Raw genomic sequence first — 112,908 nt, forward strand, 5'->3', positions numbered from 1 at the left:
TCTGTTGTTTTTTTTCCCTGCCGTTTGGAAAAAAGTGTTAGAGCTTGTGTTGAAAATTCAAATCCAAATTGAATGACAGAAAAGCAGTTAAAAAGCCATAGGGGTGCATAGTTATATAGTTAATCCTCCAAAAATTATGTGTCAGCAAGCACTGGCACTGTTTTCTTCCATTACCTGTAATTTAGTAGATTAAGTAGATAAAGATTATTTGTTCTTTGGAAATGCCTTTTACAATATAAATAATTTATTTTAGTTGTACCAAAGCAGGATGCTTTCTTGATTCAGAAAAAAAAAAAAACCATTAAAATGAATATTTCTTTATCTTAGCAAAAGAGACGACAAGAAATTGAACAAAAACTTGAAGTACAAGCAGAGGAAGAAAGAAAACAAGTTGAAAATGAAAGACGAGAGCTGTTTGAAGAAAGGCGTGCTAAACAAACGGAGCTGCGGTTACTGGAGCAAAAAGTAGAGCTTGCTCAGTTGGTAAGCTTTAGTTTTGCTCTCAAATCTTTCTGTTGCAAAACATACACTCTTCTGTATCTTAGGGGATATTTTTGTTTTCAATTCTCAGCAAGAAGAATGGAATGAACATAATGCAAAAATAATTAAATATATAAGAACAAAGACAAAACCTCACTTATTCTACATACCTGGCAGAATGTGTCCTGCTACACAAAAGTTGATGGAAGAATCACAGAAAAAGATGAATGGTAAGTGTTGTTTGTGATACATGACTGCTTTTGTTCTTGCCTCCTGTTGGTGTCTTTTCTACAAATTTAAGTCTTTCTGCTTAGATACAGTAATTTCATGGTTAGAGCAAACTGCTCTTGCATGGGTGTTCATCAAAAGTAAAAACGTTAGTCCTTCAGTGATTTTAGTTTTGTGCTTTAATTCTCTTACAAGAGGTGTATATGTGAGCTTGGAAGAACCTTTTTAAAATGTTCTTTAAATTTAGTACCCAGATGTACGCTGAGGCAGCTTCATTTTCAGAAAGGCCCATTCTGCAGTTTGGGAACAGAAGAAAATGCAGGGTTTTCTTGTCCGTTTCACTTTAGGAGTTGTGAAACTCTTCCTTAAAGCATAGCACTAGAACTTTGACTTTTTATTTCCTTGTGTGTTCCTGTATCTGTTTCACAGGATGATTACGTTTTCCTTTTGGAAAACAATTCAGAATACTGCAGGTAATGGTAGTCCTGCTGTTCATTTGATTAAATTGAATTTATCCTTTCCTTAAGGAAGTTTTCTTCATTGCCTGGGGTGGGGAATAATGGAAGCTGAATTAACTGTCTGAATAGCTTATATTATTAAAACTTTTTTTTTTAATATCTGATCTGCTTTCCACTGATTTTTAGTGTCCTTTGTTTGCCTGTATAAATACAGCTATTATTCCTAAATACCAAGGAATTTAGGTACAGTTTTGATATATTCATTTTAGCGAAGTCAAAAGTACTCCTAGTTTAGATCTAGGATTTTGTTGTTCCTACACTCAGCAGAGCTGTTTATCCTACTTATTTTAAATTAACCTGCAATCCATTTCATTATGCATGAATGGCTCACTACTTCAGAATGAATAAGGATGAAGTTCTTAAACATTTTGATCACTTACTAGCTTATAATTAAGGAGAAAATAATCTTCAGTTTCTGTAGCTACCTGTCTGAAACTGTTGTTGGTGCATTTTATTCCCTAGCAATCTTTGAAAGCAGGCGCAATGAATTTGCAGAGCAGATTAACAAAATGGAGGCCAGGCCCAGAAGACAATCTATGAAGGAAAGAGAGCAGCAGGAGGTGCAGAATGAAGAAAAGAAGGAAGAACAGAACAAGGAGCAGGAAGAGGGTAAGGTGGTTCAGCAGGTGGAAGAGTTGGAGACAGGTAATCAGCACAATGATGTAGAAATGGAGGAGGTAGGGGAGGAAAAGGGAAAAATAGGTTCAGGGCATAGTGATGCAGAGAAAGAACAGGAAGAGGAAGAACAGAAACATGAAATAGAGATTAAAATAGAAGAGGCTGCTGAGGTGAGGGACAATGACAAGCAACAGGATGGTCAGCATGAAGAGGTCACAGTTGTAAAAGAGGAAAATGAAAATGTTCAGCCAGTGGATAATGAGCAGGATATGGCTGAAATGAATGAGGCAGATAGTGTAGAACCTGTAGACAATGACAATGGCAAAGAAGTAGAACCAGAAATGGAATGCGAAGCTCAGCCAGAAAAAGTGTGTGATATTCCCTCTCCTGAAAAGGAGAAAATTATCAAAACAGAAACTGAAGCCGAAGCTGAAGAAAAACAGGAGCAGGCATCTGAAGCTCAGCCAGAACCCATGGCTGAGGCCTTATCTCAGCCGCAGTCTGTGCCACCACCACAGTCACCTCAGTTATCTCAGTCTGTTCAGGATACAGAGCCCCAGACAGACAAAGATGAAAATGCTGTGGTGTCTGTAAAGGTCGAGGCACAGGCAGAGCAGAATCAGACACTGAGTGCAGAAATAAAAAATAAGACTAGAAGTAGAAGCAGGGGTAGGGCAGGGAACAAAGCTGCTAAGAGCCATAGTCGCAGCAGCAGCAGCAGTAGTAGCAGTAGTACTTCAAGCAGCACTAGTAGTGGAAGTAGTTCCAGCACTGGCAGCACTAGCAGTCGGAGTAGTTCCAGCAGCAGCAGCACGAGTGGAAGTACTAGCAGGGACAGTAGCAGCAGTAGCTCTACCAGTAGTGAAAGTAGAAGTCGAAGCAGAGGAAGAGGTCATAACAGAAACAGAAAGCGCAGGAGGAGTGCAGAAAGGAAGCGAAGGGATGCTTCAGGAGTAGATAGAAGTCACAAGTCCTCGAAAGGTGGGAGTAGAGATGCGAAAAGTTCAAAGGATAAAAGTTCAAGATCTGACCGAAAGAGATCTATATCAGAGAGTAGTCGGTCAGGCAGGAGAACTTCACGGAGTGAAAGAGACCGTAAATCAGACAGGAAAGACAAAAGGCGTTAACAGAAGAGACCAAGCTTCCTTAGTCTAATCTTTGCAGCAGAAGATTATTTGAGTGAAAGGATTCCGTGTAAGGAGGAGGAGAAGGCTGCCTTAAGAATTGCATGCTGTAAAAAATCTTTTGGAAAAATGCAGACTGTTTACCAGGCATTCTTGTACTTTTTACATAATTTTGTAAAAGGTTACCTACCAAAATTATGTGAAGTTCCTGAAAATGTAAAAATAAAAGATTAACACTCCTTTGCATCTCTTTTTTTTTTTTTAATATTCTGTATTCATTGAGATCCTCTGTATATTTTAATAGGCAAATCTATAAGTTGGTGTGATCACATTTTCTGTATCATAAACTTTTTTTGTAGAAATAAATGTGCGTTTTAAATAAATTGAAATGTCTTGTTGACACTTAAATTCCCCTTTTAGATCAGATGTAAGGAGGCAATATTGCAGGAAACGCGAAATTTTGCTTTTCCCCTCTATTCCTTGCAATAATGGGGAACTTAAGGCTCTCCAATCCCTCCAGTGCTAGATGGGAAGGGAAAGTAATTGCTTTGAATCTATGTTTTTTTGTTTTCTTCTGTAATCACAAATTCTTAGTCAATTCTATATTCCAGTTCTATGAAACTTTTTCCTACCTGTAGGCAAGCAGTGATTAAATGTGAACACTTAAAGCTGACCAAGATAGCTCAAGTCAGTCTGGAATACTGCTCTCACCTGCTTTCTGCAGGTACTTTGGTAGTGTACATTTTATGTTTTGAGGTAGTTGATATGTTTAGTAATGCTCCTTGCTTTGATGGACAGTGGCAGAAAGACTTCAGCTCGCTTCTCAACCAAGAGTATGTTTTAGTTGCAGTCCTATCTTTGATCCCTTCATACCACTAGGAATAATTACATTGCAGTGTTGGAGTTACTCGGGACTACCTAATACTGACGTTGTGTGCGTGCAAGACTGTTTCCTGAATGTATTTAATACAACACAAAGTGGTATGTTATTATGGAGAGGAATTCTGTTTTATATAATTTTGTATGAAGAACAATAACATCTGTTGCTGTGTTCTGTACATGTGCAAATAAATGTTGCTTTGTAGACTACTCTCAATGCCTATGTCTATTTCTGTAAGACAAGTGTACTGCCTTTGTGTGCTGTATGGGAACTGTTGGGTCACGGCCTGAACCTCTGATTGATCACCTGAGGTGAGCCATGAGTCAGGCACAGGAGCACAGGTGAAGGCAATTCACCTGTGTTGCTGGAAGGGGTGGGGCCTGGCTGCACCCCTCTTAGACCTATTTAAGAGCTGACTGCCAGTGGGGAAGGATCTCTTCTGGAGATCTGCTCTGCTGGAGTTTGAGTGAGCCCAGGATAGGGGTAAGCTTTCTATCCATTCTCTTTTGTTATCATTATCTGCTTTGCCTAACTCTCTTGGTTATTTTGTGATTATAACATCCTAATATTCATTGATTCTACATATGCATAAAACATGTATCGTAACTGCAGGTGACTGTACCTTAGTTTTGTATGTGAAATAATTCTTGCAGGTTTTAATTCATGCCTGATAACTGAAGCACTGCTATAGTTTGGACTGTTTGGGTGGGAAGAGAATTCATCTTGTGCAGAACCACAGCTTGGGGAGACCTGGAGAGATTTCTAAATGGAGATGAGCAATAAGTTAATTTTAATTCATCAAGTACTACACATACGCTTTCCTGGAACATGATGTGCATAGTGGTAGTTGGGAGGGTGTTACTTTTTAAGCACTTCTGTACTCAAAGTAGAGAGAGAGTTCTGAACCGCTGATCCTTATTGCTTACAGAAACTTGCCTAGCAAGGGATGAAGTTGGGATTTCTTCCAGTATGGATTTAAATGCTGGGAAAGCTCCTCAGGTTTCTTCTCTCAATGAGTTCTGCATGTTATTCGGATTCTTCATCCATTCATTACCTCAGTATCCCATCTTCTCAGCTGCTCTACAAACAAGGTTCCTTTTTGCCTCGCAGAAGTCTTCTGCCATACCTTGAGGAATGTGATCTGTGTGGTCTTTCGGGTGTGGGTTTGGATTGGTTTTTTTTGTTTGTTTTTGAGCCAAAATGTTCAAACATCTTAAGGCGTTAAACAATATTTTACCACGAGGAACGCATTTTTATAATGAGCAGCTGAATGCGTGTTATTGCCTTGCACGTTTTCTAAAGACAATTTGAAATGAGGAGTTAGCAGAAGCCATTTTAATTTTCTTGGTTTTCTTGTTGAGGTGTATAACATGAAGTATTTTGAAGGTTTGTCTTTTTAAGCTGGAGAGATCCAGTGTTGAGTAATACATTTTGTAGGTTTATTGAGAGGGTTTTAATAGCTAATGCTGTAGTTACACAAAGCTGCAGAAGAAGGCTACTTCTCAAAAGCTATATTAACAGCATGTATAGTAAGCAGGGAGTCCTGGTACGTAAAGTAGGGAACGGGTTGAGTACATTATGATTTTGTGTTTCAGGTTACTATTTAAGCAATATATTCTTGAGAAGGTGAGAATACAGGTATTTTGTTGTTCTTATGAAGCAGGAGATGTGCTTGATAGTTCAATGCTCCTTTCAAGAAACAACTGCCACTACTCAACGGTGCTGGAATAGATTTTGCTAAGCCTAAGCAGCTCAGTGAGACGTATGTATCAAAATGTTGGTATCTGATACATTTCTGAGAATGAAGTTTTCTAAGAGCTAGATATTCCAACCAATATTCTACTAGTGTAGTAGTATAATATAACAGTATGCTATTAGCACAGTGTTGCAGGCTCTTGGTTTTGTTTTTTTTTTAAGTTTTATTTTCAGTAATTTAGTTACATTTCAAAGTTCTACCCTCTCACACAGGAATGTTCTTACAATAGTAGATAAAACTGTGTATTCTCTTAGCGTGAGATGATTTCAGAGTTATGGATAAGACTGAGATCATGAGTGAAATTTCCTTCTCCTCTTCCAAGACTACTATTTCAAATAGTGGAAACTGAATATATATTTCAGTATGCCATAAATATTTAAAGACTGAATTTGGTGAAACAGTTTTGGGGTTCTGGGAATTAAGTGCAGATAATATGTGACTAGAATGTCATTAAAATGTTTTGTTTCCTTTCCCCATAGTGATGAGTAGAGATGAAAAAATACTGATCTCACTTCACTCAAGTAATGTAGGAAAATGAGTGATCAAGAAGAGCAAAAACTAATAAAGTTGAGATACTTTAGATGAGTTGTCAATAAACCACATGTAGTGCTTGCATGAAGTGGCACACCCTGCATTTAAATAGGAATTTAGAATATATATACAGAGGTGTTTTTTTACAGTGCTTTTATACTATGTGCACTGTCTCTATACCATTTATGTGCCTCCATTTTCTTCAGTCTTGACGGAGAGAGAAGCTGGAAGTCTCCAGGAATGTGTTGTTTTCCACGATGTTCTACTCCAAGTCATTGTCAGAGCAGGTGGATTGTTTGTGAACACTAAGCTGAAATGTGACCTTGCATAGAATGTAAGCTTCTTCAAATCTGTGTTTCTTTACTTGACTGGATTTCTTTGTTCTTGGAACAATTTCATTTTAAGTATTCAAAAGAAACTTGAAAGTATTCTTTTTCTGGAGAGGTATTAGCTTAAAAAAAAAAAAAAAAAGCTCTACTCAAATTAATTTCCAAGGCCAGTAAATATGCAAACTGATTTTTCCATCACCATTTGTTCATAAGGAAAGTAAAATTCTTGAGGTTAAACCCCGAGTATGATTCTAAGATCCAGATTTAGCTGCTGATTTTGTAACAATTACTGTGGTACAACAAGACAAACTTGTTCATTTCATGTGTGTCTCAGATCTTTGAAACGGGCTTCCCTGCTCAAAAAAGTGTTTCTGGGACCACAGGCATTTATGATGCCATCAAGTGCTGTGGCAATGGTATACATATTTCACATCCAGATATCTGTGTTTTAGAAGATATAACATTGCTCATTTTACTTTTTTTCCCCCAATCTGTTACACAGAAAACCTGCGCTTTACACAAACCTTGTCAGGGCTGTTTTTATTGTGGAGACAATATTTTAATATGTTGCAAAATGTGAGACATTGAAACCAAAAGATTATATCTCCAGGATTCAAAGTATTAGGTTACAAGTTCCAGGATTTTCTAGAAATACACCGTTGTCGTGTTTCTAAACCTTTTTGTAGTAGGAAGGCAGTAATTCCCTTTCCTTGCAACTGAACACCATATCCAAAGAATTTTGCTTAGTTCTGGTTAGAGAACAAATGATGCATATTCTGATTTATTTAACTGGAAGAAGTGAGAGTGAATTAGTGTTGTTTCTCTTTATTTATTAGATTTTTAAAAATACTTGTTTGAAACAAAGGTATATATTTTTTGCATGAAACATAATTCAGTATAAAACTTGATCTGCACTTTTATACTAACATCCTAAATCAAAAGAACTATGTTTTAATATTCTTCCACTTATTTGTGCAATCTTCTACCCAGTGAAACCTTACATTCTGTACAGAACCTTTCGATGCTATCATAAAAATATAATCAAAACTGTACAGTGTTATCATCAAGTTTTTTATGTACTTATATATGTTATGTATTTGTAGTTCAGTAGTTAGTTACTAAAATATAATTCCCAGAGATTTAATAATATTTTTAACAATAGCTTCATCCTTACAAAAGCTGTTGGAAATGGAATTTAATTTTAATTTTTTGTTAGCGTTGTTTGTCTTTGCATGAATGATAGTACTTACGTTTGTTGCTTCAGTTCTGCAGAAGGGTGCCTAGCTTTTACTTGCCAAACAAACACAGTGAAGTGTCGCTCAATCTGATGTGAAGTTTTCAACTTTGTCCTTTGGAAGCCAGCTATAATAAACTCCATGAACATTTATCTTTGAATTAAGTTCAAAGGTGATTAGAAGCCATGTTCATAAATCCCACACCTGCAAGTGTGGGATTTACATCCTGAAGAAAATAGTATCTGATACATATTTTGTTATTGAAGTTACGTTAAATGTGTAACACACAACAAAGATCAGAGCACTGCTGAACAGCCTTTTAACAGCTTAAAACCTAGAAGAGTGATTGTTGAGACTAAGCTACACAATAAGCATTGCCCACAGTAACTCGAAAACTGTAGCTGTAGATTAAATGGAACAGCTACATTGGGCTGCAACAATTTTAGTATCTCCATATAAAGACCTGAGAATCCACATGAAAAGTCAGAGCTGTTTTGATATCTTTTAACAAATACAGTTATAATGTGTAGATTTCAAGGTGTGGATGACTTAGTTTCCTCTCCAGTGCAAACTTGCTGACTTACGTAATTTTGAGTGCCAGAGTATTTGGCTTTTCCATTTTTAGGTGAACCACTTACATCTTTTCAGGGTCAAAAAGAGACTGCTAGTCTTTCTAAACCCATAGTTTGTGTTCGTCTTATGTTCCATGGCTGGTAAGCAACATTCTGACTCTTCTGATCAGCTTTTAATCTTGCCAGTATAAAAATTCTGCCCTTCTGATTTTGTACAGTGCTTTATATTGGGGTTCTACCTAATATCAATGTCTTCTGTAGTCCTTCCCTCTCACCAATACACATTTCTTTGTCTACTCTTTCTCATCAGTCTATCCTAATCTGTAGTAATTTGGGAATGAAAAGCTCATCCCCTTTTTTCCTCTCCAGGCTTCTATGAACTTGTGATGTTTCAGTTGCCTGGTATTCTATTTTCTCCACCTTTTCCACCTATGGTTAAACCCACAAGGGCCCCAGGAAAGGTCCCCAGTCATGGGCTCTAAGCATTGTAAGATCCAGGGGAATGGATGAGAGAGAACGTTGGTGCTGGGGATGGGGCACTATCAATTGGTGCTACTGAGAGGAGAGCACTGGGGACAAATCATGTGTGATTTCATCCCAGTGGGTACACGGGGCAGGTAATCTGCCAGAGAACTCATAGCAGAGGCTGTCTGACTATCAGGTCATATAGCAAGAGTGGGGGGCAAAGTGTTGGATTGCAACTGGAGGACGTCAGCTACCATGACTTCTTTCTTTGTGGGACATTGCTGGTTAACGCGGCCCCGGTTGCAGTGCACTTTGTGCTCTACTTCCCAGCCTCCTGTAGATATGTGCTGCCTCGTCGGTCAGGCTAGGCACAGGTATCTGGCAGATCTGCATTGGGGAGCAGGAGAGAGGGGAACTACGCTGCAAGTAAGATACGACTCAGGCTCCCAGAAAGAAAAAGCAAAACAAGTTATGTGCAACTCATGCTCACGACTGAAAGAAGGGCAGGCCTATTCAGAAGTTCAGGGTAATGCTCTGAAGCATTTGAAGTAAAATCTACTTCTAAAGCAAACCACTCTGTAGGATCATATTTACAGCCTGACCTTATACCTATATAACCTGTGTACCATTTCCTGCATAACTACTTTAAAGTATAATATGTATTTGAGAAATCATTTGTAACTCCACTGGGGGGTAAGTTGCTAAGAAACAGAAGGTATTTCTTAAAAAGCAAAACACACCATCCGCTTAGATTTGAAGCATTTCTCTCTGACAAATGGTGTGGTAATGATACATGTAATTTATAATCCAGCTTAAAATCTTATGGTTGTGATAACTTACAAATTCATCCATAATCCAGAAAACAAAGAAATACCTATGTGATACGTAGATAGATAAATTGTGATGTGAGCAGAACCACAGTTTCTTTGTATTCAAAACATCAGTCTAGCTATGAGGATTTGGTTAATTATTAAACGTATGCATGTAATCAGGACACCTGACTTTGCAGTTTGTTAGCAGACTGAGTATAGTGTACTTCTGCTTAAGCAGGTGAGAGAAGGGAAATGGGATTTATTTACAACTTTCCATTTGGAGAAGAAAAATAATGTAGAATATTCTTGTGCTCTGCACATTAGTGCATCCACAGTTTCTAGACTTACTCAAAAATGTCAAGGATAGTGGATCCCAGAATTTTCCTGCTAGTACTTTCATTTTTAACAAGCCTACGGAGTACAAAGGTACTTTCAGAATGGAAGAAATGTGGTGATTGGGAATGTGAGAGTAAGTAACTCCTTTTTTTTTTTCCTAAAGCTGCCAGTGTATATTTAGTTATTGCAAACCATTATGTTGAAATTAAATGAAGCACCAAATGAAAATGAGTAGCCATAGAAAATCTCTGTTGTCAATATGCTAAGTTTATGAATAATTGGCTTAAAATTTTCAAACAAAAAAAAACCAGGAATATTCCTGAAAAACTTACTGGACTGTGTTGTGTAAGAACAGAAAGATCGAAGTTCAGTCAAAACAAAGTTCCTGAATAGTTCATTTTTCTCAGGTTTCCACAAGGCAGTCAATATAAAGCAACTTTAAAATATTTTTCACTGTTTCCTGGCATATATACATATACACATACAGGCAATATATACTTAAAAAAGAAAAAGGTAGACTATATAGCAAGAAAGAACGTGTATCTTTGTTTCATTGCCTGTTCTGCAAAACTGTATTTTTCTATTCTAAGCAAACTGTTTGGAGTTTCTTATTTGTTTGCTTGTTTTATAATCCTTTCTATGTGGCACACAGATCCTTTATCCTTATGTCTTTAAGATGAAGTAAGAGCAGTAACTGGTAATGGAGATCCTGAGGATTAAATAGCTTTGCAGGAGGCAGTCAGCAAGCCACTGAATCACCAGTGGACAGCAATAGGTAATGTGCAGGCATTTTCATACTAAATGCTTAGACCTCCTCTGCTGACAGCCTGATTTTCCTGGGGAGCCATTCTGACTTCCCCAGCTTCTGGGTGCTCAGAGATATCAGTCTGTGTAGGGAATGGGCTCCAAACTGACTAGAGCACACAATAGTTGAATTTGCTAATTCTCGACTTGCATTTCAGCCTTGAAAGCTTGGATGATAAGTGCTAAAAACAATGCTGATATTGGACAGGAGCTTTTCACCTTTGTGTCTGCACGAAGTAGCAGAAAAAAAACAGGAAAGGGTTCTTTTTTCCATTCTGTATTTTCAGTAACTTACCACTTGGTGATGGAGTGGTATCATCGTATCATAACATTTTAATATATTATTACACGTCAGGGTTTTTCGATAACCTGTCTGACTTCAGATGAAGTGGTTACCATACTTACGTGCTCCTTTCTTCCCACACATCATTCCAGCGGCAATGAGCAGAGTTCAAGCCACCGCAGATTATTTGGGACCTGACTGCCGGTATCTGAGCTTCAAAGCAGGGGAGGAGATAATTGTGTATTCCAAACTTTCCAGGAAAAATGAAAATTTGTGGATAGGAAGTGTAAGTATTTAAATTTGATAGACTTCCCACATAAATAATTTAGATACTATAATAATAACAACAGCAGCCTGCTTCCTTCTAGGGATTTTCCATCTCGTTTGTAATGTTAACTAGCCATGGGTGAACATCGTATTTGTGAGATGGTTCATTGTTTTTATCTTTCTGTAAGAGGAAAAATCAAATCTATCAATTCCTTATTGAGAATGAAAGCCCAGATCAGAATCCAACTCTTCTGACTTCTCCTCTAACCATTTGGTTGCAATGATTGCATCCAGTTCCCTTAAGAACATTCTGGTCTGTCGGGTCAGGTCTGCTGGTAATGAGTTTTTATGGTTACTTAGTGGACAATCCAGTGTTGGGACCTGACGTTACAGCTCAGTGCTCAGAGAAAGTTCCCAGAGAAGTTATCACATATATTTAATGGTTTGGAACGACTGACAGTGTAGTTAGAGCAACCATTATTTATGCTGCAGCTAAAAGCAGTGGATGGGCAGATCCAATTCCAAATGCTAGTAAAACTGAGCTGGAAGGGAGCTTAAAGCCCACCCAGTCCCAGCCCCTGCCATGTGCAGAGCTGCCCAGGGCCCCATTCAACTTGGCTTTCAGTGCCTCCAGGGATGGGGCACCCACAGCTTCTCTGGGCAGCTGTGCCAGTGCCTCACCACCATCTGAGTAAAGAATTTCCCCCTAACATCTAATCTAAATTTCCCTTCATTTCACTTAAAACTGTTCCCATTGTCCTATGGCTATCATGCCGTGAAATATACTTCTTGCTTCCTGAATTGGCAAATGGAACAATTTTGTGAAGGAGAAACAAAAAATAAAGCTTTCTTTTTCTTTTCTTTTCTAGCACATATGCAGGCACCCAATATAATCATCGCTGAAGTTTAAATGCTTAAATGTGTTAAATGCTTAATATGTCTTACAGAAAGGAAAAGATTTCGGATATTTCCCAAAAGATGCTGTGAAGGTTGAGGAAGTTTTAATTGCAGAAGAAATTGAAGTGCTCACTAAGGTAAACCAAAATCCCCAGATTGTCCAGTTTACACCACATGAAAAATCTAAAAACAAGTTAGAAATTCACGTTTCAATGCAGATTTTATTTCAGATAATTCAAGACAAAGTTCTTTTGTTATTGCTCCATTTGTGTATTTATTGTATTTTAAGATAATTTTTTATCTGGTAAGTAATATAGAACCGCTAGGAAAAATTCAGTTACTTACAGTCCTTTGTATAAAGTTACAGACACACAGAGGAAGAGAATAAAGGTACACTGCTGTGTTACACAATGCTGTAGAAAATTATATATGAAAATATTTTAGAAGTTTATATTTTTCTTTTAGGAAACTGATTTCCTTTGTCTTGATGGAGACGAGTATGTTTTTGAAAGCGAAGACAGTGCATTACATCATCAGAACAAAGAAAGTGAATATTCATCACCTGATGCAGAATCAGAGCTGCAAGAAAATGAACTCTTAAATGAGACAGAAGACTCTTTCCAAAATGAAGAAACAATTGAATCAGTTTTTGAAAATGGTTCCAAAGAATCTCAGAGTCAGGAGTCTGCAAGCAAAAAATTGGTTAGTGAAAATAAAAACAGAAATGAAGATGCTGAACAGTCAGAACTCCCAAACAGTCTCCCATTGGAACCCATTCCAACTCAGTCTAGTTGGGTGGTTTCCGATATTGCAGGGTGGTTCACCACGAGAAGTGAAAATGATGAAGAGACCGTAAAAGCCATTACTGAACCGTCAGAAGAAAATAGTTACCAAGGCAGAAAAATAGCAGTAACTACTGACAATGACTTAGAGGAGCCACATGACAAGGAGGAACAAGAGCCCGCTGCATCTGGTTGGCTTCAGGGTGGACTGAAGGATTTTCTGTATTTTGGTAAAGAGAACGTGAATGTTGGTTTGGTACCAGAAAATGATGTACAAGTCCATGATGTTTCTAGGGTGGATACTCACTCCTACAATGAACATGACACAGCAGTCGCAGAGTTATCAACAGAAAAAGAACAAAATAGTGAGAGCCAGGAATCCACATCAAATTGGTTTAGTTTGGGTTTAAGCAACGTTCTAAATTTTGGGCAGGCTGAGAAAAATACAGATGCTATGGAAGACCATGAAAGCAAAGAAGGAGAAGATGAAGCAAGTAAGAATGAAGAAATACAGACTTTAAACCAGCAAGAATCACACACAGACAAAGAATCAAATGAGACAGTCAAAGGAGTGTTAGATGAAGCAGATGAGAGTTATGCACCAGAAGTAACAGATTCAAACAGCAACATGCCAAATGCCGGGGAGATAACAGCAAATCCTAATTATACCAAAAATACCTCAAGCAGCACAGGATTATCTCTTGATAAACTCATATGTGACGGAGAAGATCCAGTTGATCCCTGTAGTTCAGAACAAGATGTGGTATCAGTAAGTCAACTGCTAAAAAACACTGAAAACAGAGATCCAGAGTCGGAAAGGAACTATGGCCAGCCAGGTTGGTATGAAAACATCTGAAAGAGTTTTATTAATTATGTAGACAGATATGATAAACCAATGGAATCAGGTCAAATTTCTTCTCCCATCTCAGTACTGTGAGAGACTCTCAGACACAAAAAATATAGAAGAAATGCCTGACATATCAGAAGAACAGAACAAGTTCTTCCCTTTAGGATTTCTACAGATCTAACAATGTTTCAGTTTCCAGTAGCTAAGGGAGAGAAAGTGTGGAGTTTACAGGAGGATGTGTTTAGTTGTTCCAGTGTTGAAGAATGTGTTTCTAAAAGTAGTGAAATTTAGGAAAGCACCAACATAAGAGGTTATTATGATGACCTTATCTCCAAAGATTCTCTATATTTACCTTCAAGATTAAGTTTTGAAAATACAGAGTGTTTACAGGCATGAGATTTTCCTCAAGTGAAACACCACTCGCTTTCAAAAGAGGAACGAAGTGAAGGAGAACAGTATATGTCAATGAAGAAATGTGCACTTTAAATCAACTGGAAACTGGAAACTACTGCAGGGAAAATAAAAAACAGAAGCAGTTGAAACAGTGCAAAATGAACAAAATAACCTCAATGCTTATATTCACAAACCTGTAAATTCAGAAAATAAATTACACACTTGTGGGGACCACCTAGGTGTCAAGATTATCCCATGTGAGAGTGACACCAGTCTCACTCTGGAAATGCTGTGTGATAAATGCAGATTCACCGAACCCATTTCATTATGTAGCAACAATTTTATTTATAAATGTTAAGCTGAGAGCAGCTCTGTGAGGGAAACAAACTTGTACAGCTGCACCGATGTGAAAGGCTTCACTGTGAAATCACAGTCTACTTGTGGAAGCTGTTGGGTTATTTGTGATGGAGATCTTTGGCCACTCGTGTCCCTGGAGCTTAGAATTAAAACATAATTTTGTTGTGGATTCTATGTTTTTTTACATGGTTAGGCAAAGTGTGGAATTTTTTTTTGTTTTGGTTTGTTTTTTTTTTTTAAAGTGTATTTTGAAATGCTTTTTATTCACTCCAGAAAATTTACCTCAAGTCAGAGGAAATAAGGCAGCTGATTCCTTCCAATATCCTTCTGCATGAACATGTCTGTGTTTTTTGTATTTTGCTGTGATGTTTGTTATTTTGTAGTTTCCTAAAAGATCTGCTGATCTTTAATCTTACATGGCATCTTTAATTGTTGAGGAGAAGAAAGAAAATAAAATCAAAACCTCAGTTAGATATTCATATCTTGTAATAAAATAAAAATTGTGTGAGAACAGTTGTTCAATCCTTTGATAATAAACACCATTTCCTTTCACAATTATCTGCAGGAGTAGGTAGTAAAAGAAGGCTGCTGGAAAAAAAGCCGGAGGATAGATATGAAATGGATGCACCTATTGACAGGGAGCAACGTTCAGAAGAAACAGTGATCCCTTCAGTAAATTCTGAAGAAAAAACGCCAAGCTTAGCAGCTGATTTTCAACATGATGGTGAAAAGCCTTTCTCAGATAACATTTTCCAAATTCAGAACTACATTCCAGATAATGGTACGTGCAAAACTTCCTAATTTGAAATGGCCAAAAAAAAAAAAAAAAAAGTTGGAATTATATTAAATATACCATAGTAACATAATTTTTCTTTTTTTTTTTTTTTTTTTTTTTTTCTTCCTTACAAACAAACCAGATGTAGGCTGGATAAATCAGATACTTCTGTGCCTGAGTGCTTTTGAGACGGGGGAACTGGTAAAGTCTGTTTTTTCAGCAATTACAAGTCCTGTCAAAGAGGTAAGAGTTGTTCCTCGCTTCCATGAGTATCTGTTGCTAAGATGCAAGCGATTGGTCATCAGTGGTGTTCATCAGGGATCAGTACTGGAGCAGACCCTGTTTGATATCTTTATTGATGGTTTGGATGAGGGGATTGAGTGCAGCTTTAGTAAATTTGCAGATTACACCAAGCTGGGAGGAAGTGTCGATCTGACTGAGAGTAGGAAGGAAGTCCAGTTACCTATAGCAGGAACTGGACAGACTGAATCAATGTGCTGAGGCCAACTATTGCAAGCTTTGACAGGACCAAGTGTCAGGTCCTGCACTTTGGTCAGAACAACTCCAGGCTTGGGGCAGAGTGGCTGGAAAGCTGTGCTGAGGAAAAGGATCTGGGGGTGTTAGTTGACTGCCACGAACATGAGCCAGCAGTGTGCCCAGGTAGCCAAGGTGGCCAATGGCATCCTGGCTTGTATCAGAAATAGTGTGGTCAGCAGGACCAGGGAGGTGATCATCTTCCTGTACTCTGTTCTGAGTTGTGCACTTTGAGCACTGTGTTCAGTTTTGGGCCTCTTGCTACAAGAAAGTCACTGAGATTTTGAAGTGTGCCTAGAGAAGGCCAATGAGGCTGGTGAGGGGTCTGGAGCACAAGCCTTATAAGGAGCACTTGAGGGAACTAGGCCTGTTTGGTCTGGAGGAGGCTCTGGAAGCCTTATAGCTCTGTACAACTCCCTGAAAGGAAGCTGTGAAGAGGCGGGGGTCGGCCTCTTCTATCGAGGAACAGTGACAGGACGAGAGCGAATGGCCTCAAGCTGTGCTAAGGAAGGCTGAGGTTGGGTGTTAGGAAAAACTTACCTGAAAGAATGTTTAGGCACGCACTGGAACGGGCTGCCCAGGGAGGTGGTGGAATCACCATCCCAGGGGGTGTTCAAGTGTAGATGCAGCACCGAGGGACGTGGTTAGTAGTGGCGATGGAGGGTGGCTGGTCTAGTTGATCGTAAAGGTCTTTTCTCCAGAATCGTTCGCAGCGACAGCAGCTTCTGCCCAAAGATTCACGGCAGCCCCAGTGCGGGCGGCTTTTACGAGACAGGCAGGTGCTCCCGAGGCCCAGCCCCCCGCGGCGCCGCACGCCTCCCTCTGGCCGGGCCGCGCCTCACGGCGGGGAGAGCCGCCACCTGTCGTCCCTGGGCACGAGTCACAAGTGTGACGGCAGGCCCGCCTCTTCGCGGGGCAAGGTCTGTCTCAGGAGCCAGCCCGGCCGCCGGCGCTTCTGTTCGCGTACGGCTCCGCCGTGACGCGGGGGCGAATGGAAACCGCGGAGGTAAGTGTCCGCGAAGTAGTTTTGTAGCCGACGAGCGCACGTCGGTATCGGAAGAGCCGCTCCTCCGGGCGCCGGCTGTTCACGAGGGCGGCCTGCCGGGCTCGCCCAGCCGTCGTGCCCCGCTGCCAGCTGGGCGGCGCGCCGAGGCCCGGAGCCCGCTGCCGCCGTCCCGCTCTCTCCCCTCCGCCGCAGCGGGATCTCCCTCTTCCCGGCGGCGGCGTCCCCCTTCGCGTCTTAGTGGTTCGGCCCGCCGCGCTCCCCCTTACTGCCGGCGGCAGTGGTACGGCCGGTTGCCCGGCGAGGGGCCGGAAGGGGGCCGCGCGTGGCCGTGCCGGCGCCGCGGCAAGATGGCTGCCGGCGGCCGAGAGGATGCGACGGGCGCCGCCGACGCCGGCCTCTGGCTGGGGCTGCGGGACACGGCGCAGCGCTGCCGCCGGTGGGCCGCCGAGGCGACCCGCAGGGTGAGTGCGGAGCCCCTCCGAACCCCTTTGGGGTTTGTGGTGAGAACCGGGCTCTGGGGAAAGCCGGCCCGCGCCGTAGCGGCGGCTCGAGGCTCCGCAGGGGAGCCCGCGGCGTAGGGCCAAGCTGTGTTTCCGAGGAGCGGCGAGGCCCGGCCGCTCGCTGTGCCGCCCGGAGGGATCGGTACACGCTGCCCGCCCCTTCAGGGTGGGGAGAGGTGCTGAAAAGCCGGAACGGGGCAGAGAGCCCGCCTCAGCTTGTGCCCTGCTGAGGTAGTGGTGGTTTTAAAGCTTTATTAAAGAATTAGAGATTGAGGTTTGCTGTATGGCAACAGGTTATTCAAGACACGTTGCGGTTACTGCACGCATTGAGTTGTGACTGTCACACACAGCAGGAGCAGTTCTCAGAGCTTTGTCTGGTCTTTATCAGATCTTGCTGGATCCTTTTTTTTTTTTTTTTTTTTTTTTTTTTTCCATTTCGTAAACGTGTAATGCAAAACAGGCTCCTGTTAACCACCATCTTGGAGTCTCAGAAAAGCTAGATGTACAGCCCTGTGCCCCCTGCCTTACACATTGACTTAGATTACTTCTTGTGTCTGTTTCTGTTGAAAATATTTACCTCCTCAGTTCAGTCTTTCAATTTTATTTTTCAGGCTGTGGCATCGCTGCCTGAAGACATGAGACCGGGACCTGATCTCTATGGTTTCCCTTGGGAACTAGTGATCGCTGTCAGCATCGCTGGAGCCTTTACAATTCTCCTGTTCCTATATAGAAGTTATCAGTCAGTAAGTGCTCAACTGGCATGCAGATATACAGACTACATTGACAGTTTCTAACAATTCAAATTGTTACTCTGCAAAGTACATAATACTTCAATCACAGTTGTTTAAAACTCTGTATTTGGACTCTCTTTTAAAAAAAAGGAGAATAGCTGGGAAGTAGCCCACTTTGTCAAGACAGGAGGTTTTTTCTAAAGCAACTAAGTAAAAACAATCTGGATGAATGCCCATCAAGGGACGCATTTTAAAAAAAAACTTTGACCATTGACCTTGATGCTACGTGTCAGAGTACTGAACTGATTTTATCTTGAGCTGTTTGTGAGTGGTGAGCTGAGGAAATGTAGTACTGAAACCTCTTAACACAAACATCAGATGATATTTTTGAGGTTTGGGTTGCCTTCCGTTGTTACTACTCAGATCCTCTCCCATGCAAATCTTCCTACCAACCTCTCCCTACTAAAGAAATGAATTTGTTATCTGTAATCCAGTATTCTTCAAGTTTTGTTTGTGCTTAGGTAATCAGAGTGTGATTTTTGGTGCTAGGTGTGATGACACTTGTCTTTGAAGATAGGCTGTGTGGCATCTTTATTTTTCAAATAAGAGCACTTGCGTTTGTATTAAAGGTTCTGTTATCTTATTACACCTGGAAAAATACCACCTATTCTGCAGCAGCAATTGAGGTTGTCTGGAAGAGGAATCCTTATTTGTATAAGCTAATGTATCTCTAATTTTTTATCATTCCTTTAGTGGTTTTTTGCTTTGTTTCTATTTGCAATTTTTTTTACTGTATTCCATTCCCATCAATGGATATAAAATGTAAATTTCAACTTAAACTTGAGTCAAATAACAATTCTAGTATTGTTTTCTCCTTACATGCCATCCAGTATCAACCCTTTTAGGGATTGAGAGGACAGATGTGCTTATGAGTTTGTTCCATTTTTCTTGCTTAGACTCCTTGACTTGGAATGAGAAGGTTACAGGGCAATTCAAAGAGAAATTCATTCTCCTTAGATGTCAGAGACATGTTCCAGGCACATCTGTGAGAGAAATGTCATGTTGCAACATTTTGGTGGGCTCATCTTCATCTCTTGTCCTCTTCAGCACCTCTTCATCTCTTGTCCAGGCTGTTAGTAGCATTTTATCCTGCTGTTTGTTCGATTTTGGTTCTATGGCATTAGTCCTCACGTGGCAGCCTCTGATTTGGTCCTTCCCACAGGGGGAAGTGGGCAGGATGCCCGTCAAGCAGTGCCCTTACTGCAGCTCTGACTGTTATGTATTACAGCATGCGGTTTCTTGCTCTTTCGCAGGAAGTCTGAGCTGGCATGTAGAGTAACTATCCTTTGTCCTTCCTCTCTTCTTCTGGCCGTTACCACTTTGCATTGGCAGTGTGTGTTACTGGGCTGCAGCCTTTATTTGTGTTCCTTTCTTCAGTTCAGTGGGTGACCTGATTGTTACCACAGACAGTAGTTTTCAGATACTATGTAAGAGTAATTAATCAGACGTTTTCAAGGTTGTTCTTTTTTCTTTTTCTTTCAGGTTAGAAGTCGACTTTATGTAGGTAAGCTTATTTTTCGTAGTTTGATACATAACTTTCATAAACCTTCTTTTTGCTACTTTTTATTGCGTGAATGTTGCAACATCTAGCTGTCTGTTTATTTTAGGAAGGGAAAAACAGCTTGCCGATAAAATTGCTGAACTAGTTGAAGAGAAATGCAAAATTCTTGAGAAACTCAGCCTTAGCAAAAAAGAGGTAACCTAACAACCTTCCAATTCAGTGCCTTATCGGTATCTCACACTGCAATCAAAATCTGTGTTTGACTAGAATTTTACTTATTCTATATATAATTATATATATATATATATATAATATTATATATAATATATGTTATATAATATATATATATAAATAGATATATAAATATATCTATTTATTTGTTCTATAGGCAATTTTTTATACAAGTTCTGAATTTTTTTTTTTCAGTTGGAAGATTTAGAATTGTCTCTAAAGGATGACAACATTATGAAAGATTCAGATGCATCTCTTTTTGAGGTAAAAAAAAAAAAAAAAAGGAAAAAAGATGAAATTATCATTTGATACTAGAGCCACTGGCATGTTAGACAATAATTAATTGGTTAAACAGGAGAGATAGGGCACTGCAGGAAGTATGTTCTCATGTTCTATTTACTTCAGATGCGTTTTATAGCCTATTGGAACGTTATAAAATTACCAGGACTTTTAAAGAAAAGGCATGCATAAGTTCAGAATAGCCTCGCATTGACACAGTAACAAAATCAGATGCAATTGCTGCATTTATATCCCTTGTACTTAGTATATATTTGTAAAAGATTTCAAAAGAGATTGAATGAAATAACGGAATATTTATAAAACTCAAGTAACAAAAAAGCAAACAGATTTATTTTGTTCTGTACTTGAGACCCAATAGAGCTAGTTAAAAGTTTTGTTAGCATGCATGAGTCTAGAGTTCATTGAGATTTATACTTGATTTGGTGATGTTAAGTGTACTTTGTCATTTTTGCATTAAAATGAAATTTAAAACGTATTCTTTTTATGTAGCTAATATCAAGTGTGTTAACTGTCAAAACAACTTGATTTAGGAAACACATGAAAAACTGAACAAATCGAACTTGGAACTCAACGAAGAAATAGAGAATCTGGAAAAGGAACTGGAAGAAGAAAAATCCAAGCAATCAGAAAATGATAAATTGGTAAGGATAGAAATGATCTTTTCTGTGTTGCTACTCATTTTAATGTTCTCAGAAAAACAGCTTTCTCTGGTTTGGTGTTAGCAACCTTCACAGTTTGAAAATTAAAATAACTTCAGCAATTGCTTAGACTTTTCCAGTTGAATCTATTGAAGAAGCTGTATAAAAAAATAATTATTTTCAGGTGGCTGAAATTCAGGAAAGACTGGAATCTTTGGAGAAAGAAGCAAAATCTGTCCAATCACAAGTTGCTGAGGTATGTCTTATCTTATAATTTCTGTTTTCAAAGCTTCATCATTCCTTCATTCTCAATGTAGTTATTTCTTTAAAATTTTGACTAGTAGGAGGCAGAAATAATATGGTATGTCAATGAGAAGAATTGCAAAGGCTCTAATATTTCTATGTGCCGTGATTTACTAAATGTTGATTTCTTATAGTGATGGTCACTTACTGGGAAATGCAATTCCATTGTCTTTTCTCTGCTTTCTTACTCTACAATGGTACACATTGTTGCAAGACTTCAGTCTGCAAAAGCTGTTGAAATTGTGATAAAAGGATGAGAATACAAATATAATGTACTTAGATGAATTAAGAACCAGTCCGTGCTGACTCTACTTGTTATGTCTTCACATACACTTGAAACAGCACACTTTTTTTTTTTTAAATGTAGGCCAAGTCCACCCTAAAAGTATATCAGATTAATACAGAGAGACTCAAGACATCTCTTCAAGATGCCATAGATGAAAACCACCAGCTTCAGGAGAGTGAGAAGCAGGTAAGTTCTTCCTAGTTAAATTCCTTAGAAATGTTATCTTTGTACAGTGCTATGTAATGACTTCTCCAAGGAGCTCCTCGTGCACGGGTCTGTGAGTAGCCCATGAATGTTTTTGTAAATGGAATTAAGAAGAGCAGGCATACCTTTAAAATGATGATGGAAAAATTTTGTCCGAAGTAGTTCCGTGTTGATTAAAAAACAATCAAAAAATAGAAGAAACACATGTACAGATTATTGAGGAAAATGGCATGTGGTAATGTGACACTAATAGGGTTTTTGCTGAGGAAAGATGTCAGGAAGCCTGCAGCTTGGATTCTTTTTAGCAGCAAAGAGCAAATGCTTTTATTTGATAAAGCCAAACGAAGAAATGTCAGACTGTGCAAAAGGCAGGAAAGGAACTTAATGCAGTGTTGCTGTGAAGTCAGATGGGTAATGTGGTGATACAGAAAGGACTGTTACTTCTCAAGTTTTAGCTGTTTATTTTCTTCCTTATTACAGCCAGATCTCATTAGCATATGCAGTAGACATTCAGTGTAATGCCAAGTTTTATAATGAACTTACGGTTTCTAACAAAAAAGATAATATTTGTGAACATTAAATGCTACATAAACTATTTCATTTTTGTATGGATATGTACTTGTTTTCCTGTCTGACTCATCTCCTTGTTGTGTGAAATGTGTCCTGGCAGGTATCTTGAAGAGCTAGATGTACAGGCCTGTTGATTTTATTAAAGCACCTTTGATATCAAACTTGCTGGTTTTTAGGGAAGTTATTGGAAATGGTAAATTTTCTGGTAGAGAAACGTTCCAGATATGCACAGCTCTGTTGTCAGTAGAACTTAATGTTGTTCTTACTCTCAGCAAGGTTAGATGTTTGACTACACCAATAAAAGATAAAACGGGGAGAAGGGGTGAGGAGAGTTGTGTTAGATGCTGTGAGTGGACAAGTAGCAGATGTTGATTTGATCAACAGCAGATGTTGGTTTGATCACTGCAAGGCGAAGTTGTGTGAGAATTATCTTCTTTCAGGACTTCTTTTTCATCAAATCTGTATGTAACTTTCTGTAGGAAGGAAGTGTCTGAACTGAGTGTTTTATTTCCAGTGTGACAACATATCTCTATGAAATTTTGTGAACCTGTATGCAATTAAAAGTTTTAATAGAGGGTGTTTTTTTTTTTTTTTTTTTCCTATTAGTAGCTTCTTGGTTTCAAATTTTCTATTTATTTCTTCTTGAGGAAAAGATTGTTCTTGTTCCTTTTCTTTCTTCCACTTAAAAATAGGACTTAGCACTCAGTATTACTGTGCTTTGAAATTTACTGTTTTATAGACAATAGTTTTATGTCAGGCAGACCTAAGAGAAATTGAGAAAAACAGTCATTGGGGTGTAATCGATTTGTCAGGTTCCTAACTAAATATATATTTTTAATTCCTTCCAGATAAAATAACCTGGGTATGGTCATTTGTTAACCACCTTATTTAGGATAAGTAACTGAAGTTTGGCATATCATAGCTGTGTTGCCATTTTTAGTAATTTCAGAAGGTCTATGTTGCATTTTGCTGTGCTTTTTAGTGAATGAAGAACCTGGAAAGTAGTTTATAGAGCCCATTAAGAAAAGAAGAGAAAGTATCTGCTTTGTTTATTTGTGTTTTCTTTTCTAAGGTTGTTTAAGTGTGTGAACTGGTTCACTGTACTGGAAGATCTCTATCCCTTTCTTTTTCTTTTTTTTTTTTTTAAAAGATGGAATTTCACTTATGCTTAAAAGGTAACAAAAATGTTATTTGTTCACAGAAATTAGAGTACTTTTTTCCTCTGTTTGCACTGATGGGTCATCATCTGGCGCATCACAGTTTAAACACTGTAACAGATGTGCTCTCAGATTTATGACGCGTCAGGGAGAGGACTGGGCCTTTTAGTTTGAACAAGGGAACTGCTAACAAACTCCACATTCCCATTTTTTGTTTGTATGTTTATCTGTGGGTTGGGTGGTTTTTATGTTTTTCTCTAGGAACATTAGAAATATTTGCTGCACATTGCACTGTTTCACTGCACATTGTTGCTTTTTTTCCTTCGCTGTTATTCTTACAAGGATTTAAGTAAGGTCGATTTATTTTCTGTTCGGCTCTATGCAGAAGCTACTCAAAGTTTAGTTTCCCTTTTAGGAGCGATGTTTAATGATGTTTAATGCACAGTTGCCTGTGCATGTCTTCTGTACTGACAAAACAGTATTTTCTTTTGTTGGTAATACCCAGTTTGCACTATGCTATGAATTCACATGTGACTTTCACTGATTGAAAGATGCAGTTGTGTGCCAGTAGCCAAACTTCTGTAGTAAAAGCAATGGAGCAGTAACATAGAATTTATTTTCAAATCTTGAGAATTTAACTGTCTTGTAGTTCTGCTTGTTTAATTCATATTGGTGGATGAGAGGTTAAAATTCTGCTTTTGAAAAGACAGTACACGTAACGTGCTCAACTGATATTCATCCGTGATTTTTGGTTCTAAGAAACAATCACCCTAACCTAGTATTTCCCTTTTCAGCTTTTACAAGAAGCCGAAGGATGGGGTGAACGATTTAGTGAACTAAATGAACAAACTAAGATGTTTGAATCTTCTAAAGCAGATATAGAAGAAGTATTGAAAGATAAAGAGAGTCAAGTCAAGGTAAATTATGAAAGTCAGCTTTGAATTGGATTACTCAAACTGATGCTAACCATGAAGTTTCAAGAGAATTGAACAAATGATCCCTGTCTTAATACTCATTAAGTTGTTTTGAGTTTTTTGTTTGCTGTCCTGTAATGTCTCCTTTTTCGCTAAGCAAATAAAGTTGCTTAGCAGCACAGGTGGAGCATTATGACAGTCTTGGAAGCCAGCAGATCTTAAAAAGGAGAAACACTTTTGATTCCTATAAATAGGCATATTTTTTCTGAGATTTGGATTATGGGGGTTGGGGCCTTATTTGTATTCAGAAGCCTTGTGAAAAGCCTATTTATATGGGTACTTGAACAGTCTTCCTAGAGCATACCATGACATGCCATATATTCTTTAATGGAAGGAGTATAATGTTGGACTTGGAGAGTCCTACACATAAAGCTCACTTGATCTACTAAGGGAACTAAACAAAAGTTAGAAAACCTGGAAACGTTTTTATTATTTGTACTTATTTTACTGTTCTTGTTTTGTGTGGGGTTTTTTCTTAGTCACTGACACAGTACTTGTTAAAGATGAAAGACTGGAGTTCAGCAGTCAGAGATGACGATGATGCTGAAGATAGCCACTGGGACACTGATTTAAAGGGTGAAACAGAAAATGGAGAGCATTTAGGTATGACATTAAAAATATTTCAATGGATATCAAACCAACAAACTGGATAACACCCAATGTTATCCATGTCAGACAAGTTATTTGATGCTTAGAAACTTCTGGAGTAATGGTAGCCTGTGCTACCATAGAGTAATGGGTGGCTAAAGATACAATGTATTAATTGTTACAGAGAAATGAAAAGACTCGATGCCCGGTCTCTTGCAGAGTGGCTTAGCTTATGTTAGTATTAGGCAGTGATTATCATACGTATATAGGTGAGAGCCTTACTTTAATTTCTTCCTAAAGTTCCTCCAAGCAGTATTACTGTGGGTCCCTAGAGCTTACTTTCTACTTTCTTGTCATTCCACGGCTGTTAGTTGTTGCAGGCAGTGTACAGCACTGGGGATAAAGATGTGGATCCCCTGAAAAAGCAGCACAGAAGGGCCTTTTCTCCTTCTGATTCACGCATGGCTTCTCTTTCTCTAGTCCTAAGATAGCACAGAGTGCAACCCAGTAAATCTTAGAGTGCATTCACTCTTAGTCTGAGTCTGTCAGGGAGGGAAGAACACCTATTTTCTGTTTTAAAATATGCTTTGCCTATTGTGGCATTTTTTTAATAAAAATAAACTGATGCCAGTAGCAGAGTAGTAAGCTCTGTCACAAATCTTTCTGTGCTTTATATGTGATACATTCTATTCTGTCAATCAGATGATCAGCAAAAACGAACCATAAAGAAATTGATCTATGCTGCAAAGGTATGTGATTTTAAGAAATCAGTAGATGGAATGGGGGGGGGGGGGGAATCTAAATACAATATATGTTGGTTTTTTTTAATGCTAAGGTTAATTGTAAATAGCTATCGAGTGGTATCACAAGGTTGTGCAATTTTGTCGTTTAAATATTTTTGCGTACAAACAGTTTCTAGCAGATTTAAGCTGTTTTTTTCATTTTGATTGTAGTTAAATGCTTGTTTAAAGACCATGGAAACAGAAAGAGATCAAATGTATTCAAAATTGTCTGATGAAAGTAAAGCTAAGGGAGAACTAACAGGTAATTAAATGACGTATTATTTCCACTAAAAACTGGATTAAGTTTAAGTTAATAGATCTACTTGACGTTTAAAATGCCTGTTTGAATTGCTTAGCTATTTTAAATATTTGATTTTGGTGGTGAAGCAATCCAAGTTGAGTAATTTATAATTGACTGGTAAAGCACCATTTCTAAATTTTATTGTACTCTTTTGCAGTATGGAAGTTACAAAATCTTAAAATAAGGGCTAAGTGATGTTAGTAAATATAAAATCTCTTTACAAAAATATTGGACGTGAAACAATGGACTTCTAGTGTAACATTTTAAAACTACCTACTAAAATTGATAGTTTAGTTGTAGTGTAAGCTGAATACTTATTAAAATCTCAAGTACTGCATTTTAGAGCATTGAAGCTAGATTTTTATGTTTTCCTTTGTTGTATAGGTCATACTGAATTAAACTTTATTAAATGAAAATACTGCTGCTACAATTTGAAAATTCTGTAACTAATTGTTGCTTTTGTTGATGAAAGCAAGCAGAATAGCCATTACACTTTGACATTTGAATGATGGCATGCTCTGTAAAACTGTATTTTTTCAGTACTTAATGGTCATTTACACTGACTTATGCTGATGCATTTTTCAAATGGATATTTACTCTGTCCCACAAAAGTACTTAAACTTACTTGAGGCTCTTAGGAATAGTAAGGCTTTTTAGGCTTAGGAATAGTAAATAAACAGCATGACTGATTGTAATCTGGATCATAAAGTAGTTAGACAAATAATTGAGATTCAAGTTGGAATTATCCCTTCAGGTTTCTTAGCAAGACTTTGTATGGGTGATCTACAAGAATATATGATGATAAAGATTTTACTCTTTTAGTGGAGTAATGGCAATAATAAAAGCTGTAAATGAAGATTTACATTGTGAGTTACAAAACAGCACTGTCTAGAGAAGCTCAACCATTGGGAGGTGTTGCAAAGGTTAGTTTGTTCAGAGCTGTGCTTTGTGTCAGGTAGAGAATATAATTGCTGGCTTCCCATCAAAAGGCCAATACTGTTTCTCAATTTGTATAATTACTGAACTGTATTAATACACATTATTGCATACTTTATTAAGTTAATGTGGTATCAAAAGTTTTTACAGGCTTTTTACAGTCTAGACATGTTACAAATACTTTAATTTTGTGACCTGTATCTAATTGCTAATATAATTATCTCTGTATTTGACAGAGCGTATAGAAAGCCTCCAAAGTGAACAGGTTTCCTTACAATCTGAAAATGAACGATTGGAAAGTGAAGTTCAAAAGCTTCAGCAGAAACTTAAAGTTATGACTGAGCTTTATCAAGAAAATGAAATGAAACTACACAGGTGATGGTTCCTCCTGACTTTTATATTAAATGCTTATTGCTTGACATTCACGTGTTTTTGTTTAGGTTGAAAATGATTTACAGTTCTACTAGCCAAAAATTACTTCTTCAAGGAGAAAACATAATTCTGACGGTAGCAAGAGAAGCAGTGCAAGTCTTGATTCTGTACTAGGTGGTATGCAGGGCCCATTTTAAGTGTTACTTTCAACAATAAATTGCTCTCTAGTTCATATATAGTACCTGTGTAATTGGCATCCTTGCTAGTGTAGCAAAACCCAAAAATCCACCACATTAACATTTGATTTTAAAAGAGATGAGGGAATAGAAAGGAACCAGTTAAAAATTAGCCATTTAGACATACCATGCCAAAGCTCAATAAACATATGCTGCTTGTCAAAGACAAGAATGGCCAATATGGATTGAAGTCAGTTTAATAGCTGAGTAAAAGAGGCTATTAACGGAACGTCTGCTAAATAGCTGCTGAAATAGCATTGAAAGATAATGTAGGTCTGTGTACTTGGGTTTTTTTTTTTGGTTGTGGTTGGTTTGTTTTTCTGGGGGGGGGGGAGGCTGGGGGTTATGCGCTTTTTGTTTGTTTTAAATAGAAATACTTCCTAGAGAGTAAATATTTTGCAAAAGGAGAGCTTTAGTATTTGGGAGTTAAATAATCTTCCAGAATACTTTCAGGAATAGTGATAATGCTTCATAAAACAAAACTAATGAACTGAATAAATTAATATGAATAAAATCTAGTCCTGTTTCTGCACTTTGTTTGTTGTCAGTAAAATCCTTTACTTAGATAAACATTTTCTATACATTCTAGCCAAGTAACTTGAGATTTTTTTTCTTGATATTCTGACTACAGAATTGTTGACTTAAAAACAGAATTAACCTTAGTTTGTGAATTTTCTTAAAGAAAACTGACAGTAGAAGAGAGAGAACGCCTACAAAAAGAAGAAAAGCTTTCCAAAGTAGATGAAAAAATTACTCATGCTGCTGAAGAACTAAACAGCTACAGGTAATTACAAATTTTACTCACTTGTTTGAAAGTAAACAAAAGGCAATAGAGAATACCAGAAGAAGTGAATGCATTTTCTTCCAGATAGTTTCGTCTTTGTGTATGTGCTTGCTTGTGTGTAGTAATACATACATAATTGAGAACAGAAGACCACTGAGAGCTTTTTGATTGGAATGTTAGTCATAATTAAATGTCAGCTGAACAGGCATCAAAATAAGAAGTTAAAATGAATGCAATATTTGGTTCTCCCATTGTTCTGAACATATTCATTGTGAAGTTTAGTATTCTATTTCTGTATGTGTAAGCTGTAAAATAATATTACTGTTTAGAAATTCTTTCCTAAAATACTCAGGAATATTTTCTATATTTTTTTAACTGTTTTTCTCTGTTTCGTGTTACGACTGCTGTCTGTAGTTTCTCTAACTGTAGCATAATTCTTTGATCTATAATGTACATTTCCTGTCTTCCTGTAGTGCTTCTGAGAGTGTTGATTCAGAGTGAACAGTACTGATCAGCTATGCTTTCTGAACAGTTAATTACAGTAATTCTTCTTTGGAATATGAAGTTACTGTAGGCATTCTTAAGTATTCTTACAGGAATACACAATTCACTTTTTAGCATCCTCACCATTTATCTGTGGCCCATCTGCAGAGGCTGTGCACAGGAGGCTGACAACAAGGTGGCTTCATGCTTTTTGTGGTCTGGAAATAACCTTAGTGCAAGTAACTGTCCCTCAGAACTGACTGGTAGCCTGAAATGGCATAAGGTTCCAGCCAGTTAACAGCTGCTGCGCTGGTAAGGCTGGCTGTTAGGGCATTATGTAGAGGGATATCCTTTAAATTGGAAATATATCACAGACCACTGAAGAGTTGGGAGGAATGTGTTTTTAGCATCCTGCATGTACTACTTTAAGGACCGCAGGATACACAAAAATGACATCAGTGCTGTTAAATCTAGGCCTAAATAACAATACTTCCTTCTAGATATGAAATCTTAAGTACCACAGTTGTGCTTTTTATATTTAAAATTATTTTTTCTCAGCAGTTTATTACAGCATCATAAATGCTGTTTTTGTTACAGACAGAGAGCAAAAGATCTGGAAGAAGAGCTAGAACGAACCATTCGCTCTTATCAGAATCAGGTATGTGCTTTGTGTTACCTGGCAGCTGTGGATGTAGGATGGATGCTACTGCAGTGAAATACCACTTCCAGTTAGGTGTTGATACTTTGGCTTTTGTTTTGTTCTCTTTTAACCTCTCTTACACCATCTGTTTTGGTAGACTCAGTTTCTTAGCAGAGATCACTGTAACTTAATGAAAAAGGAGCTTTGGTTTAAGTTTGTCTCATAATTATACACGTTAAATTTATGAATGAGGGCATTTACTCAGTCTTAACTTTTCTTCTTTAGATGAATAATGCTCTTCAGTAATGATGTAATAATGGTTTTTTTCCACAGATTACCTCACATGAGAAGAAAGCTCATGATAATTGGGTAAGCTTAAAACGCCAAATGTTCTTAATTTTGTATCAGCTACTGTCTCTCTTTTCAGTGATTTGAATAACTTGCTTTATGAGCTCAGTAGAATTTAAGTACTGCAGTGTTATTTGCTATTGCACTAACTCTGCTTGAATAACATGCTATCGTTTAATAAGTGTGTGACATTTTGCTAATAACACAAGCATTTGGCCTTGCTTCAGTGCCATTTTAATATTTTTCCTGGATGCACTCCACTCCTTTTATCTACAAATAGAAGACATTATGTCCTGTGAGAACAGTGTGTTCCATTGACAGCTTCCTAAGAATGGTGCTATAAATTCTGTTTTTATTTTTTTCCGAACAGAAATTGTTACAATATCCCCTGACTAATAAAATGTTCAGTTTTGCAGAATGGTCTGTATGAGATCGTCCTGTTAAAATAGCACTTCATGATTGTAATATAGATTTGAATTGTATTAATTTAATATAAATTTTTCTTACGTAACATTGGAGATTTTAAATCTTGTATGCATTCTGTAGATGTTTCAAAGCAGCTATAGCTTGAGAATTCCATTCCTGCAGTTCTAAGAATCTGCTGGAAAGCCTTCTTGTTTCCAAAAAGTTAGCTAGCAGAACTGCTAGTGTCATTTAGTGATGTCTCTGAGGCTCTGTTTCATGTGCTTTATGCATCCCTAGTATGCAGTGAAAATACAATCTACACACCTCAGATAGAAAAATGTCTTAGATCTAAGAGCTTTAACATTTATGAAGGATTTAACTAATAAAATATCTAAGCATCTGATTTTTGTCCCTCTTGGAAGCTGACAGCTCGTGCAGCTGAAAGACAACTCAATGATATAAGAAAAGAAAACGCTCATAACAGACAAAAGTAAGTGCAGTCCTGATCTGATTCTAAACAAATGTAATGTGACACTGGAGGACATTTTGGATCTGTGCAATTCAGTGTTTTCTAGACCTGTGTTAACCAGTGGTAATTGTGATAAGGTAGAGAGTGCACAGTATTCCATCGTAGCTCTGAAAGACAGACAGTTGAGGATTCCTGTAATAATGCCATGCAAGAAAATATGAACTGTGTGAGGTATTGAATTAGTTCATGAAAGAAGCAGAATGTAGTACTAGGACTCTGAGGTTTTGGTGACACTGTTTTTCTAATATGTATGAATTAACCAGAAGTCATGATTACCAAATGATCTTGCAACTTGCAGTTCAGAAGTTAGTACTGACCTAAAGGCTTAGGTGGTGGAAGGGAACTTTTGGAAGTACAATTAAAGTAACACCTGAAGCATAGAGTGCTCATGAGAGCATTGCTGTGCTAGCACTTGTGATATCTAACATGCTATTGAACTTCTGAATATCAGTTTAAATACAGTAGCATAAAGAAATTTGAGGAATTACTAAATTCAGAGTTCTGTGACATCCCTTGTTTATTTAGAGAATGTGTCTGTCTGTTTAGCACTTACAGTAGGAAAGTTGAAGTAAGCAGTGCAGGCTGCTAACATTCTTGCACTTTCTTTGTTTATTTACAGATTAACTGAAGCAGAATTTAAACTTGACCTTTTAGAAAAAGATCCTTATGCTCTTGATGTTCCAGTTAGACCATTCAGAGGTACAGTATTGAATTGTAAAATAGACCCTCATAGTTCTGAATTCTGGTTCTGTGTCCTGCGCTGACACACATCTAATTGTTTCAAACCTATCTTGGCCACATGTGTGTACAAATAAGTCATGTCAAAAAAAAAAAAAAAAAGTCATAAGTTGCTGTAGGTAATACTGAAACTAAGAGTGTTGGCAGCGTTGATGAGAGTAGATGGAAATGTGACACATACAGTAACTGGAACGCAGTTCTCGTTTCACTTATTGAATTTAGTTTTAAAGTTCACTTGAGAAGTTAAGTAATTAATACAACTTGCTAAACTGAGTATTGTGAACTTGAGTATTTTGTTTTAACTGTTCCAGAGCATTCCCCATATGGACCCTCACCAATGGGCCGGCCTTCATCCGAAACAAGAGCTTTTCTTTCCCCTCCAACTTTATTGGAGGGTCCTTTAAGGCTTTCACCTATGCTTCCAGGTGCAGGAGGAGGAAGAGGTACAATTCTTAAACTTGAAAACCTGTCTGTTCTGGATTTCTCTCTCCTCTGCTATAAATCTGTCACACCTTTTCCTCTTACTGGTGACAAAAGCATTAAAACAACCAATTCAGTATAAACAGACAAACTCTTCCTGTTTTTCATCTTGCTTCTAAATCTGTATAACGTACACCAGTACAATGGAAAATTTTGTTGGTTTGAGTTAGTCAGTGGATTCACTTCACAAACACAAATTGAGAAGAGAGGCAACCCTGGTCTTATTTCTTGGACAAATGCAGTTCTGCTGAAATAACTTCTGATGTTAAATTAAATGAGTCAGTTAGATTTCTGCATTAAAAATACAGACGCTTTCATCTCATTCGTACATTTGTTTAAAGAGAGAGAAGGAAAGTGGAGGTACCTACATCCTCAACATTTTATTGAGAGTCATGAAAAATGATTCTGTAGGAAGTTAGTGATTCTTCTCTCCCTTTAGTTTTGAAGTTTGAGTCTTATCCCTAGTGCTGAAAGAGAACAGGAAGGCTGTGTACAGGGAGTAGAATGTATCAGTTGAGAAGTAGGTGAAGGAAACGCACGGTGTCTTGGGTCATAATGGAAGGAAACATGACTCCTTCATGTTTATTTTTTTTAATGGAAACAGTGTAGGTGAATTCTAGTATGGAATTCAGCATCTGTTGCAGGTCATGAAGAAGCTACTATATAACTTAGTACTGCTATGAGATCTTTTGGCAACTTACTTAATGGGAAATATGTCAAAATATTTATAGGGATTTCAATAATCAACATTGATTTTTAAAAACTAGCATTGTCTATTTATGTACTTTCATTCTCCATAAATAATAGATGGTTCCATCTGAAAGTTGATTCATGTTCTAAGAGGAAAAAAAGCTGAGGTTGAATGTTCAACCATAGCTATACTACAAACAACAAAAATTACAGGTTTGACAACTTCTACTTGAATAGAAGCAGTAAGTAATGCAATTTAGATGTCATGCAAATCTTCAAATTCTAGCTCAGATTTTACTGGTGAGTAAGGTGAAAACCGGATTTCAAAGTGGAGTCTTAGCAAAGAAGGTAACTATGCAAAAGAATAACTGTGGTTCATTTTGCAATAGAGCACTAATATAACTTGGATAGATAAAACAAACGATGTGTGTAGTTGATGTAACTGCAGTAATTATAGTGTAATTATAGTGCTCATCTCACTGTGCAGGGTAGAAAATGGCTTTGAATTCTAGGTTGAATTTCGGAGTAGAGGAGGATACCAGAATTGTGTATTTTGTTAATCTTCAGAACAAGTCTTACCTGAAAGAAAACTACAAACCTGAAGTCACTCATTGTCACAATTTCTCTTCCAACTTATATGTTGACCTGGTCTTTTCTGTTGTTTTTTTTTTCTTTCTTATAATAGAGACAATGAGAATTGTGTTGAATATAATATGAATGGATATTTTTAATGAGGATATTAACTTTGAGTGATAATTTTTAAATTGATGAGCTGTTGTTAGTGACAGTTATTTTAGTGCTGAAAATAACACCATGAAGGCAGCAGTTTCTTTGAATTAACAAGTACTCTTAGAAATTATTTTTAAAAAAATCAGGTAGTGTAGATTACACTTCTCTTGAACTAAGATATTTTCCTTCCAAACAAACCTTTAAAGGCTCCTTGTAAATCATCATCAGTGAACAGCTGGAGTTTCCTGTGGACCCTTGTTCCTCTTGTATCTTGAAAGTGCTGACATTTCGTGATACGTTCCATTGTTTTCAGACTTAATGAAGAAAGACATAATGGAAGGTTTAAAAACATGAGTTTTAGCTATCTGATTTGTTCAATTAGGATCTAGAGGACCAGGATCGACTGTCATGTATGAAGGCAGCAATGAACGAGGAGACATGAGTTCTGATAGATTAACTGATCCCCACAGACCACCATCAGATACTGGATCCCTGTCTCCTCCCTGGGACAGAGAACGCAGAATAATTCTGCCTCCATCAGGTACAGAAATCTGCTTAGCTACTGAAAGAATAGAATTACTGACTTGTGGTGTATATATTGAAGTATTTTTTGCTTGTATTAAAGAAACAAAGATACTACAATTTTAAAAATGAACATTAAAAAAAAAAAAAAAGAGGGTATAGAACAATTGTCAGTTGCAGCAAGATATTATAGTTGTATATAAGCCTCATCAACTGCATATGAGCTTGATCATGAAACTCAAAGTTTGTTCTGGATGAACAAACTGTATCTGGCAAATTTCCTATTTGCTAGATCTCAGCTACTTATAGGATAATGCAGAGGTACTCCTGTTTTCCTGTCCAGAACTGTGTTCTTACCCAGCCTTGCTCTGAATCTTGCTGCTGCAGCTTGCCTTGTAGCTGCATAATAACTAAATTCAGTGCAAGTACGTTGGAAACATGTTAAGGCACTATGAAATGTAATGGGAAACGTCACTCTTAGATTAGTGTGATTTAAAATAAACAATAGATTATTTGTATATTGGCCTTCATTGATACTGAATCTAAGATTGCTTTCCCACCCTGTTTAATAGTCACTTTGACTATGTACAAGAGCATAAGATAGCCAGAGAGTTTTGCTGGTGTAAAATTGTATGAAACACTGACCTGTTTGGTGATATTTTATTTTTTTTTTTCCACCGATAGGTGAGCCTTATACTGATTCAGTTCTTCCTCCTCGAAGACAAGAAAGATTTTTCCCTAATCCTCCAAATACTGGAAGACTTTCTGGACCAGCAGAGCTGCGGACTTATAGTATGCAGTCTTTTGAGAAGACAGGTGGGAATTACTTTACCTGGCTTCTATGGTACAATCAACTGGAGAATCTCAGTATAGGATGACTGTACTGAGCCATAGGAGGGATTAGCAATAACAGTCTCTCCTGAGTGCATGGTTCTTTGGCAGTTTGTAGTCTACTTAATGGAAACAGTGGATAACATTTGGGTAACGTTGCTGCCAACATCTAGCAGCTCATTAAGCTTGTGAATGTTGCTCTTTAGAGACATATAATTTCATCAGACTTAAGCATTTGTAAAAATACACCCATCATCTGATCTCAGAAGAGCAACATCTCACAGTAGTGGAATCCAGGCTCCAACTCTAAAGTGAACTGACTACAAATTCTTAGCAAGCTAACATGCCTTTTCTTAAGATGAGATGTCTAACTACAAAAGCTTAACTTAAGGCAGATATCTGGAGAGCAAGACACTTGTCAGAAGGGTTGGAGTTTTGACAGAGTTTGAGAGCAACTTAACAGGGATTTAAAACACAAAGTGTTATGCAGCTTGAGTGTCAAGGAATGAATATGCTCTGCATGGCTTAAAAAAATGTTTCAGGTTGTTAAGTAACAGCTTCTCTAACACAGGCAAAGCCTGCTTGAAATGATGTGATGCTGTTGCTCTTTATGTTTTAGTGCAGTAATTCCCAGCCTGGGGAAACAGGGGTTATAGAGTAGGACTTTCAGCTGAAGTGGGAGTTGCCAAAGGAATAAGGTATGAGAAGGGAGAAATGCAGCTGCTGTGGTAACCTCTAGGAAAATGCATGTGTAACTTCTGAGGAAAAAAAAACAAAAACTTTATCTGTATACAAAAACCTTTGGTAAAAGCTGCAGCCTGGAAATATTCATGTGCGAACTGTGCGCAGGTTGGTGAAAATACTGAAGCGCAGATTTTGTGTTCCTTGCTTGTCTTTCAGTCTGCTTGCAGAGTAGGTGCTTGGTACAGCCCTATGTTTAATTGTCTTGCTTGTATCTTCTGAGTTAAGAAAAAAACTGGGGGGGGGGGGTCAGCACTGAGTAATTTGTTTAACTTCTGCATACAGATGGGCAAACATCTTCAGAAAATAGCCCGCTAACAGAACCAACTGGAAATGAGATGAAAGATCATTCTAATCTTAGCGTAAGTAGCTAAACAGAAACTTGATTTAAAATATAACAAAAAATATATAGAAAAAAATAGCCTGTAATACTCAGTAGCATATTGCACTGTGCAGCCCAAGTTATAAAAATTGTATGTGGACTTTTATCACAGTATTCACTGTCATGTGAGTTAGTTTGGAGATGTTACTAGCATAATCAGTGCTGAAAATTAATTAAAACCTGAAAAGTGAGACTATAATCAAGGTGATGGTCAGTGCACCAAAGTAGCCTTGCTCAGGATTATGCTGCTTAGAACTGGTTTATGGCTTGTGTGACAGTCCACGTCAAAGTGGACCTGATGAGATTTAAGATGTTCTCTGACCTTTTCCCTAAGCTATCTTCCCTGTTTTAATGTGTTACAGAACTCTCTCCCTGATCAGCTGCTGGCATCTGAAAGTGAAGCAGTCAGCTCAGGGTTTGCTCCTCCACCTTTCCCTCCAGTCAGACCTCCAATGATGCCTATGGATCCCCGAGGACCCTTCATGAGACGACCCCCTTTTCCTCCCCCTCCCCCTGCTGGCATCTACGGACCACGTGAATGTTTTCCAGTACGAGACATGGGGCTTCCACGCCCTCCACTGCCAAGTATGTAACTCCTGTTAGCATTTACTTCAGGCTAATGAACGTGAGTGGTTTATTGCCTGTTCATTCCGTTTTAATATGCACAAACCACTTGTCAGTTTGTCTAACTTTCTGGTTACGGGGGTAGTGTATATTTACTTCTTCAGAGCTGCTCACTGTGGTAGTGTTTTTTCAGTAATATTACCTTTGGAAAAGAGCATACAATGTTCAGCAGCTGAAAGGTTCCTTTTCTCAGGTAGAAAAGCAAGTAGTTGTGAAGCTGCACCAGACATAAATCATAGAGCTTCATCATTCTTTAGTTGTAAGGTATGCTAATGTCCATACAAAGGCATGCATTTGTGACATACCTGTTAATTGTTTCACTTCCATAGTTTCCATCTTTGGAACAAGATGCAGGTATCAGATTGAAGGGCTTCTTTCTGCCTCTTGCTGTTCACAGATTAAGCTGTAAGGAAGTAATCTCTATCTTCCACAGCACCTTTACAGCATGACAGCCAGGGGCTACCAGATCAAATTTCACATCAAACTGAAGGTAGTGGTGGCAGCAGCAGCAGCCCATTAGCAGATACTAACTGCTGTTGCCACAAGCCTGGCACCAGATCCCAGTTGAGGAAAGTGGGTATTTTGTCCTTTCCTTTTCTAGAGTATTTGTCTCAGTGGAGCACATCATAGATCTAAGAACATCATCTTAGATGGTTCCACCTTGTGACTTCTAATTGGATAGGCCATTGTGAACAGAAAGGTGCATGGGGTAGAAGGAGCAGGTGAGGATTTGCTGGTGTGGTTGGTATTAACTGGACTGCTTTCATTGTCTCACAGTGAGAAATCCATTTCCCATGAGATCCTTTCCTCACTATCCACCTCAGCGACCTGAATTCTTGCGCCCACCCCCACCTCCTGAAAACAGAATTGAGTCACCTCAGTCAAATACATCGGCCCCAGAACAACCAGAACCACAACAAGAGACTTGACAGGTGTTTGAGCACCGTGCCAAACCATTTCTCTACTCTTCTAATGGCATTTCTCTTACGTTAAGTAACTGCTGTTACTTAAGTATAAATAAACTACTTTGCTCAAATTGAAGCTTAATAGAAAATTTTCAGGATAGTATTTTGTAAATAGAGAACAAAATATAACTACAAATATTGTGAATAAGTGATTTCCATTGTACAGTAGTCACTTTAAATTAAATATTTCTTATTTGGGTGATCTCTTCAGAGGTATATAAAATTAAATAATGTGAATTATTTTAAAAGTGCAGCTGCTTTGTCCTTGTTTAGCTGTACAGGGAAGCTTTGCATGCTAAAACTGATGCTTGCTCGATGAATAGAATGTGAAAAAAACTTAATAAATAAAATGTAAAGATGATGAAATGAAATAAATACTTGTGTAGTACCACGTTAACAGGAAAGTTTTAGGGAAGGGAAGAGGAACCCAACTACGTACATACTCTGTTAATGACTTGTAGGTGATCTTTCAGTTGAGAAAGCTTCACAGAATGGCAGATGCCAGCGACTTACCACTGTGGCACAAAGGAAAGGAAATGTGAAGCAACTCTTATCACCATTGAAAACTGCTAGCCTAAGGTATGTTTCATTGCAGGTGTTCTGTTTTTGTAAGGCAAGATGCTGTGAAAGCAAGGAGTTACCATCTTACAACTGTATGTGATACTTCAGCATCACCAGACAATTGTTGTTAGATGCGTGGCCACGGTAAACAGCAGCTGAAGTCCTAGTTAGTATTTTTTGTTTGCTTTTTTACTGTCCCAGCATGAATTCAGTTTAACAGTGTTCTAACACTAACAAGGGACAAAAAAACAAAAGCACTCCCCCCAGTCTTCATTCTTTCAACTCTGCACGGCTGGAGAGCCATCAGCATTTATCAACCAAGTAGCCATACAGCATGGTAGGAGACTTCTGTAACCATGTAATATTACAGATAATTGAAAGAGCAAAGAAAGATAAAATTCCTTTCTTGCCTGGAAAGAGCACAGAAGCAAGTATAACCAACATACTTTGCAAAAGGGAAGCAACAGAAGTTGTCAAGAACATGCTGCTAAGACAAACGTGCATTTAAAAGAAACCCAAACATAATTGTTTTAGGGGCTAGAAAAAGGTTTTAGAATTGTGTCCATACACACTTTGTAGTGAGTGTTAAGTTTCACCAAAAAAAAAAAAAAAAAAAAGCAGAACTGAAGAACACAAAAAAAGTGTCATCTCTTTGTTTCTTGCCCCATGGTAGTGATTGTTAGAGCAGCCAAAGCAGCCTTCCTGCAACCAGGGCACAGATTCTCATTAAGGTGACAGGCTGTATCAGAACAGAGCCTTGCTCCATATTTACCTGCTGTCATACAGTCTAAAGGCCCCTGCTAGAAGCTGCTGGCTCTTGTCAGTTGGTGTTGTTAAGGCTCTAACACACTTCAACTTGAAAACCATGTAATTACAGTGCAGTCATCTGGTAAGGAACCCTTTAAAAAACAGAAAAACTGTTTTTAGCTAAGGCTCCACTTAGAGTAGCAGCAGTGGGCAGCAAGCTGCCATTCCCCCATTCTCCATACATGCACACACACAGAAAAGAGTTTTTAATGTTAACCAACTCTGTACACTTGCTCTACTCTCACAAACTACCACACCCCATAATTAGAAGTTTCCAGAAAGCTCCAGCACACTTTTTTTTGTAACTGCTTGCTTAGATCAAGTCTGCAAAGTGAGCTTTTCTTTCTGCAACACTCCTGCTCTTAACCTTATTTCCCCATAGGCTTATTTTGGCTGCAGAACTGCCCCATGGCTCCTCCTTGCTATTTCTTTATTCTTTCTAATTTAGTCAAAGGCATTTAGATAAGCCCTTTATTTAAGCTACTGGCCAATGAAAACTGGCAGCAGGCACTTGAAAGGTTCGTGTATTGAAATCTTTAACTGCTGTTTAGCTTAGTTCAGCTGTTGCATCACTTTTAGCCATGATTTGCTTTCCAGAGGCTCTAAGTTGGCCTGTGGGACTTAACCAGGCCCCTAAAAGCAGCTGTCCAGCTTATACATCCACCTTTGCATCAGCCCTAAGAACAGCCAGAAGCACCAACTGTCAGCCAATAACCCCATGTGTAGAAAACAGCCGAAGTCACCGAGGCCCTTAATGTTGGTAATACTGCCAAGAGAACAAACTCTTTTTTTTTAATCCCAAAAGTACTTGTAAGTGTAGCTCCATTATCTGAACAGATGCAGAGCTAAATATTTGTTTTAGCTTATAATTAACTGTCTTCAAAATACAATTGTTCCTCCACCAAAACAGTGGACTCCATGCCCACAATGGCAGGGAGCCGCAGGCAAAATGAAAGCTAACTGGACTAAAGATAATACAGAACAGGCATGGATTGGAGCATCCTGCAAACAGAATGGCACTTTTTCTTTTTTTCCAGCAGTATCCCAAAGTTGCATTTGCAGGCAAGCAACGAAAATAAGCTCATATTTATGCACCAGGAAGTAGGACAGAGTAGTTCACGAAATGGGTTACATAAGCTTGCCTGAGCAGGATCACATGAGCGCGTGTGCAGGGAAATCCCTGCTCCCCCCACTGGGAAGGAGCAATGGGCTGTAACAATGAAGGGCTTGTGTTCCAACTTCCTGCTGCTAAATCCAAAATGCAACAAGACTAACTTAACACCCCCGTCTTTTTAGGAAAAACAAAAAGAAAAAAAAATTCTTGTTGGGATTATGCAAACTCGAAGCAATTTCACATAGCTCCTCTGGCCCCTCTCAAAGTAGAGTGGTATTTTCTACATTAGGACCAACTTGCCCGCCATTTGATTTACAGCTGCTTTAATTTGAATCCCTTCATCCTGGTACCACTAATTCAAACTAGTGTTAAATGCACAACCACCCAGAAAGGGCCAACTGTTACTTGTTTCTAAGGAAACAGAACCAGAGGTGTACCTTTCCAGCTCTGCTGAAGGTCTCTGTTTCTCCAGCCACTCGCCTTGCAGATCCCTATACTTGAAGAGCAAAGGTTCACTGCAGTATACAGACTAAGTACAATGAATTCAACCTGGAACACAAACCATATTCAGACATTAGGCTTCAAGCTGAAGGAGGAATCACATCTGAAGTACTAGCAGCATAGTACTTCCTAGTATTTCACCACAGTACTAACCCCCATAGAGACAGCCCATTTTCAGCATAGTGAAAGGACTGCACGCTTCTCTACCACTGACAAGTGGTAGAGAACTCTCCTGCCCCTTACCTCACCTTTTAACATTACACTAATTTAAATCAGAAAACAGACTACAAACATCGAAGTAATGAAGCTAAACAAGTCCCAGCTACAGTAAATAATGCAGCTATGCACAGAAACACTGTAGTCTGCAGAGAAAAAAAATTAACATTCCGCAACTCTGAGGACACGACATCTTCAGCAATTTGCATGGGAGCTGCCAGAAATCCTTCTATCACTTTGTAGCCACATTTAAGACCCAGATGATGCTGAACATCCCTGTCAGATTTAACTGCTACAGAAACCTCCCCTGTGAAGCTGAGCCCCAAAAGGCACCACGACTGTGTCCTGATATTTCACTTTACTGGAAAATTAAAAGCTGTAGTCATATTTATCTACTTATTACCCACAGCAAAATCTACTTCTCTCTCCAGCAAATTGTTAAATGCTCTTGCTTGCCAGAGCTACAAGATCTAGGACAGTGCTCAACCGAGAAGCAGTGCAGCCTGGTAGTGGTTTGGGCTGTCACAAAATGAAATTCAGAAGCTCAAACCAAGCCTGTGCTTGGCACGCACACACTGAACAGCCACTCCAACAATTCTCACAGCACAGTCAGCCGCTGCAGGGCACGGCAGCTCCACCAGCTTATCAGACATCTGCAATTTTCATTCAGAATACACAGCTACGTACTCTGAGTGCGGATAAAATGTCAACTGAAGCATTGTGGGTATTCATAATCTATTTAATAGTGGGACACCAAAAAGAGTACTACACATTTTTCTAGATCACATTAGATTTTGATTTAAGCAATTGCAACGGATGCAGGAATTTCTCAAAATAGTCTTCTATATTCTACAATCCACAGTTTACTGTATCAGTCTAGTAAGTCATATTGTGATATATCGTTTGTGCTAACTGGTCTGGTAGTCTGAGCTTCAGCAAAGCACCCTTCCCCTCCCCTCCAAAAACATTGACAAAATTCAGCCAAGTAAAAGAAACTGCTGTATGACATTTTAGACTCTTTCTTTGACCTAAACACAATGGGAGCTACCAGTTATACACAGCTTATGAATGATCATTGCAATTTAAGTCTAGAAATTCTCATGCTGATACAACAAAATATTTTATACAGTGATCAATTTTTAATGCTTTATTTATTGATTAAAAGAATATACATTTAACATAAACCATACAACATCAGTCATCAATTCAAACATTCAGCTGGTTTCCTTACATTTTCTGTCAGGAGTTTATTTTTTAATCTGATCACATTTATAAGATAAAATCTCACCACATCTGGCATATACACACACTGTGCCAGTGGATTCACTCTACTGATGTACATATAAAATCCGCATGGTATGTGCTCACTGGAGACAAAACAGCGCACACCTGTCAAAAGGTCATTTTAATATAAGATGGTAAAACCATTTGTAAAACACATATAAACTTTTTCCATAAATAGAATCATATCTGGACATCTGTTGCATAAATTGTGTTTTCCAAAGCTTACAATATAGCAGCCAGGTCTCAGCACTGCTGGGCACCCACGTTGGCCACTTACTTTATTATTGCAGACTGTCCTTTAAACATTAAATGCACAACATTCGTACCACTTAAAACTGGGGTCAGGTGGAAGTCTCACAGAGACCACGTCTGTACCGCGGTTGCCCTGAAACAGTTAAATCGGCTTTTAAAGCCTCTCAGATATAACAAGATTTTAAAACATACTTCATGGAATGTTCTTCATGCATCGTAGCAGCTCATACCTGTGATAGAACAAGCTTTGTATTTGTTTCCTTTCCTTCCTTTACATTCACTATTCACAGTGAAACAGGTGCATGTTTGTTAAAGAGTTCTGAGGTTGCTGACTGAGCCACAGCACAGCTGTGTACCACAGGTCGAAATTCGACCTTATATATTACAATCTAGCAGTATCTGGCTGGCCAGAAGCTGGCCTGCCCCTGCCAGCATGTGGGCACTTCTTCGTTTTTAATCTATTCTTTGGCAGCTGACACAGGCGCTGACAGAGAAAATCCAGTGACTTAGTTGCTAGGGATTTCACGACTAATGTTTGTTTGCAGGTGTATACCTTTATACTGAAGCCTTTACTGTTATGCTTCTACCTCATCGGAGTGCACTTCCTAGTTTTTCTCTCTTAAACTTTGGCCCAAAGCTAACTTCTGAGGAACACGACAGAAGATGAGAATAAACTAGGAGGAGTTTACACAAAGAACTCGAAACACCATGGAGCATGGAGTGAATCTGCAAGTACGGCTATCTGAAAAGCGAGTGTTTCGCAGCACTGCTTGACAGCCAAGGAGAACTGGGAGCGGTAGCAGGGCATGCTTCAGAACCAGTATGTGAAATGAAGCAAGGCGAGAGTCTAACAACGAACAGCCCTGGATAGACCTCTCTTCCTTTTAAGCCTATTAAGTAGCATGCTACCAGATTAAGCAAACAATGACAGCATAGAAATCCACTGGGCTATGGATATGGATATCAAAAGCAGCTGGCTCCTGAGCACAGAACTCCGATATAATAGCAAAAATAATTCAAAATGCAGTTACTCAATAAAAATAAAGTTAGCCGGCAACCTCAGACAGCCTTTGGCTGCTTCTCTGTAAGGTTTGGTAGACAAGTCCATTAACCGTGAAAACCCTAAACACTGCCACTTTCAGCTTCTAAACCAATACCCGACTACGTTCTTTGATCAAGAAGTAGAATACACATATGTAATTCTATATAGCTAATACTGATTAAACACAGCACAAAAGGGGTTAATTCACGCTACTGAAAAAAAAAAAAACAAAACATAATAGGACCCTACTTGCATATGTAACCACAGGAACTGTAAATAAGGAGCTAAATGCCTTCACTGAAGCTTTGCATCTCTCTGTAAAAATGACGAGTTGGCTCAGTGAAGACACTGAGCAGCTCTATGTCCATGACTGCATGCCAAGGTCGACCCAACCCGAGAGATACTTGCTCAATGAGATTATGTACTGGATCCACATCCTGGTCGGCCAGCTCTCCTTGGTCAAAATCAATGCTTTCCTCTGTGACTTCCAGCACTTTCAGATCAGAGCCACGAAGACGAGCAATTGCAATGAGATTGTGAGCCCAAACTGTGTAACCTGTAGGGGGAAAAAAAGTGCTGTGTAATTTTGCAGTACGGCATTTCTTATGGAAGTATTTAATGTCAGATCATCTTAAAATCCTTCCCAACTTACTTTGTCATCTTGTGTCTGGCAGAATTCCCCTCCCAATTTCAGCTTTGGTTGCAAGTAGGAAAGTTCAATTTTACATTTATAATAAGGAAATATCAGAATAATTTCAGTTAGTTCAAAGTTTTTCTGTATTGAATTGTTTCACTGTTTGTATCAACTTCTTTGGTACAAGTTAAGTTGTAACTACAATATCAAACCTTCTGTCACCTACTTATAAATAAATCACAAAGAAGCAACTAATCAACTATTTAAAGTGGATATATAAAAGGACTATTTTAAATCTGTATTTTTGCTAGGAGAGAAAACCAGAGTTAGCTTTTATTGCCTTAGAGGTAGACTTGATGGAAAATAAACAGAACAGAAGCCTCTCCAGGAAGCAGGTCCCACCACTGTAAAAAAAAAAAATTAAAAAAAAAAAAAATCTACATATATCTTTTTATTCTACCTGAGATTAAACATAATTATAAACCTTCCCTCTCTTCCAATTACTGTGTATTAGCATCCCTCTTCCAAAACACTTACTCTGCAGTTACCTGCTAGTTTTCTGTATCTTGGCTAAGCTCTTCCTTGTCCAGGTGCAAAACACAGAGTATTTGGGAACTTCCCTTTTTTGAAAGCTCTGCAAGTCAGCCCTTCCATTGCAAAACAAAAAGGCTCATTTCTGCCTTCATCATCATCATTCTCCCAGGTGCCTCCTGGGCAAATGCACACTTAAGAGTCTAAGTAAAGCTGCCGTCTGTGCAGTATCAGAACTGGGAAAGCATGCTGCTGGAGGAATAACAACCAGCCATGGTTTGGTCTTCAGGAAGGCAATAAGCATGTTCTACATCATGAACTATCATGACACCTGATTAAAGAATGAGGAAAACTGTAGAGAGATTAAAGAAAGGAGAAATTTTCATGTATATTTTTTCCCCAACTTTTTGTCTGTAAAAACTCCTACAGATATTTTGCTCAAAGTAGTTTTTGAACAAGGAACCCCACAAATGTGTCTCTGGCTCATTTCTAAGACATCAACCATTTAGAATGTATGAACTCCTGCAATTCTCATCTGCTGAGGCTTTACCTGCAGGCACAAGAGAATCAAAAGATAACGCTGTCAGTGAGGCTGTAGGACATAAAACCCAATGGAAAATTGCACTTCTGTGACCTACACTCCTCTCAGGCCTTGAAGGAGCTCACAATACCTTCAGTCATTTTGACAGTAAAGAAAGGTAATGGAAAAAAAAAAAGCCATGAAGAATAAAAGGGGCAACAACTGTGGTTGAATCCCCTGTGCCACCTGGGGCTCAGGTACACGGCTTTTGCTGTAACTTTTCACTGCCAGATTTTTTTTTTTCCAGTTAATCTTATCTTAAATCTTCTTTTCAAAAGTTTTGCCTCAAGTTTCTCAGGAACTTTCCAGCAGCAAAGAAGCCTCTGCTCAGCTGAAGTATTCCAGAGGTAACAAGGAATAATCGCTTCCTTACAAGTATCAAACACACCATGAACAGCGGTTTTCCCTTGCTGGTGCAAATGTCAGCTTTAGCTTTGCTATGACATAGAATAACACTGAGGATTACACAGGTAATACAACACATTTACAGCACAAAATATCTCGGAACTCCACATGAAATGTCTTTCTTTTAAATTAAGGATTTCAGGCCCTGCGGATGGCCAGATCATACCACTGCCTATTCTACCATCCCCATCTCCAAAGACAACACACTCACACCATTCCTACATGCTGCCAGCAGCAGTTAATATCCTTGGCTCGGCTCTCCTGTGCTCCTAATGATGCCACCTTGGTGGGACGATGATACGACTTCGCACAGATGTCAGAAAATGCTCCTGAGGTATCCAAGAAAGAGAGACCTTCAGACACGTTCTCTCTCCCTCCTTTTGTCAGTGCCAAGTGGCAGCCAAAGCTAAGCACGGATCAAAGACTTTTCCAGAGTAAACTAAAAGCAGAAGAGGGAAAATCTCTGAAAAATATTAGAAACTGAAGAATAACTGCTTCTCATCTAACGAAAAGAAACCCATGCACTTAAAAATTGAGCCAATCATGGCTCCTCAAACAAATATAGCTTTTTTTTTTTTTTTTAAAGTTTTCTTTCTTAAAGGAAGCTTGGTAGCATCACAAGAAATGTAACAAGAGCACAAGAAGCCATTATTAGATAAATCTCAAAAAAAAAAAAAAAAAAAGCAAGCGTGAGAATAAGATGCTATATTTAACCACCACAGCATTCTAGATCTTTCTTCCTAGCCATATTCTTCTCAGTGTTAGCACTCAAGAAGAAAGATGCATATACTACAGTAACAGAGAAGTCCTACTCACAACTTAAAAAAGTAAAAATAAGAATTAAGAAAATTAGTAGTAACTTACAAGCAGCTTAGCAAACTTGATCTACAAAGAGGAGAGAAAAGAAGGGGAAAAGAATCTGAATTCTGAATTTCAACATCAGTGTGTGGTTGATGTCTGGCCATTCTCTCTCCCAGGTATACAAAAATCTCCACAGAAGATGCAGTAACAATCCTTTGATACAAAAACTGTAAAAAGTGTTTGCCTTCCCAACACTCTGCACAGAGTAATATATTGTGCACTGATAACAGGTGACACACTAGCTTATAGACAGGTATTTTACCATCTTTTTGAATTCAAATAATGTATTAGGAGATTCTCCTGTTGTAGGAAGAAGGTAAATGGATTTTATTTATTTATTCTAAAAGGCCCTGAAACTTCAATTTAGTGTTAGAGAAACTGCTAAAATCCACCTTTACTGAGTGGTATGGTCATTTGCCAATCTGTGAAACTGTAAGGGGAGGATACAGCAGGACTTTTTGACTTCAGCTGAGATCTGAATGTACCACTTTTGCTGCTGAAGATGTCTCCTGTTTGTGCTGAGTAACTGGAGATTTATTCCTGCAAGCTGCCTGAGGAAATGGCCATTCATTCTTACGTAACAGAACAGAGTCATCCCTTAACTCCTTCATGCATCAGCAAGCTCGCTCTTTGTAAGCCACTTCCAGCACAAACCAAAACAACCACTCTGCACCGTTTCAGTTTCAGGTGCCTTAAAAATGCGCCAAATGATTCTAACTTCTAATAAAGCTGAATGTAAGCGTGCACTTCTTTTTGATTTACAATTACACAGCAAAAAGGTGAGATAAATCTAGTTATAGTATTACCAGTGAAATCAATGCACTCAGCACGGTAACCTCTTCCACATTATATTTTTCTCCCCCACACTTCAAGTAGGGAGGTCTCAAATTTTGCACACCACCTTCATCTGCTGCCAGTGTTACCAAGCTGGTAACAGACTTCCTTCCCCTCAGTCACAAGGCACTTAACCTGTGTTAGTTACACAAACAGGAAGTACAATCATCTAATCTTAACAGCCTGTGACCTCATGGCACACACAGCAAGCTTCTGCAGCATTCACATCCATATACCTAGCCACATGGAGGAAACCTGCACTGTGCCTCCTGGAACACTCAGCTCTTAGTGCTCGATTCTGTGACCAGTCGCAAAATCCTACATGATCTCTCATCCAAATTTCATAAGCTACAAGTATATTTAAGATAAGTAAACACACAAATTTCCTATTTTCAAACGTGAAAATACCAGTATGAACTACAACAGCTTGTATAGTGACCACACAGCAGACTCTTGAACATGACTCTTACAGAAGCTCATTACAGTTAGAAAAGCTGGAACATTCTAAGTGTTTCAGTCACGTACCGTGCTCACACAACATATTACCTACCATGAACAGCTAGGAGAGAGAGCCTCGTGCACCTCCAGGCTAATAAGACAAGTGGATCTTCGTTCCGGTTGTCACTAAGATCTGGGAAGCCAGACATATCTATCACATCATTCATTAGTATAAAATGAGTGAGGAACTTATCATACTGCCTGGATATGAGGTCAACAACAGCTCCAGAAACACAAGTGATGTAGCTGTCAAAGTGAATCCTCTCTAGGGGAATACTGGGCTTAAGAATCCTTAACATATCATCGCTCTTTACATCAAAAGCCATGATATAGACCCGAAGATTGGTGCTGTTGCGCGTCAGCGCCTTCCAGTTCTCATCTTCTGGCATACTGTCCAATGACTTGTGCATAATGGAAACGCTATGGACCAGGAGAGACAGTCGATGCAAAGGCACATGGTTGCTGTCAGCCAGGACTCTTGCCATTTCAGCTGTAAAATCACAGAAATCCAAAGCGAGCGAACGCAGATTGACAAAGCGCTCCAATTCAACTGCAGTGATGAGAGTGGTGTTACCAGGGATGTGGTTGTCCAATAAGCTCAGATGTTCCATGGTGTTGGCTATGGGGTTTGATAAGGACGACAATGATGTGGGAGTTACTATTTGCAGCATAAACCCACAGGACAGCCATTTCAATTGCCTGCTGTTGCCCAGTATCTCTTCAAACAGCTGCTGAATTCTGTAAGTAAACAAAACAGATAACAATGCTGTTAAACATGGTTTAGTGTTACCAATTGCATATCAGTCTATTTTTTTTCCCCATTGAAGAATTGTTCCTTCCCCTTTTTATTTATGGCTTTATCCTAAAGGTACTACCATCAGTTTATTGGCAATTACAAAGGTTAGAACACAACGTGCTGCTGACTTCAGCCTTCACTGCACTTCAAATGTTTGAACTGTAAACTATCCTGACCAAAAAAAAACAACGCACTTCATTGTTCAGTTGCAGTGCTGCACTATGAATCTTCCTTTCGTACTTCTCAGCACGTATCCTAGCACCTTCCCACAACTGCATTAAGGTTATGCAAATAAGAAAACCTATAATGTTTTTAAAAGCAATAACCATGTTTTTAAAAACAGCTTCTCGTATTTGTTAGCCAGCCTCTCTAGAACTGCAAATTAAAATGGACAAAAAGTCATTTTCATTGAAAAGTTGAATAAAAATTAAGTTTCTCCATGTTAGAATAATCCAAAATCTATTGCTTGATTTTCCCCATTGAAGGGTAAAGAACAAACACATGATATTCTTGAAACAATTCTGAACATACAGCTGACTGGATTTTTCAGTGTCAAGAGCTTGACACATTACAGGAGTAGCTTGGATCTGGTGACATTTTGATCCCAGATCACCAGTGGGAGGCAGTTCTAACACCATCAGAGTCCTCATGTGATATATAGCACTGTATGATTATTACACACTTCCTCTTATGCATCCCACCTCTCCTATCTCCTACAGCTCCTATTAGGTTGTTCTAAATGCAAAAATGTTCTTTAAGTTAGATATGTAATCCAAAAAGGTATTTTAAGGTAAGATTTGAATACCAAATACCAATACTACAGTCCTACTTTACCAACCTCCTCAAAAGAAACAGTTTTCCAGTCCTCATCCCACAGCTGTTAGGGATCCAAATGATCTCTCTCTGCCCAAACATGTTCAGTGAGCATATACACACTAGGCTGCAAATATAGATGAGTCTAATCTCAAATTTCAGTCAGCTCTAAGGCAAAATCAGCATTTAAGGGAAGCAACTGAGCTAGGCTATGACAGGTCTGAGACTTGAAGAAATAAGGCAAATCCATCCAGTAGGAACCTAGCAGGAATTTATGTGCCTCAAATCAAGCAATGTTTTCCATAGACCTCTTTCTCCTTTATTGTTGAATAACACACACAAACATTCACATCTATGCTCAAAACAATGCTACAAAGTTATTATTCTTATCCCCATATCTATATTCAAGATAATGTCCAGGCAAATCTAAAGGCTCCATATCGTGACTGACAGCAGAAAAGCACAAACACCATAAAAAGAGGAAAGAGAACAAGGGAAACACGGAGTCATGCTTCTCAGAGATTTTCCCCTCTCTAAAAGCTTTCAGCTCTCACCTCCTGAGCCAGAGGTGGCTTCCGGTCTGCAGTAACCCTCAGGGGCCTCACTTCCAGCAATGTGCCTAGATTCCTCTTTGAGCCAACCCTTCGCAACTGTAACATCCAACTACAAAGAACTCTGCAGTACTATCCCCCTTTTTTCTTGCTTTCACTTGACCTGCCACCTTTGATGTCACATAGTCCTGGTGTTTAAGAAAATTAACAGACCAATCCTCATTTATCCTCCTCCCTGTTTGTACGTGCTTTCCTCCCCACTGCCATCACAGTACCTAGGAAAGACACAACATTTACAGCAATGGTAGTCTTTGCTCTGCAACAGTCCAAGCAACACTAGTGCTTGTAACAGCTTATAGAACAATTCACAAGATGACAAATCAATTTTGACACGCTCTGTCAAATACTACTATCTACCTCACTGCACTGAAGTCTTGTTTAAGTTGTGCTTCTGATAAGATTTAAGCATCTAGGCTTACAAGAGCACTGTTCTAATACTCGCAGAACTGGAAACTGATACTGATTTAATGCTATGTAACTTTCTATTTAAGTATTTATACACGTATTTAGATTCATGCTGATAGGTTACCCATCTGTATGTCCTAAGAAAACTTTCCAGACCCTCTCCTCTAATTCTTTGCCAATTTAATAATAAAAAAAGAGATCCAGCACTGCAGTATATATTTAGCAATGACCGCTTTCAGCTTGCTTTAAATGTCTGCTTTATATGAGGATAGACAGAAGGAACAATAAAAACTGCAGGCTCTTAGTTTAACAGATTTCAAATACATCTTTCCATCACCCTAATAAGGGTTTATTCCTTCCCTGTAAATTCTTACACACATCCTATTTTTCATTTTAGACTGCATCTAATTGGAGTTTGCAAAAACAGTTTGAATTGTGTCTAAATTCTAGAACACACTAAGTGAATTCTTGGAAATTAACACCTATTTTACAACCACACTTCAACTGCATACTATGTTGTATGAAATTCATCCTAGCATGTATGTGACTATCTTAAGGCTCATTTAGAAAATGTAAGTGTAAGCATGGTTTCAAACACAAACATAAAATATAATCAAAGCCCAGCATATGCAAGAAAGCAATTTAGAACAGTCTCAATGTCTCAACAAGCATACTTAGTTTTGCTCCCAGTGAAGAGCAGTGAAGGGGATGTTCCCCATCAGCCTACAACTGCTGGTACAGAAAAGCACTGGTGGCCCTGGATAGGAAGTAAACCTAATAACAAAACCTATATGGAGCTCATTTGCTTAAAAACTGTATCAGTCAACACGTTCTGTTTAATGCAAGAGGCTAAAACTGGTTCTTTTGGAAACAAAACTATCTGAAACACATGGAACAAACACAGAAAGCAGATTTCAGAAAGCAGATACTTTAAACTGCCTTTGCTTTGCTCTGCTCAAGACAAATGAAAACAACACATTTCTTGTATGTGCTGACCACTGCAAGAGAATGATTTTGGAAACGTAACCCAAGGCCTCCTCTTCCCCCAGAGCAACAGCTAGTCTTTACTGGGGAACGGCCTAATGGCTCTGTGCCAGCTGAGATTCCACCCAAGGTCCGTTACATTCAGTTCCATGCTATGGACTTGAGGAAGTGTCATGTTTTCTTCTCTAACTGTTTGAATTGTAGGAAGCTTCCAAAAGAGACAGCAACATTTACCACCACACAGGTTCCAAAATCCTCAGCCACTATTAACACTGTCTCCACAGGTTGCTCAATATCCTTCAGTGTTAGCTATTTGCACCCATGTTTTGTAACTTAACTGATGCAAACATCCAAACATGCAAAAGGCAAGACTACAAAGACAAAGATTTACTTCCTGAAGTAAAGTAATGTTGTTAGTGCTGATGATCCACTGCCAACTTTCATCTAATTTAGAAAAGAACTAGCAGGTTCCAAACACGCTGCTTTAGTTCATAAAACAAAGAAGAGGTAGCATTTGTTTCCTCATTCCAAAACATGCAAAGGTCAGTAACTATGTGAAAGACTAATTTCAGTTCAGATAATAAATTAATTTTGAATTGTTTATGCTATGAAGTATGCATAGCAATTTTTGTTATTAGTTCAAAGAAATATTGAACCGTATGCTCAGCTGAGTAAACACTTGCTTCGATGGCTCTCTCTAAGCCTCAGGACAATGATTTCATTACATATTTGTTTTCACAAAAGATAAGAAAAGGGCTTTTTACCTGCAGACAGTACATATGCTGAACAGGAGCTTAAACTACGCTGAATTCTGCATTCTAAGCATAACAGGGTAAGAAAAATGCACATCTCTATGTACTCTGATGTGCAAGGACCGAGCATTTAGTTTGATAGTTGCACTCTCATACATACATTGATCTGACAATATATTCATACTAGTTCTAAAACCATTTAAAATAAACAGGAAAGATCTTGAATAGCTGTACTTATTCTCAAGCCACCCAGACGATGTTTACACTGACACAAATTAAAATGAAGGTATCCAAGATTTATCTATATGGAAAGTTTTAGCAGAACTAATAAACTATTTAACTTAGCATAACTCTTCTGGGATAATTGATTCCAGATGTCAGTAGCTTTTAAATTTGTCTTGCACCATTTCCAAAGAGCACAGACCAGGTATTCTGATTATATGCATTCAAAGACTGTACAGCAGTGTAATTATGGCAAGCTAAAATACACCTCTGAGACTAAACAAGCACACTGTGAGCTAAGATCTTACAGGAATCCTACAAATACCTAACCTAGTTTTGAGATACAACTTAAAATAAGTTCTTGGTGCTTATGTCCTCTTTTAAGTTCAACAAGAATTGAGGACATGCAGTAGTAAATACATCAGATGAGCTCCTTGTATATTTTTTTCCATGTATAGCAATAGTAAATGTACTGTTAAGATTCCTGTCCCTCCTCTTGTTTTAACAGAAGTTGTTTCTAGAGCACAATATAAAAATGAAAGAAAGGATTCCCACCTAAAAGAAGACCACAAAACCAGAGTATTTCATGCAAATACTAGAAATAAAACAAATTCAACTTAAGAATTTTGATTCTCACCCAATAAAAAAATGTGAAGCTTTCTCAGTCCCTGTTTCAGACATGAAAAACTCATACGTATTGTTTTAACATATTTGACAGTTTACAAAATATAACTTACTGCTTAATCTTTTTGCCATCGGGGTCAACCTTGCCGAGGTATGTGTTTGATATACTTCCATGTTGCTGCAGAATGCTTATATCCCCAAAGAGACTTAACTTCTGGAGGTTCCTGCAATGACAAAACAAAAAGGGATCTGTATACAAAACAAAAACACTGTAAGGAAACACTCTGGATAAGACAAAAACAGTAGTAAGAACACATTATTATACAGAACACGTAAACTCTTCTGGGAAGCATCCTACTGTCCTGCAGTACAGGCACGTTTGGAGCTAAACAGAGACCAAAGCATAGAGGGGAGGAGGGATGTACAAACTGGTGATTCTAGCTGTAAAGCAAACGTCAGCTTACAGTGACCACAGAGGCCACCACCATAAAGCCGACTTCCTGCAGTACTTTCTCGTTCCCTTTAATTCTTGGAATGTGGGCACATAACGTCACAGGTAGAAACATCAGCTATCTATTCCTTTTCAAATGTAATGCTGTGTTCAAAGCACTAACAGAATACAACTGTGAGAAGCCTTTCCTGAACACTCCTGTATCGTAGCCAGGTTATGAACGGGGGGCCCAAACATGCAGCAGCTGAGGCAGCACAAGCTTCTGATGGAAGCTGAGCAAAAGATCCCAGCAATCCCAGTCAGTGTTTGATTTCCGTTACATCAAAGTAGTGGAAGCTGTTCTGACATTGGTCAACAGAAGAGGATTATTTGTCCATTGTGATACAATTTTCAGAAGTAATACCTAAGAAGTGAAAGACTACCTCTAGTTTTATGCTGGACTTGTCTTAGTGTGTTAGACAGACAGACAGGCAGATTCTCATTCCCCACTACAGTTCACTCCTGTGACTTGCATCTTTCCTATGCCTTGAAGAAGATCAAGCAGAAGTTATGAAAATGACAGCAGTTTCAGAGCAGCTTTCTTTTGCAGTATTTCTTTTCAGGGTGTTGTTGCTGCATTTTTCTAACTGACGAAAGATCTTTCTGGATGTTTTTAAATTTATTTATACACACAGTAAGTTAGATTTACTTCCAAACATTCAAGGAAAACTTTGCCCTTGGAAATGAACACAGCAAAATCGCAAATGGCTGTGAGAGTAAAATTCATCTTTAATTAGCAGATGCCAATTAACTGGCAGCTGACAATTCAGAAAGTCATAGAAATCCTTACTTCTGCTGACTTACTAGTCATACACTAATAGTGCAGATCAGCTTTTAGGAAAACACAATACAGTCACGAAGCTCAAAGCCTAGGGAAGCTCTGGTGCCAGTTATCTACCTCCACAGGATGAGCAGAAGGTGACAAGGAGTCAAGGTTTTACCTTTTTAAGTCTGAACCTAATAGGTATCCACTGCAAATAATTATGGACCTGTTTGAAGTTCCTGCATTAAATAACCACAGAGCTGCTTGCTCAAATCTAGCCACTGTCACATCTCCTACTTTTCTTCTATGGCTGACTGAATGACTTTAAAAGCTCCACAAGCTCCTATCAAGTCAAATATCAAAGCAAAGCACCTAGATTTTACAGCCATTTCAGAAATCAAAACACATTAAATTATTCGAAATACAGGACTGCTGTAATGATGGTATTTAAACATAACTGAGCCCTGTCCACATGCATAATATTCTCCACATCTAAGTCAATGCCTGATCACATTGAAGAGTAAGTATGGCAGGGCAATCTCAAGACTGTGGCAACACCACTGAGAGTATTCTGTGCTCTTCTGTCTCCCACAGATTTTGAGGAAAGCCTGGTACACAGGAAAGTCAGCAGAAACATCTATCAGGTGTGAGAGGCAGTCTTCACAGCCAATATTCTAATTATACAATCATAACCTTCTGATCTCAGTGACTTAATTCTGAGAGTTAAGACAAAATGCAATCTTTCGAACAATTCTGATTCACCTGCATATTCACATCACACACAGGTCTTGTTCAGTGCTACTCAGATCCCAGTGAATGCTGCTGCAGTGTTACTTTCAGAGCCTATAAGCAATAAGGCTTACAAAACACCATTTACAAGTACCTCACACAGTTTGCTTGCATTTGTCTCACTGCCATTCTACACACTATAGAGACACAGTAAAAGCTTTCCACCTTACTATTTAAGCAGCAAAAACATCTGATTACTCTTCCACTCACAGCATAGTTACAACCATCAAAAAATGTGATCAGAGTTCCATTCAGTATTAGATCTGTCACTACTGTAGACAATATAATCTCCGTGGCATCTGGCTCACCTCTCACCCTTACTCCATTGGATTAGTAAAGCCACTGCTATTTAAATAAAATAATTTAGGAGTTAACTGTCCTCTTTTGATGAAAGTCACAACAGCATCTTAATACTATATATACTACAAATGCACATAGCTTGGAAAGAACATTCTCTTTCGGATTTAGTATTTGTTTGTCATATAATAACTATTTGTATTCCACTAGCTCAGCAAGTATACTAAAAGTAATACGCTTCTTGCTATGCTCTATCTTCAGTTTTGGTGTGCCTTCTTGAACATCCATCCTCCATTCTGCAATGCAAAAAAAAAATCCCAACAGACTTGCTTACATTCAGCAGGAACAAAGCGATAAGGCACACACTGTCCTACTAGATTCCTGGGTTTTTTTGGTTGGTTGGGGTTCGTTTTGTCGTTGCCAGCTGCTCGCTACAGTTAATAGAAGAGAGTTCTTAAAAAGCCTCAAATACAGACACAGTCTACTCCTTTGAATGATTCACAAATGTTTGGCAACTCCAAAGCAGATACCTTCACTAAGACACCTTAGCTTACTATAATCTGCATTTTTGTTTCACAGCAAAGATCAAACAAAGACTGCTTAACTAGCTCCAGTCCATACCAAAAAGACTCGCACAGAGCATCACCCTCCTTCCTGCCTCCCAGAACTTATGTTTTCAAAGAGCAGCATGTGATGGTGCAGATGGTGAAGATCCCTGAAGGACCCCTAGGAAACAACTTGCCCCTCTTGATATTGTTGCATGATGCCACCCCCTACATTTTATTTTTAATTACAAAGTAGAATATCATCAGTTTCAATACTGCACTTCCAGTTCGCTTCATTTGTTGTCCAACAACTGGAAAAGTTACAAACCACTACAGACTACAGACATCACTTCGGTACTTTCTTTTTTTAAGAAATTACAGAATTTCAGAGCTCCTCCTCTTGGTTTCAGTGCCAAGAGAGTGGTATTTTGGAATAATGTGCTCTCACTCACAGAATGAGAGCTGTGTTGACCTGAGCTCTGCCTCAAACACCAGACAGACCTTCAACATACCCGTGGATGCCGACTACCAGCAACAATACCGATCAGAATGCTATCAGGGGTTTCTAATTGTGCATCTGCAACCTCTTTAATTCTATCAGAATTACCAAAGATTGTTCCAAAATACTTTTCCAGAGACTTAACAGAAAATACTGTATTTGCATGAAAGCACACCATCATTCTCCTGTACCCAAGAGGACATCCAGAAGTTGCACTACCTTTAGTCCTTCTGTTAGTCTTTTCTTAAGTCCTGCAGTATTATAAATCCTCAAGGAATTTCATTTAAAGAACTTTTTTTTTTTTTTCCTGAAAGGAGGAAGTTGTTGCTGTATTGTTTAACAACAGATTTAAATCATACAACAAGATTACATGGTTAAGAAACAGCACACCATTTTACTAAAGTGGATTTCTCCCCCTCTAGCTCTTAAGTGTAAGATGGAAGTCCTTTGGATTTCTCTGCCAAAAAGCTATCAGGAGGGCTGACAGGAGCTATGAAAGAATCATCCTGTTTCAAACCCTGTTCCAAAAGGAATGCATCTGCTGCAATTTAGTTGCTGGAGAAGTTAAAAACATTGCTTTTTCCTTTATTTTGGAAATCGGAATAGCTATCACGTGTACAAGAACATTCTGCAAGCACAAAAAGAAATCATTAATCACCCTGGTGCTACAGATGAGCAAACAGAAGCAGAGAAACAAAGCGACTGACTGCAGTCCTCCGACCAATAAAATGAAGCACTGAGCAGGTGACAATGGTTCCACTTTAGAGGTAAACTAAGAAGCAGAACCAAGCAGCAACTTAACTCACATTAACGTTTCTTTCCATCTCATTTCTGTCTAAAAGCTTCACTTAAAAAAATCTAAAAGACAACAACATTCTACATGTCAACGAACTGGTTGTGGATAGTTACTTTTCAAGAACCAAAAAAAAGTATCAAAATAAAACCCAAACCTTGCTTATGAGGGAAAAAAAGCTCATTCTAGAAGTAATTCTGAATGTACATCTGTTTCACGTAAATCCCCCTCGCATGTTTCCGTTGCTCACTGAAAAAAGTCTGCTGTGATAACCAGGTACTATGCATTTCCAGGTGGTACATTTTTCATTCCAAAGTCAAACAGCAGCAGACAAGTGATCTGCTGTTTCAGATCACATCAAGAATATACAGGGACACTAAATGTTATCAAAGATGGTAACTTTTCATCCGTACCTACCACAGAACTACACTTATCTACCAGAGAACAGCCACTGAAGAAACAACTGCTACTACCAAGTGTTTTGATGCAGTCTTCAGCCACATTGTACACACAAAAAAGTGTAAAAAGGACTTCAGAAGGCGGTGTTAACGCACTAGCTGGAGATAACGCCATGAAATCTCTCTCTTCCAAAAGCGAAGCACACCGAAACCATTCTCATAATGCATTTCACTTTTTTTCCCCAAGGAATCTCTCACACAATATCTCCTGCAGCTTCTAACTGTCCACTTAAAATGCTGAAATCCACCTAGCGGTATTTATAACAGATTTGATAACCATCAACTGACGTCATGTATGACATCAGCTGAATTTCCCCAAGATTCAACAGCAAAGTGAAAGCTTCTTCTGAAAGGCAAGAGGAGACTGATTAGGGCAGCTAAACCTGCAGGCTGAGGATTCGCAAGGCAAGAAACAAATCAAGATGAAGGTGAGCTGTGACCCACAGGCAGTGTCCAAAAGCACACTTGCGCCTCCAACCGCTGCAGTTCCCCCAGGAAGTACCTGCGGGCATCGCAGGGCCTAGGAACCGAAAGTGAGACCTCGCATGCTGCACTTGTGTTCCCTTAACGCCAACCAGGAGCTGAAGCTCAGCTTTCCCCACACAAACCAGAGGAGAAGTGAAGGCCTCACGCTGCTTCTTAACTGTTTCAGGGTCAGGGTCGGTGGCTGTACCACAATGCAGCTACCAATAGTTTTCCAACAACTATCTACAGAAATGCCCTAAAATATTTAGCGGTGGTCGCTTTGCCCCCAGCAGGTGATGTACACTGCCAGGTAGGAAAGCACATAGCCACTTACTATCCTGCAGCCTGCTCGGCTTCCCAACACACTGTGACTTCACTGCACAGTCTGGTTTTCTGACTGGAGGCCGTGCATTATGACCTCTGAGTTTTTAAAAGATACTGTGTGGGAGTGTTAGCAAGATAAGCAAAGAGAAAGCAAGCGTTTTCATTTTAGAAGTCCAACCTGAGCAAATTAAGACTCAGAGTACCAAAGAATAAGTGCGATCTGAGCGCATTTTAAGCTCAGAGCACGGGAAAAGGGATCCACTGCTCAAGCGGATCGAGGAATCGCCACACGCCTGAAGCACGTTCACAGTAAGCAACCAGAAAAACCTCCTCCTGCTGAGGCCAGGCCTCATTCCCGGCTCACAGGGGAGCTCCTTGCCGGGGCCGGCGGCCTTCTTGGCGGCTTTTGTGAGGGAGAAACGAAGTCTCGCTCCAGCGCTCCGACGCTAACTCCCCTATTAGCTCCCCGCACGCACGCAGCCCGAGGAGCCCCGCTGCCCGCCCATTCCGCGCCCCGGGGAGGCCGAGGCACCCCTGCGGCCTTTGTGTTCCCCGTCGCCGCCTTCCCTGCCCTCCCCTGCCGGCGGCACGCTCCGTACCTGTTGTTGCGAACGCTGCTGAGCACGCACAGCACCAGCTCCAGGTAGGTCCTCAGCAGCTCGAGCCACCGCGGGCACAGCGGCGCCGCCTCCCCGTCGCCCGCCGCCACCGCCGCGCCCTCGCCCGCCGCCGCCCCGCCGCTCGGGTAGTTGTCGGCGGCGAACTGGACGCGCAGCTCTCGCACGAACCAGCCGCACTTGCGCATGAGGAACTCGAGGCGCGGGCGCTCGGCCGGCGAGACGCGAAGGCTGAGGCGGAGGCGCGGCCAGAGGGCCGGGTAGAAGAGGCACTCCCGCCAGTGCGAGCAGGCGGCCGAGGCCCGCAGCCGGTCGGGGCCCGCCAGGAAGGAGAAGATGTGCACCACCAGCTCGCTGGGCAGGGAGCCGGCGCCCACCGCCTCCCCGCACACCGACATTCCTGGCGCCGGCCCGAGCCCCGCTGCTGCTGCGGAGGCCACAGGCGGCGGCGGCCCCGGCCTCGCCTGCGGCTCCTGCGACAAAAACAACAACATCAATGACAAGGCGAGGGGGCGGGCGCCGGCCGGGACGCGGCCGCCGCCGGGACGCACCACCCGCGCCGCCGCCGGGGGAGGAGCGGGCTCTACCACCGCCCTGAGCCGCGCGGGTGTGCGGATGGAGGTGGGCCGTGTCCCCGCCCGCGCGGCGCCGCCTGAGCCGTACCGCGTTGGTCGCGAGGGTGGAGTGTGCAGGCGCCGCGCCGCGGGCGGGCGGGGAGAGCGGGGGAGGCGCGGCGGAGGGGGCGGCAGGCGCCCCGCGGCGGGAATGGAACGTGCCGCCGTTCGAATGGCGGGCGGGCCCGGCCCTACGGCTTCCGCGGGTGGGGTGGGGTGGGGGTGGGGGTTAACCCTTCCGCGCCCGGCGGCCTCAGCCTGAGGCGGTGCGTGGCTCGGGAGCCGCGAAACCTCCTGATACTCCCCGGTGCGTGTAGAGAAACGCGCGGCGTTTCCTCGAACCCGTCCGAGCGGCCCCGTCGGACTTCCTAGGGCAAGCGAGGCCAGGAGCAGGCGAAGCCCCCAGCCCGGAAGGCTGCCGCGGGGGGCAGTCCCGCTCCTACGCGTCTATCTCCTCATTTTAATGCCTGCTCAACCGGTCCACCTCGCTGAGTCAAAGGGCTCCTGAGGTCACCGAGTGTCTCAATGTAACCGCGCCCGCAGCTCAGTGCTCTGCGGAAATGACATGGGGAGAAAGTGCCGCGTGGGGCCGCTGGGCCGCCGCCGTGCCGGGACGGAGCCCGGCGGAATGCGATAGCTCAGCCCGAGCCGGCGGTACCGCCGGGAGGCCCTGGAGAAGGCGGCGCTGCGGTTCGGATGCGGCGCTCCTCCCGGCGCTCACCATAGAGCTGCGGGTGGCGCCCTCCTCAGCGTCGGCATTTCCGGGCGGCACCGCGTCACGTCCGGGCGGCGGAGATGCCGGTAAGGCTGCCGGGCGCTCCGCCGGGACTCGCTTTCTGCCGCGGGGCTGGGGCTGCCCCCGCGCTGGCGGGAGGGAGGGTTAGGGCACGCGGCCCGCTGGTGTGCGGCCGCAAGGAGACGGCGCCGCGCTGGCCCCGGGCCGCGCCTGCCGCTCTCCCGGGCCCGTTATCCCGGGGCGGGCTGAGAGGTGAAGGAACGCAGCGGTAGGGCTGCGGGGTGGGGCGCTCCGCTTTGCTCTCGCCGCCATCGCTGCTGTCCCGACCCTGTGCGGCAGGTACACCGAGCACCGTGGGAACGCTTTTGATTCTCTGTTAGGGGGTTTTGTAATTGTGATAAATGGGAGGTGTGGCAGGAACTTCGGTTTGTTCACCTCTCATTAGTATCAAAGCCCTTTTTTGGTAGTTAGGAATTATACATTCGTGCTTTACCTCGTAATCCAAAGAAGAATCGTACAAACATTGTACGATTGTCTGTGAAATAGCATTTGAAGAGAACTTACCTCACAAATCCGTATACCTATCTGTGTCCATTAGAAATTTGTCACCACCACCAGTTTGACGTGTTAGAGAACAAGCAGAGGTTTCATAGTGATGAGGTGCACATATTGCCTGTCAGACATTTAGATAATCCCCATATGGGGTTCAGTTCCTATCCCTTGCATGCTGATGTATGTGGTTTTCAATCAGTTCCACACACTTCCAGGTAAACAGGATTCTCAATGAAAATTATACATTACAAGGAAAGCTCTTACAGTGGGTCCACAGGGCCACTAAGATGATCAGAGGGCTGCAGCCCTCCTCTCCTATGAGGAAAGTTTGAGGGAACTGGGCTTGTTTAGCTTGGAGAAGAGAAGGCTCTGGGGAGACCTCATTGTGGCCTTCCAATACTTGAAGGGAGCGTATAAATAGGAGGGGGAGTGGCTGTTTACAAGGGTGGATGGTGATAGGACAAGGGGGAATGGTTTTAAACTGAGACAGATGAGGCTTAGGTTAGATATTAGGAGCAAGTTTTTTACATAGAGGCTGGAGACACTGGAGCAGGTTGCCCAAGGAGGTTTTGGATGCCCCATCCCTAGAGACATTCATGGCCAGGCTGGATGTGGCTCTGGGCAGCCTGGTCTGGTGGTTGGCAACCCTGCACACAGCAGGGGGATGAAACTAGATGATCATTGTGGTCTTTTTCCCAGGCCATTCTATGAAAGGATGGAAAATAGCCACTGAAAATCAGTTTCAGATGTTAAGATGTTATTTTGGTGGTTCAAGAACATTTGAAATGCAGAAACCTCTATGAGCTTTCTCATATACTTCAAAGTACATTCTGCAGTTACATGCAATATCTGCTGACCTCTTCTTGCTCATGCTTTTTGTTTGTTCATTTCCATCTCTTTATGTTCCCCTTTTTTTATTGTTTTAGGTTAAACCAAGTATTTGGTCAACGCAATTTTGTGCAGGAGGACCATCGCTTTGTTTTATACTTCAGAAAATATGAGAATAAGCAGAGTGTTGTTCTCTCCGAATTAAAAGTATATATCTGTGCGTTGTTGAGGACAGCTGCAGGAATCAAACACTTGAATCAATGTTATCGGATGAGTTAGAATCCAAACCAGAGGTGAGTTTGGTTCCCAGAGAAGTTCACAGACAACACTTAGGAAAAGTTCAGAGATTACTGAGTTTGCTGCTTAGATTTTTTTTTTTCCTTTAGTGATACTTTCATTTTTTTGTGTATGATAAAAGATTGAAGAATGCTTCAGGCTTTTTCCCTTCCTCTCAGGTTTAAGCCAATACTCTTGCCTGTTCTCAGGTTACGTTTTTTCTTTCAGTATTATAATGTTCTGTCTGTTAAAAGAATAAAATAAATTGCTGTACTGACTACTTCCTCAAAAGAAACTGACTTTACTTGGCTTTAAGGAATGTGAATTATTATTATTTTTTTTATTTTTACATGAGCCAGTTCTGTTTTAAAAGTGCTCGTATTTCCAATAAGGAGTTGGCAGGAGCAGTAGATGATTGTACCCAAGGGTTCCCAGTTGCTCAGCAGGTTGAGGCTGCTTGCCTGTCCCCAGGCAATAACATGTGTATGTGCTGCGCATGTGCAGCTGACTGTAGATATATGCACATCTAAAGTGTCTTTAAGAGATAAGCAGAAACAGTGTGAATGATGCAAAAAGCCATGTTATTTCTTGCAGGGTAACAAGGCTTAAAGTTTGTAAGCAGAACATGGCTATACCCAAAGTCATTTTGCACACATACTCACATTCACAGATGTCTTTTGCCTCTAGCATAGTTAAAAGTCTTTCTTGTACCTGTACCAGAACCACAGCTTTTTAGCCAATTTCCACTAGGAGCTTGGGTCTTTCCAGACTCTGGTTTCTTCCCATTCACATGTCTGCTGACAAGCAGAACACCTACTTGCAGGAGAAGTATTCAAGAATAGAGTTTATTTGGTAGAGAGAAGGGAATTTGAGGGGTTAACCTGTGACTAGGAACTCTAATCTCTCTCTCTCTTTTCTCCATGGTTCTTCCTCCATTCACTTGGCTTCATTCTGCCATTGATCTTCCCCCAAGATGTTGCATTATAAATTTTACGCATCTCCCCGTCCCTGTTGTGTCCTTTGCTTTTGATCTTTCCCATGATGCCTGTATGATCAATGAATATAAAGATGTTATAATTATGAAAAAAAAAAAACAAGAGAGTTTGACTAAGCAGGTTATAATAACAAAAAGAATAGATAGAAAGCTTTCCCACATCCTGGTCTTGCTGTAAAACTCCAGAGGAGGGATCTCCAGAAGAGATCCTTCCCCTCTCGTAGTCAGCTCTTGAATGGGTCTAGGAGAGGTGAATTGCCTTCACCTGTGCTCCTCTGGCTGACTCATTGCTCGCCTCAGGTGATCAATCAGAGGTTCAGGCCCTGATTCAGCAGTTCCCATTCACTGCCCATTCAGGTAAGAGTAACAAAGACACTGTATCAGGTTCTGTAGTTTGCTTGATACAAGTCTGCAGTTGTTACCTTCAGCACAGTACTATCAATGCATTGTTTACTCTCTCCTGTTCTTTCCCTTGTCTTGCTAGCTGATCTTTAAGGCTGAAAGCTGTCTTTGCATTCCCTCACTTAAAAGAACAGAGGACTATACCACTTTCTCTCTTTCTTTTCATCATTCTTAGCCTTATCTATGGTCATGGAACAGGCAACTTAGAACTGTTAATGAAGTATACTTTAGGAGAGTTCACAGGTGTAAGCAGACTTGTTTTTGCTGAGCCTTCTCTCATTTTTTTTACAGTTCACTTGTGCTGTAGCAGATATCTTAAACCAGTGTCTTAAAGGAAATTATGATTATATGCTGGTAGCTTAGCACAGCCCTGATAATGTGGTAAGGTATTTATAGTTTAACAAAGCCCTTCCAATCACACAATTCAGGAAGAGTAGCTGCAAATTCACAAGAACTGTAAGTAGTCTCAGCTTGGGCTGCAAGGAGGTCTTTTCCTTTTTCTTTTGATTTTGCATAAGCTGCTTATGAATTTTCTCTAGGTTCTGGAATGGTAAGGTAGAGGAGATTTTGTGACCTCAGTCCTTTGAGGGAGAGGATTCCCATAGATTATTTCTGACAAAGAAGGGCCAGGATACTTGCAATGCTTGTTCCCTTACTATTCAAATGAACTGCGAGTGGGCCTCATTTTCCTTACCTAAAGTATTTGTTAATTAGGCATGTTTGCATAATAGTCCTGTTTTCCCATAGAGGGGTTGTACTCTCTTCCCAGCAAAAGCAGAACATAGTAAGCCATTCTCCAGTAAGAACTGACCACTAGATGAATGCTACAGTGGTTGTAGAGCACATTTTTTCATAGATACTGTCTTTTAAACCGTGTTCTTCAATCTTAAGGCTGTTTTATTTTACAAATTGGAATTTGTTTGTACTTGGGTATTACCCTCCTATACACACCTTTTTCTGATTGTGAAAGCTGAGTGTTAAGTTAGTGAGTGTCCTTTAGAGAGAAGCAGGTAGATAATCTTTTGCAAACATTAGTTCCAGTACTTCTAAAAGTCCATCGTGATTTTGTATTTGTTGATGAGCTGTGGCACCCTAATTCTCATAGCCACAGATATTTTTTCATATACTTTTACCACGTGAGAAAGGTATTCATTAAAAATTGACTATTTAAGCACAAATAACATGTATATTAATATTCATCAAGACACTACAGGTGGATTGCATAAGCATCATTTGTTCCGTTTTCTATCTCTCTAAAAAAGCAAACATTTAATACTTGAACAGGGACAGGTCCTCCCATGATAAGATATCACAGAGCTGCTTGGAGAGTTTATAAAGGCTGTAAGGCATCTACCTTTTCATCTGCATTCCCTGCTCCCAAAGCTGTATTACTTGCATTCCTCAGGGAACTGATAAGATCTGCAATTTCCACATTCTAAGCCTTCAGAGTGAATCATTAAAATTGCAAGTATTTCCAGCCACCTCTACCACACTGGCCCATTGCAGAATGTTTTCTGCTGTCTGGGGAGCTTTACCGCAGTTAACCAAGCAAACTACAGATCTGGTCTGTAAGTTGACATGGCTGTTGAATCTTTCCTCCTCGGCACCTCACAAGGAGGGATTCTTGTGAATTAATTCCCTGGACATTGTATGGTAGGAAAGTATCTTAGTTCCTAGCTGATTAGCCTCCTACTGTATACCCCCCTTTCAGTGGAGGGGAAAAGATGGCAAGGAAATGTTATTTTGAGAGTTTGATTTTGTAGCAGTTCACTGGTTAAATTTAGAACAGAAACAGTATTGATTAAAACATAGTCCATGCTGCTCTGGGAGTTAGTCTAGCCCTGCAGTGGAAGGACAGATTGGAACATTTGCACTAGAGCAACCTTCTTCTCTTTTCCTCCCCCCGCTCCACCACTCACTGCCCCCAACAAAGCAGCTGTGTCTGCCATTTCTTGGCATTTGAATCATCTTATAAAAGGGGTCTGTTTATGGGACAATCTTCAAGCTGATTCATGCCAGATAGCCATTTGTTTCTTTAATGCATATGCTTTTTTCAGCAATGTCTAGGAGAGGTTCCCAATTCCTTAAATATTTTTTTCTTCTCTTGGGTCAAGGACATTACCCAAGTCTTCTTGGTGACACAAGCATTGTGTAGTGCTTGGGATGATGTGGTACTGGGATCATCTTCTCCTGCTATTTCTCACTGAATAGCAGGGATGAAGATTATTTGAAGAGCCAGTAAATATTTTACGTTTTTTGTACCTGCACTGTCTACATTACTTAAAGGGTTTTCAGAGTTCAGTATTTCAGCCAAGGGAAAGGAGAGTATATTTGAGAGAATAGTAAAGCAGAGCCAAAAGAAGTTGTCCATAGGAAGCTGTAGTTGGACTTTGCTCATCCTATCCCCCCTTCTAGTGCTAATAGATTCTCTCCATAAATTTTGTATGTGGCCTTGAATCTCTAAGTTTAGAATGTCTTTTTGCAGTAAATATAAAGTTTTATATTAATACGTTCCAAGTGACATTTTCTTGCGCTTTTATTTTCTTAGCTATGGAGCAAAGCCATTTTACATCTCTTTTCTTTTTCCTTTTATGACTTGGCAATATTCTGTGCACTCATGTCATAAAAAGCCCTGTGGCTTTGCTTGCAAACCAGCTCTTTGGACATACTTACAGAGTGATCAGTCTCCTTTTCATCAACATTTTATATCCACCACTTCAGGAGTACTCAGAACCCATCTGTATCCAGTTTGTGATGTCAGGTATTACAGAGTTACAAGATCTGATGAACTCCAGCACCCAGGAGATTCCTCCCCTCCTGGACCTTCACATAAGAGACCAGTGGATGATTTCTGGGTCCAGCCAGAAGTGAGGCTAAACTTGAATTGCAAATGAATGCAAACCCCATGAATGCATGTGCAGTACCAACATGTACGATATAAACACTAACATGAGTAGAAGGACTGTACCTTTACAGGCACCCACAAACAGCATTCCCACGGAACAGGAAAACCACTGATCTGCTATTCACCAGGAAATTAGGCTTGAAATTTGCTGACATCTCATACACATCCTAACATGTGTGATGGGCACACATACTCACACAGTCATGGATCTGTCCAGTCTCTATCAGACCTTGAGTCCCTCCAGCATCTCTATCCAACCTTTGGTAGGTTTTTTTTTCCCAATCTGTCCTCTGGGCAGAATTTTCAGCTTCTAAATCATGATTTTCTCCAATTCACAGGCTAGTTTGACTTGAATTTTACTTGATGAGCACATTTGACAACTGTTTAGGAGCATTTGAGAAGACAGGATGGGCACAGACCTGACCTACAGCCTGCTAATTGGTCAGCTCCTTTTATCCTCATCCATTCCTGTTCCCAGGGTTATTCCTCCCCTATCTACTTTGATCTTCATCCCCCCCACCGTGATCTTTCCCTATTCCCAAGGGGCTGCTTAGGACATTGTAATAATAAATTTTACTCAGTATTACAATCCTGACGTGTCCTATGAGAAGCTTATTCTTTTCTGTAAGGCCTGTTCTGGAAATCCTTGATGATATTTTCCTTCTCTTACAAAGTTTCTGGTTGAATTTCTCCAAGGTCAGACCCAAATTGTTCACATCCACCCCATCCATCATTGTCCCAGGAGTTCTAATCTTTGCAGTTTCTTATTCTATGTATTTGTGTATGTTATTTATTACCACTTCTGTTCCTTTTTTTTTTTTTAAATGTTGGATAGCCCATTACCAAATATTCTTAGTGTTCCCTGTTTGCTTTCAGCTGTAAAACCAAAATGTGTTTGTAGTGATTTTTTCCCCCCGACATTCCAAGTTGCTGTAGTCACAACACTATTTAATGATTTTTAACAGAATAAAGATTTCTGAAAGTAGCTAGCTGTTAAGAGCTAACTTACACATTAAAATTTGTATTTCCCCTTAACTGTTCACAGGGTTGGGAAAGGTATGTTTGATATATTCTAAGTTTTTGTGATTTTTTTTAAATTGTACATTTTAATAATGAGAGTGATTCATATTCTTATATTTTCTTCTGTTTCTTTTGGCCCATAATTGTCCTTACTAGTTTGTTATTACTTCACAAGGAAAATTAAAATGATATTTTCTGGGTATCTATTTTGTGGCTGCTGCATTCTGCTTTTCCCTAATGGCTCAGTGTTGCAGTAGATTGGAGGCTTTGGAGCAATGCTTGTCTATTGTAGGAGGAAAAGTTTTATTTAAGGCCATCTGTACAGAAACAGAAGAGTTCATAAAAATACACACTTCATAATGGAGTGGGCTGCAGTAGAGATCAAGGCTAACTTTGAACTGAATGATAATCCCATAAATTAGAACTATTTTGTTGCTCAGATTTCAGTCCAGTTTCTTGTTGCTTTGTCACCCGTCTTCTATCTCTTACTTTTTCCTTCCACTGTGTATTTCTTGGTCTTAAACTAGAATGCAAATCCTTCGGGGTGGCAACCTCTTATTGCCCATATCATTTTTGAAAGTATAGACATCATTCTTCTGGCTAAGGAGTGCATTGTTCTGTAATATAGCCAACAGGAGAAAAAGAAAACCACTAAGCTTTTGAACTGCAGTTTGGCTCTTGACCTAGTTCAAGTGGCATACTGGTATTAAAGTGGGTTTAAGATAGTGCTTACCTTTGCATTTGTCAATGAGAGTTGGCTGCTGCTCAGGTAGGCATGCTGGGGAACACCCAGCCCAGGCAGGGCAAGACCAGCATTCTGTGCTGTAGCACCTGAATGCAGCAGGCAGAGGGAGATGCTGGTAACAGGATCCATCAATAATTTTAATTAAGGCAGTGTGAACCATGTCTGGTGCCATCCAGGTAGTCTGGTTAGGAACAGCAGCAGATGGAGCTGAAGTCAGTGCTGTAGCAGAGGTTCAACATCCATCCAAGAGATGAGACCAGAAATAGAACTGAAGATAGCTAGAACTACAGCTTGGGAAGAGAAAAAGGTCCTAGGCTGAGCTTAAATTAAATAGGTCTCTGGTCAGTGGGTGTGAGTGGGCCTCCGGGTGAGACTACTCGGGGCAATTAATGCCTCACAGCTCTCTCTCTCTCTTAGAGGTAAAACTGAGGAAGCATCAGCATTGCCAGCATTTTCATGAGAGGATATATGCATAAAGGGATCAAAGCCTAAATGATTAGGTACTCTCTTGTGTTCTTTGTAGCTTCTTTGGTTTAAGGTACTTGGTTCTGCTGTGGGACAGGCTTAAAAGGCTGGTATCTGTTACAGAAATTGTTTAGATTTGGGTGTCAGTGGCTCTGAAATTTAAGTGTTAAGGCAGTCACAAAATAAATGTGTAGTATAAGGATTAGATAATGAATGACTGTGAGTTTTGTTGTTGTTTCAAGTGGATTGTGATTAAGTGAGAGGAGCGTGCTATCCTTTTTTTACTTGCTTTTTTTTGACCCTGATGAACCATCACACTGCACAGATAACTCCATCTGGGCTCTACATGAATACATAAAGTTTAATAAGGAGACAGGATGGACTGTGAGAGTGGTTAAGCACGGGTTTTAGCCAGGCAAATGAATTGACTGACTTATGACTTGACTACTTAAACATAATAGGTCGCTTTTGTGTCCATCTTTTTCCATATTCCTGTGTTTGTTCTGCCTAATCCACCTTGAACCCCTTCTCTGTCTGCCTTTGGCCTTTTTCTTGGACAGTGTTCTGTATCATCTCCCAGATGTCTCATCAAGTTTGGGAATGCATCCCAGAATAAGTCCATTTCACACAACAGTCCCCCTTACTTTGTATTATTTCTTCTGCTGAATTCCCTTACTGGGTAGGTTTTGTATAGTCAATGAATGTAAAGATGTTATAATTATTAAACAAACAAGAGAGTTTGGCAAACCAGATTACAATAACAAAAAGAGAATAGAAAGCTTACCCCCATCCTGGGTTTGCTGCAAAACTCCAGAGGAGCTCCAGAAGAGCTTCTTCCTGCTGGCAGTCAGCTCTTAAATGGGTCTAGGAGAGGTGGAGCCAGGTTCTCATACAGCACTAAAGATGATGGCTGTAATTATTCACCTATGATGGTTTTAGTGGTAGTTGATTTGGACAGATGAGACTCTGGGCACACCTCCCCCTTTTCATCTCAATCTTGTTCCTCTGAGTCCTGCCCGCCAACTTCGAATAGCCATTAGTCAGACATTTTGCAGCCTGTCTATTGCCTTTTTTTAATTTAAAAGGCTGACTTGTCAAGTGTTTAAATATAATATAAAAAAGCAACAACTATTTCAAAGATTGATTATGGAGAACATTTACATAGGAGGTGATAGTGCAGTAAAGTTCAAGTTCTAAAAGATACATTAAAGAAAACGTGAAATAGTCTGCTTAACCTTCAGTATATTCTGCAGTGATCCAGAACTTGTTTTTTGTTGTTTGTTAAATAAATGAGATTTTTGTAGATATTTTACAAATGACAAATACAAATGATATGTTCTTTGTCATTAATGTAATGAAGAGCTTATAGTCACTCTGATGGTAATAAGTTATCTTTTATGTCACTTACAAAAGACAGGCGGGGGAATTCCTGCAATTAAGTAGGATTAATATTTTATGCTACTCTCCATCTAATCTTCGATTTCTTTTTTCCAGCTGCTGGTTCAGTTTGTTCAGAATACTTCTATTCCACTAGCTCAAGGGCTGGTGGAATCAGAGCCAAAAGACATCACCTGTCTTTCTCTCCTTCCTGTGACTGAGACCTCAGAATGCAACAGACTCATGTTACCAGGTAAAATCTATGCAGTGGATCTTTGTGAGCATGCTGTTTAGAAAGCTGTCTTAAATACTTCTCTGTGGTGCATCATCCCTGCCTCTTGCAGATAATGCATTCCAGTGATGGAGGAAGAAGTTCAGAAGAATGTCTGAAACTTTTCTCATTTAACAGTGAAGTCAGACTAGTCAGAAATATCCTTTCTTCCCAGTCTCTCTCAAGTTTTTTGTTTGTTTTTGTTTTTTTTCCTAGACAAATAACTTCTTAAGTATCTTTTCATCATAATATTTTTATACTTTTTGTTTTCTGTTTTATTTTCCTCACCAGATGATGAAAGAGATCTCACTTCTCCAAGTCACACTAGTTCTTCCAAAGATGTTTCTTCATCTGCTGTGTTGAGGAGCCTCCAGGTAAATGTGGGCCCTGATGGAGAGGAAACAAGAGTACAGAATGTACAGAAACCACCTGAACTTCTGTCATCTCCAGAGACTTCCAGTTTATTGCAAGACCTACAGCCCAGTGACAGCACTTCATTTATTCTTCTCAACCTAACAAGAGCAGGTAATTCTCCTGTTTACCATCTGGCTGGGTATGTCTCAGACAACAGAATGCAGGAGATGCATAGTACATCTCTGTCCCTGCCGCTTACAAAAGGGAAACGTCTCAAAATTTTCTGGACATTGTTGGATATTCCAGCAGTATTTAATTATCAACAGCTTCCTACAGTACAGAGGTCAGTGAAGATGTTTTCATTGCAGCAATTACACCTATGCAATGAATGCTAGCTTCTGGGAAGGAAAATAAATTTCCTTCTTCCATTTATTACATTATCCATCTGTTTGATGAAGTTGTCTTCTTTTCTAGGGCTGGGCTCTCCAGCAGAGCACTTGGTGTTTGTTCAAGATGAAGCAGAAGATTCTGGGAATGACTTTCTCTCTCATGATAGCACAGACAGCAGTACTCCATGGTTCCTGCGAGTGCAAGAATTGGCCCATGACAGTTTAATTGCTGCAACTCGAGCACAGCTCGCTAAGAATGCCAAAGCAAGCAATAATGGTAGGATGTCTCCTGATTGTGTCTTAGAGGTTGAATGTTCCACACAAGACTACTAGTTTCATATTGTTTATTCCTCTCTCTTTCACTCTTTCTCACTTTTAAGCTATTCTGTGTGTCCTCAAATTAGCAGAGGACAGAGAGTTACACAGAACAATCATGTAATTTTTCTGTAATATAAATAGGCTTCTCAGTTTTTCTCAGAGAATGAACTTCAGTGAAGCCAGTAGTGCTATTGCAGTCCCTGTGTTCTCTGGTACATGCAAAAAGTATCATTCTGACTACAGCTCTTTTTCTTTTAACCTTCATTTTCACTTTCATATGTATTTTTAACATATATCGTAACTTATCTTTTTTTCTTTCCAGCTACTCTAGCTTTTGACATGATCTATCTGAGGAGTACGAGATTGTATTTAGACATATTTTTGTGACAATTATTTCAATTAATAATTGCAAAGAAATGCAGCATCCCTTTTTAGCTAGAGTGTTTTTAAAAATATTACTCTGACTGCTACTTAAAATTGGATGGTTGTTATTGCTATAGAGACTGTTTTTACAGTTTTTGGTGCATTGGTTTTCTATCCTTCTTGTGATAAGGCTCATCTGGTAGCAGGTTGTATGATGCAAACAGTTTGCTGGCAGTAGTCTATGGTCCTGGAGAGGATTGTGAATCTGTGTCAGATCCTTCTTATGGGTTGGGTAGCAGCACGTAGGACATAGTAAACAATTAGTAGCCTGCCACATCTCTGCTTTACAGTCCTGTATCATGTTTTATGCTGTTTTTATCTATTAGATTTGATGTGTTTTAGTAATCTGCATCTTTTTAAGATTTTGATGGGCTTTTTATTCCAGGTGAAAATGTTCATCTTTGCTCAGGAGATGGGCAGCCGAAAGACTCAAGCCCCATTCCTCACTTATCTCGTATGGAAAGGAAGTTGAAATGCACAGTTGAAGGCTGCGATCGGACATTTGTGTGGCCAGCTCACTTCAAATATCATCTGAAAACACATCGGTGAGCAGAATAAAGTCACACGTTGTCATGACTTTGAAAAAAAATGCTCTGTAGCTGGGAAAGCATTACCTTCTGATGTCAGCAAGCTGTGGAAACCTGGTAAACCTTAGAAATAGTAGGCCTGCTGCTTGCTTCATATGGTCAGTTATGTTGAAACATTTTGGTTAGACAGGTTATTTTTGAAGTTTCTTATTAGTGTTGGATTTAGAATGTTTCTGTTTCAGCATGTCTTCAATAAAGATGTTTTTTATTTTTATTTCAACAACCTGAAAAAGTTGAGTGTTGATGAAAAATACATTGAAGAAGATGGTAATGAAACAGCTTTTTTTATTTTATTGCTTTGCAGGAATGATCGTTCCTTCATCTGCCCAGCAGAAGGCTGTGGAAAAAGCTTTTATGTCTTGCAGAGGCTGAAGGTGCACATGAGAACTCACAATGGTGAAAAACCCTTTGTTTGTACAGAGCTGGGTTGTGGGAAACAATTCACAACAGCTGGAAATCTGAAGAACCACCTACGAATTCACACTGGTGTGTTTTAGACTTCATCTATTTGTGGTCTGAAGAAGTGGGGTCTTAAGTGAGGAATAAAGCACTGCCTCCTCCATCATCAAACTCTTGAAAATATGCTTGTATATCTCTGGCCTTCTTTAATGTCCCTTTTCAAATGAATAATAAGTGAACACCTCTGCTGTAATTATTTTCATAAAGAAGCTATTTTAAATTCCTGAAAAGCACAATAGCTTAGGTGTTTCTTCAGTGTGAGTCCTGGTAGACAGTTGTAGCTATACTGACATTTGGCTGAATCTGCCTACCTTATGCTGCTTGTAGAATGACTGTGTGTGAGAGATTTAGGGAAATTAATACAGTGGAATGAGTATCAAAAATCAGCAAAATCTCATAGAAAAAGGCATTAGTTGAAGAAAGCATTTTGGCATGCAAACTGTTCTATTTGTAGTAATGCTAATTCGGGATGTTGCCATATATTGGATCCTATGTACTCTTAACTAATGCACAATCTTTTATATTAAATAAAAGAAGAATCTTTATTTCACAGTGCTGTATTTTATACATGGTTTGTTTATGCTGCTTCATGTGCAGAATTCTGCCTTGTCAGTATTTTTAGAAGTTTTGCCAGCCAAAGTCTTGACAATGTATAGAGTGCTTTACAAGCATTTACCCTAGAAAGGTGTTTGAAGAGCTGCAGAAGTTCCTTCTGAAATGATCAGTGTTTTAATCTAAGTTAGCAAAGTTGTTAGTGAATATTTTGGAAGCTTTGCTTGTTTGTTTTTTAAGCCTCAGGGTTAATGCATCACTGAAACAAACGGCCCAATCCAAGCCTCCCAGAATGTTTTTGGAGATTCCCTGTTGGCCTGAGAAGGTAGTGCTGCATTACAGCTGGTTAACATTTCAAAATAAACTTGAAAACTGGGAGAGCACAACAGCCTCTCTTGTAAAATGAAATTCCCAATTATGTGGGCTGCTGGCAGCTGTACATGCCTTCTACCTTAAGCACTACCTTCTGCTGGGTACTTTGTAAAACGCACAGGGGAAAAAGTTGCTGTTTTAAAGGCATTTGCAGTCTAACGAGCAAACATGGTTTGGGGGCAGATGTTAGGATGTAGTTAAAAGTGATATATGCCAAAAATAAAATTTTGAATATACAGTAACCATAGTTTGTACAGGTGGGGGTTTTGTGTGCGTGTGTTTAAAGCTCCCAGCCAAAGCTTAAAAAATGTAAATAGGCCCAGGTTACTCATGCTCAATCTTCTACAATAGTGTTCTGCAGTCAGCAGAGTAGTAGCTTCTGGAAAAGATGTCTTTCTAAAATGCGTTTTGATAACATGTGATTAAGAGCTTGATGAGATCTAAGTTATAAACTGCAGATATACAAATACATCTAAGGTTTCTTATAGATGGAATTTTATGCTGTTGTTTTTGTCAGTGGTAGTTTTTATTTCTTTCTTTCCAAGCGTTAAATGGTTATAAAAAGAGAGAATTTGCAAATAGTGTTTGGGAATCTGGTACTTGTTTCAGTTCTGTAACACCAACTGATCTGTTAATGCTACAGCAGATATGAAGCTGAGAAATGAACTGTAGAGAGAGGACTTTTAAAGGCAAAATCACAGTAGAAACAACTTAAAAAATAAGTTTGCGCTTGAAGAGCTACATACATGTTAGACAAAATAACTTCAAAATAACTGAAGTAGCTTGCTTAATCTATGAAGTTGTTATTCTGACACAGTAGCATAAAAAAAGGCTTGAAATTGTACTTTTAAGCATGGCATATTGAGATCTTTAGTGGGATGTTGCAGGCAACAGTTAGCTTTGATTTTATTTAAGGCATTAAAAAGGAGTTTAGAACAGATTAATTACATTACAGTGCACTAATACAGTCATCTCCCAATTTATGATCATGTAGAGAAATGCAACGTTAGCTCTGGATGTATATACAAATAGCAACTTTCTGTCTATGAGAACACATTGTGCCTTGAATTACTGTTCTTTTGTGAATAAATATGAATGACTGACACATCTCTGTCAGGTTTTTGCCAAGGTCATCCTGATCTGAAATAAAGTATAGAATCTGATATGAAGGAAAATATAGCTAATAGCATTTTTGGCACTGAGAGGCAGAAAGGCAATAGGATCCTGGGAGTTGCTCAAGCATGAAGATAGTTCTTAAGACCTGCATATAAATGCTGCATCATTCCAGACCCTGTTTTATTACTCTTTTGGTATTTATTCAGTTGGAAGATCTCTTTAGAAACAGAGCATCCTTTCTTATCTGTCAGTTAATGATGACCTAAGAATATTTAAGAAGAGAATTTGAACGTTTCCTCTTGAAAGTTGATAATGAGAATGCTTTAGAAGATTTAGGAAGCATATGTGTTATTTCTATTGACTTTGGTTACATGTATGGCCGTAAAGGAGAATGAGGTAGAGATCTTTAGGCAGTTCTCAGTGATTTGGACAATCAAATCAAGTTGTGAACCCAAACTATAAAAACTTACTTTTCCTTTCCAGGGGAAAAACCCTTTCTGTGTGAAGCACAGGGATGTGGTCGTTCCTTTGCTGAGTACTCCAGCCTTCGAAAACATTTAGTTGTCCACTCAGGTAAGAGGCTTCATTTGATATGCTGTGATTTAACTGAGAAAAGAACTTATCAGATTTTTATTTGACTTCCTGAAGAAAAATGTTCTGTTTTCTACAGAATTTTTGGCTGTGCTTTTTGACAGTTTTCTTTGTGGTACCTGTGGCCTGCACAGTTTATTTTATTTTATTTTTTCTAAATGATATGTTTCTAAATTCGAACTACATTTTTAAAATCTATTTTTTAAAGTGTTCTTAAGATGTCATGAAGTTGAATATCTCTTTCATAGCTGCCATTTTCTTATTTTAAAAAGAGAATCTAGCATAGCTTTACATTAATCAAAACCATTCAGTCCCTCATGATTGAATTTCTGCCATAGGTAGAGGATTTTTTTTTTTTTGTAATACCACATACTTGTGATGTAATGCTACAAAACATTAGATGGACATTTTGTGTGTATTTCAAAGCTTCTGCTTTCTGTTTTGATTGATCTATTTTAAATATCTTCAGCACAATATAAATATGGCTTGTTTGAAGAAGGGATTATCTTAGTTCTCCATGCTTTTTATAACATCTGTCTTCCTGGTTTGTAGCTACTGAGCTCTCTCTTATTGATATCATACTTGGTTGTAGATGGGAGGAATGATAGACTCCTTTGTCTGTCCTCTGTGGAAATCCTTTTACAGTGACACTATCATTCAGTATCTACTCAGTCATGTTAACCAGATCCTGTACTTTTATTGTATGATCTGAAGCTCACCTCTGATTTCTTGCTTTAGGTCAGTTTGTACTCTAGCTTATGAGATACTGAGTAAGAGATTTCAGATAACTCTCCTCCTATATATCAGACTTTATTTTACTCTTCAGAACTGAGTTTTCCAACAGCTGGCAACGTTGGTGTCTAAAACTCATGTTCTGGAAGCTTACTGCTCTATGGGAAACTATTTCTCACTTTTTTTTTTCACTGATATTTAGCACAAAGGGTATCAACAGCCATTTAAAAACAGTGCTATTTGACAGTTTGTTTAATGAGATCTTTATTCCCGATTTGTTAATTCATAGGATACTTTTTCCCCCTTTTTCTCCCAGGAGTGAAGCCCCATCAGTGCCAAATTTGTGGGAAGACATTTTCCCAGAGTGGTAGCAGAAATGTGCATATGAGGAAACATCACTCCCGAATTGGAACAGGTGGCAGCAGAGAGCAAGAACAACCAGGTAAAGAGGGGAAAAGTGCTCAAATGAAGTGGGTGGTCAAAGAGAAGGGGAGAGACCACGAGACAGTAAGGAATAGAAGACTGTTCCTCTTGGTGTTGAGAATAGATTGCTCACTCTCTCCTTTTCTAGGATAGAAGACAAAGTTATTTCTGTATTGTGGTTGGGGTGGATTGTTTTATTTTAAAAATTAAGATGAATCTCTTTTTTTTTTTTAACATTGAAGTTGTTCCATTTGTTATATATATTTTTTGCTGTAAGAAGCCTTGTGTAAATTATTTCAAGAAAAAGGCAAACCTGCCTGAGATCCTGACATACTAAGGTTCAAAACAAAACAGAAAAATATAGGAGTTACCATGCATTGGAGAGCCAGGTGCTCAGAGTGGTAACTGATAAACCTGATAAAGCAGGCGACTAATGAAGAAGTCTGTACAAATTGGAGGAGGTGAAGGGATGTGTCATATGCTGTGGTATCATTACATGATTTTGTTTTACCCCTTTTTTTTCCACAACAGAGTCGTTAATGGGCAGTAGTTTGCTGGAAGAATCTACAGTGCATAGTAAGAATCTCATCTCTGTGAACTCTCAGCCCAGCCTTGGTGTGGAGTCTCTACATCTGCCAGATACTGAGTCTATTATTGGAGTAGAGGAGGGTGAGACCGGCTGCTCTTTCTTCCGTCCTCTTATATGTAGTGACTGAAGTGGGATTGATTGCTCCTCCTAGAGACTCACCATGTTGCAGTGGGATGAGTAAGCGTTGCTTTAACTGTGCACAGAGCGAGTTGGGTAGATGGCAAACAAATGATAATGCTGGAGCTGGAGAAGACATACTGGACCAAGTTTCTCCCTACAGAGCTCGAAATGTGGTCTACTGCTTACCTGTCATTTAGCCCATGTCATGGAACACCATTTCAAAACTGTTCATGCAGTCCATTCTCCTAAAGCACTTGTTATACTGGAGCACTTAGAAGTTCCAGTTAAGGACCAGGATCTCATTGTGTTAGGCACTGTACTGAATGTGCAAACATTCAGTATCTTGAGCAACAGACCTTTCATACTTTACCTTCAGAGACTATATTCTAATACATCTCACTGTCAGGAGCTGACTTAATACCTGAAATAAATGTACGACTTGGTATCATTTAATTACAACTGCTGTGTTCTTTTCCAGTTGCTTCTTTCCTGAAATTTTCTTTGATATATTAACCTCTATAAATTACTCTACCATGTAGATGTTTTGAATTTTTGTTAAGATAAAGTCATTTTTTTCATTCATTCTGTTCTTCATATGCTGTGATTCTGTGATTCAGAATTAGCATTATTAAGGAAGCAGAATTTTGCTGAGATACTCTGCCTTTGTTATGGCTCCTGTGTGAAGAAGATGAATTTATATTGCTCCCCAGCTAATGTAAATGAAGTGCTGCTGTTGGTAAAGGTATTTACAATTTGGTAAAGATATTACAATTTCAGTCTAGGGGACAGCACTCAGCAGATGCAATGTGTAGAATGCTGAACTGAAAAGAAGAGGAAAAAAAATAAAACCAAAACCAAAACAAAAAAAGCCCCACAAGCCTGAGCTTAGGTTTGTTGGAGATTCTTTTTATCAGTAAAGACTGCTGAAACACAACATGTTGAGCTATGCCTCAGCATGAACTGATTTCTTTGAAAGTGTTACATAGTAACCCAAAACCCTGGGGCCCTAAATTCTAAGTTCTAATACTCTTTGTGATTTTCAATGCCACAAACTCAGTTTTATGTATCTATCTAATTGCTAGCTGTTACAGGCACTGTATTTTTATTTGGTGATGAGGAGGAATTGTTATGGAGAAATGGATTGAGCTAAAGAAGATAAAAGAAGACACAACTTCCATTTATGTGTGGAAAAGATCAATGAAGAAATTGGACAATGCAGGAACACTGATAGTCATTATAAAATCTTCCAATGTCAAAGTGTTCTGACATCACAGCTCTCAGAAAACAGGTGGTAAGGGTTTATATTTTTGAGATGCTTATTACTATCAAGTAAAGGAAGATGACTAATGTGTAATGACCAATGACTAACTATACCATTTAAGATGCCCCAGGCACTTGGGCATGACATATTGACAGGTAATACCTAATCTTGCTTCCACTGAAGTCCATCTTTGATATTACAGTAATAGTAGAATTAGAAAAATAGCAATCCAAAGTTCTGCATTGCTTAATTACAATCTTAATAATTTTGGTTGTTTTTCAGACCAAATAAATGACCTGAGTTGGTAAGAAATTGAAACTGAGTTTGAAATAATGGATTTATGTGAGAGATTTTAATATAGAAAGAGTATTGCTTTTTCCTAAAGACAGGGAGAAGTAGAGCTGGTAATGAGTGAATGAAGAGCTAACAGGCCAGAAAAGAACCTCCTCGTGAAACTTCTTCCAAGGTAGGTCAAGTCATGCTATTTTGTGTAGAAACTTTACTTAAAGTCAATTCTACCACATGCATCTACAAACTAATGTCTGGCACACCGAGAGAACTCTCCCCTTTCTCTGACATGGACATAAGCAGCTGACTTTAGAGGATGAACTTCTTCGGTCTTTCGTATCTACTTTTATCCAGAGATAGCGCTTCAACCTTTTAAACTTTTTTGTTTTGTTTATTTGTTTGTTTTTAAAGAAAGGAAAGTGGCTCACATGAGAAACAATCAAGAAGACTAAAAGAGGCTGTAGTGTTTGCAAATTTGGACAAAATGTGACCTAAACAACAGTTAGTCTTTTTCTCCTTTATTAAGTTTTTACATCTCACTTACCCCAGAACAATTATTGTCAGCCTGAAACAGAAAGTTCCTGAGGATTAATGTGGGGACACATTAAAAATCAAAAGATGATGGACGGATTCTTCTGCTAAATTTTATGTGGTCATTTCTTTTCCTTTCTGTTCTTCTTGAGGTTCTCCTTCCTGTATAGTACAAACTTCCTTTTCGCTCTGAAGCTTGGGCAATCTGCAGAAATAGTGATTATCTAATACTGCAAATATCTTGCAGTACTTACTTGCTGTTTACTCCACAAATAAGAAATACATGGACTACCTAGCTGTCATAGAAATTAAGATGGATAAAATATGATGCTTAATTAAAGAGGAGTGGAGTTGATCTAATTTTACCTATATTACATGGTACAATCCAGAATTGCTTTATGAAAACTGAAAATATTTCCAGTCAAAGACATAAAATCTCTATTGCATTATTACCTGTGAATGTCAGATTCTTCTTCCAGCAAGTCAGCAGCATCTTTCCCTTTTTTCCTTACAAATTCTTCACTTAGCCCAACCTGCTGGAGGGTGTTTCTGTAGCGACGCTCTGCTCCTTGACGAGCATCATGCTATCAAATTGAAACAGTAAGCATGTAGAACAGGGGCTTCTCTATTAGCCAGCTTATGTTGTTTTAAAGTTTGGGGCTGACACTGCTAATGAGAACAACAGTCCACAATTTTTGTCTGCCATAGAGTACAAAATTGAAATTGAATACAGGGAGAATGTTCTCAACATTTCTCAAAGTTGGAGCTCATCTTTTCCTGCATCTGTTTTGTTTTGTGTTGTTTTTTTTTTTACTTCCCTCTTCTGTTGTGTTTCTACAGCATACAGTGGCACACTTGTGTCTGAATCCTGACTGACACCCAGATTGAGAATATGTACTAAAAGGGTTGTGAAAAATTCTGGAAGCATATTGGCCTACAATCTGTAAGCACTAACCACAAGGGACTTCAAAAGAACTTGTGAAATAGCTTCATATCAGCTGGTGTTCAAGAAGCTAAAAGCAAAGCACAATGGTTCTTATATTCTCATTGCCTCCACACAAACTTCACAAATTAATGTAGTCTGAAATGAGGCTTTCCAGAGGTAGTGGGCAGTTTCTAAAGATTAAGGTCTTCTATATGGTAGGATAAAATTATAGTCTCCAAATGGGTTAGTTATCAATACTGATTAATTCTCACCAATGTGACAAACAGAAATGTTACCAAAATTTATCATGCAAATGTGTTCTCTGTCTCCATTAATCACTCACCTGAACAGAAAGTTTGAGTCAAGAGGATATTTCTACTGAGAAAACTTAAATCAGTATATAGCTACATATTCTCAATATGTCTCTAACCAGTTATCTGTCAGCTGTGCAAGGAGAAAGAACTGGGAAATATATTTTATAGAAAGTAAAGTATTTAACTACAGTCATCTGAGGTGTGGAGATTTCACTGTGTGATGGTGATATGTGCTCAACAGCCACCAAGCTTGCAGATGATAGAAGTGATTCTACCAGACAGGATGTTTTAAAAAATTAAAATTTCTAGACTGCAGACCATTGTATTCAGGTGCAGAATGGGCAGTCATATCATTTCTGGTGTGAAAAGGCCTTAATTTTGATCAGACCATATATTTTGATTGCAATATATACTAGAGGTTGGAAAGTTCTACAATCAAGAGGTAAGTACCAGTGTTTTTTAAGTCATGGAAAGGAATTTTCCTAGCACTTGTGTGGCTGTCCCTTGTGTAGGCCAAAGACTGTACAAGCATTAGCACCTAACTGTGAATAACTTAAGACTGGATTTCTTAGTGCCTGTCCTAAATGAAAGACATCCTGTTATCCAGAGACACTTGGAACTTTGACCAGTTACCTTGGAGACCTGTTCAAAGAGGTATGGTCTGTTCTTGACTCGCAGCTGCATTTCTTCCAGCTCCTTTCTGTACTCCTTTGTTCTTTCTCTCATATTTTGCCTGAAATGAAAAATTTCCATGTCCAAAACAGGTTCCGTTCTGACTGTAGCTGATAGGGAAAAAGAAATTCTCAGTAGCCATTCAGTCCTTTAAATAGCTCTGAGATTCTAAATGTGATTCCATGTGATGGCCAAAACACTACTTTTGCTACAATGCTACACACCATTAGCAAGCTTTACTAATTAGAGTGTAAGCTGAGAATCGACATTAACATTTTTACAACACCTTGTCTTATGTGTTTTATGTACATTACCAAGGGAGACATTGAAGTTGTACAAATTAGTCTCTACCAATGTTAATGTAAAGAAAGCTATTATGTGTGGAAAGGGTAGTGCTTGTGAAGAAATCCATCTGAATATGGAATGGGTATAGTAGCTAAAGGTTAACTCTAAGAAAACTCTTAGACTAACTCCTCCTAAAGAATTATCTGATCATCCCCAGTTACCAAAGCAAACAGTTATTTCTGTGCAGAATAGGATACTGACCGGTTCTGTTTCAACTTCTCCTTGTGTGTTTCATCCAGACTTTTATGTGGATCCAGGGCTTTTGCTCGACTGTTCACTGACTTACGAATAGCATGACATTTCTTTTTCTGTTTCTCTACCCAGCAAATTCCTTCTTTGTCTCCTTCCTTCTTGCTCTCTTGGGAGCATCTGTATAGAAGAAAGTAAGTAATAAGCTCACTTAAGAGTTCCAGACTGCATGGTGGTTGACAATTTCACTTTTTGCTGTTCTCCTTAGAAGATTACAAATTTAGTGTGTAGCTCCCAAACTGACTGAGGCAAGACAAGAATTAGTGAGAAAAGAAGACCAGCCACGGAGAAACAATTAGGATAACTATTGTCAGTGTGATGAGGGAGAATATAACTTTCTCCATTTCAGTCACTAGGTGGTGTATGGTCTTGTAGACAAAGTTTTACTTACCTAATAGCAGATTCCCTTTTTCTTGTTGCATCTGTAATATGCACTGGAAGGGTATTGGAAGAGAGAGAGGAAAGTGCAGTCAAAGAATGACTTTTTTGCACAGAAACCTTGGAAAGTTGTTGAGAATCCTGAAAGAAATGGAACTTTATTCAGTGTGATTTTTCACAGCACAAAAGCTCCTCTGTTCTTTTGTCTAGTAATGAGAACAGTTGGAGGTATGTGGGCAATGCACTCATTCTTCTGTCTTCCATCATTACGGATTTACATGGGGATGGGCTGAGAGATGAGCAGGAAGGAGACTTGCTTAGGAGTATAGAAGAGAAGCTGAGCCTTAGCTGCCATAGCTCATCTTTTTGTTCTTTGATTTATCCTAGAATTCTGCAGTATTCCTGAGATAAATACCAAGGCCACAGGTCTCACTAAAGGACATAAACTATAACAAATAAATGCTATGTATTTAAGAACTTGCCATCAGGGAAATCAGGGAGAACAGTACCACAGAAATATCTAGTCATCTCACCTTTATCTTTTCATTAGCTTCTCTCTGCCTGCCACGGAGGTTGGAGGTTCGTAATTTGAATGGCTTAATTCGAGTTGCCTCTTTGATTTCTTGTCTTCTTACTGCTTCCCTCTGAAATGTCCAATAAAGTTCCTCAAAATCTGGTACTGTTGGATTAATCCTTGGCTTGAAGCTGAAGCTTCTGTCCTGCAAGAAGCCAAGTCTTTCCTGCTTAGTTTTAGTGGCAGTTCGGGACTGAGGATCCCTCCGACAGTTGCTAGTATCTATTGGAGCTACAGAGCTCTCCAGCAAATCCTTGGCTCTCATCTGAATGCGGATTTCTCTGTAGAGTTCAGCTTCTAATGAATTAAAAACAGCAATGAGAAGAATACAAGTGATGTAAAAGGCTGCAAAATTGCCACTGCACGCTGTAATTATTTTTTTTTTCTACAATGGCAACTACTCATATAAGTGCAAACAGGTATCGTGTATTCTCTTTCCCCACTTTCCACCCCTTCTCTGCCTCCAAGTTGAAAAAAATCAAAGGAGCACAAAGAACCATGGTTGTGTCTCACTCTCAGGCACTATGACAGATCTCTTTCTGTCATCACAGTAAGATATTGAACAGGCCTTTTCCTATTACTGTTCTTAGGGTTCCAGGTCAAGGTTCTATATTTTGTATTGGACATGGTGTCATAAAGCTGACTGTGTGATCCAAACAGGTTTTTCAGATGTACTTGTAATGGATGATGGCTTTTCTATCTAATATGCAGCAGTGTCTGTCTATGCTGAAAAAGATTTTAAGTAAGGAAGGTTTGGGTATAACATCAAACGATGTCCTTTTATGTGCAACACTAATATTAATGAAAATGTAGACAAAATAAGAAATGTTTTGAGTGTGTTTATATGTTTGCACTGATTGAGATATGAAATGCTCATTTCCCCTTCCTCCTCATGAAACAGGCAGAAACAGAAAATGGTTTATCCTTTGCTCTCTTTTTACATTTCCAATCTACTTAATTTAGTACACTATAACATATGTTTTTCTGATGAAAACTGAGCTGGTGTTGTACTCAAGAAGGAATTGATGGCAAGTAGTTAAAAAAAAAAAGAGAGAAAAGCAATGATAACTGTCACAGGGTGGGGTTTGGAACCCTCAGGATCTTTAAAGTCCATTCCAGTATAAGCTGTTCTATCTGGTTTAGCCCCTGTCATCTGTACTGTTCCCTTTTAACTTGCAACTGTGTCGGCTTAAGCCATCTGAAAAAAAGAGGATCAGGAAAACTCCCTTGACTGTCTCTCCTTCTAAAATGGTCCAAGCACCTTCCTCACTTGTTTCAGGAGTGTGACTAAAAGGTATCAGAAAACACTAGAGAAGGGCAGGAGACGCTGAACTACGGCGCTATTGCATAGAACTGGACTAATTACCTGATTTGGGCTCAGGGAATATTTTTCTCCTAGGAAATAGTTCTGTGCAACTCAGATGGCTTGGGTGGGAATGAAAATATCAATTCCAAGATACTGCCTGAACCACAGACACTTTTAGCACTACATCTGTTTTCATACTTCTACCACACTTCATGCAAGTGCCTTTAGGCTAACCAAAGGAATTCACCTTAAGGAAGGATTCCTAAACTATCATGATATGCTGCAAAAGAAACGTAGAAATTTGAACAGCTCAGTGTATCCATTGGTTTTTGGGAGTGGTGTAGAAGTGCCACTGCTGACTCTAGTACAAGACTATAAAATTTGGGATTCCCTATTCTAAGAGTCTCTAGATGAAATGTAATGATCGGTAGTATAGAGGAGATTAGACAATATCAGAGGATGTAATGATGTTGGTTTTATACTCCAAGTGATTTAATGGAGGCCATGATTCTACCTCCTAGCACTGAGACGGCAAGGGACGGTCAGGGAGGTGTTTGGTTTTTTTGCAGGAAGAGCCCAAGCACTTTACCTTTGAGTTTATCTCCAAGGAGTGTGTCATTAGTTGATCTAGGAACTTTTCTATTTACTTTCTTCACTTTGGAGCTGTCATTTGGGGTTGCTGCTGCTAGGAACTTTTGTCTGATAGCTTCTTTCTTTTTCTCCTCCTTTTCCAGGAAACTGAAGGGTCTCTGAGTGGAAAGTAGCAGCTCCTTTCTTTTCTGTGTTGCTATTTGCCTGCGAACCTCATTCTGTTCCATTATTTCATGATAAAGGGGCAGAAACACGTGGGCAGGTACAGGCTGTGCCCGGAACTGTTTCTGACATTCAGCTTCATCCTGGCTTTGCCTTCTGTCTCTCAGTTTGTCTAGTTCAAGAAACATGTTTGACTTCATCAGCTGGGATTTTTTGCGAGCTTCTCGCAGTGTCATTTTGAAGGGCTGAGGGATAGTGATGGAAGGAATCCAGGGAGATGAAGCACTTTTTGGCCTCAAGCGGGGTTTAGGAAACAAGTGAGGTTTTTGTTGATCCCAGGTACTGTCCGAGGTGAGGTCAATCAAAGAACAGGACTGCCTTTTGTTACCAGATGTATGACTAAGACAAAGACATTATGAAGGGGAAATAAGGCAAATTATTAAAAATTAGAAATGAAAGAAGGGAGATCTGTTGATTAAGAGAAAGACACTGTACGCTGAGCTGGTAGTCAGAAGACAGGCTTAGGCCTCACTGTTCTCCATCTCCAAGTTTTGCTTTGCTACCTAAGTTCATAAGCATAACTTTGCTTGTTTTCAATTTTCCATATACAAAATGCAGTTGTGACTATCTAGATTCCTAATGCAGCATTATGATGCTAGTAAGTTGTTGCTATGAAGGCCATAAGTTAAACAGAATGTTTTAGCTTCAAGAACATTCAACATAAGATACCAAATCGGGAAAGGCAATAAGTTGGGCACACAGATGCACAAACTCTAACAAACAGAAGATAGCAGTACCAAACGCCAGAACTCTTAAGATAGAGATGGAAGCATGTCTGCAAGTTCAGCTTTCAAGAGCTTCAGCTGGAAAGCTTGTAACTGTTAAGAAGAGATTGTAACTCATAATTAAACACAAACACAACTATCACGGGTTTCACAGAAACAGAAAACTTCTCATAGGATGTTTGAAGATTGCATGTGGGACTGGCTAGAGCTATTGCGAGACATTTAAGGAAGGATCAAACGCAAGGAAGGATCAAGGTGGATCAGAGAGGACTAAGCACAGACAAACAGGGAGGCACTATGAAAGGGAAGTAGCCAATTGTGTGTAAACAGGTGGTTGCCAGGTGGTTGCTGCAGTTTGTCCTATCTTGTTCTTTATAAACTCTGCTTTTTATTTAAGAGGGTGTGATCTGCTAGTGAATTTCAAGCTGAACTAATCCCAGAGGACAGTGTTGGGAAATCAGGTGCAGGAGAGACCACAGTTCTGAAGATTGGATGCTGGCCAGTAACACCCATGCACGTTATCTGTTAGCAAATTTCAATTGGCAAGCAGGAAGGGGATCGGCCATTTGTGCTGTTCATGCTTTATGTGAACACTATTTATGGGGGCCCCTGTTCGGGCCCCATCATCGCACTGGTGAACATTTTGGGCAGTGTGCTGGTACCACACGAACGTGGACAAGGTGCATGCCTGTGCTCATCGTGGGATCCACAGCGCCGTGTTACTGCTCGGAATTGGGGAGAAGCAGGAGGATTTCCCCAGGCGTCATCCAGTCCTGTGGATTTTGCTGTCCTTAAAGGGCGCCGTCCTACCTGAGCACCGCGCACAGCCTGGCCCGCAGCGCGGCCGCCTCCCGCGAGAGGTCTCCGAGATCCTCATCCTCCTGGGAGGCGCTGACGTCGCTCCCTAACGCCGCCTGGCATAGCAGGCCCAGATCCAACAGAGACCGACGGCCTTCCATCCTGGGGCGCTGGGCAGACAGCTATCGCCGGAGGGGCTCGGTTATCCTATGTCACCTGGGAAAAAATCAAGGAGAGCTGCGGGGGTGACGGCTTCCAGAGAGGGAGGGAAGCAATCGCTACCCGCCGCTTCCCCCACCCTTCCCGGCTCACACCAACCTCATCGAGCACGGACTCCATCCTCACCTGCGGGCCGCCGCCGCCCCATCACCGCGCCCGTCTCCCGCCAATCAGCGAGGCCGATTGCGTTGTAGACCCGCCTCCCGGCCTAAGCAGCCAATCAAACTCTGAAGTGGGCAGACCCTCCAGCTCGCTCATTGGTGATCTGAAAGAACTGTTTTAGTCGCGCTCGCCCCTCGGGGAGAGGTACCGTTGTCATGGTTTCCTTGAGCGACTTCCGCCCGCTGGCTACGGTCGTGACGTCACATCCGCAGCGATGGCGGCGGTGTGCGGCCGGGCCCTGCTGGCTCCGCTCGGCGGGCGGCTGCGGGCCTGTCCGCGGGCCCCGCTCCGCCCCCTCACCTCCGCCGCGCCGCTCTACGACGTGGTGGTGTCGGGCGGCGGCATGGTCGGCAGCGCTATGGCCGCCGCGCTCGGTAAGGCTGTGACCTTCTCCGCAAGTGGCCTGGTCCGGGCCGGGAGCGGGGACAGCGTGCAAAAAGGGGAAGTCCGTACAAAAAGCGAAAGCTTAATGCATGCTTTAACTGTACGGGCGTTATCGATCACAAAGGGTTGTTGTCATAAAGCTGAAAAGGTACTAGAGCTCAGCTGACTGCTCGGAGCCTGCCTTGTGGTGTTTTTCTGTGTAAGGTTTAGACTGTGCTCTGTCTAATCACAAAAACGTATAGGAGTTAGACGTGCAGAATCAAGAAGCAGGCATCTGACAGGAGCGTTGTGGCAAAGTATTTTGTATTTGTTTGTTTAAGGACACGATATCCATTTCCACGACAAGAAAATTGCCTTGCTGGAGGCTGGGCCTAGGAAGGAATATTGCTTGCCAGAGAGCTACAGCAACAGGGTCAGCTCCATCTCTCCTGGATCAGCAACCCTCCTGAGCAGTACGTGTCGCTTCTATGCTTGGTGTTCTGAACTGCCTGGGATTAAATAAGTGGAATTGTTTGGCTTTGTGTCAATATTTTAAATGTTGAGTAGCAGTGATTGGCTCAGGCATCTCTTGATAACAAGATTCCACATTCTAGTGGCTCAGTCTGAGATATTTTTTTTTAATATTAATATATGTGCTTATGTTTACATTGTGTGTTAGTGTGTGTGATACTGAGCTGGCAAAAGGTTGCAAAGTGCTCTCTGTAGCACCTAGGATGCTTTGTTCACAAAATATGCATAATTCTCCCATGTTTTGTGCTTGCAGTCTGGTAACTCACTTCTGATCAATTTTCATTTCAAAGGCACGTTTGAGCCTTGATTTCAAATGAGGGAAGAAATACTATAAATGGTGATGGCTGTGACTTTTTGTGCCTATTGTGCTGCCCAATGAGAGTTGATGTGTAAGTGAGAGCATTTGAGGAGAACTCTTGTGCCTTTTTGTTTGACTTACATTAGCAGCAGGACGAGATGCTGGAGCTGGGAAAGCACTGACTCAGGCAGCACTGGCCCTGCTTAGGTGTAGTGGAAGCAGAGTCTGGGCAAATTATTAGCAGTTAGCAATACATGGACAGTGAGAGAGGGAAACACAAAATGAGCTTCAGCTTCATTTGGGTCTCAGTGTCACAGTGCGAACCTATTTGTATCCTCTTTCTGTTTTAGGTTTTGGTGCCTGGGATCATGTCTGCAGCCTGAGGTGTAAACCGTTCCGACGCATGCAGGTGCCACACTCAGGGCTGCAAATACATTGTGTTTGCCCGCTTTGAATTCTCACAAATAATTCCAGTAGTAATCCAGAGTTTATTCTTTTGGCAAAGGGCAGGCCATAGTTCTCTCTTGGGAGATAACTGTTCTAAGAGTGGTGATGTTACAGGATGAAAGGTTGGTTCCTAATGGAAACTGTAAACATGGAGGTGTGGGTACGAGTCAGGAAAGACAGAAATAAAGGTAAAAGTGGTAGGGTAGCATTATGTGTTAATTATGTAACAGGAAAATTGGGGGGAAAAAACTTTCTGTTTTCAGAATTAGCATCTGAGATTAATCTTGATCATTGCCTGAAAGGAATTATGTGATGTCTTTTAGTAGCTTAGAATGGACTATAATTCAGGATACATTCTCTAATTCTGCATTCCTAGATCAACGTGTTCTTTTGCTGTTAGGATGGATATTTCCATGTTCTCTGAAAGGAGTGGTACCTGTTTATTTTGTAGCTTCATATAATGTTTTTCTTTGTAGGTGTGGGATGCTTGTTCTGAAGCCATCATCACTTTTGAGAAAGATGACTTAGACGACATGGGTTACATAGTGGAGAATGATGTCATTATGTCTGCTCTTACAAAACAGTTAGATGCAGTAGCAGGTAGTGGACAACTTCTTTAATATTGTATTTCCTCAAGAGAACTTTCAATAGCTTGTCTTCTGATGAGTACGCTAAGTTAAGAGAGGGAGAAAGATGATTTATCTAACAGATGACTCTGGGACATGGGCAGCTTCTTGAAATGGGGGGGATGGAGAATCTATCTGCTGTAGGCTACACAGTGTGAAGACAGTTGTGCATTCTATTCACCAGCTCCCAGTTTCTCTGAAATAAGACTTAATAGAAAGATGTGTAGCGTTCTGTTTAGAGCGGGCTTTGCAGGGGCAGTTTGTCGGATCTGTTCGCTCTTGCCTTGAGAATTGTAGAATCTGTTCTTAGAGAGCCACTAAAGGCGTGCGTGGCCCTTTGCTGCTGTAGTGATGTTTCCTTTTTTTATGTCTGTGTCATGCAGTGACCATGGTACTTTGTGTTCCCACCAGACCGGGTGGAGGTTTTCTACGGGAGCAGAGCAGTGGGGTATACCTGGCCCCTTCCCTCTCACAGCAGTGACACAAGCCCTTGGGTCCAAATTGAGTTAGCTGATGGACGCAGACTTCAGACCAAACTGCTGGTAACTAAACTTTTTATTTCTGTTGATCAGGCATCATCTCTTGCCCAAGTCCTTTCCTTTCCTCCTTTGGTTCTGATTCCGTGTGTGCCGCTCCACCCACGTGGAGGGCTTAAGTGAGGTGAGTTGCTAACTGTCAGAGGTGCTAAGGGACAGACACACTGAGTAGCCTTTTCTGTACCTGATGCAAGAAAACTGTTAATCTTGACAGGAGCAGAAGGGACCACCTCTTCTGATCTGAGGGAGCTTATATACATTTTCTTCTTCTGTATAAACAAAAATATGTGTACACAGTAGTTTGAGATTTGTAGACTGGAATATTGGCTTTGTCAGGAGCTGATGAAGAGGTAGCTCTGTATTTCTTTATTCCATAGATTGGTGCAGATGGCCATAACTCTGTAGTCCGGAAGGAAGCTGAAATTCAGAACATTGAGCATCAGTATGACCAGTCAGCTGTGGTGGCAACTCTTCATTTGTCTGAGGTGAAATTCTACAGACTGTCTCTTGTCTTCTGCTTAAGAGGATGATGTTAAGTCACTAGTTCCTAACTGTCCACTTCTTTCCACTATAGGCTACAGACAATAATGTAGCATGGCAGAGGTTCCTCCCCACAGGACCAATTGCACTTCTGCCAGTAAGATACCTCATGGTCTCTGTGTTTTTACTTTTTAGTATGTTCTTTTAATAATTTTTCTTCTGTCTGTGCCTTGCTATGCCTGTTTTGTCCTTCTACCTTTGAAGTTATTTCCCTTGCACTTTATCCTTGGTATTTCCTACCTCTAGTATGTTTGGCTGGGAAAGTAACATGCAGTTGGACTGGTATAGGAATAAGAGAGCGAGGAAAGCTTTGCATTGTTTGTTTGTTTTGTTTTTATTATTTTTCTCTTGATAATTACCCTTGAAATTCTTATATCCAGCTGTCTGACACTACTAGCTCTCTGGTTTGGTCTACATCTCATGAACACGCTTCAAAACTTCTCACTATGGACAAGGAAAGCTTTGTGGATAGCATCAACTCTGCCTTTGTGAGTATCAGCCTTACAGCAGTTATGAGGCTGGCTGTTGCAGTCATGAGAAGTACAATGGAATCCTACAGCTTAAAGGATAGTAATGGACAAGATGGGTTCTCAAACTGCAGCTTATGATAGGGATGATATTAGAGGACACTTGACAAAAAAAGGATGACCCTTTGGGACTGGTATAAGTTAGTTCTGAAAGGTATGGTAGAATCTGAACTAAATTTCTGAATGATGGGAAGCATGGGCTTATCCTAGTTGAAGACTTATATGTGCTAAAGCGATGAAAGCAGTTTTTCTATATCTATTTTTGTCTTGGTAATTAATTGAGTATCTGGAGCTAGATGAGATTTTCTTTCTTTTGAATTCTTTTATACTTCCAGTGTGGGTCAACGTCTAAAGATTTCGTTCTGGTTGTTCGCTTGTTTCAGTGGAGCAACGTAAACCATTCTGACTTCATTGACGCTGCTGGAGCCATGTTTCGATCTGCTCTTTCACTTCTGAAACCCTCGGGGACTGCGATGCGTCAGCTGCCCCCCAGTGTTGCTGAAGTAGATCCAGAGAGCAGAGCCATGTTCCCTCTGGGGATGGGGCACGCAGCGCAGTACGTCAGGCACCGCGTGGCTCTCATCGGGTAAGGTCTCCGGAGCAGCTGCCGGGTGAGCAAGTGGTGTGTGATTAGAAATGATGTGAGCACAGCAACTCCCACGTTAGATGGTTAGAAATGCGTTTATAGCTAGAGGCTGACTTTATCCAGGCCATTTATATAATTTGCTCTTGTGTCAACAAAAGCCTTTTGTATGAATAGCTCTCTGCCTGTTGTGTATGCCTTCTGTGTAAATTGGACAGTTTTCCTTCTCTTGTTCGTGTAGCCCAGTGAAACAGTCCAGTGTCTCATGATGGACCTGTACTTCCCCATACATAGCAGCTATTCTGTATATGAGTTTGAGTGTTAGTTCACTTGTGTTGAGCACAAATGCCAAAACTTACAGGTAATTCTGAATAGGATGTCATAGGCTCTGGTACAATTATTGATAGAAAGAGGGAAGTAACTCATCTTTTATGTTCTGAGTGTACATTCTTCTCCCTCACATCTGCAATAAGTTGGTAGTTTATAGTAATTCTTGATGCCATATTACATTTGATACATTCTTTCTTTCCACCTTGAGTCACTTTGTGTCTATGAGTACTCTGTGCTTTATATCTCATTAGCATTTTACGTGCATGATCTTACATTTCATACTCAAATTTCGTTACTTTAAGTAATATGTTCAGCTTCGTTCTTTGCAGATAAGTCTACTAATTAAAAAAAAAATTCAGACTCTTTTTAGTGATATATCACAACTTTATATTCATTATGTCTCTCTGCTTTTGTTTGTGAAATGTATTGGTGATATGCTTCCTCTTGTGCCACTTGGAAAAATAGTAAAGCCTGTTTCACGTGTGATCTGACACTAGACTTTAGCTAGTCACCTCTTTATCTCGGAAAGGTAAAATCAATCTTTTTGCTGACCCCTCTTTTTCTTGCTTCTTGTAGCTGGAGGTCAGCACAGGGTACATATACACATACAGCTTTATCTGAGGTACTGGATAAAGCTGTATATGCTGCTGTAAGATCATGTTAATTGCAAAAAAGTGAAGAGTTTGTCAGCCACGGCTGACTTGGCTTTCTTCAAGAAGGGTTATTCTTCTGTCTTCTCTTGCTCTAGGGATGCAGCACACAGAGTCCACCCACTTGCAGGACAAGGTGTAAACCTGGGTTTTGGTGATATTGCATGTTTAGCTCATCACCTCAGTGCAGCAGCCTTCAACGGGCAAGATCTGGGTAAGAATCCAAGACAATGAGGTGGCTGTGAGATGTGTAGCCTTACAAACCTCTGCTGGTGCCTTCAGGACAAGCACCATCTCTGTTTGCAGGTTGAGCTTGCTGCTTTTTTTGCTTAAAAGACACAAGCATGTTTGAAGCAAAACTCTTCTTCTATTCACTGACTGCAGAGGAATTAAAAATACTTGGATGCCATTCACATTCTCAAAACCTAAAAAAAAAAAGCTTTAAAAAAGCAAAAAGAAGATGTGCAGGATGGTAGTTAAAGGTAGTGAGACACTACCACTAGCTGATGGACTCAAGCTTATATTAAGATGGACCATTTATGTGTTCTGTGTTTTCAGTTATCTGTGGAGACTGCTATACAGATAAGATGCACAATTGTTTGTGGTCACTTTTAATGTGAGTACTCAATTATTTCTTCCAGGATCCTTGAAACATCTCTTAAGTTTTGAGACAGAACGTCAGAGGCACAACGTCTCCTTGATAGCTGCTATTGATTTACTGAAGAGGCTTTACTCCACAAGCCTTTCTCCCTTGGTGTTGCTGAGGACATGGGGATTGCAAGCAACAAATGCCCTGCCTCCCATCAAAGTAAGATTCTTCCTTTGTACACGGGCCATTGAAGAAATTTTGCAATTTTAGCATTTTTGGTTGGAAAATGCTAAGTTGTTCAAAATGAGGTTTTGTGTTGTGAATGAGCCTGAGGGTTTCCTAAATAACTGTGATGGCTATGGTTTCTTTGCAGCACAGGGGAACATGAAGGATCTCGATATCTATACATCAGTAATTGTGGGTCAAAAGTCACTAGTAGTCTTTGGCTTTATTTTGCTATGGAACGCGAACATGGAACTTTGAACTGCATTCCAGAAATGCATTGTGAAAAAAATAGCCCTCTGAAAACAAACCTTTCTTAAGAGTAGGATACCAGGTGACTCGACAGATGTGGGGTGCGACTTATACAGATACTGTTTCTGCGCTGTTCTGCTCTGTTAAATTGTTCTCTCCAGGCTGAAGTAGAAGTCTTCAATGGAAGTCACCTGAGAAGGTTCAGACTTAAACACAGAACTTCTGTTTTCAGCCTAGCTGCCAGAAATTTGTACAGCATTGACGTAGTTGGTGGATTTTCATGATGTTCACTGAGGCACCTTCTCTCAAAGGTTCCACATGCCTTCAAATTAGATTTCTCATTTCTGAATTTGGCAGTTCTGTTGCACAAATCAAGTCACCTCCTTACTATTAAAACACAGATGGCCAGATTCCTGTGCATTACATTACGGAAGACACTAGGCTGAATTGATGTCTCTAGTTGTACTAAGAAGAGCAGTATGCTGCTGCTTCACTGCTTGGTGTTTATTCAGTTTCTCTGTTGAAAGCAGAAAGCCGAGCAAAGGCCTCTTTTCTGACCACAGAACGTGTTGGTTCCGTCTGTTTGTGCTATTCAAGAAGGAAAAGAATGCTGCAATTTCTTTAATTTCCTTGCATGCAGGGATGGGTACTCTGCACTTAATTAAAAGGTTGACAGGAACTCTTGTCCACATCGAAAGGGGAAGGAGATTATGGCTACTTTCTGAAATGTGCACTTACCAGTTTACAAATTACTTTTCTTTCTTTCTCCCTTTTTTAGGAGCAAATCATGGCTTTTGCCAGTAAGTGATCCGTTCTCAGTTTGGATCAGCAGTTTGCCAGTGTGTGCATTATTTGTATAAGGACTGTCGCTGATACAATTTTTGAATTGTGTTATTTTAATTTAACAATAAAACTGAAGTATTGAGCTGTGTCTTACACCTTCTCTGGTTTATGCAGATGATATCTCATCTGCTCTTCTCTGCGAGGTTTGAGGTCTCTTCCTGTGGTATCATTATCCCTTCGGCCACTGAACTGTCTGTACAGTCTGCTTTTAGTTTGAACCTTTCAAATTTAGACTGAAGTGGACTGGGCTGAATTTTGCTAGCGACAAATTTTGTTGTTTAATTACTTTCAGTTTTTCATGGTGTGATTCTGAAACTGTTATGTCAATTCTGTGTTCTTAACCACTTCCTGGACTCCGAAAGGAAGGCAAGTTTTCAGCAAAGAGACCAACTCCCAGTGGCAGATAGGTATGCTTTAATGTTCTAATCTCTCTCCTTCACCTTTTTCTTTGTCATTCTCATGATGGTTTTATTTAATAGTGATGTTTCTTGTGGAACTGGTTAGTCTTAAGAGCTTCCCAATACCATGAAAACAAGATACAAGATAACATCAAGGAAAGAAAACTTCAGGACAAAGTTGTAAATATTGTTAAAAATGCTTTAATTACTAAAATAGAAAATCAAGATATTCTGTCTTATGTTCCAAATGCCAGCCCTCCTGCATTAGACATTTGAGATTCACAACATTGAGTGAGCACTGCTACTGGGTGAGATTTGTAGATACGGTAACCAGTATCAGGAATTAAAATCACAAATAATTAAACATAAGTTTTGTACTGAAAGCCATCACTCGTGCTTCCTCAGTCACACATACTAAGCAGTTCCTGGTAGTCAGGATAAGAGACTTAACAAAGGAGAAGATAAAAATCAGCGGTGCAAGTAGAACTCTTCCCTTAAAAGGCTGCTTAGTTTTTAGTTAAGCTAATAAATAAAATCATTGCACTAGAGTGTGAGGACATGACTGGCTTCCCTATATCCTCAATCCACTTTTAGTAATTCAGATGTAAACAGTAAGAGCTCAATTCTGCAATTTCTTCTAAAAGAAACCTTTGAGCTTATTTTTTGTTTCTCTTGTGACTGCAGGATCAGACCCCTGGTAGAGAGCAGCAGGTGAGTTTCAGCTAATGAATTGTGCCACTGACAAATGAAGGCCCTGAGCATTCAGATTTAATGCAACTTTGGTACAGGATAATGGATGCTCCCACCTAGGATTTGTAGTCCCAGAGTTTGAGGCAAAGAAAAGAAACTTTCTCCACACAGTATGTCTTCTAGATATCCTCCCTCAGGACAAAACCAAACCCTCAGGTACTTGTCAGGGCTAGGCTTTATTCACTTGGCAGATAACCTTCTGCTTGTGCCTTAAAAATAATACCCCACCTTGCTTTTGTGTTTCAAGTACAGCCTCACTGCTTGCGGCTCTTGGCCTCGGGATCTGCTAAGAGAGTTTATCATACCATTGGCTCAGACTGGAAGCCTTTGATTCATTACATTAGCTACTTCTCAGGAGTAACACGCTTGGCTATTAATCACTGCAACCTTCTTTGTGTTCTCCAAAGAATACAAAGGTGAAGAAAATTGGTTGTTCAGAAGATGAATATGCTTTTTGTCACCTTGTTGTTGAAACCATGCATGCAGACCATGCACTAAGTTTTGCCAAATGGTAAGCAGGGGAATAAGAAAGGTTCCTCATAAAGAAAAGGCTGGATTCCATGGCTACTTTCTTCCTGCTCAAACAAATTGTTGTAGTGACAGAGGAACAGAAGTTTGCTGTGGTGCTGATGCATTTCCTAACGTGCATCTCTCTAACTGATTCTGGTAAGGAGCACAAGTAGGATGCTCATTTCATATTCCAAAGAAACAGTCTGAGTTTACAGCAAGGTGTCAAAAGTGGGACAGTTATAAGCTGCTTCCCCCCTGCTCCTTGGACTCCTAGTGCTGACCAAGCTTGTTCAATCAAAAGCATGCTTTGCATCCTAGCACCATAAAACCTGAGGCAGGGAAATGAGATAACTTAATCAGCCATCGCCAGACTTGTGCTGCTAATTAGAGGAAAATGACCAATGTTCATAGTAAGGCAAATTCCTAGGACTCCAACCTACTTGCTGAGATTAGTTAGGATTTGAGTGCACTATTTCTTCCTCATGCTGGGCATTAACAATTATTTTCAAATCCATTTTCCAGAGAAGGTAGTGTGAGACCAATCTTGGGTTTTACCAAAGTGAAAAAGATGTGGTCTAATATACATATAAGTGCAAATGCCTGAAAAGAACAAAGTGTTTGTCATAAGGCAGGGGTAAATGAAAGCTCTGTTCATAAGCCTGTGCTAAGTTCATCTTTAAGTTCCATATTCCATATTGAACAGAACGTAGTCAAGGCAATGTGAACTATTACATCAGACACTTCGTCTGATCCCATCCTTAATTTCCTTGTGGTGTAATGTGACGAGCATTTCTTTCGGCAGTGGAGTTTCAATATCTGGCACATGTACATATCTTGCTGCCTAGTTTTGTGCCTGCACAACTGTGTGTTACAAGTGTAGATGCTAAAATGAATCAAGGCCTGACATCCAGATGTGCAGCCATACAGTACAAACTTATAAAGGGCAGCACAAAGGTAGTCATGCAGTCTGTCAGCACAGATGTTGCTTAAGAAACTACTGCTGAAAGAAATGCTTGGTGTGGTACAGCCTATGTTTCAGCCAATACCTTTCCTAAAATTACACCCGAAGAGTGCTTATAGAAAGGCTGATGTCATCTTGTAATATATTAGCTAACAGTTGGGTACTTTGAACACTGAGGCTGGGAGCATCCAGGGTTATTGTTTAATTTTCTCTGAACGGCTGTTGGTGTCATGTATAATTTCTGTATTTAATGTCTTGCAAGCAAACTTCAGTACTGTATGCTTAAAGTAAATGGGGGAGGAGAAATACCATCTGTAATTTACCACCACGTCCCAAATATGCTGTGCTTTTAGCAATGGGATGCTATAAAAATGTGCTGGTGAAAGCTGGCTTTGAGTCTCTTGCAGATACGCTGCAGGAGTTTAGGCCTTTTGACTTTCAGAAGGCAGCTTCTGGATTATTTGTGACAATCACAATTATATTGTGTCAACGTTCATTATGTGCAATGCCAATCCCAGGTGAGGATCTGTTTTATAGCTTTGGTCCATTTTCCACTCTGTGATTGACTCCAGTTGGATAACATACCTGGTGATTTCAGTTTGCTTTCTCAGACTTTCAGAAATGCTGAAATCCATAGGAATGTCACAGTTCAATATGTTATCCCCAGAGACTGCAATAAGTGAAAGGTAGCACCCAAAGTCCAGCTTGTCTCTATGTTGTTCACTTTTTTTGTTAACTATAAAAGAAAAAAAAGCAATTGTTACCAACAGTGTTCCCAATATGTTGAGAGTTGCACATGACAGCAACTACACATACCAACCCTGGAAAGACTCAGTAGCTAGTTAGCCAGAAAAATGAACCACTGCATGTTGTTTGATAGAGAAATTGGAAAGCTGGTTTTGGGATTGAACCTCTCACCTGTAAGAGTGTGTTGTCTCTAAATCCAAAACCTTCCTTTAATAAAGCAGTGATGTAAGTGAGATCCATGCAGAGGAAAGGACTGGCTGAGCTGAACCTCTCCATGTTGTCACAGACTACAGAAAGAAAAAATAATTTTAAAAAAAATCAGCAAAATAAAGCTTCTGGCTTCTGAAATGACCTTAAGCCAAAATCCACTAAAACACATCACCTACTTCTATATGACACATGGTACATACTACACAGCTGTTCCATAAAGTTGGAGAGTAAATGATATAGTAATTACAGTTTCTCTTAACTCTATCAGAAGTGTATGTTTTGTTACAGCAACGTAGTTCATATTGCTCTTTTGAAGATTGAACCTGTGCTCAATCAATAGCTGCCAGGGTAATTGCCTGGTAGACTGCTTATTTTAAGAATGTGGCAACATTTATCTTCCTTAATCTGTCCAAAAATGGCTCTAGTAACAGATTCCACCTTCTGGGCTGACAGCTGCTTTTAATTTTAAATTTTCAACCATATGTCCAAGAGACTATTGCCCAAACAACCACTCACACTGCAGCAAAGATTCCACAACAAGGGTTACAGTGACTAGGAAGTGCATTTACAACAAGTGTCATCTTTTAGATGGAAATGTACTGTTTTGTGCTGACATTTATAAGCTGTTTCCCTTATTTCCTGAACAGAACTGCAAAGATGCTACCACTTTCCTTCTTGTTACTGTTCTTCAATACTTTATTCAGCAACAGTTAGAGGTATGGCGTAACAGAAGGTAAGTAGCAAGACATGGAAGTGTAAGTGAAATAAAGGCTAAACTGTCATTTTTTTCAAGTCAAATACATGAAGTACTGCCTTGTAAACATTCATCTTTAATGATTTATCCTCCCCAACAGTTTCCCATGTTTGATGATAGTTACCTTCTTTGGCTTTTCTTTCAAAATCTCTCACTTCCAGAACTCCTCCCTGTTCATAATCTGAAAAGAAAGAGGTGAGACAGTATCTTCATAAACCTGCAAGCAGTTGAGTTCTAAATCTGAGCAGACTCTGGGGTACAACTCTGTGATGATGGGCCAGGAGTGAAGTTCTTGGTAACAACGAACAGAGCAGCAAGCATAAATAGCATTCAGAGCACTAGTCTCTTCTGTCAAATTCCAAATACCAAAAGTGAGGGTTACAGGAAGGCATTTTGTGTTTCCTTTTCCTTAGACATCTTGTGCCATTTCCCTGCTTCACCTGTCTCCATCTTCAGGGTTCTACCTTCTGGTTGGCATGCTCACATGTAGTAGATTACCCCAGACCAGTTTTACCTATTAGGTTGGTGTCAGCTGCTCGATCATAGTAATAGGAGAAAGCATAGAAGGAACTTCCACGAATCTCATCTGGTTGGTGCAGTTTTCCTTCAACAACCTTCAGTACTTCCAGATAGCAAGGCTTGAATCCTGTCTCTCCTGCCAGGACAAAGACAGATAAGGTGAGCCTAAGAGGCACATCCAGGAGATGGAGGAATTGGTGGCAAGAGTGAAAAGGGGAAGAAGCAGAGATTAAAGAATCAGAGGAGTTGAGAAGAGCTTAGATAGCCTCTCCATAATCCAGTGTGGTACCTGCATGGAGCAAGCACTCTAGATCACCATCCTCAAGTGGAACTTGCTAAAGCAGTTCACAGCAGTATCTGATAGACAGGCTGAGCATACTAGGGTAGGTGCATGAAATGCTTCCTCTTTAGGCAGAGCTCCCATTGCTGTGTTCTGCAGTCAGCAGAATCTCATTTATGTTTGCTACCACCTGCAAGGTAAAACTTCACTTTCCTTCCCCTTCACATTGTAGTTTATAAGTCACACACACTGAATCAAGCACAGCAATCTTGTTTCCTACTGTAAAGCAAAGCATTGTCAGTCACCAAAGGGGACTGTTCTAGTCACTGCTGGTAGCAGCTTCTTGCTTTGCTTGCAGCATTAGAGACAGTATTCTTAAGAAAGAGTCCCACAAGAGGATACTCTTCAGTCTACCAGTTGTTGTACCCTAACACAGCCAGAGCACTCAGCTCCTCAGAAGGAACTCTCCTGTTTGTACGAGTAACTAACGTTTCCTATTAAGGCAGTGTATAGCAAGCACAGGCCAGCTACTCTTATGGCTTCAGATCATTCTTTGGCTCTATCAAAGCTCCATAGGTCTATGATTGGAGAGGTATCCTTCATTCTGTAAGATAACTGACAGAGTATTTGTCAAGAAAAAACGCAGATGTTGGAGGCAAGACTTGTCTTACAAGAAGCAAAAAGTTGCTTTATTTTACCTTCTTTGTTGCCCCCATACCGGTACTTCACTCCCCCAAAGTGCCACTCTGCTTCCAGTTGCTTTGGCAAACAAGAGCTGCGGAACATTTGTCCATCTGCAACTGGAAATGAGAGGGTCAGGAAGGATAAATTTTAATGCAGTTATCAGTGTGCAAAGCCAGAAAAGAAAAGGCTGAAAGACCTTCATTAAGGTCTTCAGGCAAAAGTAAGGAAGTCTGAACTGTGCAACCTACTCAGGTAACCTTATGCTGTTTGCATTTATGTGAAAGCTGGTAAAGCTGTATATTGATGGCTGGCTATGTATTTAGTGTGTGCGTTTCTGGAATTTACCCTCAGTCTCACTGCTAGTTGAAACTGGAAAAGCAGCTTTCTCACATGACATTCCTAAAAAAAAAGCAGTAGGCTCAGTTTCTGGACAGATCTATACCAGGAAAAGTGTGAAATATAGCAGTGAAGGCATATGAAATGGGTTGCTGATGCAAGACTAAGCCTACTTATCTCTTCAGAAATCTTCAGTGTTTTCTTATCTGGACATACCTTCTGTATTCAAAGCTCCAAGAGTTGCTAGTCTGGCAGCTTTTAATCCAAAACCCAAATAGCTGCAAAAACAAAAGAAAACATTTCAGTTTTTAATTCTTGCACTTTTGATATGTTTCATCCATAATTCTTCCTAAATCCTGGAACACTCAAATCAAACCTTTTCTTTGTTTCCCACTATTCTATGCAAAGTAAATAGAGAGTTCTCTTTGCCTGAACAGCTCCAAGTCCCAAAATTACAGATGCCAAGGCACATTATGCTGTAAGATGGGTAAATCTTAAACTTAAACAAGGCAGAAAGTGGTTAGAGTTGGTGTGACATTTCTACAGGACATTATTTGAAATGTAAAAATGCATTAGTCTTAAAAACCAGGGATAAATAAAGTTATGTGAGGAGTGCAGGGGAATAGTATGGCCATTCCTACATTATATGCATAAGACTCTTAACAGGTGCTCTTAACAGAACTAACAAAACTGCACAATGTCCCATTATAATGAGGATGTGTCTTCCTATGAAGTTGGCCTCTGTTTGACTTCACATAATACCACTATACTGCAAGCTAGGATTGTGAACAGCACTTATGAGAATATCATTACGTGTTACTGGCTTTAACAACGCAGCTAGATTAAATCCCTGCTGGCCTTTCATTTCCATTTCTCTTTGACTACCTATCCCTTTAGTAATGTTAATGCAAGTTTTTATGTAATAACCAGGGTTAAATTAATCTCTGTCTTCCCCATTTTTATGAGATTATTTTAAATCCCAATTATTGCAAGCGATAGAATTTGTTGGTAAATACAGCAATCGGTTACTTTTATAAATTCAAGTAGTGTGAGAGGAGGACTGTTAAACCAGCTTTGCTGTCAAGTAAACATATTCTGCAGTTAACTGAAATGATATTCTTCGCCCCAGTAGCTGTGTGCTGAGACAAACTCTATCATGCATGGTTGAGTTCTACATAGATAATGAAGGGAAACTCTGGGTATCACTGCAGACATCTCAGATACCTGTTTGCTTAATTCAGTAAGCACAATTACATTCTGTCAAGCCAAGAATCCCTGTAGCTGGCTCAAGAGTCTGTGCTCCATGTTGTGTATTAGCTGTCTCATTGGTTTACATCAGTCTAAGTTTTACTTTTTATCCAGTTACTAAAGAGATGGGCTATTTGGAATTGAGAACTAGGAGTTTAATTAATTTAATTCTGACTGCTGGCACAACATCTACTATTCTGTTTGTTCCAGAATATTTGGCTTGAACCAAGTAATAAAAATTCTTAAACAGAGTACTCATAACGCTTCCTTTGCAGTGATAATAACCTGGAGTATTTCCAGCCTACTGTCATGTTTCAGTTCAACTAATGTTTCAAGCAGGTAAAAAAAAATATAGTAAATAAATCATAGTCCCAACAGCTGGCAATAGGACAACACAAACATTTCTGGTCTCAGAGGCTGCAGAGAGATTGATTCTCCAACTAGAGCCAGCAGCCTTTTTCCTCCTCACCTGTGGGTATAGAGCTTGTAGGTCCTGTTAAACATTTCAAATGAGGTAAGAAAATCACTAGGGCTTTCCTTCAGGGTTTCCTAAAAATTAAGTAAAAAAAGAAAACTTTTAGTTGTAATTATGCAACAAAAAATAAATAACTGATAGATATAATATCACAGATATACCCTTTGAAAACAAAAAAAATTTTCCAGTGGTGCCTGCTGCTGTAATGCTTGCAATATTTAATACGGAGTTTATTTATTTGCATCTTTGTGTTACTGCAGTGAATAATAGGGAAACAAAACAGATCAAGATGAAAATACTCTTTAATTCACTTAGTTTTTCAGAGTACTTGTATGCTTTCCTATATATACGCACAGAGTCCCCACTGAAATCAGCTGCACTTGAAGCACTATGAACTTTTCCAAGCCAGGCTGGAGATCTTAATTCAGGCACAGAGAAGAATCTAAAAATGCCAGTTAAAGTATAAACCAGATTTTTCCCAAGTTGGATTATTTCCAGATAGTCAAAGAAACACTGTGAACATTGAGTCTCAGCCTTTGGGCTTCTTTATCTCCTGGTTTAAATGTTTCCATCTACCCTCGGCTCTCACCTCACTATTTCATCGTGCTCCCTCTCTGTGCACGTTTGCCCCACTGATACTCAGTCTCTATTTCCTTGCCATGCTGACTCTCATTCTTATAAATCTGAACCTGTTCTGGACTCATTTACTGTTCCTTTCTGTTTCCAGTCCCTGAGGCCTTAACCTTTCCTCTGCTTCCTCTAACCTCATCCTCCCATCCCTTCTTGGCTCCATGCCTTCATATCAGACACTGCTGCTCTGGGCCAAACAGCAGAATCTCAGGACTGAACCTTCAGAGTCACTGCTGCTGCCGTTCCAGTAACCAGACAGAGCAAAAGACAGATCTGCAATTACAGAGTGCTGGAGCGCAGCCTGCCTGACACTGAAAGAGGTTCAGCAGTATTTAGCTTAAGTCTCTCCTGAACAAATATAGACTGGTTTGTTTTTGGTGTTGGGTAGATTTGTGTAGGAGTGGCAGTGACCCTTGAGCCTGCCATATTCTGAATTCTGTTCCTAAATCTTATGTCACAAAAACTTTTAAAAAGGAGAGTCCTGAAAAAAAAAATTTGATCGGAGAAAACAACTGTTTTCGTGTCCCTTGCATTCATGAAAATGTAGAATTCTTCACACAGTCCCAGGTGAGGCAGGCACTAGACAGACAATTTCATAATTATTATGGTTGAATTTTAGTTGCTTATAACTTTGGCAACAGCCAAATCATGAAAAGCATAGCAGTGTTAAAACAGCTCTTTGCAGTTACCATTCTGCATCTTCTGTTTGCTTGCAAATCTTTCATTAATGAATCTCCTAGTATTACAGTGTTGTTTCTTAAAAAAATAATATGAAAGCAAATATGCAACTGCCTCAGGTTATAGGAGGAAAAAAACCTCTGCAAATCAAGGGACAAAATTCTGTCACATGGGCAGAATTTTTCAGAAGCGTCCTGAGCTATATGTGTGCTTTTTGGTGTGAAATTGATAACATAGGCTTGCAGCAGGCACGACATACAACTAGGATACATGAAGCCTTACTCCAAACCACTCTACTATTCACACTGTTGGCCCTCGTCAGTAGCAAACCTTCAAGGCCTTTTCCTGCAAAGCCATAAGGAGAAGTTTGAATCCTGAGCTGCAGTCCAGCCTCCTTTAAAGCTCTATTTAGTCTCTAAAACCCTGACACATAACACCCTTTCCTGTTGGTCCAATGCCCAGTTCAGCAGGTGTTATCAGTACAAAACAGAGCGCAAGTCCAGAGTACTAGAGGCTCTGCAGAACATGATAAGGTTGCACATCAGGTTTCAACATGACCCATCATGGCAGAACTCAAATATTCTGATATGAAAACCATGTGTTTAGTGGTCCCCAAACACCTATTTGAGAATTTCCATTCTTGTAAGCAAAATATGTTACACTACTTCAGAAATAGCAAGAGGGACAAAAACAACTTGGCAATATGGAGGTACTGAATGCTGTAGCATCCCTCCACTGTTTAACATCCATGTAATTTTCTCATGCAATTTTCATACTTGGGTCCCAATTCAGACTTTCTAAAGAGATACAGAATTTCTGAAAAATCCAGCAGAGATGGGGAGACTCCCCCAGAGACAAGAATTCTCCAGGAAACGAGAAGGAACAGGTAAGTAAACAAAGAGGGAGTAGCTGTGCTATTAGAAGTAAAAACAGTTGCTCCATTAGACAACTATCCCACCCTGCCACATTTAGTGAGGATCTGGAATGGAAAGAAATGATAACTCAGAAGAGACCCTAATTTGCTGTAATATGCAAGAATATTCCCTAAAAATATGCTACATTTATCAAATGCAAAGTAATTGTCTTTCATTCATGGGGATTTTCCAGCCTAAGTCTAGAAAACAAAGGCTAATTCTCTTTGGTTTTACACATTTACTTGCTTTCTTTTTCCTGCCTAGTTATCCAGGCTTCTTTGTTTGCAAGTGCCTATCAGCCAACTGCTGATGTCAAAGGGAAGGCTGTGCAGATGTTCACTACATCAGAGATGTTCTGCTTGTGCCAGAGGTGACAAAATGAGAGCACAGAGCCCAGCTGTGCCCATGTCTTCCCACTGGCATTGTGGTCTCGACTCATATGCTTACAGCCACTCCTCACCTCAAACCGTGGCAGAAATGTGATCTGGGTTGAGGCTCCTCCCAAGTCCAGGGTCCCAGTAGTGTGCTGGTTATGGCCAGACAGCTGCCCTGCAAACCACATCACGTTCAGAACAGCCTGAAGTGGCAAAATGCTATAATGCGGATACTGCATGTATGCTCAGCCAACCGACAAATTCCCACATCATGAGGCTGAGTGGGCCTTCAAAGAAAAAACCATCAGAGGAATGTTGTCGTAAAGAAGGTATTAAGAAAATTTCTTCTCTGACTCAAATTTCACATTCTAAGAGACAAAAGCAGATGAATGTTTGGGTATACATGAGAAGCGGAAAGAAAGAGACATAGTAGAAGAATGTCAGGGACAGTGCATAAATTCTGTAATTACCATAGGTGCTCGTCAAGAACAGTGGGAGAATAAGGATATTAGAAAGAGCAGAACAAGCTGTTATCATTCCTCTTCACCCAGAACAACATTTTTGAAATTTTTTTCTTTGCTTACTCAGATTTCTACTAGAACACTGATTTTGTTTTCTTTTTGCTAGATTGCACTCTCAGAACTTAGTAGAGCACATCAGGCTAATGCATGCTATTGCATCACGTTCACTGCACAGTTCAAAGTGAGATGAAGAATAGCATAACACCCTGTTTCCCATCTTCTAAGTGGTACCATGGCCCGACATACATACAGAAACCAGCTTGCCAGTGCCTCCCAGTCCTGAGTAAATCCTAGCACCTTCTGGATCAAGATGCCTTCTTCTTGCTACATGTGGGACTCAGCCTCTGAGACAGAATCTGCCCAAGTCAATCCACTGCTTTAGCACTGTTGCCACAGTGGGGAGGAATAGGAAGGTACAGCAACCAAGGCAGAGGAACACACAGAGAGATCATCTCTGCAGAAGAAACTCAAGTTCGAATTTAAAGAGAAGTTATACAGCATTAGCTACCTGTCAAAAAGTTCACAGTGATCCAGGCTAAAATTCCTGCAGAGAGAAAAAGGAAAAAAAAAGTCACTACTGAATACTCTCATGACCTCCTGCCCACTTTTACCACCACTCCACATTACTTATTTAGTAATGATTTCCATGTAATGTAATATAATCTCTCTAATATTTTAGACATTAATTCAAACTTACAAGTCAGTTTAATATTACACATTATTGATGTATTAAAAGCTCATTAGATAGGATACGAACAACATTTGTAGCAGGTATGCAACTGTAGCATACAAAAATCACATAGTAGCAACCACTAAAATGCAAACAGCTGCTCTTGGACTCCAGCAGCTGGCTTGAGGATGGCATGATTATCACCCAAACACAGGGAAACGTGACAGTAGGAGAGGTGGGTTTTAAAACAGAACTTGGCAGGCTACACTGTGTTCTGTTATGCCTCACCGGTCCTGCTCCCTGTTAGTACCACACTTCTCCTTGATATACACTTCATCTGTTAATCCTAGTGGCACACTGCATGTTCCATTGTGCTTCATCAAACACTTGTAAACTTTGTGTTCTTTCTCTTTTTCTCTTGGCCCCCATGGACAGATTTTGCTCTTTAATCTTACTCCCTGAATTGGTTGCTTAAGCTCCGTGATAATTCTTTCTGCCTTCCCCGAACAACTTCCAAAAATTCACCACAATGAAATGTTCAGAATTGAACGTGACATCATGGGTGGCTTCTATCAGACATCCATACAGAATTACCTGCCTGATCTCCAAGGATATGTAGCCAAAATGCATCATTGGTTTGTTCTGCACTGCAAAATCATTTATAAATAGTCATTAACTCCAAGCCTACATATTTTCTTGTATTTTAGGTTACTTCCTTTGCTACTTAACTACCTGCACTATTCCAATCTGATTTATTTATTTATTTTTACATTACTTATTTAGGTTACAAACAAGGCTACAAATCTTTTTCTTCCTTCCCTCAGTTTAGGTGAGCATTTCCCCTTCAAATTCAGTCATTCCTGCTTCCCCTCCCATTCCTCTTTGCCTTCAGTTTTTCTTCCTTCTAAAACACACCTTCATACGACCCATCCATGATGCTAACACTATCTTCTGGAACAAGAAATGGTGACTCCTCAAAGACTTCTTTCACCTAAAGAAAGAGAAAATGATTCAGTTCCTTGGTCTGAACAGTCTTGCTCTGCTCTGACAATGACAGAGAAAAGCTTTCCTTTTCACTGCAGTAGAAAAAAAGTCAAGAGAGCATGACAAACAAAATTCTTCCTCTTCTAAGGGCCAGTAAAGAAAGCGACGTATCCAAAGTCTCTCTCCCAGAGTCTTCTATGCACACCAGGACAGAGAATTTCAGGACCATGCAAGAAAATTTGTGAAGTCTGTGAGTTTCATGCTGTGGTGGGATTACAGTTAACTTTTCACAGCCGAAATTCGCAGATGGCGACAGACTGGAGAACTGAGCCAGGAAAGATGAAACAGAGCAATAGCATTGTATCCAAAAGATGTTAGTATTACCTCAGAGAGTAGAGCTTGAGCTTTCTCCTCTGACAGTAAGCGCAGTCCAGCTGTGGCTTTTAACACTACTGGAGTCTTCTTCCAGAGATGAGGTGGCACAGCATCTACGGCCATGTCCAGCAATTTTTTGACGGATTCAGCACCCTTAAAGGAAGAAATTGTATTTCTTACAGTTTTCCTTCAGAAAATGTGCCTCCTAACTCCTCAAAACTAGTGAAACTGGTATTCAACAGCAGAAAACATCCACGCCTAAAAGAAGCATAAAAACTGTGCTAGGCATCTCATACAAACCTTAAAGGAAGGTCAGATACATTCAGAGTTATATCCTAGGAGACAGCATTAAATTTCATTGTTTGTGGAAAGTATTTTTGGAAAAGATGGAAGGAAGCAAGGGAACTGAGTATCTGACAAACCTAGGCATCTTGTAGTATGATAAAACTAAGTGGTGCAATTACTTACTGATACTGCAAACGCCAGGGGGGATGTCTGTGGATTTCAGTAAATGCACATAGGAATTCCAAGTAAGTTCATATAAAGTAGCCTAACGACAATGACAGCTGTAGAGTGCTTATCATATGAGGCACAGACATCACTGCTGGGCTCTCAACTATTTATACTGCTCTAACAATTATAGTTTGGCATTAGCAATGAGCATTTTCTTGTGAAATTTCTAGAAATGTCTGTTGGTGGTGATTTTTCTCTTCTCCTACCCAATAAACAAGACAATTTAGTGAAATCACAAGAGAGCTTATCAAAGTTTTAAAAAAGAGCCATCTACTCTTCCCCAGAGTTTCACACTAAAATTCTTACAGCACTGAATGCAGCAGAGCACACTGCACACTGAAATCTGAAGCTCCCCCTAATTAGCCCTAACTCCAGGACTGCTAAAGCAGGCAAGGCACAGGATCTAATATATCATTTGCCTGGCATCTCCTTTAGCTTGTGAATGAGCTTGCTGTCAACAGAAGGGATCTGGAAAATGGCAGCTCAGTTCAGGACTGGCTCTTTGTATCAACTTGATTCCTTTAGCTGTCTTTGCCCTGCTGCTCATTTCTGACTCCTGATCAGAGTGGCCTGAAAGAAGTGCACTGCACATGAATTCGCAACCGTATGCATTTGAAAATAAAGAAGGCTGCACCTAACTTCAGTTTCTTATTACAATTCTAAATTGTAAATTTATTAATAAAGTACTAATTAACATACCTGATTGCAGATTATGGATCTGCCCAGCTTTATTTTTTAAAAACTCCATACACAAATAAAAACAAAAGTCCAGAATCAGTAAAACAGGAATTGCCCATACCAAAATCATTACTCAGCTACAGCTGTGATGAAATATTCTCAAAGACATATGATCTAATTAGATATAGCAGTTAAGCAATTAATTAAGCCATTGTTCCACTGATGAAATACATGAAGTAATAGTTTCCATTTTACTGTGTGGAAATTAACTCACAAAAGTGGAGCGATAGGTTTGGAGAGCCATCTTTACATTTTTCTTGACTCCCTGCATTACAATTTTGAATATTTGAACTGCTTGGTAGAATGCAACTGATAGTAGTAGAAGGAAGATCAACTCATGGGGAATGAAAGAGAGCCTTACCTTTTCAGGCTGATCAGCATAGGCAGAAAGACCTGGCTTCACAGACTCAAATATTTCCCCTTCCAACTCTGGAAGGATTTCTGCACAAATGAAACATTACATGAAACAATCAACAATTCAAATATATATATATATATATATATGTATATATATATATTCTTTAGCTTCCAAAAGGTTGTCTGAAGCACTGTTAAAGAAACACTCCTTGACATCCCCTTGCAAATAATAAATCCCAAAAAAAACACTGCTCCTTCATTTCAGAAACATACTTAACAGAACATTGCCCTTGTGTCCTCCAAGCTCATCAACAATTTATTACAAACATAATTAGAAGGATGTTTGTTCATTATGCATTTGTAAGTCACAAGTTGTAGCAATGTAGCATGACTGTTGCCTAATCTTAACGAAATTTCTTTCCTTTCTTGTCCCCAAGCTAAGTGTGAAATATTAATTCATATTAAGGCACATACAGTCAGCTCCTGATTATTCATAGGTGATTCATCCCATTCAGAAAGACAGAGAATGCTGAACAGAGCTGACTGTCCCCAGGCACTTGGCTGCAAAGCCAAACAAATGTGACTATTGCTCCCAGAGTAGCGTGGCTCTACCATGTATATCTCAGTATTGCATATCATCTATCAGAGTTGGACATTGCACCAGCCCTTCCCAAAGAATGTTGAAATCATGTGAAGCCCACATGAGGTACTACGGTACTGTAGTACACAGGCACTACATGTGGCCCTGAAGGGCTTATTAGCCTTTAACCTTTGCAGATTTGCTGGTTCACAGTATACAAGCTAATTCACCTTCTCGAATTGTGTTTAATGTGCAGCCAAGCTGTGTACCTCCACACCACGTCAGATGTAGATATTCTGTGGTGTGCTGCATCTGCTTACAGTTCTGGAAACTGCCTAGGTGGTTATAATTCTTTAATGTATTGATTTTATTTTGATATAAAATGTTACATATACAGAATGTAAATATTTATTGATATAATTCCAGGTAACAGGCAACTTGAAAATCTTCCCAATTCAATGGGACATTCCTTTAAACAACTGCACAAGTGAAAATCTTCAGAAATTCAATATACCCAGAAAGAAACCTCTGGGTTTCTCAAGATGTGCAAGAAAGAACTTTTCACAGTGAAACACCACCATAAATGGCACTCAATCACCCCCCGGAGGATGACCTGAAGGATAAACAGGAGAAATCTTCAGTTGATCCCAAATTCCATATTGATGCAAACAAAATCCTCTCGTGTGGAAACAGAACCTGAGTCAACATATGGCAGGTGCACAGACTGACACAGGGTCTCACCTGGGCTCTTCTGCACAAAGGTATAAATGTGGATCCGGGTTCCAGTGCTTCCTGCATCAAACATTATGCCATAAAAAGTGTTGGTCTTGGCATTTATAGGGCACGTGTTAGGTGGAAAGAGATCCTGAAACCACATCTCCCTGTTTGAATGGGAAAGAACAGGGGACAAAGAAGAAAAGACCAGTGCTAGAAGGATGGGGAATCTGGAAGATGTCATCATGCCAGGATCACTTGAGGCGGTCAAGCGTGGGTCAACAGTCATAGAGCTGGTGTAGATCCTGTATGGAAAAACAAATAGGAAGGAAAGTTACTAAGAGTCCTCTCCTAACCAAGTCTGTAGAAAAAGTTCTGCCTCTACACAAATATTCTGCCCTTTGGATAGAAAATAGCTTTTCAGCACCTCATCCACAAGTTATTATTTACTGCATTTTGGTGCTAGAACTGCATTTTGATGCTAGAACTGCATCTAAGTGTTTTGTTCTTTCACAGTAAAGATTTCTCCATTTCCCAAATGCAGAAGAGTTGAAGTACGATGTTTTCCCCAGTATTTCTAGCTTTTACTTTATTTGGGCATTTTTTTTCTCTGCTTTGGCTTTAAAAGTCTCAAGTTTTACAGCTCCCAGAAACTCTAGGAAGTCCAAATACTGTCTGAATAGAAGCATCATCAAAGGGGAGCTCAAGGCAGAGCCACTTTGCCCTGATATTTATATGCATGAGATGCTGTGGCAAAACACAAGTATTATTCAAAGAAAGAGAATTTTATCTCAGGCTCTGAGCAGTTTCTGGGAAAGATCAGTGCACAGAATGAAGGCAGCATCCTGGCTCCCAAGGGCTCCTGTGCTGCACAAGAGGGACCAAGCTGTGATGCGCAGCTGGGCTCTGCCTCTCAGTACCTTTCTTCTCTATTTTTCACACTTCTCCCTTCATTTAGTTTCTTCACCCTTTTCTCCTGAGAGTTTTCCTTCTCAGAATGAGAAAACAAAACCAAAAAGCACAGTTTTCCAGTGTACCAGTCATCCCAAACACTCAGATTGCTTACAAGAAGCTCCTAACATCAGTTTCTAGTAAGCCAAGGCCCTTGGGTGAAATCAAGAGTCTCAGTACTAGATATCAGTACTATATCAACAACTATATCTCCTTTCTGTTCATGTGCATTTCTTTGCAAAAGTTCTTTTGCAAAACTAACAAATGCTAATAAAGAAAAGATGGCTTCATAATGGTGTCTGGTTAAAGAGAAGGAGAATATGTAGCTATCTTTGTTGTTCACTTTGGAACAGCAGAAATGAGCACATGGCCAGATATCCCACCTTGTGCAAAATCACCTGTGTTGACATGCTCACACACAGAAGCTGCACGCATCCCCCCAGACAAGTGCTTACACACCCATTTGCTCATAGCAATGAATGTTCTGCCCCATAAGCCTGCTCATCTGCTCTGTTCAAGCCCTCATCTGCTTCTAGTGCTAGCATTCAATTGTGTTTTAGAGATCCATTCAACCTCACTTGCTCAGCCTCTCTAAATCTTTATTTGCAACCTCTATCCTATTCTTACCCATTACAATCCCTAACCTCTCTCCTTTCCTTTCTATGCGAATTTGACATAGCTTCTATTTCCCTATACCTTTCACCTATGCCCAGAGAACTCACTCATCCTTCCCTCCCACATTCAACCCTTATACACCTTCCATTATTTCAACCTTTGTTTGCAGTTAGAGCAGAAGGAGATTAACTTTTACCCATTCTCACAAACCACATCATGCTGAGTCATTCTCTGAGCGCCTTTCCAACTCATTCAAGCACTCAGCTATCTCCAGAGCAAACACAGACCTCAGCCTGTTACACAAGGGGAGCCTTGCTTATCTTCTGTGACCTTTATTTGATTGCACAGGATCCCCTCTGCCTTACAAACACGTTCTGAGAAGAGATTTTATGATTGCACAATGAACAGCCCGGCCATCCCTCTCTGACAGACCAGAAGGTGAAGCTGTTCAGGAGAGGTGTTGATGTATAATGCAAGTATGTTGTTTACTAAACAACCACAGCTAAAACTGAGCACCTGCCTTGAGAACAAACCCCAGAATCTTGTTACAGGCAGCACACGTGACACTTACATAAGCCACATGATCTCGGTTGATCCCAAAATATCTATCTGACCAACTGCCACCATTAACACATGCTCTTCTTGCCAGGTCTCCTGACTAAACTGCTCCTGTACAAAATGCCTATTCTGCAGCCCTTCTCAGCCATTCAGCACCATCTCACTCTTTCCATTCTCTACCTCTCCCCTGGCTTCTCCCTTTCTTTCCACCTTTGTTCATCTAAGGTCCCCACTCTCCCCCCACAAAAAATCCCATGACAGTACCTCAGGACCTCCTCCCTCACCATAAAAGAGAAAAGCACACAGAGTCTTTCTGATGAGCAGCTCTGACTTTCTAAGCAGATGCACGCCGGCACCCACAAGAAGCAGAGATGGGCAAGGAGAGCACGAGGGCAGCGCCAGCAGAGGGAGATGGCATAGAATAACTGAAATGCCAGTGAAAGACGAATTTGAGCAGGGGGTCAGAAGAAAGGATGGAGGGAACATCTTAGGGTAGAGGCAGGCGGGAGGGAGGGGACCGGCCACTGAGAAAGAAAAACTATTTCCAAAAGAGTTTCCCTCCACCAAGGTAAAATCCTCGATGCCGTCAGAACACAGCGGGACGGATGACACGACGAACAAACAGCCGGGAGAAAGCAAGCGGGGGCACAGGAGTACGAGCGCGGGTTCACGAACGCGAGTGGCCGGCCGGCACCGGCGCGCGGTACCGAGCTGCGCAGCGCACCCGGCACGCACCTGTCGCGGGGCGCCGCTCCCCTCCCGGCTCCCGCCGCACCGCCGTCCTTCAGCGCGCCGTTCCGCTGCGGGCCGCGGAAGCTGCGACTGGCGGGTCGGCGGGGCGCGGGCTCGAGTTTATCATTACTCGATAGGAGCGGCGGAACACGCTCGGATAGGCGCAGGGAAGCGATGCGAGAAGTTGAAAGTTAACCGAGTTGGACATTAGTCAAACATTGACCCGCTGTAGCGGCGTGGCACGGGGCACTGCGGGCTCGCGGCACGC

General features: G+C 40.1%; 7 protein-coding genes and 1 long non-coding RNA gene across 8 annotated transcripts in view; 5 read left to right on the forward strand and 3 right to left on the reverse strand.

The window, feature by feature from the left end:
* PNN (pinin, desmosome associated protein) overlaps nt 1-2,971 on the forward strand; it is a gene marked incomplete at its 3' end in the record, with an annotated part of 9,380 nt that extends 6,409 nt beyond the window's left edge. Inside the window, exons 7-9 of the mRNA XM_079536923.1 lie at nt 328-483; nt 572-710; nt 1,689-2,971. Of these exons, the coding sequence (XP_079393049.1) occupies nt 328-483; nt 572-710; nt 1,689-2,971 (1,578 nt within the window). The remainder of the gene's footprint in view (nt 1-327; nt 484-571; nt 711-1,688) is intronic.
* A 6,931-nt stretch (nt 2,972-9,902) lies between these two features.
* Nucleotides 9,903-37,354, forward strand: MIA2 (MIA SH3 domain ER export factor 2; the record flags this gene model as incomplete). Its single annotated transcript, XM_079536800.1, has 29 exons — nt 9,903-10,017; nt 11,124-11,257; nt 12,186-12,272; nt 12,601-13,753; nt 15,080-15,295; nt 15,432-15,532; nt 17,941-18,072; nt 19,603-19,624; nt 19,728-19,816; nt 20,048-20,116; nt 20,683-20,793; nt 20,975-21,046; nt 21,461-21,565; nt 24,105-24,227; nt 24,764-24,887; nt 25,575-25,621; nt 25,826-25,916; nt 27,128-27,266; nt 28,182-28,283; nt 29,364-29,424; nt 29,740-29,775; nt 30,582-30,649; nt 31,308-31,387; nt 31,738-31,869; nt 33,708-33,866; nt 34,532-34,663; nt 35,705-35,781; nt 36,164-36,386; nt 37,203-37,354. The coding sequence occupies 29 exons, from the start codon at nt 9,903-9,905 to the stop codon at nt 37,352-37,354; spliced, it is 4,152 nt and encodes a 1,383-aa protein (XP_079392926.1).
* A 6,097-nt stretch (nt 37,355-43,451) lies between these two features.
* Nucleotides 43,452-59,251, reverse strand: FBXO33 (F-box protein 33; the record flags this gene model as incomplete). The annotated part of the gene is made up of 4 exons (XM_079537198.1): nt 43,452-43,723; nt 47,563-48,248; nt 52,831-52,941; nt 58,740-59,251. The coding sequence occupies 4 exons, from the start codon at nt 59,249-59,251 to the stop codon at nt 43,452-43,454; spliced, it is 1,581 nt and encodes a 526-aa protein (XP_079393324.1).
* Nucleotides 59,252-61,626: 2,375 nt separating this feature from the next.
* Nucleotides 61,627-76,974, forward strand: ZNF410 (zinc finger protein 410; the record flags this gene model as incomplete). The annotated part of the gene is made up of 9 exons (XM_079537304.1): nt 61,627-61,780; nt 69,789-69,924; nt 70,234-70,467; nt 70,771-70,962; nt 71,812-71,971; nt 72,318-72,499; nt 74,996-75,085; nt 76,152-76,277; nt 76,790-76,974. Exons 1-9 carry the CDS (start codon nt 61,748-61,750, stop codon nt 76,972-76,974), a joined length of 1,338 nt encoding a protein of 445 aa, XP_079393430.1. The 5' UTR covers nt 61,627-61,747.
* A 3,724-nt stretch (nt 76,975-80,698) lies between these two features.
* Nucleotides 80,699-86,307, reverse strand: FAM161B (FAM161 centrosomal protein B; the record flags this gene model as incomplete). The annotated part of the gene is given in 8 exon segments (XM_079537465.1): nt 80,699-80,825; nt 80,827-80,880; nt 80,882-81,019; nt 81,505-81,672; nt 81,944-82,071; nt 82,464-82,801; nt 84,400-84,962; nt 86,159-86,307. Coding segments are annotated over 8 exon segments (1,665 nt in total).
* A 434-nt stretch (nt 86,308-86,741) lies between these two features.
* On the forward strand, nt 86,742-93,829 carry COQ6 (coenzyme Q6, monooxygenase; the record flags this gene model as incomplete). Its single annotated transcript, XM_079537285.1, has 12 exons — nt 86,742-86,901; nt 87,232-87,363; nt 88,070-88,128; nt 88,643-88,766; nt 89,204-89,334; nt 89,706-89,813; nt 89,903-89,965; nt 90,249-90,356; nt 90,779-90,981; nt 92,057-92,172; nt 92,600-92,766; nt 93,800-93,829. The coding sequence occupies 12 exons, from the start codon at nt 86,742-86,744 to the stop codon at nt 93,827-93,829; spliced, it is 1,401 nt and encodes a 466-aa protein (XP_079393411.1).
* A 327-nt stretch (nt 93,830-94,156) lies between these two features.
* LOC306948322 lies at nt 94,157-98,145 on the forward strand. Its single transcript, XR_013792590.1, has 3 exons — nt 94,157-94,271; nt 94,947-94,973; nt 98,088-98,145. It is a non-coding gene; the product is annotated as an uncharacterized lncRNA (long non-coding RNA).
* On the reverse strand, nt 97,133-110,073 carry ENTPD5 (ectonucleoside triphosphate diphosphohydrolase 5 (inactive); the record flags this gene model as incomplete). The annotated part of the gene is made up of 13 exons (XM_079537896.1): nt 97,133-97,219; nt 97,402-97,517; nt 98,319-98,375; nt 98,709-98,849; nt 99,692-99,793; nt 100,230-100,291; nt 101,731-101,810; nt 104,419-104,507; nt 105,362-105,397; nt 106,439-106,514; nt 106,892-107,035; nt 108,495-108,574; nt 109,812-110,073. 13 exons carry the CDS (start codon nt 110,071-110,073, stop codon nt 97,133-97,135), a joined length of 1,332 nt encoding a protein of 443 aa, XP_079394022.1.
* Between the last annotated feature and the right edge of the window lie 2,835 nt (nt 110,074-112,908).

The sequence above is a fragment of the Tetrao urogallus genome (genome assembly GCF_951394365.1).
Source record: "Tetrao urogallus genome assembly, chromosome: 6".
Classification (NCBI taxonomy): Eukaryota; Metazoa; Chordata; class Aves; order Galliformes; family Phasianidae; genus Tetrao; species Tetrao urogallus.